This window comes from Apteryx mantelli, chromosome 19 (genome assembly GCF_036417845.1).
Source record: "Apteryx mantelli isolate bAptMan1 chromosome 19, bAptMan1.hap1, whole genome shotgun sequence".
NCBI classification, from domain to species: Eukaryota; Metazoa; Chordata; class Aves; order Apterygiformes; family Apterygidae; genus Apteryx; species Apteryx mantelli.
Genome location: NC_089996.1, coordinates 10,584,565 through 10,708,739, shown reverse-complemented (window position 1 = coordinate 10,708,739; position 124,175 = coordinate 10,584,565). Strand labels below are relative to the sequence as shown.

Genomic DNA, 124,175 nt, shown 5'->3' with positions numbered 1-124,175 from the left:
TGAGATTATGTGATTAAGTGAGACCTTAAACTTCCTTTTAAACCTTCTACAAATAAAAATGAAAACTAGAGTATACGTTTAATGCTGATGGTGGCAAAGGAAAGCTTAAAACTGTGGTCCCTGAAAGGCTTTGAGATCTGAAGGCAAATTAAAAGAACAAACAAAACACCCTAGAATTTTTTAAAAAGAAATAACGAGTTTTTAAAGCCCGGTTTGTGACACTAGGGGATGTGACTCATGATTCTTGAATGCTTTGGGTTGCCAACGTGCTTAGGTATTTATGTAACCGAAAGCCCAAACAAGTAAAATTGCTGAAAGATGGTTCAGTCCTCCCGCTCGGTAACTGCAGCCACCGGTGGAGCCGCCGGGCCGTGGCACCGCGGCGTCGCTCGCCTGCCCTGTCCCCACGTCGGTCTGTTTAGACCGTGAACCCTCTGCGGGCGGGGATCGGCCCTTCATCGCTGTTTGCAGAGAGCGGCCCTGTTCCAGGCAGCTCCGTAGCACAAACACAGCAAATGATCCTGGGTGCAGGCAGTGGTTGGACGGTCGAGGAGAAAAACACTCACCCCAGCCAGCGCCAGATGCCTTCAGGGGAAGAGAGTCATCAGAGACCCTACAGACTAGGACATCCTTGGCGTAGGTGCTGTTTCTCACACCTGTTAAATCGCTAGATCTGACAAAGCTGCCAACTCTTTTCCTTTTAATCTATGGATTTTTGCTAGCGACCCCATGCGATTCTGCTGTGTCTGTATGCAGCCATTCAAATACCGCAGCTCTGATCGCGTGCATTTGCGAACGGCTATTCTTTCACCTAAATGCCCAAACCAACTGATAAAAGTGGCAATTTAGTTATGTCAGAGATATTTTTGCCCCTCTCTTGATTAGATGACTTTTGGAACTAACTAGCACAGTACAAATTGTGAATTGCAAATTTTATAATCAAATATACAATTTGAATTTCATTCTGACTTAATTACCTGAGTCGTATACATCTGTTAGCTACAATAAATTACAGCAGAAATAGAGAATTTGATTGCAATATTCACTTTTCAGATGATCTGCAGGTCAAGTATTATTCACTGAAGAGATTCATGAATAATTTTGAATAACCGGACCAATATATTTAGAAACTGTGCAATCTGTGAACAGGGAGACAAAAAGCATCAAATAAATTATGCATTGTGTTGGGTTTTTTTCCTGCAGCTCTGGAAATGAATTTGTTTGCCTTATCACACTCCCTGCTATATCTTTTTTTCAATAAACCTCAGATCTCTTCTGCTATATTACTAACCAGACAAGGATGAAAGTCAGTCAAACGAGAATCTTGCCATCAATCTCAGTGGGGATGGTTTCCCTTAGAAAATGTAAATCCTGCAGCAGAGTGTTGGTAAAACAGTTAAATTAACTAGGGCAAGAGAAATCTAATCACAGTTTGAAAGAACGCTTCACTTTAGAAGCAAATAAGCCAGGCTGATGCAAAGTAAGTAAAAAGTCCCCAAAGCGTGATGCCACACGCCATCTTGTGTTAGTCTCCGAGAGTAGCTGGAGAACGCTGCCCCAATTTCCAGCAATCTGACGTCATTTCAGTGCTGTGGCAAGAGTTTTTTCCTTCACCCCAAATATTGCAAAAATAAGGATTCTGTGACCACGTGAGGCCTTGGTTTCCCAATGCGAGGGCGTGATGGTTGCAATAATTGCGCGTGGGAGTAGTCAGCTGCTGGTGCTTGGTTTTGGTTTGTGTAATTGAATTATGTGTGGTTAGATGTTGTTGGACGAAAAACCTGATCCTGCCAGCCTATTTATATGGCTAGTCCCGTTGAGGACTGTGAGACCACAGAGGTTTTTCAGACAGGTCTGCAACGGCTGGGTAGCCTGCAAGGGATGCCTTAGGGGAGGAGTCCGTCACCCTGGCTCGTTTCTGCTTCCCACGTCCCCAGCCCAAGTTTCACTGCTTATTGCAGACTCCGCAGACCACATGGATGTCTCCAAAATGTCATAGCTGTACCTTGTCTTCTGTCCAGGGTTTCATTGACTTGGCCAAGGCCAACCTTGAAGTCATTTCGCAACTGATCTTACTGTTTTCTAGTGTCTTCCCTCAGCACTGTAGACAAAGCAACTGTGTGATACTTTCTAAAGATGTTCAGGTGTTGTGTGTGAATGTGACGTCCCTCTTGCAGCAATGTGCGTGTTGTGGTTTTGGGGGAAGATAGGCAAAAGGTTCCATCTTTAGCAAGATTTAACTTTATGGGGCTGGGAAGCCCTGTGGCCGGAGATGCCTGCTTCTCCTTTCCTTGGGGTCCTCCCGATTTGTTTCAGTGCATCCGAGCTTGCTCAAGACCCAAGGGGGTGACGTGGGCTGTTGGGTCAGACTTGCAGAAGTTTTTCTAGCTGTGCCATATCTGAAGAGAAGAGGAAAGGAGTTGAGGAGAAACAGTGAGCTCAAAGGAGTATACTTCATGTCAAGAAATAACCTTCTCCATGCCAAAAAATAACCTCAATGTCCATGCTCTTTCACTGCCTCTGTGCTCATGTGCTGTTCCCAGCTTGCTGAGCCTTGCAGCTCACTCTTGTAGCACATGGTTCCCATGTGTTGAGACCCCACAGGGCACAGATTTCCCACTGAAGTCTCTGCCCATGGCCAACCATTTTGCTGCTCTTGCCCATGGAGGACATCAGCAAGGACAGCAGCTGGGGAAAATGGGGACTAACCTCTTTCGGATGGAAGGGGTTCCTCCTCCTTGGGTGCCCTGCAGGGCCTCTGCTGCAGCGGAGCATACAGGAAAATACTCACTCACTAGCACATCAGAGAGCGAATCTGAGGTTTGTGGGTGGGTTGTGGTTTTGTTTTTTTGTGGGGGATTTCAGCACCAGCTTTTCTTTTCCTGGAGTGCAGAAGTGTTGGTGATCCTGAAAAATCTGAGTTATTCTTGCTGAGTTGTTCTCAGCTTGTCCGCGTTCTCACGTTTTTTGGAGGCGTTGGCGGGGAGCTGAAGAGTGTAGGGCCGAATGTGCCGCTTTGCAAGCGTCGCTGCCGGGTGAGAGACTGGAGGGAAGAGCGTCTGCTGTCACGCTCCGCTCAAGTAAACAACATGGGTCAGATGCATCCATGTGCGAATCCATGGACTGCAGTGGAGTGTGGGTGGATTTTGCTGAGATCAAAAGTGCCTACACCTCTTCATAGAGAGGGGTGGGATACCGGTATCTGGCGGGAGGACTCAGGGACCAGATTTACATTTATTTTCCTAGATATGCCAGGTTAGCATTTATATTCCTGCAGGTGAGATAGTTGTCTACTGAGCTTTTTCAAACAATCCCAAGTGAGTGAAAAGCAATAGAAATTAGGCATCTAATCTGCTTAGAAGTTTCTGTAAATCCTACTGACATCTGTTTTCCTTATGCATCAAACTACCTTTGAAAATATGGCCCCAGTGACTTAGAAATAGCCCCCTCAGTCTGTGGTGATACAGGCTCGTGTCCTGCTCTGGGTTACTCTGATGGCATTTGGGGGAAACTCCCAGTCAGTGGCTGCACTCAAGCCTTGAGGGAATCTGCAGCTGAATGCGGATGCAAACTGGATAGCTTGAGCACAGCTCTGCAGGACAGGTTCAAACCAGACACCCTGAATAATCTCAAATCTGATGACAGTATATTGGTAACTGGTGATTCGAGGAGCAAGTCTTTAAAAGAAAGTAGCATTTTCTTAGCTGTCGGTAGCAAAACAGTCTGAGCGTGATGTATGTGCTGCTGGGTTTCTTTAAGACATCTGCAGGCTTTTGTGCATGCTAATGGGAGCTTTGCAGCAGTCATCAAACTGATGGCCTTGTTTTGAAAGCTGTGGTGTGCTCCTACAGAACTGGGTCTGCTCAGGGTGCTGATGTGGGACCAGCCACGCTGGTCAGATCCATGGATGAGATCGTTCAGGTCCCAAGTGGGAACAGCTTGTTCGAAGTCATTGCAGGCATGCACAGTTAGGACTGATCTTCCCCCACGTGTGTTAATCAATATAGCATTTCATTTGCCATTTTATCATCCTGTCAGTTGGTATTATGATGTCCTTCTACAGCTCCTCACAGTCAGCTTGCATTTTTCCAGCCCTAAATAACTTAATATCAAAAACAAACTGTAACTTGGCTCTCCAATCCCTTTTCCAGATCATTAACATTGAGCAGCACATGCCACAGTACAGGTCCCTGAGGGACTCCACTGATTACTTCCCTTCATTGTGAAAACTGGCCTTTAATTCTTACCCTTTCTTTCCTATCTTTTAAGCAGTCGTTGGCTGAAGAGACTGCCTTACCTCTTACTGCGGGACAGCTACGTTTCTTTGAAAGTCTTAGGTGAGAAACTTGCTCTAAAATCTTATAGAAATCCAGGTCAACTCTATCAACTGGATCATCTTTGTCCTTGTGATTGCTTTAAAGAATATTAAAAGAGTTATAGGGCATCACTTCCCTCTATCAAAGCCCCAGAGACTCCTTCCCTTTGCATCATATTTATCCATTCATCTACTGGTTGTATTCTACTAGACTTGCTGGGTTTTGTACACCAGCTCCTTGGAACCTTTTTTTTTTAAATTAGCAGCATGTTTGCCACCTTCTAGTCCTCTGGTCCTGAGGCAGTTTGAAACAAAGGTTACCCACTGTAGTTAATAGTTAAGCAATTTCTTACGTGAGTACTCTTACCCTTGGGTGAATACCATCAGATCCTTGAGATGTGTTACTATTGTTTTTCTATTTATTTCACGCAGTAGAGGAAGTAATGGCCATTACGTGTGTTACAATATCCTCCTGGGTTTGGGTGTGTTAGGAGTGGACTGAAGGAGGAAGAGAAGGCCCAAACTGCTCTGTGGGTAGATCCTTTTTATACCAGTCAATCCAGTCCAACTAACATGTGTTGCCATACCAGTTTAAGGTGAAAAAATGCAAGCCTACTCTCTCTAGATGAATCTTTCCCCCATTCTCTTACTTTCCAGCATTCTCCTTTCCTCCTGCATTTCTAGCCATCAGTGTGACAAATGAGAGGGTAGAAATTGCCAGCTTGGACAAGACCCATGGCCCTTTCAGTCCTGTAACCATTACTCAGTGTCTAATGCTCCAGAGGATCATTCAGGAAGCCCAAGAGCAGGGACTGGGGGAGGCTCTTCCTCACCCCAAGCTATCCATAATCCTGAAATAAGGAAATTCATGTTTCTTGCTCTTTGTGTTCAGTGCCATTGTCAGAGCTGCTGCAGCCATGGGCTTCTGCAGCGTACGTAGGTCTGCGTCCACCAGGAAGCTTCAGATGTGGAGGGCACCCTCCAAACTGTGCAGGCTGGGGTCAAGATTCAGGGGTTAGATGGCTAAACACCCCGCATATGTGGGCACCATGGGGGGGTTGTCTTAGAAGACTGACTGTAGCAGGGCTGTGCATGGAGTAAAACACTGAAATCAGAGAGAGCTTTGCTGACTCTGAAATTTGAACTACAGAGCAGCCTTTGAAAGACTTTCTATTTGGTCTCTAAACTCAGGTTTGAATGTCATGTCATTTGCCCAGCCACAAATAGCCGTGAATTAAACAGGCTGTGCTGCTTTTTTGGCTAACAGATATGTCCAGTAATGTTGCGGCGTTATCTTCATATCCCACTAGTGTTTGTATTGGTAGGTCAGGAGCTAGGGCTGCCATGTTTTTCTTTTTTTTCAAGATTTAAAGAGCTGGCAGAATATTTATTCAGTTGTGCAACCTCCATTCAGAGTATTTCTCAGATCCTGGACATGGGGCTCATTTTTTGTCCTTTGACAGCTGCTGTAAATCAATAAGGCAGTTGGAGGTCACTTGTAGTCAATCAGTAACCAGAGCCTGCTAAGGGGAAAACACTAAATATTTGATATGAAAACACAGGCTCTAACTTGAAGTTCTCGCTCAGGGTGACATTCTCACAGCTGTGCCTCACAAGAGCAACGCGGCTGGTGCACAACACCTCCAAAACCAGCTCTGGCTGGGTGCAGGCGGCTCAGCGGAGAGGCAATGCCCTCATGGGCCCTGGGCTCTTTTGGACAATGTTTGCAGCTCTGGTAAGATTTTCAAAAGCCACCCAAGAGAGAGGGAAACCAAAGTGGCATTGAAAATGGGTGCAAACCTTGCCACTTAAGGCAAGTTAAGCTGATGAGCAGAAAATGGCTTTCACTGACTCCAGCAGCAGGTCTGAACACTCAGAGCCTTTGGAAATCTTGCTCCAAAACCCCTCGGTTTAGATATCCAGTCTGGCCATAATCTTTTCCTTGTAATTTCATACTGTGTGTGCACACCACAACAATTACAGCAAGCAGTTGCACAAGGTGTTTCAGGTGGAGGAAGTGAGTTTCATGTTGCAATGTGCCAATTTGGTGTCAGCTCCTTTTTGCAGGAAGTCCCTTAGGTGCTGGCTGAAGCAATGCATGGCCTTCGTTTCAGTCACTTTCCTTAGGAACTGAGACCCATTGCTAGGCAGTAATTCTTATGGAGGCCCCTAACTCACTTTGAAACAACTGGGAGCTAAGCTCTTAAACACCTTTGCTGTCTAAATCATATTCCAATGGCGTCATCATTTCTGTTTGCTTCTAGTTCTGTAGCTGGTTTCCCATAAAAACTTTTGCCTGACCTCATCTCAAACTCTTGCAGCGAGAATACACTCAATTTCCTCTTTCCGTTGACCTTAGCTGTTCTGGGTTTCGTGGTGATGCAGTATCCTAACTCTGAGTAATTATCCAGCTATCTCTCTGAGCATGTTATCTCAGAGCCCTCGTGCCCTGTACCGAAAGCTGTATTGTGTGCTGGGCCTCGTAATCTGGACGTGGTCTACCAGTTCCCTATACAGTAGCTGCGCACCATCGCTTTTCTTTGGTATTTTGTCCCTCTGTTAATAGAGCTCCACTGCACAGATGGTTTGCACAATAACCTGTGACTCATTTTCAGATCCATATGCTGGATGGTTTCCATTTAGCTCTAGCTGCAGGGTGTGCAGCTTAATGTGTTGCACTTTTCATCTTCACTCTAGACCGGGAGGTGGGCAAGTATCTTTGGTGCCAGCAACCCTTTACTTTCCCAATTCTTCTCCCGACTCCCCAGCTGAAGTGTCCATCAGGTCTCCCTCCCCATCCTGAGCTCCTGGCGAGGTCTTGCAGATCTCTGTCTCCACTTCCCCCACTGTCCTCCTGCCACACTGCACCACTGGGTCATTTCAGCTGCAAAGGTAAGCTCAGTGGTTGTCCTTGAACTTACAGATCTTCCCCTCTGCTCCAGATCTGCCTCGCTCTGGCCAAACTCAAACCCTGGCCTGCCTCTCTGGGACCTCTGTACAGTGTCTAGTTACCAGAGCCAGCTCAGCACAGCTAAAACAGATCTTCCTCCTTGCTATGTCCTTTCTCGGCATCTGCAGAAAATGCTGCTCCTCTGGTTGCAGGCAGAAGTGAGCTTTGACTCAGACCTCAGCTGCAGGGGCCACTTGCCCTTGCCGCCTAACTTTGGCCATGTCGTTCTTCCTCTGGCTTTTCCCTGTCCATCACATCAAACAGAAGCTACTTGGCTTCTCTGTGGGTAGCTCCCAGCCTGCGCCTCTGAATGAAGTCACAAGAGAGGGAGAGAAATCAAGCAGGCTTTTTCCTTTCTCTCTACCCTCTCACATTTTTTATATAAATTTTCAAATACTAGCATTTCTTTCCAGCTTTCTGACAGCCTTACGGTTGCCCTGTTCAGAGATATGCAGTCCAGGGAGCAGGACACAAAAATCACTGTATGAGCAATACAAAGGGTTTTTTCTGATCAGGAGCTGTACACAAGTATGCATTAGCCTAGCAAAGGCTTTAACTGCATCCTTTAGTGCTTGGCCCTGTCTATATTCTTCCTGCAGGTTGGCTGACTGGTCAGACCTGAATTTTAGGCTTCTTAAGGATTTAGTAAGTTGTTGAACTAAAATATTAGCATTGAGTAAAATATTAACTCCTCAAAGTTAGAAGGTGGGGAGGCTCTGGTTTTGGTTCAGTCCCATGCCAAGGTGAAGGGGAAGTACAGCACTTCCAGAAGGACTGGGATGTTTTTCATCCTGGTGACTGGGGCTAGAGGAAGGAGGGCTGATGGGGCAGTAGATGGCACTTCTCCGTCTGGGCCGGGGCAGAAGTGGTGCTTCCACTTGGCCCTGCATGCCCTTGGGCTGGTAGCGGTGTAGCTTGTCAGTCACTGAACCACGCTCTAGAAGGGGCCAGTCATGTTCAATATTTGCCTTCTCTGGATGACCTAAACTGGTGGTTTGTGTCCCTGGTGGCCTTCTGGGAACTGAGCTCCCTCTTGGCATGGGGCTGCTTTGCTCGTCGTGAGCTGGTCGTGGGCGTCCCTTACATTGCCTGTGTCCTCGGGGAGCTGGGCTGGCCTGTTCAGTGCCAGCCCATGCTGTGCCATGTTGGTAGACTTACCCAGTCCCAGCAATTCCCTGGGGAAGCAAGCCCTTGCACACTGGGGATCGCAAGGTTTGGCTAAGGAGGATTTTTTTTGAAGTGCTCCGAGTCCCTCCAGTGAGCTTGCTCCTGCACCATGTGCTCTTGGTAGATGCAACCTTTTCACAGCACCCATTTGGTTGGGCTGAAGGACTCTGCCTGCCCAAAGGGGCTGGAAGACAACACAGCGGTGTTGAGTCTTATATACCCTGGGTATGGGTATGTTGAGTATTACATACCCTTCAGCAAATTGCTTGCGCATTTACTTAACATTAAGTACATGCTTCGGTCCTGTGGGCTTCACTGGTAGCAAAAGTTAAGTATGCTTTTTAGATCCCAAGCTTAAGTACTGTAATGCACTAACTGGAAAAGCAAGGAATAGTGTGATATTTGCTCTTAGCTACATTTGCATCCCAGCTCTTCTGGAACAACTGGGTACAAGTCTCTAGAGCCACTCTAACACTCCCACACTTGCAAAATCCTTTAGCTTTCGGAAAAAAGAACCAGTCTTTATTAAACCTTCATCCTCTGATGCCTCTGCATTAGAAAGTATGGCAAGAATATGCCACTTCCTACTGATTGCTTGAAAAACAACAGATGAACCATAGAAAAAGTGGCACTTACCACAACCAGGAATGGTCCAGCAGTGGTGCTAAATATTTCAGAGGGCAGCAGGGTTGGCAGCTCTCAGCTCCAGAGAACAGTCTTCACCAGAACATACACAAATGTTATGAACCTTCAATTGGAATTTTTCTCACGTACACTTAGGAAGGGTGCAATAAAAAAAGAAACAGGTATTTCGTTGGCCAGCAGTCTGGTAGAGGGTCCTCTGCCTCTCACCCAGCTTCCTTGAAAGTATACAGGTAAGCAGAGATTTAGTTCCATCCCTGTTGCCTGAGCATTTCTGACGTGTAAACCAAACCCAGAGCAACAAAAGAGCCTACTTTTCCGTTAGGCTGTGGTTTCTGCCGATCGCTCAGGCTGCGGGATGAAAGGCACAGAAAGCCTACCTGTAAATGGGATTTGGGCCCAATGTTTCTTCTGAACTCAGCGCTCTCACTGTCTCTTAGGTTTTCTCCCTGCAGCCTTTGCTGACATCCCCAAGGTCCACAGGCTTTTTGGGTTTCAGAGGCTTGCACGTAATGCTGAAGCCTAGCATCTGCCTTCCCCAAGCCCTTACAGTAACCAGCCCCCACGCGCTGCCCGGGAACCGCTCTCCTCCCGCCGCCTCCGGCAGGCCCGCCAGCAAGCCCGTTAGATGGCACCACGGAGTAGCGCTAGCAGCACCTTCCTTCCTCTCGCTGAAATGTGTCTTGACACAGATCCAGCCTTGAATTGGCCTTTTGTGCAACAGCAGAAAGCTCTGGGCACTGTTGTAGTAACTCGCTGAACCAAGCGAACAAAGAGCGTAGTAATGATAAGGATCGCTGTGTAACGCTCTCCCCTTTTCGGTACAATGACAGTCCTTAACAGAGGCAGGATTTTTCCAGGATCAGCCTTTTCTTTATTTAAGGATTGTGCATAGGCAAACATTACATTTTTGGACACACAAATGTTAAAATGATCAATCCCGTGTGTATGCACATGCTCTCACTCACAGCCTGTGCTGTTTTTCTTGGGGTATTTTTCCGTACAAGTACATACAGTGGCCCTGCACAAAATGCTTTCAGTGGTTTGAAAGACTGCTGTAAAAAGGGTCAAAATGATAAATGTCTTTAAACAGCGTATGCTGTGTGTGTTTCTGTATATGCATTTGTGTTTCCGCAGCTTTGTGTCGGTGCATGTGTAATATAGTCTGTAGAGTGTGTATTGCACTTTCCTATTTTGAATTTTGTTTTGACTGCTCTTATTTTACTCTCTTACCTATAGAATTAGGCATGCTGATGAAATTAAGCAATAAAGCACTGCATATGCTCAGGTATAAAGGGCTTCCAAAAAAAAGACAGCTTGCAGCAAACAGCCATCCCTCTGCCTAGGACTTTATTTAGTGTTAGACAAGGAATATATTGATTAAAGCAAAAATAGGAAAGTGCTATGGAATGAGGTCATTTGCTGACATTATTGTTATGGCAGAAAAGTTCATTCAGGGATGAGACTGTGCCTTGGGCTTTTACATGGACCTGTTGTCCTGAGTATAGAATCAAGGGAGTTTTTCAGTGGGAATTCTTTGAGTAAGGATTGCAAGGTAGGTAGCAGTTGCCATTCAAAAACAAAGTACAATCCAAAGAAAATGGCTAGGAAATTTTCAATTAAAATGAGCAAATTCATAATGCATAGATTGGTTAAATGTGTACAGTTGTAAATATAGACAATAATTTACAGGCTTTTCTCTTCAAATATATTAGTGCTGCTATTAGGAGACAAGAGTGTGACTTACTGTACTGTAAATGAGACAGATTAAGTTGACATTATATATTACTTAGCTGTGTACCAATTAGCTACACAAATGCTATGAATTCCGTCATTTATGATGGAAGCTACATAAAAATTGTATAATTGCTGCAGTGAGTCATCTAGTTAAATGGCACCCCTATATGGAAAAATTGATTTCAATGCAAGATTAATAGCCTTTTGCTGCTGTTTTACGTGCTTGCCAAAGACCATACTACATTGTTGCTAAGCATGATTAATGGATTAAAATAAGGATTCTGCATAATTCCTACAGTGTATCTTCAAATAACTCGTTTAGTTTGTGCACTAGCCTAGCGCTTGTTAGCCCTACCTAAGGCACAGGTCTGGAAGGCTGACACATGTGAAGAAGGTTAATGTAATCCTAAGAACTCTTTCAGAAGCTCACAGGTTTTCTTGTGGATGACTTCACGGAGTTTCCGTACGCGCCGGATGCTGGAGGTCCCCACAAAGCTGTCTGGCTGTAGGATAGCCATGCCGTTGTGGACATCTCCCATGATGATGAGCTGGCCATCCACTGTGGTCATGTTGGGACATGGGCAGCTCCAGTCCATGTTCAAAAGGGTGATTTCCAATGGTTCCTTCCCCAGGAATTTTAATCCCATTTTTTCATCTTTGAGAATCTCCTCCACTGTCACCAGAGCATGTCCCGAGTCTTGGTCTTCGGTCAGTTCTGTTATACGGCCCAGGATAACAAAGTCGCTTTTGCAGAAGCTTGTCACCAGCTTCTGGCGTGGTTTGCAGGCTTTGCAGTGTGTGTTCTTCGGGAAAGGGCACATCTCTTCACAGGCCTCCCTGCTTTCAAAGTTGTTCTCGTTGCCTCCACACCCACCATAAATGAAGGACTGGCATTGCTTTGTCAAGCTGTTATAGGCCCATCTGGGCTCATAGGCTTTGCAGTGACCTTGGAGAGCTGGCAGATTGCAAATGTTGATTGGGCCGTTCATGCAAGTTAACATACAGTTCTCATAGGTCTCAAAGTGGTTGAGGTTGCTGTTACAGTTCCCATAGATGAAAGTAAAGCAGTTGTTTTTCTTTGCATCGTAATACCACCTGGTCTGCTCTTCTCCGCAGTCTTCACTGTCTGGTTGCTTCAGGCACTCATCCGTTGGAAAATGTGTTTTGTTCTGGGAAGCTTCCTTGGATGTAGGTTCTCCTTTGATAACTGACAAGGGGAAATCAGCCCTGAGAAGGCCACCGCTATTTTTTGCAGTGCAGGTGTAGATGCCTGCATCTTGGAGCTGGGTGTTGTAGATGACCAGCTGGGCAATGTTGGTGACCACGACATTCCCTCTGACGTGATTTGGCTTCATAACGACTTTTTCCTTCCCATCAACCTGCTTCTCCCATGTGATTTCTGGCTTGGGTCTCCCTGTAACGTCACAGAGGAAGCTCACGGTCTCTCCCACGTAGACTGACTGATGGACTGGATTGTTCACTAGCGCTGGTGGCAAGATGTCAATGATGGTTGTCTCTGAATAGGCAGTGGTAGGGCGAGCTGTTGTTTCTGGTGGGATAGGGCTGGTGTTTGGCCAGGTAAGATGGTATCGACAGGTGACAACGTTCAGTGTAATGCCTTTGATGCAAGCTTCTGCATCCATGTAGCACTTGTTATAGTAGGTGAGCCCATCGGAGGCACAGGTGAAGCTTGGCTCCTTCTCACACCTGTCCTTGCACTTGCACACGGGTTGTCCATCCCAGATGTCACACTCTGAACCTTGCTGGATGCACATGAAACGGTCGCAGGTTGCCTCTTTGGGCATTCCCACCGGCCCTTTTTTCCCCTTGACGTCCATGTACCGAGCCGCCACGCAACTCTTTGTCCCACACACATTGGGGCAGCACTTCTCAAAGGTCTCGCACTCCTGAGGGGAAACAAAACAACCCGGTCGTTAATGGGGACAGAGCAAAGTCCTTTGTGGAGAACCAGCAAGCAGAGAGCCCAGAAACTTTCAGAGTCTTAGCTCAGGGGACCCACTTCTGCCACAGAAGTCTCACATAACCTGGGGTCCAAAGCTGAGTTTCCCCACCAGTGACGAGTATAAATGCCCCTGCCACGTGAGCTGGCATGTGGCTAAACATGCTGAGGTTTCTGAAGTGCTTTAAGAGAAGACCTTAGAGAAGGGAAATGCATTCCTTTTTCTTAAACATTAAATTCATCACAAGTCTTTCATAGAGTCACATGGACAGCTTGACTACAGAACTAACAACCCCCCTTCCAGCACTCTCCAAAATGCCTGAGGACAAGCCCTGAGAAACAAGAGCGGATGGAAAGTCTTATCATATGGCTGTAGGCAGTAATCCTTCTTATTTTCCGCAAAAGTATGTAAAGTATTATTTGAATTCCCTGAGACTAACAGCATACTCTTGGAGGTGAAACTGCCAAGGATTTGTAATTGTTCACATTGTAGAGGAAATAGAATATCTCAGAAGTAAGGAAACTCTTGCTCCAGAAATAATTTGTTTTCTATGGTATTTAGAAAAACAAACCCAAAACAGCTCATTATGGCTTCTGTCCTATTTTAGTCTTATTTTTGAATGCAGCATCTCTATTCTAGTGATTTATTACACCCCATTTTAGTTACAGTCAGCTGCAAGTTGTGGTTAATTTTAGCAGAATTTTTGGTTTTCTACACAGAAAAGGTATTTGATACATGTCCATTAGTATCACAGCTTCTGTGTTGTTCATGGATTACTTCAAGGGACCATGGACACTGCTACCATATACACAACAGGACACATTTCTACCCTGTGTTAAACCTCTACAGTCCCCCTAAAATCCACTGGCTTTCTCTGTAAGTGAGAAAAAAATGTTTTTTAAGCTACCAAACTAAATAGCTTCTCCTGAGTCCTGTATCCCTTCCTTATAGGGAAAAAGATGACCTAATAACATAACTCTTTCTCTATTTCTAGCTGCACACTACTAGATTTCAGAAGCAAAGTTGCAAAACACAATGAATAATATTTTCAGCTGAGGTTAATGAGCCTGGTTTTAGCAAAGCCGGTGGCACAGTGCTGGGTTGCTCACAGACCACAGGCTGCCACAAGGCAAAAGCGAGGATTTTTATCCAGTGGCTTCCGACTTTCAATTTTTGACCAGAAATTTATTCAAACAATGCCCTCTGCTGTTGTTAGGTTTTTGCAAGTGTTTTAGTATTCATTGCTGCAGCTGGTGGTTGAAATAAAGGAGGCTTAATCAGGAATGGCAAAAGTAAAAAGAGCACCTTCATTTGTAACATATATCAGATCTGTTTTAGCAAATCTCTGTTTACTTGATGGCCAGCCTCTTACTCCCTTTTTCACTAATTTTAGCGTTGCAGAAACTACTTGGCTATAGAGCATGAACCAAATGTTTTTCTCGGCATGGTATATACTGCTGTCTGCCTGGTTTTGGCTGCAGAATCTGTGCCGTTGGACATGATGTAAGAGACAGGAAGAGCAGGTATTTTCAGATGCCAGCTTGAGTTGGCAGTGCTGACAGGTTGAAAAATGATTTTCAGGGTTGTAAGCTAAGCACATTTTGAGCTGGAAATATCACAGAGAACATCTGCCTGGTCATTTTAACCATGTCCCTGTTTTTCACTCCAAGCATGCTTTATGTTTCAAGTGCAGCAAAGGCTGATGATTTACATGCTAAATCAAATGATTTCATACAGAATTCCTCCCAGGAGTATAAGGCATTGATGATGGCCACTGATAATAAAGAACTTGGTGACACTGCTAAAATACTATGGATTGGCCCCGACACACGCTGAGTTCCGGAGTATCAAATTCAGATGTTTCTTTTGGCAAGAAAGCAAGGAAAATGATCAAACAGAGTGACTGCTTCACCTGCATCAGCATAAGTGACAGCTGCCACACACCTCCACACTTAACAGATGATGCATCAAACCTTTTTTAATTTATATAGGTCACAGGTCAATTAAATACACGTGTTGTCTGGATCAAGTCCCGCACGGTGCCGATGCCTTTCTATCTGGAATAGAAACAGACTGTGGCGCAAACAAACACACCAACAAAACCCATAGTCCACAACGCAGATGTATAAAAATGTGCATCACTCACCAGATCGGCTTCGCACTCCCGCTTGCAAGTGCTCTGCGCATCTACCCACAGGTTGGGGTTCATGTCATTGGGGCATATCCCAGCGTGTGAATACCGTACGGGAGGTAAAGCTCTCCCCTTTAGAGAGACCTCCAGAAGCAACAGGACACTGCTCTTCCCCAGCAAGATCCACATCCACCGAGTGAACAGCACCAACAACATCTCAGAACTTCTCCAGGGCAGTGGCAGGGACTGAGCTGGAGGGTAGTTCTCGTTTGCTTGGGGTTCGCTTTTTTCTTGGCGAGCCTTAAATTTCTGAGGAACCCAAAAGGACCTGCCTTCTGTAAAAATTTCAGCAAGCTCCTTTCCTGTCTCTGTTGATAGTGCAGCTTGGTCTGGACCTCATTGGATTAAAGGTCCTAGGAAGTTACCCCCTTATTTTAAGAGAAATGCTAATAGTCTGAGCAGAGTTAGCTCTATTTATACCCTGCCTCTGTTAACAAGTCAGAAAAAGTAAACTTGATTTCTTTGACAGGCACACGCTTCCTATGTCCTGGTGGCAGTCAGACAGATTTGTTGCAAGAAAAAAAAGCTGGAAAGAGTTTAAAAGGCTGGAACTGGCACGGTGGGACCCCTGCATGTTTCTGAATGCAGGGAGGCCTTCTTAACCCCTTTAGACCTAAAGTACTTCCCTATGCTAAGAATGGCATTTACTTCTGAAAGAGTACTTGTCTAAATATCACGGACCCGCAATCAGGGGATTTCCCCACAGCAAGGGGCTACACAAGCACTGCTAAAAGGAACAAGTAATAGGATTGAAGCAATTAAACCTAGAATATCATATTTTAACAAAGGAAGTAGGGAAAAAAATAACTTATTTAAACTTAGGGTCTGCAAAGCAATATATCTTCACAAATTCCCCCGGGTTTCCTCCAAGCTTTTTACTCCTCTTTGGTGTTGAGATTTGCAGGATGCTGTTTTTAATGCTGCCCTCCAACCCACCAGCAAGACGTTAAAAGTGTCCCCGAACTCCTCCACATTTCCTGAAAGCGAGATCCCGTTGTACACGGCTTTGCTGACCCCTTTAACGGCAACAACAAAAAAATAGTAGAAGTTCAACTCTATGGAAACCTGCATAAAGGAATGTACAGCATTTTTGCATTGGGGGGGAAAAAAAATTCACTCAAGCTGAGTTCCTCGCTCCCTGATTATTACAGTAAGGGGCTGATCCTGTTAGTGCTGAACACTCGCCAAAATCCAGAGACAAGTGACAGAAGTCAACGTTGCTCAGCACCTTGCAGGATTGGAGCCTTCGGGCTGGACGCGGGGCTGTTGGGACGGATCCTGCACGATGCTGCGTGCGTCCTGGGAGGACCGGGTAAGTCTGCAGCCCGCGTGGGGCCGATGCCGCCGCGGTCTGGTGCGGGAGGGAGGGAAGGCGGCACATCTGCACGGGCGCTCGCGGGAGCTGCGTCCTGCACCGGGTGGTGTGGCCTGAAGCACCCAGGAGACAGCCAGGCACAACCGAGCCTCAAGCTAGAAAGTTTTTCTGTGGGGTTTATTAAACCGGTGCTGTTTTCCATGGTTGGGTTTGGGCCTGATTCTCCCCTGACTGATGGTGGCTGCAAAAGTCAGGATAACCTGGCAGCCGCAGTGGGACCATACCCAAAGACAGGCCAGGCCCCAGGAAATGTGGCCCTGCTCCTGCAGCGGTGCCAGTGAGCAGGATGCATTTACCTGGTTGTACTTCCCGAGGATTTCCTCAAAAAGGAAGGGAGAGCAACCTGGAGCAAACCTTCACTCAGCTCTGGCATTTCTGTTGCAAACCAGGCTTATAAAAGAGGCTCTAGCAGTTCTGATTTGTGCGAACGCACTAATGATATGCACAGTGTTTGAATTTCCTATGACATGGGGAAGGAAGAAGTTGTCCAAATTAGCTATTTATAAGGAGCGAAGTCAACCGCCAGGCAGCAGTTTGCAGTTGATTTATTCGCTCTGAAACTTTATAAACCTGCATGACACTTGTACAAAGTGGGGCTGTGCTCAAAATGTTTTATTCAATACTTGTTTACAAAGACAAACGCAGCACCCTGTGATGCCTAAAAAAGCCAACCAAAAATGACACATTCCCAAGAGGTACTTAAAATTCTTACAGCTCTATTAACAACAAAATCACATGTATTAGCGGTGCTGTTGACTAAACAAAGACACTTTATATTGTAAAACTGACTGAAGATAAGCTTCGAACCCCGCATTGCGTGCAGGTCTCGAGGAGCACAGTTGTCACGGGCTCTGGCGAGGAGGCGCCGCGGTGGACATGAGCACGGAGGTCTCACCTCGATAGTGGTAACTTCCTCGTCCTCAGCTTTGCCACTGCATAGCCTTGGATAAGCCATTTTCCCTGCCATTTTTGGTGCTTTTTGGCTGTTTCACATGGTACCCTGTGCTTGAGGGCTGGGCTGGATGCGGGAGCAGCTCCATGGTGCCCTGCGCAGGCTGGTCCTCTGCCCCAAAAACCACCATGGCCCTGCTGCGGGAGGGACCTGCTAGTGTGGGGCTTCCCCTCCCCAGAGCGGCCCCCTCTGCGGGGACATCCAACACTCTTCTTCCAAGCAATAATGCTGTTCTGGGGCTTGCTTTCCCTCCCAGGCTGAGGCTCGTGTCCCAAGGACCCAGTCCCTGCCATGGGGGAGCAGAACATGGCCCTCCATGAAGAACCAGATGCTGGTTTTTGGAGGCCAGATGAAGCGGTCGTCTGCTTTGCTATGTCCACCTCTGCCCGGCCCGGGTGCATATCCTCCAGGAACAGGTACGTCTTCACTGTGGCGCTCTCCTCTCGGCACCCAGGTACCGTGTTCGGTGCGCAGAGCTGGAGAGGCAACGGACTGATGAGTCCATTTGAAGGGGCGATTGCATGGGCTACGCGGCTCGGCTGACTTTGCTGTGTCCCTGGTGCAGGTCAGCAGGAACGTTCAAGGAAAGGCAACTTGAATGCCTGTACTTGACTTATTGTCACCCGTAACTTTTGCTGGGTTGCAGAGCTAACATTATAAATGAGGCACAGGAAATGCGTGTTAACTGGGAAATCAGCCTGTCAGCAAAAGTTTTGCATAGGAAGCCTCTTAGGAACTCAAATCCTGGTCTAATCCAACAGGGACCGGGCAGATGCGGTGCACAGAGCTTCTCACACGATGCTGTGCCCCTTCAACTCCCATCACTGCAGAAGGGATAGGAAGCCCTCAGCCCCGTGAAGGATCAGTCCCTTGGCCACTTAACACAGCCGAGAGCGAGAGGAAAACAGGGCCATAAATCTCTCCATGAATGCACACAGGCAGCTCCTGAGGTTAGAGGAGACAGGGAGAACTTGGAATAACCCTTGGCAGCAGTTTCGTTCATGCCAGGACACCCTGTCACAGAAACGCCGTTACCCAAATGGATGGGCACATCCTGGAGGTGAGGCGACCGTGCACACTGTCCCCGGCCGCGGTGGTGCAGGGGCAGCTGAGGATCCTGGTTGTCCTGCTCCAGTAGGCAAGCACCGCATGATTAATGCATTCAGTATCTCTTGGGTTTCATTAAAGGCTAGATTCCCGCCTGGTTTAAATTAGATTAGCTCCCCTGACCTCAATGGATCTGACTCGCTACTCCAGAGCAACACCAAATGATGCCAGCTGCAAATCAGATTCTTTAATTTTAAGGTCCCTAGGCACAGTTTTTCCATTCTTTCTCATTTATAAAGGTCATTAACTTTTTAAAGTATAAAAAATAAAATAAACATTATGCTCCATTTCTATAAACAGATCTATTACGATCTCCTAGTTTCAGGTTTACCTTGTTTCATCCATGGAATCAGTGCCAGATACTAATGTGATAAAGATCTTCCCAAATGACTTCAAATCCTACTTCTAACCCAAAATGACCCTTTCAGATCAAGGTGTTGATCTGAGTCTGTTGGATGGGGAGCTGGGAAGAGCTTTCCCTTGACCTCAGATGGACAAATCTGAGCCCTGCTGGCATGGAGTGACCTTTCGGCTCTGTTCCCGGCAGTGGGAAGTGCAAGATGCACACAGTCTCGGGAGCAGCTCTGCCAAGCCATCCTGCGCCCCAAAAACGTCAGCGTAAAAAGCCCTTCCCAGGATGCCCAGGGTCCTGCCTGGGGCTGTTCATCTAGAACTGGCTTAATTGTTGCTATTTTCAGGAATGATCATTTCTTTTCCTTTTTTTACTCTTCCCAAACTCCTATGAGAAGTTTTTGCTCTTCCTCATTGTGCCAAACACTGACTCAACATTTTGGTTTGACTCTCTGATGGATGGGGGAAATAATATATAAATATTTTTTTTAAACCACTGTTAAAGAAAAAGTAAATTGTTGATTGTATTTATTAGGCAAAATGAGCAACGCTCATCTGGAGTTATTCAGTGGATGGCAGATTGATTTGCTAGTTTCATTTGTGGAAGGGATCTTGGCAGGATCTGCCACCCTGCGATGTTAAACATCCCATCTCTGCATCTGCAAAGGGGCCCTGGCAAATTCGGCCTCTCGTGCTGTCTGGGCCGGCAGCCACTTGGAGCCACTTTTGCCAACACAAACACAAACCACCCCCTCTTACGGCGTGGCTGCGATTCGTGTGCCAGTTGGTGGCTCGCTGGCTGCAACCGTGGTACTGAGAGCCGTGACAGCAGGGCTCGTGGCTGGGGTGGCCTCCCCGCGTGAGGCTGGGGTGCAGAGGGCGCTGGCGGGATCGACAGCAGGAGATGGGGGGACGGCAGCGCTGCCGGCTCCCGACGATGCAGCAGTGATGGGCTTGGCTGTGCCAGGAGTGCCGTCCGCAGGAACCGCATCCTCTCCGCAGCAAGCACAGAGCTGGCAGGTGGGTTACAGCGCGTCTTCTGAGTGGTGTGTGGTTAAAAAAGAGGGAGTGAGCGTGTGACTGGGGTGCCATGAAAGGTCAGAGTGCTCCTCTGCGCTGTCTGGAAAAGCAGTCCCTCGCCTGCCCTTAAGGCTTTCCACATGGGGCTTCCCTTCAGCAAGGAACACTGCTTTCTCCTTCCTGGCACTGAGCAAGATTAATGAGGGCCAAGATGAGGTTGTTCACCCAGGCCACCATGTCAAAGATGAGTCCACCAAATACCGCTTCCTTCCAACACTCCCTCTGACACCTGCATCCACGGCATCGCCTATGGTGAGTTATTTTCCTCCTCATCTTTCCTGTTTCTTGTCTCATTAATAGACTGGTCAATATTTGCCTTCTCCTTGCGATGAGCCCATAAGGGAGGACAGAACGATGCTTGACGGCGGGTGGCACCTTCAGACTGTGCCGGGGAGCTGCGTTGACTCAGGTGTGAGCTCCTAGAGTCTGCCGCGATGGCGGCTGGGTTGGACCTGCGTGGGGTGCCCTGCCTTTGAGAGACCTGCTTAAAGCAAAGGCTCTGGGCTGTGAAGCCACCCCACCTCCCCCAAGCAGGGCATCGCCAGACATGGAAATAACTCCCTGCGACACCCGGGCCAAAGAACAGCCCCTTCCTTAGAAAGAGGCACTAATCCAGGGCTTGCCTTGCCTGCAAGGACCCTGAACATGCAGAACACCCCAAGGACATGCTGTTCTTCATCCCCACCACCATCCGTCCGTGGTCCTTTGGCGGCTCTGTGCCACTGAACAGATGAAAATGTAACATCTGAACAGAAAAGTACTTCTTAAAATCTCTGTCTCATTGAAAAAGTAACTGTTCCATTTTGTATACAAAGCTTATTGCATTTAAAGCTGATAGCCAGACATTTTAGAGGGAGCAGCAGTGCCAGATCCTTTCTGGAGCACAGCTGCCTACCGCTTGCCTCAAGCAGTAACGTTGCCTCCAAACCCATGTAGACCGCTAGCTCCAGGACCTCAGCTTTGGTGTCCTTTGGCCTTCAAAGGACCAAATCTTCCCCTTGGAGTGATGCACCGTTCTCACTAAGCTCACTGCGACCTGCTCGGAGTTTGAGCTCCAGGAGATGGCCAGAAAGCCCAGCCTGGCTGATCTCTGCACGTAACCGCTTCAGGTCTTGAGATCCTATCTACTTTTCCACATGCCCTGCAGATTGAGCCTGCAGTTCACCTCTGTGTAGTGGGGTGCAAAGGGTAGCAAGCACCCCATACATACAGCGTGCTGTGCTGCCCTCCTTTTCCTCAGCCTGGCTCTGCCATGCCTTAAAAGAGTGTGCACATCATGCTGGGCAGGAGATGAGCCAAGCAAGCAGGATTTTCGGCACCATGTGATACCCCTCAGAGCATCAAAGCAATGGCAAAGCCTGTGTTAGACGCACAGAGCTTTGCAATTGCATGCATATGAACGGGGGCAGGATTGGGCTGAACGCATGCAATGGTAACAGTGTTCCCAGGCCCTATTTTGGGGGCTATTTGTATGCATAATTAGTGGTGGAAGCATATTTCAGATTCCCCCTAGTTAAGATTTTTGTCAGCGTTCCCTGTAAGCTCCCATAACTAACAAGGGCTGTTTCTGAATTCTGCAATAACCCATCTGAGCAGATAACAACATGTAAAGACAGGCAAGGGGAACCGAGGGCATATTTAGAGCCGCGATTGCTCACTGAAATGAGCTGCTGTTTATGTGCATTCTGCCTCATGCGCAGATGCTCAGTAAGCAGAAGTTAATGTAGTTAGACAAAAGGGCTCAGTTTGGGGGGGAAAATCAGTAACGTTAGGGAGTTTATTACAGGGTTATGAGCCACCTGGTAGAGCTCAGCATTAGGCCTGCATTACGTTATGTTTTGGTGAGAGCTGATGGCATTGCACTCAGACAAGGCTAGCGCCAGAATTATTATTTTATGTCTCGGCAGATGGCTTCTGCTCGGGGGTTTTATCTTTGAGTGCAGACATACGACTAATCATCATTTGCTTTCTCTTTCTCTGCTAACGTAAGCCGGGCAGGAAGCAATTGCCAGTTTGATGATGGTTCATTATCGCTAGGTTTATTCTGTCTGAAACAGCACAGCAAGAGGCAAAGAGGGTACAAAGGAAGATAATCAACCGGTTATCAATGAGATATATGGAGAAGTCGGGCTCAGAAGCTTTCCTTTCCCTGGCCCAACTCGCTCACACTTTCTCAGGGGCAAAGCCTCAGGTAACCCATGGACAGTTTGGGGAGGCCAGGGAATCGGCCTCTTTGGACTGTAAAATTGCAAAGATCAAATGCTGGGAATGAATGAATCCTGCCTTAGCACACGAATGTCTAAGTGACTTCCCAAAGTCCCTTCCAGCCCTATTTCTGTGAACCCTCAACGCAGAGCAAGACCTGCTCCTTTAGTTAAGCTTTGAGTTAGGAAAAGCTAGCTCTGTAAAACAAACCTGGAAAGCCAAGAAGGAGACATCACAGCCGCAATGGCATTAGTGCAAGGTCAGGGCTTTTCAGGTTAGGCTCCCCACTTATTTACTTACACAGTGTACAGACTAGAGTACCGTCACCTGCAGTACACGGAGCGCATGTGGAAATCCATGGAGACAGATGAGCCGTGTCATGGGGCAGCTTGGCTGCAGCAGAAAACCTTGAAGATCTCGCTTTGTTGCAGGTTACTCAACCTGGCTAGTTTGAATAACAGCGCGTTGGGAAACCAAAGCACCAGCTCTGCGGTATGTAGCCAGAGCTGTTCCTGTGTCCTTCGGCGCTGTCATTGCTGTGTAAGCCGTAGCACGATAACCCCAGAGCTGAACCAGCACATTTGTTGTTGTTGTTCATCGTCAATTTTTCTGCTTGGTTCCAGCTTGATGCGATGAAAAGCTCAGAATAAAAGCGTAGGTGCGGGGCTGGGGCATGCCTGGGCTGAGTGCGTGGCACAGCTTTCACCAAAGAAGGTTGCTTTTCTCTAGGAGCGTGAGTTAATTGAGCTTCCCATGTCCTGCTGTAGTAGGCTAATGAATATTATTGAACGCATTTCACAGATTCACTTCAGTCTCCAAATGACCCTTCTTTAATCTCCCTTATCTATTTTTAGGCATTTAAAGCTGGGAGGAAGTCACTTGCGAAGTATCACCCAACAGCAGCCGCAAAAGGCTGGAATCCCAAAACCCGACTTCTAACCCCGCAGGTACCATCTGCTTTTCTAAAAGCTATTTCTAGATAGAAATGTCACGTTCCTTTTGTTTGTGATGCGATTCAGCTTATCTAAACACTGAGGTTTCTAACTTGCTATGCAAATGCCATTATACTTTAACTTAACCCCCCAGCTCTCTTCTTTCTTTCTTGAAAGCTCAGAGTTTGCCCTGGTTTGTACTGTAAGCCTGAATTCCCCCGACCTAAGTGTGAAGGTATCATCTCATAGTCACGCCGAGCTGATCCTTTTAGAAGGTTTATGAACGTTTCAGTGAACAAGGTCTGAGCTGCGAGTTTGTAAGGGGAGATAAAACTGCTGAGCATTTGCCTGTTTTTGTGCTTCATTATGAACTCGTCTCCAGCAGAGCAGTGACTTTACCAAACCACTGAGTCTGTAGAAGTTTGGAAGCCCTCCCCATGGCTGGGAGCCTCTCCAGGAGAGGCATGCGCAGATCCTAGGGACTGGGCTTTTCATCAGGCAACAAACGCTGGCTCCTCCAGACAACCTGGGATTCCCAGAGCTCCTCAGAGGGTTTGGTATCCAAAACTTAGCTATAAACAATAATTAATTTTCACAAAATGGAAATATTTCCATTTCTGCAAATATCATAAAATCCTTTTAGCGACAACCCTGTCTCCTTGGAATTTAAATCTAAATTAGGATAAAAATCTTTTTAACTGAAGAGTTACTGCCTTCATTTGGCTTTGCTGGTTTTTAGCAGCTCTGGCTGTCGCACAGCACACATGAAGCTCTTCTGATCATGCTCGCGGTACGACCTCTGCCAGTAGCAGGCCCCTACCTGGTAAGTTGGATATATTAACAGCCTGGCCAAGAGGTGAATGATTTTGTTTCAGCCTGCAGTGCCCTGTGTACTCTTTTAGAGCCAGATCTAAGACATCACATTCTCTGCATAACTTGAACCTAGATCAAGGCCATCAGAATCAGTTAGTAATTCTCCTTTGGGCCACTAACACCTTTAGTAGAAACACCCAAAGAAGACTAAATGTGGTATAAACAGGCTGCATCTTTCCTGACATTCATTTGACAACAGATCTGAACATGGGCTAGAGATAATTGAGCTTTACAGTAGCAAGATAATCCTGCATGCTTTGGCAATGGGATGTTTGTCTGCACTGTATAGCTTTTTTCATTGTTGCTCTTCTTGATTTTCAGCTAATTAAATGTGCATTTTTATTTTGATCTTTTATTGTTAGTAGCATGAAGAGTCCACCTGCAGACTACATGGCAGCAGTGTTCAACGAGTTGCAGCATTTTCTTCTCCATGGCAGTTTTGAAGATAACCAGCCCATGAAAGCCTGATGTAAGCATGGCCAGCAGAGCTATTGTAGGTAATGTTTGAGATTCATGCAGTTTAATCGTTATAATTTTCCTGTGCCTCTAAGGCCTGCACATTGGGCTCATTGTGTTATCATCTAACTGATTGCTAGGACTGTATTTTAATGCTAGAAGCAGCAGGCCTTCTTTGAGTAGTGAGGTAAAAGAAATCATAGTATCATTATAGGCAACTCGGTAATGGCCTGATATTTCTGCTATTGAAGTCAGTAGTAAATATTCTGCTGACTTCAAAGGGGAGCAGGGTGAGGTTACAGCCAAACACTCTTGGAAATCCCATCCAGAGCTTGATTTTTCTTGACCTAAGGTCCAGTTTAGCCAGCTCTGCTTCTATAAAGAGGCTTTCAGGAGTCCTGTAAAAGCCGCCAGAGAGATTTTAGCCCCGGGTTCACATGGTAGCAGCATGTGAATTGCTGCAAATCTAGAGGACAAGTCACCCCTCCCAGGATCTGCTTTTTCTTCCGCAGACATCCGGCTGGCATTGCTCTTGCTCTCTCTCTTCACTGACTGTGGAGAAGATGGGGCAATGGGTTTCCTAGTTAGGTGCTTGTCAGGTGGGGTGAACTCAGGCCAGGATGCCTGATGCTGTAGTGCAATAGGAGGATTGGGGCACCTTCATAACATCCTTGCCTTTGCTGGACCTCAGTCATAAGAACAAGGTGGCCTGTGTGCATGGAAAGTGTTACATCATCTCAGCAACCCATGGTCTGAGCTGTGACTTTGTCTCTTCCCATCACAGAGAAAGTGATCTTGAAGGCATTTCTCTTTTGTGTTTTTTCTTTTGTATTTTTACAAATTTTTCTGTTGTGTTTCTGTAATACTGTAGTTACAAAGTTCTGTGCAGGGTGGAAAAATAATTTTTTTCCATACATTTCCAAACACTGCCATAAACTAATTTATTTTTTAAACCAAGTAGATTTGTAAATATGGAATTATTATCTGCACAGGCCCTCTTCCCATCTCTTCCCCTGACTTATTCTGTAAACCTAGACCATTCTTCTTTGCCAAAGTTTCTGCCTCTCCAAAGGGAAAGCAAAGTTCATAAGTGGTTCATAAACATACATCACTTGGTATTTTAAATCCCTACTTCTTGTCATTGCTGTAGAAGTGATGTGCGATTGTGATGGTGTGATTTACTGCAACCTCAAAACTGTCTGAAAAAGATGAAACACACAAAAATGGTATCTACAGCCATTTGTTTGCATGTCTTAAACTACAGCTTTGCAGTGAGACCCTGATACCTTTTGGTTACATGAAGAGAAGCCGTGCAGCTGAGAGCTGCAGGTCAGCACTCCCCAAAACATTTCTGTTGCACATCTGGAGGGGGAACAATACAGCACAACCCTCTAGCTCGCATGTGCACTCAGACACGAACACCCTTTTTTTACTTTGCCACAGCTAGAAAACAAATAGCGTTAGTGTTTCAGAACATACATTTAGTTTCCACTTTCTCAGCGCCTTCCTGATTTCTTTGAGGAATCTCTGGTGTACCAATGGGGTGGCCATAGAAAACCAGGTTAGTGCACAGTAGAGGCTTTCATGGCCACTAATCTTGATGACAAAATTATTTGAACAAACACTTCTTGTGTCACCAATATATATTATGTAAAACCTTGTGACTTTGATTATGTGTCTATAATACAGATTAGTCTGTTTGGGTGTTTGGTGCTGACCTCCAATAAGCTCCTAAAGTATTAGCAAGAATTTGCAAGTGACAGGCAGGCAGAGGTGCTGTTCTGCCTAATCCCATTCTCGAAACTCTGACTATATATGTCTGAACAGTTTCTGCTGCTTTACTTAAGGTGCAGGGTTATTTCTTTCTCTGTCCCCTCCCAACTCCCTTTGTCCTTCTCTCCGCTGCTTTGATGTATCACAAATGTTGGAAGATTTAGCTAACCTTATGGATTAGAGCCAGGAAGACAGCGAGAACAAATTTAGAATAGGAGGCAGAGAATGTACCAGCTGGAAGGTGATGCTGTCAATCTCCATGGAGACCTCTTTAGTTACAGCTTTGCTAATCACTCTGTTGAATTGTATAGCGTCTGGTTGAAAGCCCATCCAAGTCAATGGAGAGTTTCTAATTGACTCGTAGCTTAAATTGGCCCTCACTCAGGACCATGAAGAGTTTACAGGGCATAGCCCCTAAGCGTAGCTGATTATGATTTGCATTTGTAGCATTTCCCCTGATGGCCAAAGGACAGCCTGAGGAGAAGCCAGCCCTTGATCCGGTCTTCTGCACTGGGGCTGGCTTCTCCTGAAGAAAAACACAGAAGCAAATTTAGACTTTGCCTCAGCAAAACACTTAGTTTTTAGCTTAGGAATGCCGGTGAACCATCTCTGTAGCCTTGTTAACGGCATGCGCGCTTCCCACAAGAGTCAGCTCATGCTGCAGATGTCCTGGGACCAGACCCATGGGAGCCTTTTGCCTCCTAACCCCCAGGTAATGGCAAGGGGCTAAGCAGGAGGCAACTGCATATATTTTTGAGTCTGCCCTGCATCACTAGGATGACCCTGTTTCATGGTTTGGGAGAGCCAAGGGAGGGACTACAGGCCTGGGCAGAGGGGAATGCAAACAGAGCCAGGAGAAAACGCTCAGAGGACCCTCATCCATTCAGTTGCTCTGTGTTTGGACATCCCTGAGCTCAGAGGGGTCTTCGGCTCACAGCGGGAGACCCTCCCCATGACTGCAATGCAAACAACAACAGCCTTCAGGGGAGAAGTTTGGATCCACACACTGCAGCTCAGGCTTGTCATTACTTGAAGCCAGACTGGCTTTAGACACTAATCCACTGAACAATTTCCAGTTGTTATCAAAATCTATTGGACTTCTTAACCACGAGTCCCTGAGCTGATGTACCACCCCCTTCAGGTTCCAATTCTCCAACTTGTTTGTTCAGAAATGATTTATTTGTCCTACAAGTAGGAACAATGTTAAGTTGATAAATGAAAAAAAATCAGCTGCACACAGTGCCTGATTTTTAAAGGGATTTAGGGGCCTGAACAGGTCCTTTTCCCGTGGAAAACCATCCCCCAAATATCAGCAACATTTTTCAAACCTCCATCGACGTTCACTCCATGCTGCGCGCAGGTACAGCCGTGTGTGTGTGTGTGTGTGTGTGTGTGTGTGTGTGCGCACTCAGCAGCATATTTCAAAGCAGCTCACACACCTCCACAGTCAATGAAGTTGTGCAAACCCTGCTTCAAGTCCAGTCCAGAGGTCCTATAGTGGATGTTCATTAACTGGGTAGGGGGACACTGAAGCACAGGGCACCTGCAATGAACATCTAAGATCCAACACCTCTTTGAGCCTCGCAGAAGTCGGCCTAGACGCAGACCTGTCAGAAGGGCAGACACAGTGCAACACGAGCAAAAATGAAGGGAAGGGGAAAGGACGACACAGCGGGAAAAAGTGAGAGCAAAGAGAAATTTCTGTTACTGTTTCTGTCACTAGGATTATTGCACTAGCTGATGGGGCTTAGCTGCCTAACTCCAAGACAGCATTCATGGTTTATGCTCGTAACCCAACCAGGTCAGTGGCTGAGGTCCCTAAATCCCTTTCTTCTCTCATTCCTTCTCTTCTGCATTTCCTGCCTGACTAGCTCGGTCAGCTCTCCGCTCTGCTTTCTGCTGAAAAAACCTCTTTTTTAGGCACTCAGCTTCCCCTCAAGCCCCTGCAAGGATGCTTGGCCAGGCCAAAAATCCACCAGACAGTCAGCTGCACCGAGAATCAGGGATGCACCAGCTGAGAGCTGCCCTAAAAGCCAGCTCAGAGCAGGATTTTTTTATTTTTCCCCCAAGAATAGAAGAGGCAAAGGAAGGGCCCCAGCCATGCTGCCTCAGGTGCTCATCTTGCCTGACGTTAGTCAGCTGGAAATTAGTGGTTCAAAGCCCGTCACCCCGGGCTCCCTTGACAGGAGGCAACAGGCATCTCCAGAGGAGGATTTGTCTGCGCTATTCTTAGGCGCCCACCCCAGATGAGATGAATCAGCCGCTGATGGTGCCTGTCTCTTCCCACCGGCACAGAGCGAGGGCCGGGTGACTCAGCCTTGGACTTGACAAAGTAGCGCTTAGAATTTAACCTAGTTCTCCCAAAAACTCTCACACAGGGATGGCTACGGGACCAGCACAAAAAATGAGTGTAACAGACACTGGTTCTGCCATATGTTCTTGACTTCTTTCTCTGCTACCTCCTCCTCATTCAAACACTCAAGTGAGAGGCCCAACGCAAGCACCATAAGTTAAGTTAAATGCTAGCTGGTTGCTGGGCTTGACTCTTAATTCATTCCACCTTCATTCTCCACCAGTCCTGTCATCTCCCTGAGTCTTAATGCCATTAAGAGCCTTAAATTTGTGTGTGTGTGTGTGTGTGTGTGTGTGTGTGTGTTTATGCTTTAAGTAAAAATTTTCAGGCTTCTGGCTACCCCCAAATCTTTTTTCTAATCCCCTTACTCAAGTGCAGGGTTGGTTCAAATTGTTAAAAACATTATTTTTGGTGGGTTGAGTGGGGATTAGGTGTTTCAAATACGATTATACAGCTATATCTACATTCACTGTGTAAGTGGGAATAAAACAATCATAAGCCTCTAAAAAGATGTTTAATAATAATTTTAAATTACTGAGAACTTGGTTAAAGGAGATGGAGAATTAAACCTGAAATGCAAAGGGAGGGAAAGACTTCACAAGCCTTAAAAAAAAAAAAGGAGGGGTGGAGAGAGAGAGAGAGGCCAGACCATGGTTTCTCCAAAAAAGGAGAGAAGAACCAATACAGAGGCTCAGTCACAGTCAGAAGCTTGTAGAAAGGCAGCTATTAAAACTCAACCAATTAAAGCCGTAAAACTTGTTCCCAGGACAAAGAATGGCCCAACTCTGCACAAGCCTCTCTCCTGTGATTACGCTAAGCAGCAGCAGGGTGTCGAGGCATGCAAGGTCTGCGGCCGTGGCTCCGCAGAGCCATGCGTGGGTCAGGGCTCCTGCTGCTACCCGGAGGCTCCAAGGACTTCTGAGGGATGCGGCCGCCTCTCCGGCGGCGAACACGCAGGGAGCGCTGGGTGCCTGTGAGACACGAACAAACCAAATACCACCTGTTTGGGCTCCCCAAACACAACTGCACGCGCACTGGCTCGGCGCGTTACTGCCGAAGCCCAAGGACATTGAAGAAGCCCATTTAGGAGGCAAACGGGCTGCCAGCTTTTGTGCAGCTGAGCCACGAGCACGCAGCCCAGGGTGCAGTTCCCGGCGGCTTCCAAAGCCGTGGCCAGCACTTTGCCGGCACCTGCATCTCTGCAAGCGCGGCCGGGCCTTTATTCTGGCGCGCGATGAGCTGGGGGCAGACCCTGCTGCTCTCGGCGGGGAAATGATTTGCATGTGCCCTGCACAGGTGTCAGCGGCCAGGCAGCGCGGGGGCTTGCCAGGCGCGGGCACAGAGCCGGGGCCATATGGAAAAGGGGAGTGATGGGGCAGAGGAAAGAACATGGTCTCGGCTTTGTTTATTTTTGGTGCGTGCAGCCGTAGTGCCAATGAAGGGGCAGGGGAGGGTATGCTGCGCTCAGGGTGCTCCAGAGAGCAAGGCACCCGGCGGAAGGCTAATGGTGGCAGCTGGGGAGGGGTTGAGTCAAGCCAACTGGCTGCTGATCCTCTTCTACCCAGTCCTTCTTGAGAGAGGAAATCTTATGACTCCAGGCAGAAGCACACTGTGTAACTAAGCAATGGTGAACCCGAGTCGCATTTAGCAGGGCTTGGCACGAACACCGGAGAGTGGGATACTCATCCCGAGAGAGCGCGAGCGCGACTGCCTCAGCACATCACCCACCAGCTTCGAGTCCTTAAAAGCCCCGATGGCCTCAGGAGAGCTCCAGGAGAGCAAAGGCCCAAAACCCCAAACAGATCAGCTTGTTGAATGGGGCTTCCCTTCCCTTGGTGTTAAGACACCGCATAATGCCCTCTGCACAGTGCACTGTTGACATCTGAGAGTCTAAGCTGTATAGAAACACTATGCATATGGTTAGAAAAAAAGTTAAAGGCATTTTACAATTATAGCAAGAAGTGCAAAACTGGGCTTTGGTTTCTTCTTGCTGTTCCAGTGTGACATCTAGTGGCACAGTGTATTTTTACTAATGAACTAGGAGATATGTGGGTTTTTTGGGTTTTTTTTTCAGATCTACTGTTGCAATTGTCTCCCAAATAGATTTTCCCCATTAGTCTTCAGAGGAAGGTCATGCGCTGTTTGGACGGAGGACTATGGGCTGTTTTGTCCCCTTATCCTGTTGGATTTTTCCAGATCTAAGTAAGTTGGGATTGGTTAAAGCTTTCACAGTGCTTAAAAGAGTATTCTATTTCCTAACCACATCGCCACTTCTCTAAATTTGTGTATATTGTATTTTAAAACTTTATGCCATGGATGCTAAAGACAGACAAAGGGAGTCATGGGTGCCGGTCTGGCAGTGACACAAGTTAAGAACTGTAATCATTTGAAAAGACAGATTTTACTGAAAAAGGGAAATAAAAAAAAGATTTAGATGACAACAGAGTCTAGTTGAAGGCTGGACCCTTAGATTTGAATTTGCAGTTGTTGCTAAAACATTATGAGAAGCGCCTAAGTCTTCTTTGCAAACCGTTCTCAAAATCAAACATATTGCTGTTCATACATCTGGTTCCTCCTTTGTGTGTTTCTGTAGGACCTAGGCAAAATTTTTGCTAAGCCTGTTGGGAGTCTGTTGAGTGAGATAAAGGGCTTGATCAAAGGCACATGATCTGTTTTTTTTAAAAAAACTGCCATTGAGTCACTGCGTAACCTTTGTCACGCTATTTTAGACATTTTTTAAATGTCACCCTTGCTTGTGCGCGCTCCTCTTGAGTTCACGGGGCTGACGGCAATGCTGAGATTTCACATGTCCACAGGCCAGGGCCCATGGGAGACGCCAGACACGCCGCTCACCTCGAGGAACAGAAAGGTCTCACCTCCCAGGGCATCGGTCTCTCTCCAGACTGATCAAAATGAAAGTGACCATTCTTCTTTCTCTGTCTTTCGAAGCCTAATTTATATGGATAAATACTGGGGAATTGTTTGGCTGGTGAAATGCTGCAGGCATCGTCTTCGCGTTAACAATTGTCGCAATTGTCATAGCAGGAACACGGCAGTTGAAAACAACAACACAAATCCTAAATTAAACAGCAGATTAAAGAAAACGTCCCCACTCAGAAAAGTAAATAAGGAAAAAAAAAAAGATACAATTAAAAAGCTCAGTGCAAATCTCTCATTGGTGGCAGACACCGATGCTAAAATAGGAACCCTTGCGTTAAAAAGACTTCCCAAGCACAGCGATTTAATTAAGAGAGCGAGCGACGTGGCAGGGACACGACGGCGGGGAAGTCGCAGCGCAGCGACGGGCACCTCCCGTGGTGCAGGCCGTGCTCGCCGGGCGCCGTTTCGGGCGCCGCAGCTGGCCCAGCGTGGCGGCCCACCGGGTGTCGAAGCGGTGGCCGGGCCCGCGACACCGGGGCCACCGCGGGGTGGCAGGGCCGGGCTGGCGAGGCCATCGGGGAGGCGCAGGCACGAAGCGGGCCCCACAGGGATGGGATCGCCTGCGCCACCGCCTTGCAGCGCTGCAGAGGAGCTGCTGAAAAATTCTCCCAAACAGGGCAAAAAGGAGGGCAGGGGGGGCACAGCTTGACGAGCCCTTGCCGGCCCGACAGTTTTGAGGTACAGCCTTTTCCGTCGGCCCCAAAAGAAGCATTCTCCACCCAGAAACCTTTACTATCTCCGTGGAGGCGAGCAGGGGCTGCAGGTGACTTGCTGGGCGTGGGGGCAAGCGACTATGGGAAGAGACGTTCAGAGGAAATGGCTCAGCTGTGATGTTTTCACCCTGTCCGGGTCACTGAGCTACTCCAGCGCTGCAGGGCCGGGCCCCGCACAAGGTGTTCGGCCACGGGGCTGCACGAAGCGGGGAAGGCGAACAGGCGAGGCGGTAACGCGAGCTACGCGCCCGTCGGAAGGGGGAAGCGCGGGCTGGGGGCGAGCGAAGGCGCCGCGCCGGCCGCGGCCTCCCGCGCCACCGCCCCAGCGCCGCGCCACAAAATGGCGGCGGCGGCGGCGCGGCGGGGCCGGGGCGGCGGGTGCCCGGGCGGGCAGGGCCCGGCGGCGGCGGCGGCGGCGCGGCGTTGAGCTGAGGGAGCCGCCCGGCTCGCCGTCCCCTCCCGGCCGTGGGACGGGCTCGCTCGGCCCCGCCGCGCCGGGAAGAGGCGGCGGCGAGGGGCGGCGCGGCGGCGGCGGGCGCAGCCGGGCCGAGGCGGCCCCTCGCGGGCGCGGCGATGAGCGGCCCCTCGGAGGCGCGGGAGCTGCCGGAGCGGCTGCGGGAGGCGGCGGCGCTGGGGGACGTGGAGGAGGTGCGGCGGCTGCTGCGCGCGGGGGCGGACATCAACTCCCGCAACGAGATCAACGGCTGGTGGGTGCGGGGCGCCGGCGGCGGCGGCGGCGGGGCCGAGGGAGGCGGCCGCTGGCTCTTGGCTCGCGCCCGGGCGGCGGGAAACCGTCGTTGCGCCGCGCGGGGAGAAGGGGGCGGGCAGCGGCCGTGTGCCGGGGCCCGGGGTGGCCGCGGGCGGCGCTGAGGGCAGCAGCCCTGGGGCCGGCAGCCCCGCTCCCGGGAGGCGCTTCCCTGGCCTCGCAGGGGGGTTGGGGCCGAGATGGGCGACGCCGGGTTCCCCCCGTGGGACGTAGCTGCACCCACGTAAGGTCTTCTCTCAGGACGCGGTCTTGGTTTTGCCTCTTTAAAGAAGAGGAAATGCTAATCTCGAAGGGCTTTGCGCTCTCCTGCTAGAGGATCATATAGAGAGGAGGCCGTCCCGTTGCTCCCTGCCCCATGAGCTACATCTGGGACCTCTTTTAATAAAGTTGCTCGTGTGCGGGGCCGGTGGCGGTGGTGGAGAAGCGCTGTTTGCCCCGCACGGTACCATATCACGTCCTCGCCCCAAAGAATTTATAACCGAATCATAACTTAAAAAAAAAAAAAAGACCACCCAGTGAAGGAACTTTACTCCTGGTTGCGATCCAGGCAGATAGTTACGGGCAGGTCGCAGAGGCGCAGCTCCAACCAGGCCTTGCTTCCCGCAGGACGTGCCTGCACTGGGCCTGCAAGCGGAACCATGCCCAAGTGGTGTCGTGCCTGCTGGACGCGGGGGCCGACAAGGCCATCCTCACGGCCACGGGAGAGCTGGCCGCCCAGCTAACCTCGAAGCCAGGCATCAGGAAGCTTTTGGGAGGTACCGTTCCTTTTTTTTAATATTTCTCTTTTGTGTTTTTAATGCTTTTATCTTGGCCACTAGGTTACACCAGTCAAAGTTTCGTCAGTATCTAGTTATACAGCCCTGATTTATAACTGTAATCCATACTCATGCAAATAGACCTGGGGACTTCAGTTAGAAAGTGTAAGTATTCAGAGCTTTGTCATCAAGAGATTGAAGACTTGTACGCTTGGGAAATGTTTCCCGTGCAATCATGTTTCCTCTGACTAAACAGAGCTAGCGTGTAGGCTGCACTTGGAGGCTTTCACATTTGTACAACTTGACCATTGCTTGACCATAAGAAATCTTACAATTAAAGCGACTGCCGAATTTCACAAGTGATGGTTTCTGAGAATTTTGTTACACTGGGACTTGCTGTAATATTAATTTTTCCTTCATGATTCTCTCTATAAACCCAATGAGTCCCACTAATGTATTTCATGTTAAACTTTGCATCTGCGCCACTCTTGAACATTGCAGGTGCCTGTTTCCATCAGCAGCTCTGTACTATGGACTCCAGATTGTTTAAAGTGTTTCACCTTTACAAATCTTGATGTTAATCTTCTGCTAATTGTACTTATATGTGAATAGCTCTCTATAATGATGTGATCTTACATTAATGATATACTATTATCTTAAAGGAAGTAGCAGCTAAATCATGACTAAGATTACAACAGGTGCAATTGAAGGAATGGCACATTCTTTGCACAAACAGTTTTGTTTTCTTTTGAGCAAGGTGCTCTTTCTTCAACTTCGTTCAGGGCAAATGACTTGAGTTCTGACTGTTTTTAACATCTAAACTGACAAGTCTGAGTGAATGAATACCCTGTTCATTGTTGCCTTATATATCTGTCTAGTTATTAAGCTTTCATGTGTTTGCTGTGGAATAAACACTTATTACTTACATTCTTCTAAATTTTTTTTGTTCTGGGAGTGCAGAGCTGTTGACCAGATCTTTCTGAACTGCCTTGACATTAGTATAAACGTCCTACAATTCTCAGCCAGGCAAGAATTTAATTTACTGCAGTACTTTAAGCAAGAGAAGAGGTGGCTTGGGTCTTACCAAATATTCACTAACCCAAATAAATAATTCTGTTTAATTTATTGGCATGGGTCATGATAAACTATACACAGCAGTGTACTAAAAGCATTACAAAATAAGATTTAGCCAAGAACTACTGGTCAGTTCCTCTGAAAATCCTGGAACAGCAGCGCTAGAAAAGACATCACTTTAAATGTTTCCTTCTGCTTTGCTTTTAAAACCCCACAACACATTGTAAAAATTCCCAATTTTTTCTTTCATTTTATACTTAAGTTGCCTCACAGGTGCCATATACTTATGATAAATTAATATCATCCTTATGATTACCTCAAAATGAGATACTGTAGTTTTAAGACACACTAAGAAAACTTTATTTTCAAAATGAGAAAGATCTATCTAATAACTTTTTTCTTCCCCTCTCTCCACTTCCTATCCCTCTATTTTTGAACTGCATTGATAGAGGAAGAAAATGAATGTCAAGAAGTAAAAGATTTCAATTTGCCAATTGTTGCAAACTATTTGGCCAATCCACCATTCCCTTATATTTACACTAAAGAAAGCATTCCAGACAACTTGGTGGAATCCCAGAATGAAAGCGTCTCCATGTCATCTGCTTCCCAGTGTGAAACTAGTCCTTGTTCATCAGCAACTCAGGTTGAAAGCATTTGCACGCCTACATCATTGAACGGTGAAGATGATTTTCCTGCATTAGACACCGCAGAACAGCTGCCCACCCCGTCGGCAACTATCACAGCACCAAAATGCATAAAGCCGAATGTACAGAATGGCCCTATTTGCCAACCATCCTTGTCTCATAGTAGAGGTCTGTTTTCTCCAGTAGCATCAAAGCAGGCTATACCTCAGCAAACGAAGGGTTCACCTACTGGTCCTGCACCGACGTTTCAGCCCTTTTTCTTTACTGGAACTTTCCCATATAACATGCAAGGTAATGAAGTGTAATTTCCCATCTTTCTATTATATACTGTTCTGTATTATTTTGGTTACTAGTTGAAAGCTGAAGTTAAAATGATTCATTTGGCTTTCAGATGAATTTGGAATGGAGGCAGAGATGTTGATTTTTGGCTAAAAAGAACAAAATGATACCTAGGACTTTTTTTCTGCTCTCCTAAGTAAGATAATTGGTTATACAGTATTTTAAACATAGTAACCCTTTGCAAGCTCTTTTTATTTTCCTCCCATGGAAGGATCAGTCTTTATGCCCAAGCAACCTAAAATCCTAATTTTGCAAAACATATATAGCAAAAAGTACATCTCTGATAGTTTGGTAGCAACTTGACTTTATAACTGGATGGATCAGATTTTTAACATTGTAAACATGCTTCCCCTGTGCATTTCTGTTCTGTCTCAACCACCGTTGTTGAAATAAAACCTTCAATTAATTGCACAGTATGTCTCAGTGAGATAATGGGTATTGTACTTAAAAAACCTGAATTCAGAAGATAACTGTAGATACTTTAGCATTAGGTTTGGGGGATATTTTTGAGGGGAAAAAAACCTTTTATTTCAATCTTTTTTTTCAATTAGAACTTGTGCTTAAGGTAAGAGTCCAGAACCTCAGAGACAATGACTTCATTGAAATTGAACTAGACAGACAAGAACTGACCTATCAAGATCTGCTCAGAGTGAGTTGCTGTGAATTGGGTGTTAATCCAGAACAAGTAGAGAAGATCAGGAAATTACCTAATACACTGGTAAGAAAGGTAAGAGCTTTCAAATCACAGATTAATTTGACATTGTGCTTTGTAGACATCGGAGAAGATATTTCTGTAGAAAGATCAGCAAAACATGGCATTGTGTTTAAAAAAACAAAACCTGATTTAAGTTCACAAAGTCAAAAGAATACTGGACTTTTCTTCTTCTAACTTCACCATAGTGTATTTCAAAATATTTTTTTGTCAAATTAGGCATAGAGTATTTCAGCTCCTAAAGCATATGAAATGATTACAGATAGATTTTTTTCTTTTGAAATGTATCAAAAACAATGCATTAGTGTGCTTTTAGCGTAATTGCCATGTATTGCTTAAGTGCTTGCTTGTCTTAAAAGAACAAATAGTAAGGGGAGAAAATCCACAAATTGGCATGTGAATAATTTAAAGATATGCCATTAACAAAAGAACATGCTTCTTAGGTTTAAAAATACCTGGAGTCCTGTAAATGAAATCTGTTGGTCACAACTCTCAGTAAAGTGACATACACATAGTCAAAGCTTTGAAAGAAAGAGTATACACTGACACGATTTTTGGCATTATTTATTCATATTATTGGGTGTGAACACTGTACAGTTTTAGTTTTTACTTTCTTTAGCTATTCTAATTATTTACAAAGTAAAAGTAGATGTGTTTAGAAGTGATTTTGTTCTCCTCTCCATCTTTAAAAGGACAAGGATGTTGCCAGACTTCAGGACTTTCAAGAACTGGAATTAGTTCTTGCAAAAAGCGACAACTCTCCTTTCAGAAATGCTGCATCAACTTTGACTGAAAGACCATGCTACAATAGTAGAGCATCAAAGCTGACTTACTGACTCTTCTAGATGAATCTAGAATATGAAAACCTGCTAATTACATGCTACTGCCTTTTGAAGGCAGTGAATTAAGTGTGTGTGAAACCTTAAGTTATTGTTAGGGTTAATATTTTAACTAATAGTTTATCTTTGATATTTAATATCCCCTTTGCTTTTATTTTTTTACTTGATGCTGTATTGAGATAAAGGATACCTCATTTGTCTACTAAAATCATATGCTTCCAATGCAGTTCAATAAAGTTTATTAGTTGTATTTGGCAAGAGGGCAGGAAGAACTTAATTGTTGGTATGAAAAGTATCTTGAGTACTTGCACTCTTTGACTAAGTTACAGCGTTGTGGAAAAGAGATTCAGGAAATAAATAGTATATATTCTTTTTAAACTTTCTAATTAAGTTAAACTTTAGAGGGTTTTTTGGCATATAATGAACTGTTGCTCTCCAAAAATGTAAAATTTGCAATTCGTTCATCTCTTCCTAAAGTCTTAACAAGATACAGTGTCTTTTTTTCACTTCACAAAATGTTATGTGAACTGAGGACTGACAAGTTGAAGGCTTGCACTAGTGGGAGTCAAGAGAGGAGCATCTTCAAGAATTTGACTTTTTTCCATGTGAAACATGGCTTTTAAATTTCATGTGTAGGCCCAGGACTGAAGTGCAATAGTGGTAAGTGCAACAGACATTCCCTATTATTTGAGCCATATCTATATCATGGGCACAGAGGCCTGAACTGCCTCTGTGCAAGCTAACCCCAGAACCGCACCTGAAGCAGGTCCATACCTCAAGTGCACAAAAGTCTTATTTTCCTGCAGCATCATGTCATCCTGGCTGTGTTGCTGCTAGGCAGAAGCTGGTATATATGCAAAATACTGCACTATGGCTTGTGCTGGTGTTTGTTAGCTTGCAGCTCTGCACCACACTGCACTGCATGGTGCAGATAGATGGCCTTACTCTCCACCTAAACACGGCCCATTAGCAGAACACCATTCTGTCTGTCTGCTGGGGGTAGAAGTATTTAATACCCACAAGTGCCAGGAGAAACAATTTTTCACTGGGCTGAAAATAAGAATAGTGGAGTAAAATTGTCCACATGTAAATGGCTGTTGCTTTCCCCTGTAAGAATAATTGCAACTTAAAGGATGGGATCCTTCCAACTCCACAAAAAAAAATCTGGAAGCATCTCTTAACTGCAGCAAAGTAAGCTAACATGCCAATTCAAAAGAAAGCTTGTTATGTTTCAGGAGGTAAGGAAGTGAGCACAGAGCTGAGACTGTCATTTTTTTTTCCAACCTCTTGAGAAGACTCTGCATTACTCGCATCAAAACTCAGTACTGGCAGTCAGGTAACTTTATGGACAAGCCTCATGGACCAGTTCAGGGATGCATGGTTAGTTTCTGCTGTGAGAGGAGCAGGAGAAGCACAATAGTATATTTTTGAGGTATCACAAGCTTAAGGAACATACTATGCTCTTGATTAGCCATACTAAACAGGGAACATAAAATAGGAGAAATGGCAATTAGCACTGCACCCCTGGAAGAATAAATAAGCTGTAACTTCACAGTGCACAGTCTACTTAAGTCTAGTCTCACTTTTACATAGTGTCAAATGTTTTAGCCAGGTAAGTACTGCAGTGGCCTGAAGGCCTCCAGGCGCTTTCACTAAATATTAAAAAACAACACCACCCCCCCCCCCCCAAAAAAAAAGGCTTTGGTTAAGATGCAGACTGCTTAACTTTCATATAAGCAAATCAAAAATGAAAACATTCATCTGTGGTTTTATGAATGGTGAAAGTCACCATCAAAACAAAACCTGAAATCATTCCTCTTCATCCCAAGCAAGTTCTCTTAAGGTACTTAAGTAGCAGCAGTGTTGCAGCATTAACATCCTGAAATTTTTCCAACTAACATGGTAGTTTGCAAAGCTATACCTTAAGAGGTTTTTTTTTTTTTTTTTTTTTGCTACAAAAAACCCTACAGTGATAACCTTTGCACCAAAAACTTTATTTGGGTACTTGTTTTCTTTCTGGACAGGAGTGATTTTTTTTTTTTTAAAAGAAAACACAACAACAAAAAATCTAGTACTGGTTTTCCTTCCACCTCTGGTTTATTAAGCTGCATAAGAGCAGAGTCTTTATGCATAGCTGAAACTGTTTCTTTGCTGATCTGGACTGCAGTATCGATGTTCAGACTGCACTGTACAATTGACAGGTTTCGGTAGGAGCAGCATAGCTGCCACAATTTCTTAGCTTCCTGTGGAGAAGCTGCTTTATCCTTGAATCTGCTCCTCCAGGGGCTAGTTGTGAGGTTAGTATAGGCACGCAGGTCAGAAGAATATGAACATCCCTTTTGCCAACAGAACAGATGCTTGTTTTGGTGTTCAGGATTTTACTAAATTATTTGCGCTTTCTTCAGCTCAAAATTTTTGCATAGTGGATTGAAAATAATCAGTCATCATCCTTTCCCAACTGCTCCATATTACAATGAATGTGACTTACTTAACATCTCATCACTTAAACTCTGCCAACCATTGCAATGCTGCTGTTTAAGGAGTCTAAGTGCACAAAATTGAACTTTTATTAGTTGAAGTCTTGCCTCATTCCCTGTGTAACTGTTTAAGTACCCACTCTCTCCCTTTTTCTGCATCCAGGAGGTGTGCTAGTGTTAAAGTGTGATTCAGCTCCTGCTAAGCTCAAGACTGTGACACAGTATGAAGCAAAAACTCATAGCTACACAACGCTAATTTTTCTTGTAGGACAAGGAAGGGGCTTTTATCTTAACACTTGCATATTTATCCTTTCAGCATAGTTTGAAGACTACTTCAGATGATGTGCAATAATTGTTCAGAAAAATCTATTAGTTAATGACTCAATTATAAGTATTTAATTTTGCAGTTCCTGTGTTTAGGAAATCAGTGTAAAGACTGCCTCCACTAATTACTGAAAACTCAGCTATAGCAGCAGCTGGTTTAAAAAAAGCTTTATTTGCTGTAGTTTCCACAAGGAATAACTGTTAACTTCAGTCATGATCTGAATAATAGTGCTAATAACAGTAAGTCTATGCATTCAGAGAAATATTTTTGTATGTTTTATGCAGTTTGATAAACTCTAAGGCACACTAGCTAACTTTTTTTTTCTTTGAACAATAAACCGTTAGTATGACAACTGAGAATAAGTTTACAGAACTTAGTGTTTTTCCAAGGACAACTTTTGTTTGCACTACAAACTTCTACTGAACTGACATTGCTACTTTTCACCTGTATTAAAGTATCAGTTGTTTCAAGTATGTAGATTTCTTCCCTTTTTTGGGGAGGTGGGGGTGGGTTGGGGTGAAACAGCTCACAACTTTGAAAAAAATCATTCAGTAATACATTTTTAATACCAAATAAAATAGTGTCAGGGTGCAAAACAGGTATGGAGAAGGCAGGTGGGAGATGCTTGCTTAAATAAGGTACCTTGCTTTTTGCATAGTATACCCAGAAAATCCAAGACTTCGTCTTGGTCCTGAGCTCTGAAGAGGACACTTTTCAGATAGATGAATCTGTTGGGGAGATGCTAGTTGTGGTCAAATCTGAAAGTAGTTACTAAAAAGGCACTGTTTCCTATGTTCTAAAATACAGTATTTTGCATCAGGTTTTCCTTCATCTCCCACACACTATACTCCACTACTAGATGTGTCAGACAATCTGAATCTTGGCCCAGCTCTACTACAGGGTACCCTGTTTGATCATTCATACCTGTGCACAATAAACAAAAAGAGAAAATGCTCCTACTATATGTACAACAGAAGACGCAAGATAAACATTTTGTCCGCTGAAAGAAGTGATATGTTCAGACCATATCCAATTATGCCTTCTACTGAAGTTTCATAAAGAATGACTTTGTGTACTATTGCTGTAAGAACTTAGTTGTAATTTTACCTGCTCCCATCTGCATGAATTTCTCATCTTAGTTTCTCCCTCCGCTCCCCCTCCCCCCAAAAAACAGCCTCCTTCCACTATGCCCACAAACAGGCATCTGCTTTAGGAAAACAAAAGGCAAGAAGGAAGCATGGCTGGCTGCGTGCAATTTCTCTGCTAATCAAGAAAGCAGCACTCCACTTTAGAGGGAGCAAGCTGCACCTCTTCTATGAATGCACTTCCACAAACAGATGACACAAGGCACACCAAAATTAGCACAAGCACATTACAATAGTGCTTTGTCTATGTATGACCTCAGCTATGTAGGCAGCCAAGTCCTAAATACTAATATGAAGGATGTTTTTCTAATGTGAATTCAATGCCTTATGGCCACAGCACTGAAGTATACTTCCCTGTTTCTTCATGTTGACTACTATACATTGCAGAGTTCTCTAACAGGAACTGTCATACGCAGCAAAACTACATTTGCTTGCAGTATAGCTTCACACAAAAGCATAACGTGTCTTTTCCCTTTTATATGTTGTAACATGCAAATTGTGCATACTTAGCTATTACACACAATTTTAATAAATATTAGAAACTGATATTAGGGTGCAAATAAGTGCAGTCTGACAGCAAACCTCAGCAGCACCATCTTTTCAATATTACTGTAGAAGTTTAACTGTTTTTAAAAAGCCTAAGGCTTACATTTTTACTGTGAGATTTCTGTAATTTCTTGTTTGATTGCAGCATAAACTGTATTTCTTAGGGGACACAGAATCTGATAGTTAACTGCTGAAAAGTGAGCTTCCAACAAAATACTAACTGATGGCACCAAAAAACAAACACCACAGAAAAACTAAACATCCAAATTAATGGACTAAGCTTGAAGACATGAGTAGATTTATTAGGAAAGAAACTTATTTAATATTGAACGTTCAATGACAGAGACAATCAAATTTGTAACAGAAATTCAAAGATACTTTATTTCCATTTCTCATATATCAAGAAGCTAGGAATAAGCCTAGTTGTAAAAATGGGATTCATTTTTAGTTTGATTCACACAAATACTAAACATTTATTCTTGTGTTTTAAAGTCCAAGAATGAAAACTTGCAATTAAACACTGAGCAAGCCATGTGTTCAGGTTATGTTGGTTTCTTATCTTAAAAAGTCTTAAAGGAAAAAAAAAGGATACAGGACTTATATTCAGTAGCATGTGTGCTATCAACACATCTTTCTGAACTCTGGGAGGAAACACCAGTCCTGAATTACTTTTTATAAAAAAAATTTCTATCAACTTTATATGTTTCTACGCCACTACAGCTTTCTTTCACCTCATTTTAAAGCAGATCTTCATTTTAAGCTGTCTTCCGCTGTCTTCGCAGACTCTTCACGTAGTAGTCCTATAATGCAAAATTTTGGGAAAACAGACAATTAGACAACGTAAAGAGCATTTCATTTACCATTCCTATATATTGGCCCAGTTGTTAGCTGTCATCTTAACTCTACAAAAATGTCAACATCGAACATTACTGGCTTTAGAAGCAATAATGTAGTATTAATGGTTTAATGATCAACATTAAGTGTTTAAGAATTCCTAGTATAAATAACGAAACTATAAAAATAGTTCACACATTGCAAACTCATTTATCAGCTGTACTCTCCATTGTTAGTTCCTTATTTCAGGATTACAACTAAGTAATCTGTGTAAGAGTAAGAAAGCTAGGTCGAGTGAGGGGAAAAAAAAAACTTTAAAATTTTCTTTTTAATATGATATTTGTATTTCCTGATGTTTAGCTTTTATTTCCAATAAATCATTTTTCAGCATACATTCTTGCCATGAATATTTGGTAGCATCTGCCTTTGTATTTACATTTGCCTTAGAAGTCTGTTTTCAGCCATTCCACTTCTCTGTGCTATGGCTGACTGTAAATTCTCCTACACAGTAGGAAATATTAAACACATACCTCTTAAAGACTTGAATTGCATTGAATGTAACAAGGCGATTATTATGTAGTGTTTATTGCATTTTAAACTCTTTAAAGATATCTAATTCTGGGCAGCACTGCATCCCTACATACAGTTGAAAGAAAATTCCATTCTGTTAACATCAGATTTACAGTATTCACACAATACACAAAAAGTCCTTTTCACTATCTTGTAAATCAAAAACACAACAGTAAGCTTAAAGATTACAGGCAACAGCATTCAAACATGGATGTGGGTAGAGAAAGGAGTACCTGGCATGAGTACCTGCTTAGTTTGACTGAATCCTTGATTTTTAATTTGGCTTTTCATGGGCCGCTCACAACACCAACGCTGTGTGAGGTATGGTAGTCAGCTGCAATAATTCATAAACCCTACACTTCCATCAATCCAATGCTACTGGCTCTCGAGTTACAGAACAAACTGCATTAGAATGCAAGGCAATAAAGCAAAAAAACTAGAAACATCCTTGACAAAGAAATACTAGCAGTTTATATAAAAACAAAGTAGTCCAACATGTGCCTCAAATATTAAGTATTAAAGCAAAAGTTTCTGCTGATGTACCAACACAATATGGACTTAAATACAAAAACAGTTCAACTTTTTAAAAAACGATAACAAAATCCCTAAAAATAAAAAAAAGGATAATTAATTTTTCTATGGTGACCATATTACAAATATGTCCCAAAGAGGCACACTAATGGGGGCACGAGTCTGCTACAAAATAGCTGAGACAAAACAATGTACCTCAAAATGTTTTGCAGGACTACACTGTCTTTTCCTTCAGAAGGTGCTTTAGTATGTCTTCTTACTTGGCTTAGTTCCATCTTCATCTGTGCATACTTACGCTGCACTGTTAAACAGTAACAAAAAGCCCTAATCAAAGTTTGAAATAATGCACTTACCTCTGTCTGATCTGAGGTCATATCAGATCAGTTTTAATTGGACTGAGTGTCACCTTCAGATTTAATGTCTTCACTGGTCCCATTGACCTCATTCTTAGTATCACTCTCCTTCGAGTCTGTATTTGTGTCTTCACTCTGTTTTTCTCGACTACTGGACTTCATACTACTTTTTTTATCATCAGAGCCCCTCTTTTCTGCCATGAAAGAAGACATTGACCATGGATTTCAAAGTAAAAACAAACATTGCACATGTGAGATATACAGCATACAAAATGGGACAATTATTTTCTATAATAATTAGAAATAGTAAGCGTCAAAAGGTTATAGAAATAGGCTTCAGACCACCATGCTGGAATAGGCGGAGTGCAAAAATATTCAAAAAGAACAGTACAGGGTGGGGAAAAGAGGAGAAAGGACAGACCTAACAGTGTCAGCTGCTCAGCTGTTCGTTGAAATACGCAAATGGGGAGTGGAGGGAAGGCAGTCAAAAACAAGTTAAGCAAATATATAAATGATGTATGGCTACTGGCTTCCTTACTCATCTTAGAACTCTTTTTGTCCCCAAGTTTATTTTGTGATATGTATGGCCATCCTTGGTATACAATTCTCATTAAATATGGTTCTTGAAAAGAGATTCAGAAAGGAGTGACGGGACAATGCATCAGTGCATTTTCAGATTAATTAATCTTTGCCAAGTAAAAACAAACAAAAACCCACAAAACAACTCATCCCCAAACAATGAACAGGAAATGAACAATATTAACCATAGTTAGCTTTAAAGGTAGGTATCAAGATAACTCAAAATGAACGTTACTGGGACAGAGCATAGCAGAAGCTGTGAGGTGTGTGTCAACATAACAACTCTCAATTTTATAACTGAGAGTTATAACAATCATAGTCATCTATAATTCACTCATAAAAAAAGCTTGGGGAAGAAAGTTTGGAAGATGCATAAAAGCACTGTTTTCCAAAGGCAAAGGAACAGTAAGATGGGAAGGACCCCACAATTTCATCATGAATTAGAAAGTTGTCTGGTGACTGAAGAGTTGGTTACTTTGCTGAAAAAATGATCTTTTCCTCAACAGTCTTCAAAGAAGGAAGCAAGCCAGAAGTAAAAATATTTCCATGGAAAGGAAAACATTCAGTATTATAGCTGTGTGCCTCACCTGCAAATTCAGTAATTGCAAATATAATAAAAATATCAATTCTTCCTATGTTATTTCACACCCCAATATTCAACCTATGATCAGCAGAGAGATTTGGGAGAGAAAAAAAAAAAACCAAAAAACCAACCTCTTGGATGTCAGCATACAGAACAACATTCACGCTCTTTCTCTGATTATTCCCTGCTATCTGGGCAATTAAAAAAAAGAAAAAAAAATCCCCAAAACAGAAGCACACAAATCAAACACTCTGAAAAAGCTATTTTAAATAACACATCACCTAGACTGGCATAACACACTTCTATACTTCAGAAGACAGAAAGTAGAAATTAAGCTTCAAAAACAGAAGCAACATCCCAACTTTATTGTTTTAATACAGACCAGCAAAGGGAGAGGTGAAGCCCCCAAACAGGAATCAGGGCAACTGCCTAAAGAACACTAATACTGAGGTTTCATCAGAAGCAGCACATCCAGTGTGCAGTGCTTGGACACAGCACGCAGCGATGTCAAAAAGCTAACTGCAGAACTAATAGTTTTGTATCTGTCTGCCCTCAGTTGTTTTTTTTTTTTTTAAACTCCGCAGGTAGATTGCACTCTAACTAACCTTGTTAAAAAGTCTTCTTTTTGTGCCTTATAGGTATCTCCGATGCACACGTAGATCCACTGAGGAATAGTAGTCTTGTTTCCCCGCAGAGGACTAGTAGTCAGTCCAATAAGATTATCTTCTGTCCTATGTAGATATGGTAGATCTTAATAGCCCTACGGATGTGCAGTGTGCAGGATTTTGTTTTGTCTTGTTTGTTTCTTGAATTTGGGCAGGAAGGATAATTTTGTTGAAGATTAAAAAAAAAACCTACTATTAACCTGTGGTACAAAAGATGCCACTCTTCTAAAAAGCTCAATAAAAAAAACAGTTTTACCACAACAAACCTTGAGTTTGCCATGTAGAACTGAGCAAGTGTAGTTAACAGCCTAATAAACTGAACTTCTTTCAACTCCTGGAGTATTTGCAAGCAGTTAAGTTCCTTCACTATACATTCACTCAATAATTATTTCTTTAGAAGCACGTACAATTAGCTTGCTGTTGACACTCTGCTTACATTATTTTAGCTGTGATCTATTAGGTATAATCACATAATATTGACTGTGCTTCCTGAGTAATAAACACATGCGCATTTTTCTGATCGAGTATGTGTGGGCAATTGAGACATATTCTATAAAAATTCCAATCAAGATAACACAAATGGTTTTACTGTTCAGAGAACGCAAAATCAGTAAATTAAACATAGTATCAAATATTACTTTGGGTTTGGGTGTTTTGGCAGTATTTGCTGAGGTTTAATCACTAACATGAAAACACATCCACAAATATAATTATTTTTAAGTATATGAATCCAGATTAAGAAAAGAGCCAAGTAAAAGTGGCCTGGTGGTAGGCTTCAGTAATAATCCTTCATGAAATGAAGGTATGTGCAAAACAGACATTTTCAATCAATCTCTTTTTACAGCTATTTATTCCACCTATTCTAAATTTTGTTTACTTGAACTGTAGTTGCATACTGCTGATTTGTATTAAGCTAATATTCAGCTGCTATATTCGTTAGCAGTATTTCTCTGCTCCTGAAATCTGAATCAGAAATTAAGTATCTCTATTTTTACATACTTTTTTTTCTTACAATCTTAAAAGTCACTGTATTCCACAGGATTTAGAAAACAAGAAGCCAGGACTTCTGAATTGTATTTCAAAGCATGGCATTCATTTAATGTGTAACAGTGAGCAAGTCTTGGGCAACTATGGGCGACCGGGCCTTGTTTATTCCTGTTAGATCCATGTTTATAAAGCAGTTTGAGATTTCAAGATGAAAGGCACTACCACAAGCAGTTACAGCCAGGCCTTTACTGCTTATTTTTATAACTGCAGACCAATCATGGATATAAAGACAATTAGATTCTGAAGTAAATATTCCCAGTGGAGCAGTAAACTTAATTCAAGTTAAATCTTAACCTCCACATTACTTCTTTCTGTGTAAGCAGCAGACTGGGTAGCCAGCCACATCACTTCTCAAATGTATGAACCTCTAAAGCTATCTACATAACTAACTGTCTACCATGTCATGTGGCAAACATGAGGATGGAATGGCGTTTACAGCTTCACTATAAAAATTCAATGCTTGCTTGGTAAATACTGATTTTTTTTTTCTTCCAGTTTTTAAAATTTTCCCACTGAAGGAAGAAACACATACATCTTTAGCATTACCATCCTGCTCCAAGGCCTATTCATATTTTTAGATATAATTACTTAGTCAAAAGAGTAACTTATTTTCCCATGTTGAAGCTTTGTCATAGATCATAGCATCACCTCACTGTTCTCATTTCTGGAGGAGGAAGGCAGCAAGCAGCAAATAAAGTGACCAGCAGGGAAATTAGTCAAGTCAAAACTAAAAATATTTAGATCCTGAAGAAAGTTCACTAGATCCTACATTTATGGAAGGATTCAAGAAAGAACCGAGAACCCATAAGCTCAATAAATAGACCAAATTTGAAGATATCAATTATTTATATGCGTAGATACACACAGAATATAGAAGAGGACATTCTTCACTAGAGTACCAGAAATCTATTCATAAAGTAGGCAAAAAAGGCACAATATCAGATAGCAAGAAAGTAACAACAGGACAGATACAGGCTACAGTACTGGGTCTGAGTTTAATACTACACATCAGTGCTGCAGCCAACAAGCAAGCAGCAAAAAAAAAAATGCTTGCCTCAAAAGGACAAAGCAAAACGAGAGAAGAATCAACACTGAAGATGCACCATAGTGTAAACCAGAAAAATTGAAGTGGTCCAAGGAAGTCAGGCAAGAAAAACACATGAAGTATTACCTACATTTCGGGAACTAATCTGCTGGAGAAACATGGAAAAAGTAAAGGTAGGCTCATGTAATCAAGAAACATGCACATAGAACCCTTCATCCCAGAGAACCTCAGAAGTACCTTAGCAACATAAAGGAATCACTTCCCCCATTACTGACAGTCAGCTCTAATTATGAAGTGGAGCAGCTGTTTCAGACTGGACATTGCTCAGCACCCCCAACAAAACCAGCAGTTTTTAGGTCAGAAGTCAGCATTATATTCATCCAGAAGCTTCATAAGACTTTTAAAGTAGGAATTTAGCAATGACAGTAATATTAACGTCTTTTACAAAATGTGAATCTGTAGTGTTCTCTCTGCAGCTCTCTTTAATCCTACTTAAACATAAAGCATCTGAACACCAGTCTTTGATGAAACAGAGTCACTATCAATGCTGTTGTTCATGGCATGTACTGCTATAAAAGTCTCAAGGACTAATACAGCATTCCCACGAGATCTCACCTGAACACTGACAAAGCAAATCTCACTTCATTTAAAACAAGGGTGGGAAAAAAGGGGGGATGGGGAATTGTAGCCTAAAACATTACAGAAATTCTGCAATATTTATCTTCTTGGTCTGTATTTGTGAATTAAGAAAAATTAAGGCACTGTTAAAGGAAAATAAAGGAAACATGATAGCGCAGAGAAGTAACAGGTGCTATAGAACAGCCAGCAATCAATCTCTCACAGAACACACACGAGCAAAGGGTAGTAACAGAAACAATGCTAATGATAGAAGATATTCATTCGTTAAAAAATAAGAAAAAAATGATTACAGTGCATATGTTTTTCTAAAGGTAACAATCAACAGGTATTAAAATACATCAAAATCCTTGTACACTTACTTTGAAGACCAAGTAGTAAGCTTTTAATAACTACTGCAACAAATAAAAAGGTAGACATGGGGATGTGTGCATTAGCAATGACAGGAAAGAGTGAACTGCTTCAAATCAGTTAAGCTGTATATGTTGCTGTTATGTGATCAGTTCTGAATTGATGCTAAGAACTTTCAGTCCCTGACTGAAAGACTAGGAGCACTTGAGACTTTAGGGAAAGATTAGTTACAGAACTTGATATGAACAGTCTTCACACGAACATACCTTTTTCTTTTGACTTCCTGTCTTGTTCTCTCTCTCTGCTTTTGCTTCTGTGCTTGTAGGATTTTCGATCCCGACTTTTTGACCGTCTTCTGTCCCTACTGCGAGACCTATGTTTTCTTTCTGATCTATCATGGCTTCTGCTTCTTCTTCGGTCACGACTCCTAACATATAGAGAAAATTGAAATATGCAAATGTCAGCTAATATTGTCTAACTCCGTAGGCAGAAACTACTACTGATTTAAAGTTTTAATACTATGATTATATGGAGAAAGAGTAAATATTTAAAACAAGGCTTAGCATACTGTATGTAAGTATCTCTCTGGAAATAAGATCTGGCTTCACTTTGCCTTCTTCATTTATTCAAGCATTCAACCATGCAGTTTAAGAGTAGCCACTGCTGTGAACTGAAGTCCAACATGCGGGGGGGGGCACAACCCTGTTCTTTGGGAGCATTTGTCTACTCAAAGCTACTTCATAAGGCCACTTCCACCACAGTGTTCTCATCCGCTTCCAGAAATAGAGAGAAGAGAATGAGTACGTAGCAAAATCTGCTTATCCTTAGAACCAGTAAAGTACGTTCACACTTAGAAAAACAACAGTGGAGCCAACAAATCAGTGATGTGACTGACAGATCAAGTCCCCTCAGCATTTTTGCATTTTGAAAAAATTACATGAAAATACTTTCTCACATACCTGCTTCGCCTTCTTTCTCTGCTTCTTGATCTTTTGTGGTCACGTGAACGGCTGCATCTTCTGTCAGATGTTCTGCTCGAATGTCTACTGCGAGAACGACTCCTTTTACGTCTCTCTCTATCACGAGCCCTTTCTTTTTCCTTTTCTTCTTCTTCACGTCGTCTCTTCCTTTCCCGCTCTTCTCTTTCCCGTTCCCTCTCTTTCTCTCTCTCTTCTCGTTCTTGTTTTTCTTTTTTTAACCTGTCATCACGGTCAGGTTCTTCTGTTCTTTTTCGCAACTTTTCCTTAAAAATAAGGAAGTTCACGGGAAGAAGTTAGTATTATTCAAGGCAAACCATTCAACATAACTTAGTTTTTAAAAATCTTAAACTTCCACATCCGCAGATTATATAAACTTAATTGCTTTTTCCTAATGCTCAAAGGACAGCTTACATAAAAGCATTTTCAGAAATCCTTTGGAGCAGTCCTGGTTCAACAGGATGAAACTGGAGTCCTTTGTCTTGGAGAACACTTTTTTCCAGTAATTTTCATAAGAACGCAGGCCATATTACAGTTCTTTACAAAGGCCACAAAAAGTTCCCACCCGATCTTAAACTTACTGTAACACATGCAATAAAAAAACGTCAGTGCAAGCATAATGCTAAATTCACAATATGTCTGAGTCTATCTAATTTTTTGTACTATCTTTGGAATACTTCACATATTTGAGAAGAGTCTGCTGGTCAGCCTTCTATTTACCAAAGAAAAACGCCAAACAATTTTTATGTTCAATAACCAAACATACGCTTACTTTTAAATCTTCTACAGTAGCTTTTATTTTGGCATAACCCATGTGCTGCTTTCCCATCAAGTGGTCATCTACCCTGGACTGTGCATCTCCTACAATTAAAAAGGCTCCACAAACTTCACAAACTTCCATTTGCTTTTCTTGGGCTGCAAAGCTCTCAATCGTCTGCAAAAGAAAGTATTAGATAAAATAAAACCAAAAAAAAAAAAGTTTTAGCCAGATGCCAGCAAAGAGATTTGGAATTTTACTGTTGTCAAATCCTAGGCCACTACTGAAAGCTGAAATTTGTAACTGCATGCTTTGACTTTGGAGCATCACATCTACTAACAAGAACATGTAAATAAAGGCCACGCAAGCCTATTCTATGTAAACCACACATAGTTACTGAAAAGTCATTTAGAAAATGCAGGAAACAATCTTTTACAGTGAGGAACATGGTTTAAGGCATATCTAGCCATATCTGCAGCTTCCTTGCGGCCTTAGAATTAAGGGAAATAAAAATCAGTTTTTTTCTGCAGATGATTCTCCGACATCAACTAAAACATCTGCAGAATAACAATGGAATATGTCTCAAGGATGAAAATCCTACAATATTCCATGATGAAATATGAAAAGGAACATCAGGCTTCTACTTAAACGGACAGTGGTGAAAGTACTTGACTGCTGAAACATACTGAGAGACACACTGAAATCACAACCTAAACCCAAGTGATTATTGCTATGCAATGTTCGTTAATCATCTAGCATGAAAAAAAATTCTTGCTTTTGGAAAAAAAAAGAAAAAAAAACCCACCACACACACAGTTTGAACATACTATTAAACACTGAGATTCCAAATTTAAACATGAGCTTTTTGTTGCCAGAAACTTGCTACTTAAAATGCTTGCTTCAGCTTTTGAAGCTATCAAAGTCAGAGAGATGCCTGCCTCCAATCTCTTGGAACATTAAGTAGTAATTAGCCTATGCAAGCCATTTTGGAAATTAAAAACTGAAATTCAATCTGATGGAGGAAAAGCTTGTGGTACAAGTAATATCTGCAGAAAACAAACAAAAGGTGTCAGCTACCTTTAATTTTAGGATGTCAAAGTTTAAACCAGAAGGCACCAAAGAAAGGAGGATATATATGGGGTTTAAAAAAAAAAAAAAAAAGAGAGAGAGAGAGGGATAGAAAGCCCTGCAAAATGTATTTAAGTTTCAAGATATATGTCTCCAAGTCACCAGTAATTATTAGCATGGAAAAATACCAGTTAAACACCTGATATATTCCAGGATAACTCTGATATGCAGAGTACTAGTTCTAACACAAGGGCTTTCTGTATCACAGCCAGATTTGTAATTCAGTGAAATAATACATTGTGGAGGCTACATTACAACATGAAACTGAGACCTGAAATAGAACAAACTGCAAACCCACCTCCAAGCCTGCTGTATAAATAATTCCATAATTTGTGTGTGAACCACTCTCAAGGCAGCATGCTCAACTGGCACACTAGATTAACACTTACGTTTAAGCGTCACTATTTTCTAATAAATTCTGCATACACATGCATGCTTTCAATGCAAGGACAAGGTGATTAAGAGCACTGCTGCACTAAGTTCTGAGATAAGACTAATAGAACTGCAAACACGTTACTTACTGAAGTTGTAGACCTCAGCAATTCTCTCTCTTCTTTTAACTGTTCAACAAGTTTCATCATTCCTTGTGCCTCTTCCACCTTCCCTTCTGAACCTAGCTCCTCAATCTAGAGAGCAATGAAAAAAACTATTATAACTTTTAATCAAGTAATGAAAGGAAGAAATCTCTATGTTACAGCAGGTAAAACTTACTTGTTGTAGAAGTACATCGATTTTGTCAGTTAACACTTGAATCTTCTCTTCATTTTTACCTGTTGGTCCAGCTGCCTGCTAAACATTATCAGAACGTCACGGGTTTTTTAGTTACAATAACTTTCACACACACACACTTATATATTTTCACCTTCCAGAGACACTTTGGGAATAACCTCCTCCTGCCTCTTCTCCCATAAATACCTACTAGTAGTCTAGTTACTGTAAAACACCCCTCAACAGTCTGCTCCACTCTTGATAAATGGAGCAAATTCCATTCACACCAATTCAGTCTAAACCAACAAAAATGTTCAAGTCCCTGAGCCACAAAAGATGAGATGTCTAAATTTCAAGTCCCAGACTTGGACTCTGAAACTGCCATTCATTATCACACATCTTTACAGACACTCAAACATGATTTGAAAGTTCTTTAAGTACAGAAATCTAGCTTCTGAGAATAAATGCCTGAAGACTCATTCCTTCTGAACATATTTGTTAGTGGTATCCTCTCCTTACACTGCTTGAATAGACAGTTTACGTGCCCTACTCCACAGCTTTCGACTGAGGATACTTTCCACAGCTCCTTCTGAAGAAACTACACTTTGCACAGAATAATAATTGGGGCAAAGACGACTACACTGGCAGTCAGGAAACTTGCACAGCATAGGCCACAGTCACTACTCCAGAGATTAATCAATCCTAGGATGAGAAATAGTGGGTGGAGTGAAGAGGTAAAAAAGTTTCTCCCGGTCAGGTGAAACTTTTCATTAACAGCTGTCTGGAGAGCAGCACTGAACTGAGAAAAGCTGCACAGAGGTATTCCTTCCTTTCTTAAACCTTTGTGATTCTACTGTTGTCTGCCTCACAGCACGCCTGTCAGCGATGCTGCTGCAGCAGAAGAGGGCTGCTGTGTCAGTGTGGCAGCTGCCTGTGAGATTTAGCTGTATCAACTGCTGAAAGACCCAGTACTTACCTACTTCAGTAACATCACTGTGCTATTCCTTAATACTGGAGAGGAAGAAGAATTGCAACGAAAGGAGCGAAGTTTAACTGAAGTAATGGGGGATGGACAGCACTGGACAGAATTAACTGTTCCAGAGAGATGAGCACATACTTATTCTGAGGAGACTGGGATGGGGAGAGCAGAGAGGGACTCTTGCTAACTGTGTTGCCACTTGGCTTGTCCGTTAGGGCCAGATACAATCTGCTGGCTACCAAATGAAGAGTCTTATCTAATGGGAATCTTCTGGAAAACAATACATTTTACCCAATGAGACTAGGTAAAGAGAACATGGAGACGCTATCTAGAGAAAAAATTATTTGCCTTAGTGATTCTTCTAGACTTACCCCGGAAGACTGTTGATTCTGTGACAGCGCCAAACGAGCATGGCCTCTTCGAATTCTGCGTTCTACTTCTGCAAGTAAGCTTTGTAAATAGCGTAAGAAGTCTCTTTCATAGCCCACTTTCATAAAACGAGAGCTCTTCTCATACCTGGTAAAACAATTAAAAAAAATTTTTTTTTTAAGTGAAAGCTCATATGACTACATAATATAAAAAATAAATAACATGAAAATTGCAGTGTTATAAGTTATTGCTTAAGGTAACAGAACTTTAAGTTAAATAAACTTTTATGTAAATCAATAAAACAATTAATTTCTCATGGTTTCCATGTTTTTTTGTGGCTTTTAGGAAATTTCAAGAGTACTAGAAACACTATTTGCATTAACATAGCAACCAGAATACTTACTGTTTACGTAGATTTTCATCGTGAATTTTTTCACAAGGACCTAAAAAGACCACACAAAAAGCTTAAGTTTGCATTCTTGACTGCCATATTCATGCTCCATCAGCATTTGTTTGTGCATCATGACTGAGCAGAGTTTTAAATACTTCCCAGAAAACAACTTCAAGGGTGAAACTAATGCACATTAAGTCTGGCCTTCTATGCCTGCATCTCTGCTTGCTTTGCTTGGAGTTTGAAGGATAGGTAGAAGAAAAAGAATAGAGAGATCTCAGAGAGGGTAGTTTCAACAAGCACTTTGTAAGCTCCAGACATTATTTTTTGGAACTGGCTAAATAAAATGTTTATCTTGAAAGTAAAATTAGGAGGTATGTGGTCTGTGTTCATGAAGGGCAGTCATGCTAAAATTCCCCCACCTTCGCTATCTATACAACTCTTCTATGGACTAGGAATTCAATACTAAAACAATAAGTCTGTTTTTCCTAGCTACCTTTTCGAACTACTAAAGTTGTCCACATACCAAAGCTTGAAAACTACTAGAAATTTAGGAAAGGCCTTAAGTAATAACAATTACAGTAAAAGAGTGCCTAAAGTAATTTATTTTAGTGTGAGTATACATTTTTGTGCTTAAAACCCAGCCAGGCAGCATAAAACAAACCAGAAGACAACACTTTTGGAGGAAGAAACCACCCATGCCCAATAATTTAGATTATTCTCTAAGAAAAAAATTTTTTTTCCACTTAGAAGTAGGAGGATTTGGAATAAATATTGCTCATATTAAATTTATTTAATCACTGGCAATCCTAAAAAAAGTCTATTTTTGAAGTGTTATGAAAGAACATAAAACAGTAAGAATGCAGTTTACAAAGTAAAAGCTCAACTGTGATCACATGTAAGTGGGTAAGAACCGCAAAGCTTACATACTTACCTAAATCAGAACGGGTATTTGTAAATAATTCAGCTGGGCAAAACCCACAAAGGTAGTATTTACAAACCTGACAGAGGAAAAGAAAAAAAAAAAGAAGAAAAAACAGGCATCATTTTTCTCCTCGTGAATTGGCAAGTCTATGTAATCACTTCTATCTTCTGAAATACAGCATAAAACACACATTCTGCAAATTTTCTGGAAATTTTATGTACATACACCCGTATTTGTGTGTTGTAACACAGTGACAACAAATGCTCTAAGGCACATCCTAATGACAAAACACCAAAAATCTTGCTTTCCATTGCAATACATGGTATTTCTTTGTTTTCCTGTTTAAATATTTAAGAATGCAGTAACATGTCATCTGTTTATAACTGCAATACCCTATTTGATATTTCCCAAAGAAACATAACCCGATTGGATCGTTTAAGAAAATTTTCACAGTTAAAGAATTTCTCAGTAAACCTATGAGGGGCGAGAATCTCTGCCATGGAACCATGAAAACAAATTCTTCTTAGCTTGTCTATAATGACTTTGTGTTCAGCTTCCACTCCTTCAATGCTACTGATTTGGAGAAAAGGAGACATCAGGATTCACACCTAAAGGTACTGCCTGAAGGGGAGCAGATTCTGATGTCAATTAAAAGACTTCAGAATACGCAGGGCACTATGCAAAAGCTTTTCCATATCTCACTATAATATTTTTTAAATTTCTACTTTAAGAATGATGTGCAAAGAGATGTTGTTTACCTCTTAAAGCAGACAGAAAATATTCATTTTATCCTGATTTCCTGCCAACTGGAAAGAGTTTGTTTCATTTCTACATACCCTATTTTTAGAATAGCAACTCAGATTTAACAGGAAAACACCACCAGAATATGGGGGGGGAACACCACAACAACAACAAAAACCCTAAAACCCCAGTAATCTAGCTAAGAGCTAGTTAATATATGGGATAAAGATAGTTTTTATTAACAAGGTTATTCACTCTCACCTATGAATACCATTTTAGCTGATCAAGTTGGTCTGTTCTTGAAGTTCATAAGCACAGAAATACCTCCAGTCTCTTTATCCACCAGAACAGCCAAAAGGATAAAATCGAAAATAAATCCTCCCCTAATTTCACAAGCAATCTTAAATAATTAATTCTTCCCTAGACCCTTCCCCTGAAGCTGACTATTAACTTAAAATAGCTTAAGTGTTAATCAAAAGACTAGCCTGTACATTCTTCTGACATCTGTTTTATGTTACACAGATTTTTAATATATTTGACAAATCAGTTAGAATAATTGTAGGGACTAGATTGTAACATACAGTAGCAATTATTGTAATACAAGCAAACAATTACTGGAAAAGAACTAACTAACAAATTCTAAGAAGGAACATAACGTCCACAATCATTATAATTCTAACACATACATATTGTGGACAAAGATTCGCCACATGTTACTTCCTAAAATACACTTCAGAAGTATTTTAACAAATGAGGGTGGGGAAGAGACACCTAAAACTTACCCCACATGAACCACCTCACTAAAATGCCAGTGACACCAGTTGTTTAAATTAGCTCAGTCCGATTTATTTTTTTCCATTCTAACTGCCAGACTGCAAATCAGACTATGGAAGTTAAAACTGGACTGACTACTTTATGGATTACATAGAAACACAAGTAAGGTTTCTATGACTGAAAAATTGATTAATCCATGGATACAAAAAAAAAAGTATCTGATTTATTATTAAAGAACACTGGTCCTGTGATCCAAGTTAGGACATTGTGGCACTAAATTAAGCAGACAGTAAGAATTACTTGAGTGAAGTACCATTTTTATAAACATAACCCTACTCAGAAAGTAAAGTAAGAAGTATTTATTATTTTTTGGAGAAAAGCAACAATATTGATCAAACACAAAAACATAGGACAATTAACCAAGAGTAAACTGTCTCAGATCTAAGTGGTAAAGAATTTTCTCATGCGATTAAGCACAGAACCTTATCTCAAAACACTATAGTTAGGGCTTGCAATTAACATGCACTTTTCCCCAAGTTTGCAAAGACTGAAAATCAGTGGAGAACTACAGCAAGATGGGCCAGGGAGGGGAGGGGGGACTATCTCTTCAGCACAGAAGGAAGAAGGGTAGTTTAAGTATATTAAACTTCCTCCCACTTCTGAAATCCTGATCATGCTGATAAGGAAGTGATGTCTTCAATGAACAGCTGGTTCAAACTACTTGCACTCCAGCTAAGTCCTCTACAGCTAGTCAAGTCTGAGTGATGGCAGCTACAATGAAGAATAAAAACCCTGACCAGTGCAACCAAATTAGCAAAGTAATTCTATTACTACTACATTACTAGCTTGAGTGTCAGAATCAGTCCATCTTCAACTCGTATCCTTTGAGAGGCAGCCATTTTAAATGGAGATTAAACTGGGATTAAGCACCACTTTGCTCTAGAGAGATTTTCATGAATGAAAAGAATCTCAGGAAAGGAACAACATCAAGGCTCTATGTGAAAGAAACAATGCAGAGAAAACAAGCTTTAAGCATACATTAGTATCATATCCAACACAATTGCTGTCTCAAAAGTGGAATGATTTGGTTACTTCCTCAAGTCCTTCAGCATTTCCAGGGTAAAAAAAGCAAACGCTTTTGTCTGGGATGATGCTAGTTTTCCCATATTCACTGTCTTTATTTTCTAGTAGTTCTGCCCCTTTCCTATTGTAATAAGAAAGATAAAGATGGATTCAGCACACATGATCCATGCCCATCTATCTCAGTTTACAACTGATTTTTCTGAAGCAACCCCAGTTTCATCTTAAGTTTCTCAAAATAACATGAAATGAGTATGTAATATGGCAGGCCTTTCCTCAAAAAGTTTGATTTTCAAAATTATGCATACACTTTCTTTCAAAATTATCTTAAAAAAAAAATCCCTCCTCCTTTCTCTCCTTATTTTTCCTCTTACATCTGCCTAATTTTATCCAGAAATCCTACTGGAGAACCAAAAAAGGGCAAACGCAATAAAAGATTGGAACATGAGCTACAGATTTTTGAGAAAAGAGCTGTTAAAAACAAATCCATACTAATTTCTTTTAAAGTCAGTTAAATTACAACCCTGACAAACATTTTATATTTAATGTAGTATGATCATATTGTCTCAACTCATTTTGAAAACAAGGAGAGAAAAAACAAAAGGCTATAGTTGTGTTCCTGTGATGTCACTGTACCATTCCTACAGAATAATGCCATAGCAAAAAAAGTGAGAAACCTAGAACTCAAGTTTTGCATATGTCAACAACCAATAATTAAAATTTTAGTATCTTTGTAGCATATAAAAGCCATATAGGGCATAAACAATAATACTTATCAAACAAGAGGAAAAGGCATTTATCTGAAAAATATGAACATACATTGGGAATATTTGTAGTACAAATAAAACCGATGGATTGTAGAATTAAAAAGGCAGATATATTCTGAAGACAACCTTGCAGCTGCCTGACTTTTCACCTGCTTCAAGTTCTGCCTGCAGAAAACACTGAATTGCTGGAGAGAACCAAAAAAAACAAATGACTGCACAAACTTACTCAAATGAGTTACAGTGACAATAGACGCTATGTTAGATTGAATGATCCAGAACAGGAAGTATCTTGAGAAGTTACACAAGCAAAGTTGACTGGGTCTCCCTACAATTAGGCATTACTGCAAATGTAAAGGTACAACATCTAACCATGCAGGTTTCATCTGTGATGAGAAAATTAAGCCCTACAGTTTCAAGACCAAATCTCAAGTGCCAGAGCTCTCCAGAACAAATGACAGAAATTCAGCACCTTACAATGAGTTAGACCTCTTAGTGAAAGGTGCTTACGGACAGACTTACTTACCCTTCTTTACAGACATTCAGAATTATCTGCAAGGTGTTTGGCACCAGGCCTTAAGAACACCCAAGCTCACTCTCCTAAGCAATTTACCAAGAATATTCACAAAGCAAAGACAACCAAAGTAAGCGTGCATCTGAAAGCAGCTCAATAAACCAAGCTGGGTGTAGACAGAGCAAGAGGAAAAATGACTTAAGGAAAACTTTGCTTCAAGCAAGTAGTTCATAATAAACAAGTAATATCTTGACTGTATGTGTCTGAAGCTGACATGTTTCAGAAGCTTTATCTGTTTACTAACAGGGTCTTCAGCTCCTCAGAAAGTCAGTCTTGAATTCATCTATATTCAAGAAAATGCATTTCTGATTACGATGCTATCATACATTTAAGAGTTTTACAGAAAAAAGGAATTCATTTCTTTGACTCCTCTCATTTGAGGGAGCAAGACAACCTTTCCCCTTTGAGACACTTCAAGTTAGGAGTTGCTTCCTATGGAAAGCCTTGTCTTGATTCTAGCACTGTACTTCAGACTTTCGCACTTCAGGAGTTGCAAGACATTGACAAGAGAGGGGAAAAAAAAACAAAACCCCCCCCCACACACACCTTCCTTTACTACATAAATATTTTACAATCAAAGATTCTTCAGCAGGTTAAGAAGTGTTACCTATCTAAATGAAGAAATCTAGCAGCACCTTGATTCAAGAAATGGCTTGTTTAATCATATAGCTTTTTTTTTTTTTTTTAAACATACAGAAATTCACCTACTCTCCCCCACACCTAACAGCTGCTTTTTTCGTGAATTAATGCATCAGATGCAAAGCCTTGCTCTTCTTTATCAGAGTCAAGAGAAGCGAGGAACACATGTGCATTTTCAGTGAGATAACTAAAAAGAACTGTTTTTTTAAAAAGCAGTCAGTCATAACTAGGAGTCCTGAAGTAGTTAACTATTTGGAGAGGAAGAGTATTAGTGGCTTGGCTAAACTTATCACTTACCTTGAAGCAAAAATAATTAATTTACATACATTTGTGAAAAGCAAGATCAGAGAATTTTTTCTTTTTGGGAAGCAAGGAGAGAATGATTGGCAAAGTCCAGTTTCAGATTCTCCTTTTGTCTCAGAAAGCTGCAACATCTCTTGTTTTAACATTAAATTATTTCAAGAGACCAGTTTCTGGGACAAACTCCTATGCCAGTCAATGGGAACAGTATTTTTTATTTCTTTCTACATTCTTTGTCTCCTCCCTTTCTCATCCTTACACCCAAGTATTAGGGTCAGTGAAAAGGCACTTCTCAAGAGAAATTTCAGGGATGGATTAAAGAATTTTCTAAGACATTGCACTTTGACAGGAAGCACAATAATAATAGTTTGACCATATTATGCTGAAAGAAAGTTGTAGAAAGCTTTCATGTGTAGCTATTAGCTCGAAAGGTGTACATAATGGACAGCAACAGCTCTGAAATAAGTAACAACAAAAGGAGCAAAGGGAAAGTTATTACAGGCAAAAGAATGACAATGAAAAATATAAAAATAATTAAAACGACTGCTAGGAAAAGCTACTTTATCAGCTGACTGTTGCAGCTAAAATCTATAGTGATCAGTACATACACAATAACACACATAATACAATATGCAGCTTGTACTTGTGTACATCACATTCCCTATAAAATCACTAAGAAGTTGCAATAATTCTCTCCTAGCCAGCTCTGGATACAATGGTATCTAGTGAATTCCTTAACATTCTCTCCTAAAAGGCAGTCTGCAGAGAAATGTTTAAATGAGAGTGGTTTGGAATATTGTTTCTGGAGCAATTTTCTCCCTCTCTCACACCTATTTCATTATGCTCTAAAATTGATTTTGCTGCAACGGAAAAGCATTACTTGAGAGATTCTTGCAGCTATTCCAAAAGTTATCGTTCTCAATTAGTTTCACCTTGTGGTACATCTGCCCTGACAGGTTGTAGTCAGCTAGTCAGCTGCACTTACAGTTGGTCTTAGGTTGTCAGTGATGAGTAAGACTAGGACAGGGCGAAGAAATGGCTGAAGAATCGCATAGTCATTAAAGCATTGAAATAGAGGCGATGCGCTTCAAACAGTATCTGTCATAGCTTATCAGACTCTGCACTTAGCACAAGTCAGAAGCAATGGAAATACATTCTATACTCACAGAAACAGAGCAACAGGCAATTTAGGATGGACATTTACACATGTAGATAAGCAACCTCATTCTTTTCTGCCAAATTATTCTGATGAGTCTGCTATCAAGAAGATGGGACAGAGAGGGATGTTACTGTCAAACTGTTACAGCAGGATTAGCCATAGCTTGTGTGTCAAAGCCCTTAGAGCTCGCATTTCAATAAGACACTAGACAGGAATACAGCCAGACACTTGGAACTTTCCATTTCATCATCTCGAATTTACTAATCCTCAAAAATCTGTCTGAGGTGCTCAAGTAGTATTTCCCACTTTAAAGTTGACAAATAGCAGGCTGGCCAGCTCCTCTAGTTATGAACTAATTAAACTGTTTCCTATGTAAAGAAACAGTTAACAGTTCTATACTATTAATATTTCTTAGTTAATATGCTCCTATTCTGCAATAAAAGATTTTTTACTGACAGAGAAGTATAACTTTAATATACAACTCTATAAGTAAATTCTTTATGCAGACAAGCCCTACACAAAAAAGGGGCCGAGAATAGCGTCCAGCAGCTTGTAGCCTATATTCCAAAAACTAGAAAACTCCTACAGATATAAAAGTGCTTTGAAATCTTTAAAGTTCATATGCACCAGATGCATTTTATGAACAGTGCCCCCCCAACCAAAAAACCCGAGCTCCCCATCACACTCTTCAAGATAACCTTCCCATTAGTAATATTCTGCCTCGCCCCCCGAAAACCTAGTATTAAAGCCCTTCCCCCCCCCCAAAAAAAGAGGAAAATTAAGTGCTAAGATTCTAAACGCAAAACAGTCAACATACCAGTTCCTGCAAAGTGACTGTCTTGCTTTATTTTAGCCTTATGAAAGAAAAAAAAAACAAACCAACACACACACACACACACACACATTGTTTTGCAACAAGGTCAGAACAGACGTCTGTTAAGGGACAGGGGATCAAAAGTTAAGGATTACATCTGATGAGCTTTCAAAGGAAATAGGTGCCAATAGATGGACATTATTGGAGGGACAATACAGACCAGGGAGTAGATAATGTATGAAAATGATAATGGAATAATGAATAAATAAATACAAAGACCAAATTAGGTCTTCTGGCATTAAAGTTGTACACAACTCTTATAGTAATTAAATCCTATTTTGAGAAACTGCATCCCTACTAGGGATAATTGCTCACAGCCATGTGTCCATAACTCTTCTCTATCTCCCCCCACTTTCTGAAAACACTGTATTTTTCTTGAAAGAACCATCACAATCTCAAAACACTCTACTAAGAACAGGACAGTCTGGAAACTCTTAATACCACTGGTTGCATATGAACTTGTTTTGAGGTGAAAAGGTGGCAAAATAAGCAGGAATACACGAACCAATAAAGTTCTGAAGCTACTGTTCCAGAAACATACTTTACCTACTCACATCACAGTAAGCAGAAAGTAGATTAAAATATGCAAGATCTAACTAATATTTCCTTCTGTATACAAAACAAAAAGTCTTTATGTCCAATCTAAAACTGATCATCTGGGGATATATTGCAAGACTGAAATATACAGCAACAGGGATTTCAATTTGTTATGATTATAGGCTTTACTCATGTCAAAGGTTAAAGTGAATACTTAAGCTCAACAACAGGCTTTACAATACAGGATGATCATTGCTTTTCATTAAAACTGTGAATAAATGCTCAGCTAACACGCACTCTGCTTCCACAGCTTCACAAAAATCTATTTCTATTGTGTATTTCACACTATCTTCCACAGAAGTTTTGACATCTAACTAAATGTAATTTACAAATGATAAACAGAAATGAGCTTGTTCTGATAACTTTCCACATCTAAAATTTATGAAACCCTGAAGAATCTTAAATTTTGGCATGAGAATACAACAGGCTCACATTGAAAAAGGCTTTGTGTTAATAACAGGTATAATTTCACAAGTACAACACTTACCTATATGTTTAACCAGAAAAACAAAACAATAAACAAACAAATTAACGTTCTTTGAACCTTATCTGCATTTCCCGACTTCTAAAATATATTAGCATTACAAATTTAACCCTTAGTTGATGCACAAATTTAATCTAAAAGTAAAATACATTTCTGTGTTTTAACAGGGGAAAGTTTTTGTTTTGAACTAGTCAACTGACTACAGGAATTTATGAAAACATTCCTTTCAGAAAGGTTGCATTTAATGATGCTCATATAAATTTCATAAATGAAAGCAAGTGTGGAACGAACACGGCAACATTTCCTCCTAGGCTGAAGGATAAACTCTAAGCCCCTACTGGCCTCAATACGGACAGAGGCAGCTCTCCCCCTTCTAAATCATCGAGGGAGGGCTGGGAAGAAGAGACAAGGCACTGTTTCCAAAACAACAAAATTCAACAGCATCTTAGAGACAGATTTCTATGGTTTTAGTCACACACTTTGAAAGAGCTTATTTTTCAATTTTAGGTTAAGGATTAAGTCTTCTTAACTCGATTAAAGCGAATGAGGCAAAAATTATTTCTCACCTTAAGAAATAAAACAAATCTCTTACCTCACCTACCTACACAGACATAGCTGAAGCCATTTACTTCCTATTTCCAGGGTTAAACAACTCCTTTCTATTTAGAGCTCGGAATCAAAAGGAAAATGCGTAACTGAACACCTAACTAAATAATCTTATTTGATTAAGAACAGTCTGAAAAGACACTAAGAATTTCATAAAAAATTCCTGAGCTCATGAATTTCTCCTGACATATATAACCTATATAACATAATTTTTTAAGGAGAATTAAATATTGCTTGGATTTACAAAGTTTAGGGCAAGACAGTTAATTGTCCTTACGTGTTGTATTCTGAGACAAATTAAAACTTGCTTTAGCCAGCTCTAAAATAAAGCAACTCTTGCTTGAAAATGGGAAATTCCCAACTTGGTGATTCAGACACAACTTAAAAAAAGCCAAAAGCAAGCGTTTCTCCTGCCTCCCAACTTAACATCATGAAGAAAATGCTAAAGGAGGAGCACCACGCATTTAAACTAAATGCTTTCTGCAGCTTTAGCCACAATTCCTATCACACAAAAGATAAATGAACTGTCTTAACTGAACTGTGACACTCTCTTTTATTTAACATACAGCATAGCACAAAAATACATCAGGGTGGATGGGTGGGAGAAATAGTGTTTCAGAGTTTTCAACTCTCCCAAGGGGGCCAGCTATGGGAACTTTGTTATTACTACTGATTTTTTTGCGAAATAAGTTCCAATATCACTACAATGGATGTCACTAGAAGTTAATATTCACTAAAATTTAACTATTCTTGGGGAGAAATGCCCCTCCAAAATACTCCAAGTACTCCAAAATAACAGTAATACTGTTTAGGTTTAGCCTCCTACCCCCCCCCCCAAAGTGTGGTAGATAAGCTTTGGGAAAGGAATCAAGTTTTTACTTCACAAAATTCTCAGTTTCAAAATCTTCTGGTTCTTCATCGTGATACAACTGTCAGGCAGTTAAGGCAGTATGAATGTATTCTCTCATTTCCTCCACCAATACCATAGATAGGAAGGGATCCAGAGATAACTTGTCTTCCAAACCACTAACACCTGTCTCATCTCCCTTCCTAAAAGCCAGCAAGCCTCAAGAAATTTTGCTTTTACTCAGAAGAAAATCTGACTTCCACTAAAACTCCCCACAATTTTTTTTCCCCGCGGGAGATCTCGGTCACCAGCAGGGCTCTCAGAAACCCTTACTACCATTTGTCGACGCTACAGCGAGCGCACGCCAAGGCGAACACAGCCTCTCCCCCTTACGCGGAAACCCAAACACAAGGCCTCTCCCCTCCCATCAGCCCAGATAACAGCGCAGGCCCGCTCGCACAGCTAAGCCATGGCGGGATCCTCCTCCCTCCCGGCCACCCAGTTCCTCCTCCTCGTCTGGAGGCTCAGCGAGGTTCCCGCGCAACGGCGCGGGCCTAGCCCGCCCCGCCGCCGCCATGCAGAAGCCCCGCAGCTTCGGGCCCCGCACCAAGGGCCCCACCGCGGCCCCCGCCCGCTCCTCTCGCTGAAGCTCCGCGGAACCCCCACCCCGCCGAGACGCCGGCGCCTCTTCGCTCCCCCTCCGCGGGCCGGGGGAGGCCGCGGGCCCCCACCCGCGGCGCGTGTCGCGCCGACAAAGCCCAGGCCCTCAGCGGGGGATGGGAGAGGGAGAGAGGCGGCGCCGCTTCACTCACGCTCTCATGGTCCCACCGCACGTTGCTGCGCTTCTCATCTGGGGCCAGGTTTCTATCCCGGCCCATAAGCTCATCTAGGAGCTGGGCGGCCGATATCATGGTGTCCTCCTGGCCGAATACCGCTCCGCCGCCGCCGCCGCCTCTCCTCCCCGACTCGACCGCGCCGCGGCTGGAGTGACAGAGACAAAATGGCGGCGCCGCTCCTCGCCCTGCCCACAATGCACCGCGCGCCTGCTAACCGCTGCTGGGGCCCGGCGGAACGCGGGCTGGGCGGGACGTGGCGGGCAGCGCGGGTGGGAGCCGAGGGCGCCCGGCCGGGCCGGGGCTGAGGGAGCATCCTGCGCCCTGGGCGCCAGGCCCATCCCTGGCACCTACCGAGCCCTTCCTGAGCGTCCCGGTAACTTGAGGGGAAAAACAGTCCCTCATATCTAACCTAAATCTTCCTCGCTGTTGTATCAGTCTGTTACTTCTTGTCCGGTCAATGACAGAGAATAACTGAGTACCATTCACATTGTAAAGATCCATGTCTCCTTAAATGGTGCTTTTTCCTACATTAAACAAGCCCAATTATTTAAAACTTTTTCTCACAGATTGTGTGGGTTGTTTTTTTTGGTTTGGTTTGGTTTTTTTTACAACTCTCCTAATTTTTATTACCTACTTTTGGATTCCCTCCAGTTTGTCTACAACGGTCTGAAAGCGTGGATTTGTTCCAGCTTCCAGGCTTGGTTACTGCACAAACACAAAAACGGTCGCCTCGGTTTCTGCAGTAATGTTGTGCTGGTACACAGTTTGTAGCCCCGTATAATTTCTCCGGTTTCAATGCCCAGCCAGCTTCTGCTCATTTTTGTATGTATTTTCTTTTCTTTCCTAGATGTGGCTTTGGACCTTGTCTTTACTGAACTTTACCTTACTGATTATAGACTATTTTCCAGTTTCTCAAAATCATTTTGACTGTCCAAAGTGTATGAAATTATTTAGTACCACCAGGCTAGGACAGCCCCTTTTCTACCTCAGTTAATGTAATCCCTGCAAACTACTGAATATGCTTTTTCAAATGTCTGCTACTCTATTTTATAGAAATTTCTTGTGTACTGTCAACCCTTAACATGCTAATGAGAATATTATTGCTGTGGGCTACGTCAGCACATCTATCATTCTTAGCATACAGCACTCCTGCAACTTTGCTCTTAGCCTCTACACCAATTTTCCTGCCAAAGAAAGAAATTATAGTGGCTCAGTCTACTTACTCATGACAAATCCATTAGTTTTCTACGTGTAAAAATATGAACCATGACCTTATTGATACTACTGAAGTGTCACAAAACAGATCCAAGAAGGATCATTTTTAAATCAGGTCAAATAGAGATACTCCTCTCTGTTCTTAATACAAGAGGAATAGTTGTGTGTCTCTCCCTTGCTTTATCAGTTCCTGTTGGCCCCATTTTAGAACCAAAATAATGCTGCTTTATCCTGTAATAAAAAGAGGGTTCTAGTGGCCTTGGAAGGACTTGCGTATGAATAAGTGCACTCATGCTACGTATCTTGGTGCTTTCAGAAGTCTGGTATAGTTTCACAGATAATGGACATTTTTAGGTACCAGAAAAATCAAGTACGTTAACATTTTGTGTTTGTTTGGATTTAAATTTCCCCTGTGCTACTAGTCTGTTTTCATCACTGATACTGAAAGAAGTAAAAAAGACAAATAATAATTAAGAATAAGTAGTATGAATGTTAGTTTAAAAATGATTAACTTGATTTTGTTTATATTTTTTAAAGAGCTTGAAGTCTGTATTAGCACTGATCCTGTAAAAAAAAACCAACACCAAATACATGGCTGGTCTTGGTCAGGCCTCTGCTGCAATCACTGAGGACTTTGTGCAAACTCAAGGGTTGTCCATAGGGTTTCCTTTCAGAACTATGTCCATAAAACCCCCATATGCAGCGCTGTAAGGCACTACAATTTTTTTTCAATCTTTGCAATTTTATAATGATGTAATTACCCATTTGAATTGTTGTAAGTAAGAGTGTAGCTGAAATCAATGCAACCCCACTTACATGAATCTTAACTCTTAATATTCCACAGTCTGGGGTTTTGGGGGGAGGATGGAAGGTGGATGCTCATTTGCTTTAGAAAAAGGGGCCAGAACTGTTCTGTGTTTCAGCTTTTTATTGCTCCAGTAGCACCAAGAAACCAACCAGGTACTCTAGCTACTGAACTAGGATCAGCCTAACTGTTGCAAATTTCCCCAGAGTGCTCTCATAGATTAGATTAGATTAGATTAGATTAGAATAGAAACAGTGTAGTTTGGCTAGATGTCTGGCTGGAGACAGAAATGATTATTTTGACTTTTTACAATTGTGAAGTTTTTACTAGCTCTTCTCTCTTCCGTAATGTGGTTTAGGACAAATCAATAATGATCAAACCCAGCTTTTTAAAGCAAATAATGTGAATTACAGGAACTACCTGTAATCTTTCAAATTGCTTTGCAGGTAGACTTTGAGTTATTAAGGGATTAATTAATTTCAGTGAGAATTCCCAGAGATTATGAGAATTTCCTAGACAGAACAATCGTATGATCCTGGAGCCTGTAAGCACAAATAACAGAGCAGGAGATACTGTGCATTATGCAATTACCTGTATATTAAAAAACATTTTGGTACCTTAAAATCGCCACGGACCCGTATGTGGCTAATAAATCATCCTGACAGTGAAATCGCAGCAGCCATGATTCGCATGCAAGACTGTTCGTAGGAACTAAACATCTAGGTCAGAGTTGTCACAGATAATAGAGTCCCCCTGGAAGAGTTTAGGAAACAGGGCTACTCCAGACACCCTGCAAGCGCGTTCGTACGATGCCGTTTGGCAGTGTATCCCTGGGCGTGATTTAGGTGTAACGTACAGAAAGTCACACTGCATGCAGATATAAAATTGAAGAGAGCACGGGACACTGTTTGCAGGATTGCCCTAAGCTGCCCGGTCTGTGGCTGGCGCCTTGGTCCGCGCGATTTGTAAAATGAGAGGTTGCCCTGGCTAGAGAGCCCATCTCCAGGCGCAAGTTTGGTGCGAGGCTCCAGCGAGATGACCAGTCTGGTGGAGGAGAGGGAGCTGCAGGAGAGACTGCGGGAAGCGGCGGCGCTGGGGGACGCGGAGGAGGTGCAGCGGCTGGTGGAGTTTGGGGTGAACCTGAACTCCCAGAATGACATCAACGGCTGGTAAGATTGTTACTTTATATTGTTTATTTTTTGTAAAGGGAATGCTGGCAGCCTAAGCACCGTAAAATAGCTATCAAAAAATAAACCTCAGCTTGCCGAGATATGTTAATTTATAACCAGACTTATTTTGTGTTAACTTCTAAATCAGATTCTAAAATGACTTTTCATTTTCGGCAGGGAACTTGCAGGCTGTTTCGGTGATATACTAAAATACTTTTGGTTTTGACATCTCATTCAAATACCACCTGGCAACACTAAACCAAGTCCTTTCTGTAATAGGCATTTGTACAAGTGGCACTATATACATGAATGCACGCGCACACATTGCTATTTGAAGCAGATCTGCAGGGAATGTCAGGCATTTTTGAAGACTGTTTGCCTTAAGTTGAATTCCGTGTGTATTTAATGTGCTGTACTGTGCTTGAGGTTTTAATTAGAAATAGGAAGAATAAAATTAGGAAAGATTCTGGTATTCTAAAGATTAGAGCTCTACTAGCAGTTTTCAGAAGCATGGAGCACTTGCAACTTTAGGTTCAAATTGTGATTAAAATCACAGCTTGTATTAACTTAAGTGATTCATAAGATAGTAAATTATATTCATGTGCAAGAGAAGCAGCTGCTTGCCATCAAAATGAGTTTGTATCTAAAACTGGCATTGATGGAAGAAACAAAAAATAAAATATAATTATTTTCAGAAATAGTGATCTAGTCATTTTTAACTATGGCAGTAAGTGGACCTTCACTGTTATTTAGGTTTGCTTGTGGAATTTAAATTCCTGGAATGACCTTTCCCATTCGTCTGATGCTAAGAGGTGCTGGATACTTGCGTTTTGATGTGTGTTGGATCTGGGGGTAACTGGTACCTCTCTGCATCAGACCTTACTAAAACCATGTGAAATGGTCAGAATGAATTCCAAAATGAGGCAATGCTGCAGAGGCTCACATACCTTCTGTACAAACTAAACCCTCAAATTTTACACACATGCAGAGTCCCACTGAAGTCTCTGGCGTTCAATATAGAGAGACAGCGTATAATTCGCAACAGAGGCTCCTCACTTAAGCGGTAGGAGCAAACATCGCCCTCCTGCCTGCATGTTCTCTCGCTGCTTGGGTCGAAACTGGTTATGGCTTGGCCACGCGCTGCTGCTGAAGCCATGCAAACTATTCACACGCGAAACAAGGAGAGAGCTGTGAAAAGTCCCAAAAGCATGACGCAGCAAAACTAAACAAGCCCAGTCAGAGTTTCATGAAGCTTATCCCAGATCTTTGGTGTTAAAAATTCAGGAACACTTTCTGCTGACAAAATTATTTTATCCCATCTAAAAATGGCACTTTTTAGCTGAAATGCACAGCCCAACCATGGAGAGAGAATACAGATTTTACAGTATTATTAGCTGTATCACCCTTTCAAAGCACAAAATTAGTAGCACACTTCCTATGATAGTCTATGAAGAAAAAAAATATGTATACATACACTTATCATCACGTTTCTTCACTTAGATCTAATTCTAAACAACGTTGCTTGCTGCAATTACTAGTCCCATTACCTTTAATTCAGAGAGACTTTCTGCCATCAAGATGCATTAATTCTAGTAATAAGAAATTGTAGAATGATGCCCTTTGCTTCTGATGAGATGGGTTTAATTAAGTTGGAATATATAACAGTGAACAAGGTTTTGCAAGTTCCTTTGTCTTCTCTTGGTTTAACTTGATTTGTTCCCCTACAGATCAGGTTCTTTCTTTTCTTTCTTACATCCTTGTATTAATAGTAAAAGTAAACAAAAAAAACGTTAAAGAGCAGAATTTTCTATACAAAGTTGGGAGTTATTGATCAAGAGACAACTTAGTTGTATAATGACTGCATCTCTTCCTTTAAAAAAAAGCTTTTTGAAGCTGGACTTGCAATTGAAACTTTTATCCTTATAAGTTTGTTATTTATCTCTGTTTTATTATATTTAGTCCTTAAAAAAAAATGGAGAAAGGTAAAAGAGTTTTCATTTATCCAAAGACTTTTCCTTGGCTGGTGCTAGAGTACTAAAGTAAAAGCCAGAGAAAGATCAAACATCGCTATAACCGGGGATAGGAAGAAATGGTAAGGCTGTACAACAAGTTATAATGTATAAGTCTGTTATCCCTAATACTAATACTAAGCACTAAAGAAACTAAGTAGCTTTTAGGATGTTTCTTTATTATGTCTCTCTAGGTCAGTGACTGCCAATAATAATTAAAAAAATAGAAAAGTGCTCAGTTCAGTGCCTCAGTTACAGATTGCCATCCACAGCCTCACTGCAGAAAACTAGTTGTCTGCAGCGTAAAGTTTGGAAACTGCTGGTGCAGTGAATAGCAACTAGGCAAAGAGCTAGATTATTTTACAAGTAATTTACTTTCAAAAGGTGCGCATTGATGTACTGACTGCATTGATTAAAGTGGAAAAAAAAGCACCCTCAAGAAGCAGCATATTAGCTCACATACACACAAAAGTATTTGAAGTATAACTTGTTCTTTCAAAGATTTAAAAAACATAAATAAGCCTTATTTATGTATTTATTTTCAATAAAAGTTAATACCCTAATACATGAAAAATTAAAGAGATCTTGAACTTGAAAAATACTGCTATAGTAACTTGGTATTGAGAGCATTGTTGCAAGGGAAAACTAGATCAGCAGGTGTCACTGCAGACTCCAGAAACGGTGTAAATTTGCAAGGACCATAGCTATTAAAACTTTTTTATGCTAGACATGCATTAAGTCTTGTGCTTCCTAGATGCAGTGGGAATGAATGAAATTAATGTGCCGTAATTGAGTATTTCAAAGTGTTAACATTTTCCATGTGCAGGACTTGCTTGCACTGGGCATGTAAAAGGAACCACGCTCAAGTGGTGTCCTACCTGCTGCGTTCGGGGGCCGACAAGGAGATTCTCACGAGGAGAGGAGAGCGGCCCGTCCAGTTAACGTCGAAGAGGGAGATTCGGAAGATGTTGGGAGGTAAAGCTATTGCTCATATGATATACAGTCTTTAAAGACTACAGTAAAAGACTGTTAAGAGCAGTTATGCTCTTGCATTATGTGTGTGATGATACTGTGAATTTTTTTGTGAGATTTGATCTCTAAAGTGTTTACTTAGTGAGAAATCACAATTTGGAAAAAGAGGATTACCAAAAAATTTCACACCCAGGTAATCAAACTTTTTTCTAAACCTGGAAAAAAAAAATGAAAAAGCTTTATTTTGAAAAACCACATTACTAAACCAATCACAGATAGATGCAGCTTGATATTTTCAGAAGGAGCAAATAGAGGAAAATCTCTCAAATTTATATGAAGCTCTTGCAGTATATGACCAATACCTAATTTTCCCGGTGTTTTATGAAGTTTAGACACTGTGTTGAGTAAACAGAAAATTAGCATCCTAGAGCAGCAGCTCAATAAAGTACGCTGGTAGAGCATTTTTATCATGTGTTGTAACTGTTGGAGTGGAGCAGGCTTTGCGGCTAGAGGTGAGTAGTAGTTTGAAATATGGTCAATAGCCTCTTTCCTTCCTTCTGTATTCCCTTGCCTGGTTTTGCTTCCACTGATTGGTAATGTTTCAGTTCTCCCAGTACTGCATGTTCTTTTCCCTTTATCCCTTGCCTTAATATCGAACAACGTATTACCATTTGTTTCTCATTGCCTTATACATTATGAAGATGATAGCATTACACCGCCAGAGACCGTGGCACAAAATGCTGGCTACAGATTTAAGAAAACCGGGATTACAGTGTTTAGCAGGAAATAGCACCCCCAGAATTATTTGAATCAGACTCTGCTTTTGTTTACCATATTGCAACACCTGAGCACAGTTGTTCACTATAGAAAAAAGGTGTAGAGCTTCTTGATTCATCTTTTACCCTGTGATGCTTTTAACCACCCCCCTAAAAAAAACCCATAAAATAAACTGCACAATGCAATAGCTGTATTTTTTTTCCTAAAACCAGTCTTGGAGAACATTGTTGTGGGTTTTTTTGTTTTACAGTGGAAGATGATGAACTCCCAGACTTAAAGAAAGATTCAGATTTGCCAATCATCCCTAATTACCTGGCCAACCCACCTTTTCCGTATGTTTATAACACCATGAGTAACAGTATTCCAGACGCCTCAGTGAATGGAAGTGTCTCGCCCTTAGAGCCGCAAGATAGCGACTCTTCTTCCTTACCTCGCGTGGAAATGTGCACACGTGCATCGTTACCGCGGGAAAACGCTGCCTCGGAGGTGGTTGGTCATGGAGACAGGCCGTCGCTGCCCGGCGGCTGTACCGCACCGCGATGCCCCAAACCCGTCGGTCAGAACGGCCCGGTTTACCAGACGTCCGTGTCCTGGAGCAGAAGTTCCCCTTCTCCCGTTGGATCAAAACCGGCTGTGCCTCAGCAGCAGAACGGCTCCTGTACCGGGCCCGTGCCAACATTTCAGCCAGTCTTCTTCACGGGAGCTTTTCCACTTAATATGCAAGGTAACAGTAAAACTCACCTATTCTTAGAGCTCCTGTCATCTTGGACAGCGAAAATAGACTAATCAGTGTTACACCTATTTATCGTACTTCTAGAGATTTTCAGGTTCTCATGTATTAGGCATTCCGAAAACATTTGAAGGCAGTTAAAAAGAGACAGATAGCCTGTTTCTGCTGGAACTGTTATTAAAATATTGATGAAAACATTTTCTATTTGTCTCAAATGCTGTAAAACCATACAGACACCAGGGTGATCGAATTCTCTAAATAGCATACTCCAGACTTCAAATACAGAATGTAAGTCATCAGTGAACTCAAGGGATAATCTCAGAGAGCTCAATCTGCAGAAAGACCTGAATACTGAAGTGAACTATTATTATTATTATGATCTGCCATTTCTTCTGGTAAATATTCTGCCTGCTCAAATAGGGAAAAAATGGAATTTCAGTTTTAGTTCAGGATTTTATTCTTGAATAAAAGCAGTTCTGATGCCATGATTTAGCAAAGAGAGGTTAAGAGAATCCATTTGAATCATAGTGGGTAATCACCAAAACAATGAAAAAAACAGTAAAAGTAATACTGGATTGCTCTGGACATTGATAACAAATGTGATCTGCTTCAAGGTTAATTTAAATCCAGGAAGATGAGTACTCTTCCAAAGATTCATACATACATACACACTTATTGAATTAGACTGGTGATGACTTTTTCATGTAGGTTGAAAGAAGTCAGTCTAATGAAAAGCTCAGTCATATGAGTCCAGGTTGGATCGCTTTCTGAGGATTCTTGTATTGTTACAAATGATACAAACAGTGTTAATAGGAAGAAGAAATACTCTGAAATTAGTATAAAGATCTCTTTTCCGATTCTTTTATACATCTGCTTATTGATGTGCAATTTTTTATTTCTAACAGAACTGGTGCTTAAAGTTAGAATACAAAACCCTAGCCTTAGAGAAAATGACTTCATTGAAATTGAACTGGACAGACAAGAACTGACCTATAAGCAACTGCTCCGAGTGAGTTGCTGTGAGCTGGGTGTTAACCCTGAACACGTAGAGAAGATCAGAAAATTGCCAAATACAGTGCTAAGAAAGGTAAGAACTCATAATTTTTAAATCCAACAATTTGTAAAAAAAGAATTGTAGCTTACTATTAAAAAGGAATAATTTGGTGGTCACCTGCAATAGTCTTGTGTCACAAAAAAAGTGACAATATTAGTTTTTTAATAATGCTCACTGTCTTAGAGAAATGCTGAAGACGAGGAGTCATGCAGTTAGCTGGGCCCACTAGAGTATTTTTCATTTTGAGGTTGAGCCATGCATGGCCCCATGCACTCAGTACTGTATTGTTTTTATAGTGTTTCAGATTCCTTCAGCATAGGCGATGTTCTGGCCACACTTCTGTAACACTCGACTGCAATATTTACAGAAATTGTGTGTTAACTACTCACTGATTTATTTTTTTTTTAATCATAATTCATATTCTAACTGTTCCATGATTAGTCACTGGGAACTGGCCAGCTGAGCAGTCCCTAAGAAACTCCTTCAACTTCTAACCCTTAGTAGGGTTTTTCTTCCGTATAAAAAAAGTTCTGAAGTTTCTTGATCATTTCCTTTCATAAGCATTTGGCCTTGAGGCCAATTTATATGTGGTTCTATATTACATTGTGAAATTCAATGCAGTACCATACCGTTGTGACCCGTCATCAATGTTTAATAGGCTGACAGTATTCAAGTGAGCCTTGCTAGTTTAATAAGGACTATATGCAGTTCTTTCAAAAGTGGCTTGACTCTAGGAAACAGTTTCAAAAACATTCTCAGTAAAGGTCTGTGAAGGTAACTGTCTTTTCATGTCAGTGGCATTTACCTGGCAGCATACAGAAAACTGGGACCTGCTGACCTGTTTTACTGATTCACCATTGACCTCTCTTTCACTCTCAAATCCCTCTAGAGCATCGTTGGCGTCAAATGGTGGAGCTAATCTGATTAGTGCTAGATTAATAGACTTCTGTGTACTGCATCATCACTGAATATATGAAGACTTATTCTTTGTTAGTCAAGAAGTGGAAAAAAATAAGCAGTTCTGTAACTTGCCAACTTACCGTGCAGTTGTTCAAAGCACTCTTTATCTGCAGCTCTAATTACTTCAGATTCTCTTGGTAGGACTGCATGACACTTACTGTTCCCCGAGATGATATGAATTTTATTCTACTTAATGCTGCCTAGCAGCAAAGTGCTGCTACAGAGGGGCTTGAGCTTGAGCCCCTACTGTGGGAGGGTTTCTTCCATTGCTCTCTAAAGACCCTGCCTAAGCCAGCTCGAGGTTGGAGTTGATGAGCTGCTCTAGAGGAAGCTGTATGCAGGACTTTCTTGAGTAGATGTCAAGAATCGGTTCATGAGCTTTTAAAAATTACCAACAAAGGAAAAAAAAAGAAAAGGGGGGGGAGGCTCAGGAGAGTATACTCATGGGTTTTCTAAATAGTATGCAGTAGATCTTTACAAGTCTAACTCCACTAATCATTTGCACTCACTGTCAAGTATTGCATTCTTTCTAAAAATAGACTTAAGTGAGTAGCTGAATAGGATCCCAGAATAAATAATATAATATGCAACAGGATGTCTGCTTCCCAGTTAACTGTAAAGAATTGCCATATATATGCAATACATAACTTGTGTTAGTGTCAGCCTATTACTTCAATTTGCCTCTGCAAAATTGAATGGATGTTTTATCACCTAACAACTTACTGTATTTATTTAAAGGACAAAGATGTTGCAAGGCTACAGGATTTCCAAGAACTGGAGCTTGTTCTAACAGTAAGCGACAAAAACTTACTTTTCCGAGTACCAACACTTTCTGAACGGAGTGGTTATAACAAGAAAGCATCAGAACTGACATACTAATTGTTTAAAGAAGAATAAAACAAAATATTTGTATCTCTCATTTTAAAATTACATTATTTGAAATATGTTATCTATAAGGGCTAATGATGTGGAAAAGATCTATTTTGTTAACCTTGAAATAAACTAAAGATGTTATGCACAGTTACAGCCTGTATTTAATCTAAGAGTAACTAGTCTGATATGAAAGTAGCTTATGCAAAGAAAGTACTGGTAGAATTATCTGTTAATGCAGCACTCTTCCTTACAAAAAGGTAATCTTGAAATATTGTAGAGTTATAGAAGCTCTCAGGGAAAGGCTTATCTTCAACTGTTCTAATAATTTGTTTGCTATAAAATAGCAGAGGTACTCATGTGAAAGAACCTGCCATGAAACCCATTTAATATTTGTATCGAGTCCATTACTATTGACATGTTCATCTTTCAGATCATGTATTTTACATCATCTCTTATTTAGAAGGAAAAAAACTTATTTAGAAGGAAAAAAGGGTTTAAATCTGTGGAAGAAGCACAAAACTGTCTAGTTTAAGTATTCCTAAGTGACTTATTACCTGTGATTTCTTAATCCCTATTTACACATTTCCCTATTTCTCAGGTTGAAAACAAAAAATTACAATAATTATCTAAATCATAAGTATGCTCTCAACCAAAATCATATGTCCCTTTTATTGTTGTCTGTCAATATATAGTATTGACATGTGCAATTTAAAATACTATTTTTGTTACTGCATTGAAAACACATTTCTCCAATGCTGCTTTAATTTCCCCTTTTAAAGCACCAATATTGTAAAGTTGTTGTCCTTTTACCCCCCTACATTCCAGAGAAAGATCCAGTCTGGAAACTTTTAAGTTTCCTACGTAAAAGGAAACTAGGGTTTTCTGGCTCATATTAAAATCCTGATGTTACTATGCAGTGTATTTCCTATTCTCCCCCCGCCCCAGTGACTTTGCATCTACCTGTGTTGCTTACTGAAAAGTCACTTTTCCAGTTCCTGTTACTTAAAATTCAGGATTAGACTACTTTGCTATGAAATCCTGGAATAAATAAATTGAAAAGTATTTAAGACAATAGTGAGCTGGACTTTATCTAACATTTTAGGATCTTAATATTTACACAGTCACCTGCATTTGAGGAAGCGCTCTAGACTGGTAACATAACTGTAAGTACATGCTACGAATCAGATGACTGAAGTACTAGATATAACAGACAGCCAGAACATATCTACCTGGACTGAGTTTCCCTCTATTTCTTTATCTTCCCTCCTTCCTCTCCTTTAGTTTCTTCGGAAACTACATCAACCAAAGGACTTTTATCTTCTTGTTGTCTAATGGTATTTACAGCCCAGGTTAGCTGTATGTTGTACGTGGACTTGTCAATGGGATTTGCAGAAGTAGCACGCTGAGCAGGGAGCCACCAAAACTAGCTGAGGAGAGAACTGCATCTTAAACTCTTAGCCCTCTTCTCGCAGAAAATTATGACCTTCTTGGACTGGCGTTGGGTATCCACCACAGCCTCTTCTCCTTTCCCAGAGACCATGACAGGAGAAAGAAGTCCCTCTCCCCCTGCAGTCAGGGCAGTCACCTGTATTATAGCTAACATAAGAGAAACGGGTACCCAGGTTTACCCATCCTCTCTCTTTCTCATCCAGTGAATAATACTTTATGCAAAGGGAAGCAGCTTCAGCAGGAGTGACCGAGCGCACAAGAGGGAGCCCTCTCCCTCGCCTTAGAGTCTGATGCTCTGGTGTTCACCTGGAAGCACAGATCCATGCAAACACCCAGATTTCTTAGGCATCAATTAACTAGACTGAATTTCTGTCTCCTAATGATAATATTAGTAAAAACCTTTCGTCACAACCAAATATCCTTTGCTGAAGTGTAAGAGGGCAAATGCAGTCCGAGTCAGTGGCAATATCTATTTCTTATACCAAATTGGTGGTGGTATATTAACTTCTGTATAATGGAATAATAGGATTTCCTATTGCATTGTTCCTGGTACACAGAATAGATATGGTTTAGGCTTCATTTGGCTAAATGCCAGCTTAATCCATGCTGGTACCAAACTGTTACAGATTAACCAGTCAGATCTACCAGAGAAAAGCTCAGCTTGTTGGGTTGATTGACTTCATTGTTAACTGACTGTTGTGCACAGATGCTGATAGCTATCTATGCATTCAGACAAATATTTTTATATATTATGCAGTTTATAAACAGAAGATACTATTAACCTTGCTAACTTGAATTAATCTGATAAGTGTGTAATCACTACATTACTGTGTATGATCAATAATTCATTACTTGGTGCATTGCTATGTGAAACGTTAGTGTCAAATGAATGCTTGGCTGCAGATTCTTGTTTCTATTTAAGAAGTGTCATTTGTAAAAATTAATAAATGATTATATTTTGTCTTCTCAAAATTTTTCAGAACTTTACTTATAGAAAAACATAGGAACGTCTTCTTGCCAGGTAGGTTTCCATAGTGGTTGGCGTAGGAAGTGAATGACTAAAGCAAAGGACATCCTATCAGATTCTAGCAATAAACACTGCTAAACACAGTACTCTATCTGAGGAGGCTTGGTTATCAATACTGGTAAGGTAGATATTTATTTCTATAAAACAAATCACATATGATTTCAGGTGGTTAAGTGCTCAATGAGATGATAGTGTCATCTGCTCAGCATGCGTGTTCAGCTCAAGTAGAGACTTGTTCATGGTGACTTCATACAGAAGAGAGGTATAGCAAAAGGGTAACATTTTTGTGTTGGTCATGTCTCTGCAGGCTTATGTGTAGTCTACTAAGTTAGCAGCAATTGCCTAGTTAATGATTTAGATTAAAACTAAACCTATAGATATAGCCTAAATAAAAGTTATTCACAAATCCTATATTGAAGAGGAATGTAATAAACCTGAAGTTGCTCTAGACTGGGATACCGAAAGTCCTGGGATAGCTCACAGCCTAGAACAGTAGCCTTCAACTCTCTTGTCCTGGAGGAAATACTGCAAGGAACAGGTTAGAACCACCTAGAGATGACACCTTACTTCAGTACTTCTCAGTTGAGTTACTGCTTAACCGTGCCTGTCTTCCCACTTCAAAACTAAGGAATCCTTATACAGAAGACACACAAAACAGGTATATTTTGTATCATTGCTATAATTTACTAATTGTAAACCAGAATATAGTACATAGTGCTTTATGATACATACATTTTCTCGGCAGAATGGCATTCTTTGGGGAAAAAAAGCACTTAATAAAATATTTTATGGATATAGAAAATATTTAAAAAATATAAAATCCACTTTCTGGTCCTTATGGTTGTAAATACTTTGTTCACATATCAAAAGTTTAGTCTACTACAAAGACTGTTTTGTAAATTACAGTACATTCACAAGTCACTTCTGTGGCGAGTCAGTAATATAAAAAAACAAGGGGTCTTCTTATCATGCTAGTCCAGCATCTTTAGCCATACTGTAGAAAATACCCTTTGATGCTATAAGGCTGGTAGGCGTATCAAATTCAGCTATGGCTCCTTTGTCTAGAACAAGAACCCTGTGCAAAACAAAAGGTCGTGACAGGGAGAAAGATATGTCAGAGAACTCCTTGCAGGAAATGTGATGTCCTTTTTCAATCACAAAGAAGTACTGTTCTAAACTGTCCCTTGCCTTTGTTTTGCTCAATTGTTTTCACCTGATGAAGCACAAGAGAAGAGAGACACTATCCCTGAAGTGCTGTTTGATTTACAAAAGTCCAGAACACTCACAATCTCCCAGAAAAGAAAAGTTAAATTGGTGACTACTAGCTCTGGAATTGAAAACATAACACTACAGAGCCAAGGAGAAAAGAGCTTGTGAGGTATACTAATGTGTTTTAAAATAATTAACATGACACAATGTTAGTGAAAAGGTTACAGCAGCTACTGGTTAAAAATAACTCCATAAGCTTGGTGACAGTGATACTAATGCAACTGGGTAGCATCTCTTGTGCAGCCCTGGTTAATGAACACAGAACCTGTTTCTTAAGCCAACAAAAGCAAAACCAGGTCTGGATATTCTAGGATTATACGGCCTCAACACTGTTGCTTACTACATTATGACTGACGTGCGGCTTCATGTGCTCGGCACACCAGTGAGCCCATACACACGCACCGCTGAGCGGTTTTTACCTTGTGTAATCCATAATTGTGTTCAGCCTGTGCGCTATTGTCAGCACCGTGCAGTCTTCAAACTGAGTCCTAATTGTCATCTGGATAAGATCATCCGTCTCGAGATCAATAGCCGCTGTCGCTTCATCTAGAACCAAGACTCTTGTCTTGCGAAGTAGTGCTCTTGCTAGGCAGACGAGTTGCCTTTGGCCAACACTGCAAGCAGAGACAGGGCTTTCACAAGCAGAGGCCCCCTGGCCCTTTAGCTCTCCACTGTTCATAACCACTTGTGCTAGAGCAGATTACTGATCAGATAAAGTTACCGAACAAAAAATGGTATTCAGCAAACAGCCCAGTCTGTCAGCCCTAGATCTAATAAAATAAGCATTGCAGCACAACTCAGCGAGCTTTAATGTACGTGTTCATTTACTGCCTGATCCAGAACTGATAGGGCCACCAAATGCACCCTGCCTGTCATGGTGACGAGAGCCAGGGAAGCTTATGATTACAGAGCTTCTGCCCAAGTTTTCAAAACACACTCAGCAGCAACAGCACTGAGCATTTGCTCCCAGGTTTGCTTTTGCTTAACAAGTCAGTTGGTCGGCTAAGGGAAAACAAAAAGGTTTTATACATGCTTAAAAAAACAAACAAACAAACAAAAAAACCAAAGAAGTTGAAGCTCTAAGTCCTTCCAACTGTCAAAAAAATAACTGGGCAGCCCATGCTCTCCTACTCCCAGCACCTCGGACACAACTTTTATCCAAGTGTCTCTGGAGGAGGAGGAAGGAGCTAAATATTCATCACATGTGTGGTCTGGTTACACTGCGATGTCAGAATCTGATAGAGCATACCAAAGCACAACGCTTTATCCTCCCGGTCATGGCTTCCTGGGTCTTCTATACAGAGTGCAGGAAAACAACTGTGGCTGAAGCCCCAGCTTAGGTAGAGGATGTTTATGCAGCACTGCATTTACATACGTTACCGTGGCATTTCCCTTCCTACCAAATCATGTTTAAGGGACTGCCTATTCCTAACACCCTGTCATCCTGAAACTTGTTTCTTTACTGTGGGAGAAATCCTTCCCAGCAGCAAAGAAGAATCTGACCATCCTTGGCAGAGGCAGGAGTGTAGGTAAACATTCAAGCATTAGTGGTTTCCTTGAAACAGGAATAGGTGGCTAAATCCTTTTAGACCCAACAGACTGCAGTGTAAGCCTATACTCAAGTGTTACTTGTTGTTAGGGCTGAATGAAAGCTCAGTGTATATTTCTAATCCAAAAACTCCTTACCTAAGATTTTCTCCTCCTTCTGAACATTCATAGTCCAACGTGGAGGGCTGGCTGCTGACAAACCTCTTCAAGTGAGACAGTTCAAGGGCTTTCCATATTTCTTCATCTGAATACTTATTAAATGGATCCAGGTTCATCCTCAGCGTTCCAGAAAAGAGAACAGGATCCTGGACAGGAAACTTGCTTTCGTTAGACAAGTGCTTTAGTTGTTTTAAGTACAGATACTAAAATAAGAGTTATTGCTTTGACATGTCCACTGTATTGAAAGTAGGCTGCCTCCCAGTCTTATCCACTGTGAAAATATGTTACATATATATATTATATATGGTAAAACCTCAAGTTTCTACTTTAAAGATGTTTTATCTTAAACCCTGTTTTTTTTTCACCCAGTGTCAGCTTATAAGGTGACAGGACAGGGCCACTTAAAGAAAAAACATAATTTGTTTTAGTGATTAAGTTTTGTGATTACAAAGAATTTTCTTCTGTGCAAAAACCCATGTTTATTTAGTGTTTGCTAAGCTATTAAAGATCCTTTGTTTATTGTGATACACAGAAGAGGTACCTGAGGAATAATTGTCAGCTTCGATCGAAGATCATGGAGGCCAATGTCTGAAATTTTCACACCATCAATTTTAATTTCCCCTTTTACAGCTTCCAGGATCCTAAAGAGACAGAGTGTCATGGAGGACTTCCCTGCTCCAGTTCTGCCAACAATTCCAATCTACAAACAAATTACAGAATTAAGAACAAAGCATATAGTTAAAAAACAACCAACCAAACAAACAAAAAAAAACCAACAAAAACCCCAAACCAAAACCCAGGATTTCTCTGAGAGGTTTCATGCAAGATCTGAATCTAAGAAGGAATGTAACCATCCTTCCCTAGAAACCCGTGTCATGCATTACAATACATAGGTGTTGCCATTCCCATAATTTGAATGATATATAAATATGTATCTAGGCCCAGAGCCATCCTACATAACTTTGAGTGATTAGCTGACGTACCCATGTTAGGAGACCAATCACTCAACAACAAAAGATAAGGCTCTTTAGAGGGCAATTCAGACTTAGGGTAAGCATGCCTATCTCCATTCCAGAAGGCAGTTCCCATCCTGTATGCTTAGCACAAGGATAATTATCTTCCCTTTTAATAACAGCCTCTTAACTGGAGAATTTTCACAGGCTGATTGTTCTGCTAACAGCACATACAACCCAGTACTTGCAACTGAGGCATGAAGAAGGGAATCTCCCACAAAGACAATTCCCTGATTAAGGAAACAAAGAATAACATTTCCTTCTATGCCAAAAATTTCACAGGGAAAGCCAAAGAAAGGAAAAAGCTGGAATTCCTTCTCCCCTCTGCATAACTTCAGAAAAGCGCCATTGCAATTGCTGGTGCCTCCTACACTGTGTAGGGGAGCCCGACGCCAACCTGCAAAGTCCAGATGGCACCAAGCAACTGGTTCTACCGCTTCCAGCCCGGAGTACTTCAGCACACCGACAGCGTGGTTCTATTTGTGCCGCTCTCCTCAGCATTGCTGGTTCTAGCGGCACCAGCTCGAGCAGGTCTCCACCACTGAGGCAGGTATGCCTGTGGTCCCTGTCCCCTGCTCCACGGTTGTCACTGGAGACCGAGAACGAAGTCACGACCGACATTTGGCTGGTAACCCACCTTTTCTCCACCATGCACTTGGAGGTTGAGATCTTGCAGCACTAGGTCCAGGCCCTTCCTGTATCTCACCGAGTAATTCACAAACTCGAGCTCGCCCTTGGATGGCCAGTCTTCTGGGGGACGCTTGTCCTCTATTATCCAGGGAGCCTAAGGAAAATAGTAGTCACAAATGCCACGCAGAGGTTTAAAAAAATTAATTCAAACTTAGATACAAACATTAACATTTGCAATTACTAGAAACATATCTGATAAATCTCAGTTATTGAACAAATTCATAATAATAGGAGGAAAATGCAGATTCCTAAACATAACACATTTGGTTTTCTTTTGTGAAGTTTACAAAAAAAAAGTCTCAGCACATAGGGCCAAATCCTCAACTGATATAAATCAGCATTTCTTCATTAACTTTAACAGAACAGTGCCTGTTCCATGCCAGCTCAAGCTCTGGCTTGTAACACGTATTGTGCATCTTGTCTGATTTCCTTTTTGCTTCCAGATCAAACACTTGATCTCCAGAACTGTACATTGCAGGTCTCCTTGGATTTCCCCCATTCCTCTCCCATTTCCTAGTTCTTAGTCTCCTGTGTAACAGGACTAGCAAAAGCCAATGTGTCCACAGAGTAGCAGATTTTCCAGCGCAGCTCTATCTGCCACATTGAAATGTATTTGGCAGCAAAGGAAGACAACTGGATGATTTTTCTGGATGAGACAGTGCAGTGTTCCTGGAGATGTTCTTCTCTCATGGGAGCCAAGGACTAAGCTGATTAAACAGAAATACTATTGAAGATGTGTGCACAGCCTGAAAACCGAACTGCAGCTGTGCTCACTAGCAGGATCACAGCACCATCCACGCAGCTAGGACTATGTATCAAACATACTTCATACGCATTGCGGGCAATATCGCAGTGATGAGAATCACCTCTGTCATGCTACAGGCACTTACACTAGCAGAAAATGAGATGCTAAGCTGAGACTGCATAACAGCAGTAATATTTTGGAGCTGTGATAGCACAAATTGCAGTTTAGTGTGTGACATTTGTTTAGGTTAGATGGTAACATTCTCAGAGCAGGAACTGCCTCTCAAGTGTCTAAAGAAAGACCATGTAAATGTGCATGTTAAAATTATGCCATGTTGGTGACCAAGCTTGATGCTTGGTAGCTGACCTCTGTTTCAGTTTCTGAATACTCTTTTATTCTTTCAACAGCCACAATGTTGGTTTCAAGATCAGAAGTCATACGGACCATCCAGTTCAGAGACAAGGTCACCTGGAGAAGATACAGAACAAAATATTGCCCACAGAGAAACAACAGATTTAAAAAATAAATAAATAAATAAAAATAAAATAAAAGCAATTGAAGGGACTGCTGCAGTATGTTAAGAGAGAGAATTCATACTGAAATTACAATTGGAATAATTATCTTTGTACTGACATTGATACGGATCCTGGGACAAGAAGCCTATGGATCGTGAGGTGCTCATGTAAGGGAGCATATGCCTCCCATGGTGATTTAATGACCCTCTCTGTAAAGTTGGTTTGGAGTCACTCCCTTAGTCATGGGTCTCACTGGAACACTGCTAACACCAGTCCTGCACCTTCATGGTCTCTAAAAGGCCTCTGACAAGAGGCCATTAAATCTGCTAAATTGTCCAGTTTGGGTAAAGTACAGTTTATTTTGCATATTTATGAATCCTATTGATCTGCCCGTGCGTGGACAGACGTACATGCACATGTGCTATGTATCATGCATCATATGGGACATGTTGAGGCTATGCTGTTCAAGTGACCCATTTTTGGTTTGGCTACCCAACACCCCCCAAGCTTCTTGCAGGCTACAAGCACCCTGGCGACCTACTGGGGTGCAGCACATCCCCGGTGCTGCCCAAGCGTCCTGAAGTCCTACCATATGTGAGCAATGCTGACGATTTGTCAGTATTCAGTGGACATCTCTATGGTTTCCAGATGTCCCACAATTCACTTTTACTATTTGCTTATTGATTCTGGCTTTGACAAGCATCTAATATACCCATGCCATCTGTAAAACTGCAAAAACAGCAATGAGCAGACAGCTATAATACATACCTGTAATGCATATGATACCGAAAGTCCTACTAGGCCAGCATTCAGGCTGTTTTTACCAATCACAGCAAAGAGGGCAGCAAAAAGGACAATACAGTTCCCCACAAATTCAACCCGAATGCCCAGCCACCTGGTTAAAAAAAGCAGACATAAGCATAGTGGTAAATGGCTGCTTGCACTAGTTATGCAAACAAAAGCTTATCTAAGTGGAAACAATGTGCCTTTTTACCTGTTTGACACAATGCCAGGATAGTAACTCTTCTGATTTTCGTCCACTTTTAGATCACTGATGTCTACAAAGGACTTCTCTCTTCCGTAGGCTCTGATGACACTGGCCCCTGTGATCGTCTCCGAGAAGTGCGAGTAGATGGGAGATCTGCTCACAGACTCCAGACGCTTCAGCTGGCGGGAGGTAGCTACATAGAACCGCTGCCATTTTGGGGGAGAACATGGATGAGGCACATGAAGTATTTTCTTCTTTCAATTAACAGTGAAGTAATTTTTAGATTAAGGATTCAAAGAAGATCTTCACTTCACTTCAACCCTTCAAAATATTCTCTATAGTTAAGAATTATTTCAAGTGAGGTTACCTTTGTTTCTTTTCAAAATAGAGTATTGGGCAACTGCAATTTCTATAGACTGCAAACTGAATTCACCTACGGCCCTTTAATTTAGTCAACACAGTCTAACACAATGAATGCATTTGTAGGAACCTCAAGCTCATTTTCCAAGAAAATTAAATATGAGTCTGCATCTCCATTAACAGGCCTCAATTTACATAAGCTTTTTTTGCTTAAAGTCAATAAATTGATGCTATTTATTTTCAACATTTTAAGTCCTCTCCCCTTAAAAACTTGTCAGTATGTCAAATATATACACACTTAATATATTGAAGTGCACTACAGTTCTATGTCTAGTAGTAGGCTTATTTATTATTACTTGAAAGAAAAAAAAGTTACGCTTATTTATTTCGTGACCACATCTCACAGAACATTTCTCTGAGGAAAGTAAATGCTTTGTTTAAATAAACAGGTAATTACTTCAGATATTTCAAATTTCCCTCAAATTTCTTTTTTTTTTCTCCTGAAAAGCAATATGAACAATGGCATAACAATCACTGCAATGATAGTAGTCATGATTTTTTTCAGTTACCTGAACAAAGAAGTACAGAATTGCAAGGGGAACTATGACCACGGCGAAGAGCGGAGTACTTGCTATAATTACAATCATCGTCGATAAAGAGGTGAAGAATGTTCCAAGGAACATCAAGATGGTCGGTGGGATTACTTCATCGATCACATAGATGTCCTTTGAAAAGCGGTTGATGATGCGGCCAGTTGGAGTGGTGTCATAGAAGGACTGGGGTGTGTGAAATTTGTTCTCCAGGAGGCCAGCGTGGAGCGTCCGGGCTGCATTAATGCCTCCCATCGCCAGGGTGAAAGAGGAGATGAGTACTAAGGTGCCTATCAAAAGAAGAGGAGATGTGTTAACCAGCAAACCTGATCTTCCTGACTTGCAGCTGTTTGACTTTCAGCAGTTTCTATTGTGCTCAAGGTTTTTTTTCTTTGCCATACCCCTGTCAACCCCTCCGCTATCATGCCCATTAGTACCATGGCATGGTGGTCACTGCTGCCTAACATACAGGAATTATTCCTGCAGGATTTCACCATGCTGTCCACAAGAGACTGATGCACAACATCTTCCCTCTGCTTTCTGCAAGCCTCCATGAAGACCTACTGCTGCAACTTTACTCCAACCCCACTGTCTTTTCTGCACTCAAGTTTTCATGTTTTCACTCCAAAATGCATCTCCCAAGCTTCCTTCCCACCTATTGCTATCCAACCCCATCCAAGTCTTCGTGGCAAAAGTAAAAGAGGGCTGGCCCAGCCCAGATGCTCCAGCTGTGTGTTACTCTGCTTCCTTGCCTAGAAATAGGACTTCTGAGGTCATCTGGAGCCACCAGCAACTACTGCCACAGCTTTCCCACCCAGTTCCTCCTGCTAAACATTAAGACATTATTATTTTATCTGGTCTTACCTTGCAAGAGGCCCAAGGCAGCGTAGACTCCAATTCGCATGGTTGTGTTGAGTTGAGTGCCGTTTACCACTGGCTCGTTGGTCCAGTCACTGAGCCACACGTTGGCCCCAATAGCAGCAGCATTTTGACAGCAATATAGGAAACATATAACTAAAGAAATGACAGGACTCACAGCCTTCACGTATTGCCAGAACACTGATAACTTTACCTGCAAAATCATACACCAGAGCTGGTTTGTACAACTTAATCCTGAGTTCAGAGAGAAGAAGAGGAAAAAAAAAATTTTCCAGCAGAGGAACTGCTAAGCTCAAAACTACCCAAACTCTAATATACCACAGAGAACAGCTAATCTGCCCAAGCTCCATGTCTGGGAGATGACTTCCAAACAGGTCAGAAACTGTTCTGAAATATTCTCTTTTCATCCATTTTGATGAATTGTATTCTATTAGTTCTGTGGGTTTTTTTTGTTTTAGTTTAAGACTGTACCAGAGAAAGAAAGAAAAGAGACTGATCAAATAGCTTCAAAGGGTGAGTAACAGGTACAGGACGCCAAGATTTTCAGAAGGGAGAAGTAACTTGGGGTGTCCAGCTCAGGATTACTTTAAATGGCCTAATTAAGGGGAAGTGCTGAACATGCCTCCATTCAGGAGTCTTTACAGCAGCTTACATAAGGCACCAAATGCTGGCGAACCCCAATGGGAACTTGAACAGATGATGCTTGTGGCAAAAAGTAACGAAGCCATCTAAGAGGTAGTGCAAAAAGGCAGAACTCTGAGACAGAGGACCAGGACAAAACTCAGTCTCCAAAAAAAGCATAAGGAGGAACAATTAGGAGAACAAGTGTTGCTGATTAGAGACTTCGAAAGCTAAAATAATCCACAGCAACAGTTAATGACCTGTCTCTGCCATGCAGCACGTACACCATTCAGAGAGCAAACAGGATGCCCTGAGCCTTCTGGAGTGGTGGGAAGGGGCTCTCTTTCACAACCCCCTCTGGTCTTGTTCCACCCTCTGTTTTTTCTCCCTCTATTTCCTTTTCGTATTCCCATCATCTCCCCCCTTTTTTTTTTCCTCTCCCTTCTTCTCTCTTTTTCTCTATTCCCATTTCCCTGCCTTGCCCATAAAGCACACACACTGTGTACGTTGTACCTATGGGCATATAACGCTCTCCAAGATGGGGCGGAAGGCAGCATTTAGACAGAACAGACCCACCAGCCCACAGCGGGCAGTGCTGGCTTCTCGAATCCACTGCCGCTGGTCATCGAGCATCCAGCGCTGCAGCTGAACTCACAAAGCAGCCACACAGTTTAAAGACCAATAGTGCTGAAAGCTCTGCACAGCAAAGACAGGATTGATGGAGCAGCGCTTCAGGGTATCAGGTGACTGGCAGGAGCAGGAAGGGATTTTTTCCCCCCCTCTAAGTATACAGTCCTTGCCAGGTGCGGAAACCCCTGCCAAAAGTCCAGATTTGAAGGATCAACGGCCACCAGATTAATGCCTAAAACCCACAGTCATACTTTAAACAACACATTTAACAGAACTGTATTGAATGTAAAAATAAAAACGATTTTTTCAAACCGGAAAAAAATGTAGAAGAGGGAGGGGGGGAAAAATCAAACCATACCGTTCCTGTTTCAGAGCTTTCTGCCTGAATAAGTTTCTCATTATGATTTTTTCTTGGCAGAGGAGGCTCTGCTGGCTTCTTTTCACAGACTCTTCGTCTCGTTGACATTTTGTTGGGACATTCTCCTCCCTCAGAAGATATTACACTAAGTTGCCTAGTCAAAACAACGGAGTCATTAGGAGAAGGAGGGCATAGCGTGGCAGCGCCAAGGCAAGACTGAAGTGCAGCAGACTGCATTTATTCCCAGCTCTTCTGCTCACTTCCCACACCAATCGCACTTGGATACGGGCGCCGGCACCACCCCCAGGGATGTACAGTGATGCCAGAAACATCATTTTTAACAACGGCCAGGGCAGGGTCTGGGCACTTCGATCCAGGCATTGGAGGCCCCATGGCAAGACAGATATTTCAAAGCTGATCCCTGAGCTTCTCTGTTCTCACACCAGCAGTAGCTGGGGAGGGTCTGAAGGTATCGTTATGAAAATTTTTAACCATTTCCAAGATTCTGAGTGGAAATGTGCAGTGCAAAGGGTTATTCATCACCTAACTGGTAGCAGTTCAGTGTTGTGTGCATAAATGCATACAGTAGTGTTACCTGAGAACCGCAAAGTTGCTTTAAGAATTGGTTCACTTTGGATTAAAAAGAGGATTGTAGCAACAGGTGCTTTATCTTCTTTGCCTGTTGTTTTACGTTTACTTTCCAAACAGCACTAAACCAATTTATTTGCAAGGAGAAACTAAAGCCCAGAATGAGAGGCAGTATGAGATAACGGACAGCAACGCTATTTGCTAATATCTTCCAGATGTGTTTCACCCCAGGCAGACTATAAACGCAAGAGGGCTTCCTGTTTACCTGAGGAACTGTTTGCGGACCTCGTTTGTCACTGGTTCGTTATCTGCCAGATCAGTGTGGATGCTGACGGTGTCCTCAGCTAGAAGGACCTCCTCTTCCTCCACTACTGCAAGACAAGATCACAGCTCAGATTTTCTCCTGAATAAAGCACAAAGCACAGAAATAGACTGCCAGACGAAGCGAGAGAGTCATGGAGATGGATGCCGCTGCAGGAAAATCACAGTACTATTTAACTACATGGAGGTAAGGCTTTCACGGCCAAAGTCACCGTCAATCACAGGAGCTTATGGCCTACTGATAACTATGGTGTTTAATGCCCCCACCCCACCATGGCTTTGATTATATCTCTATGCATCACTTTTCCTAACTAAATTGTAGGGATCTAATTGCAGGGAACTAAATTGTGGGGCAGTTGGCCACTAAATGCATTTACATTGTGTTTCTCTAGTGCATCAGAAATGCTAAATAATAGCATTACAGTTCTAGGTAAATTCACACACAGAGCACACCCTAGGCATGATACTGGGATGGGGGAATCCATGTAAGGAACCACTGCAAGCCTCTGCTGTTGCTTGAAGATGTCATGTACACTGCTCCCTGCCTGTCTGGTGGGGGCAAACAGTGCTGCAACCAAGAGTGTGGGAACACTATCTCAAAAGCAAACATTTACCAAAATGATTTAATCTTCTAGCATTTTATCACAGTCGGACTGAGCTTAAAAATAACCCAGATTAAAATGTCATTTGAGCTTTGCTATACGAAAAAAATACATATACAAAGAAAAATACCAGACTGCGGGTAACCCATTATGATAGCAGAACCCAGTTTGTTCTTTGCTGCTCCATTTTCCCGCTGAGCTAGACCCTTGTCAATTGTAAAAGAAATTCTCAAATTAAAAATATTTTCTAGCAATGGAATTGTTTTTTGCAGTATAAATCAATGACTTATGATGTAAAGCTTTGAAAGACATTTGTTTGGGAAAATGTCTATCAATAACATAGAACTGGCAAAACACAATATTTTCGATGGCAGCTCAGAAAGGGAAGCAAAGGCCAGGCTGTCACGAAAAAGCAGGTGACAATTTCTACAGAGGGAAAGTCCATGATCTGGTTGAGAGAGAAAGCCACGATTTAAGAAAAAGCAGTACTGTACTTGTTGGCTCATCCTCTTCAATGTCCTCGTCAAGTGCGTAATTCCGCAGGAATTCTGAAAAGGCCTTGTTTTGTTTCAGAAGTTCCTGGTAAGATCCCATTTCAGAGACTTTGCCATCTACCAGGACAACTATATGATCCACTTGAGGGAGGAAGCTGATGCCATGGGTCACCAGAATTCGGGTCTAGATAGGGAAAAAGAAAGGCCCACATCTCTCTCTCAGTTGTCACTGTGGGGACTAAAAGTTGCAGTGCACTAACATTACTTAACAGGCCAAATAATAACACATTTTGGGGATAAAGAGTGAATTATCATGTCAATGTGAAACACCAGGAGAAATACACTGCTTCTGGTAGCCAAGCCAGAATGGAAGTATCAACATGAACTTAGCTATGCTTCCTACTGCATGCAGATACAACCACAGAGGGAAGTAAAACAACTGCTGAATCATCATCCCCTCTTCCTACGTGATGATTTTCTTTGTGGTCTCTCTTTTTTGAGCTCTGAGATGGTCAGAGAAGATCATAACAGGAGTAGAAGGGGAAGAAAAGAGGTTGTAATTTGGTCTCAGACCGCCAAAGACCTCTGCAAAACTAGTAAGTTGTTTCAACTTCCTCACTGTGCTGCCTCCAAGTAACAGCAAGCAATGCTACGCTGACAACCTTTGCAAGTTCCTGCAAATGGCATATTTTTGGAGATGACAGATAGCAGAGTTTTTAAAAAGGCAGAACAGGTTTCCGTCTCTGCATGTTCTGACTAGATCACATCACTTCGGATGCAAAGCTCTCAGATATAGCAGCTCACCCCAGAGTCTGTGCTTCAAGGGACAGGTGTCCCCATTGCCAGTTAAATGCAAATTCAGCAATGAACAGCACTCGAGCCTCAGTGGTGAAATAGCTTCCCTGTTCCCATTAGTGCTTTTGCATGTGTGTGCGTTTGTAGAAACAGCATCTAAATGCCAGCTTACTTTTCCTTTAAGTACCCCATCTGGCCCAATAACTTGGTCAAAGATGTGCTTTGCAACATGGGAGTCCACAGCAGAAAGAGGATCGTCTAATAGGTAAATGTCCGAGTTACTGAACACTGCACGAGCGAGGCTCACTCGCTGCCTCTGGCCACCGGAGAGGTTGATGCCCTGAAGGGAAGGAGAAGAGAACAAAACACAATTCAGTCCAAACAAAAACAATGGCTGGGCCCCTTTACAGCTCCTGCCTGGTCAAACACAGGGATGCTAAATGCAATATGAGCCACTGGCTAGGATAACCCCCTTGGAGCCGGAGACAGGAACACAACGCCTCTAAACGTGTTTGTTCCCTGCCAAGCTTCTGCTCACCCAGCAATCTGGAGACGGAATAAGTCTCTTGCTCAATAAGCTCCTGAGGGGAGCCGCTAAAACACGAAACACTAAAAAAGGAAGGCTCTCAACGAGGATGTAAAATGCAAACGTTCAAAGCAGGGCTGCTGCACCTGCAACATCTTCCCCATCTCTCACCTTGCACACAAATCCACCTATCCACCCAACTTCACGCAATGCTTCTCAGATTCACTGGCCTCCAAAAAACGTCTTTGTTGGTAATCACTGACGTAAAAATTTCTCATTAAAATGAGATGTTAAGGGATGATCACATTACTTTTTCACTTGAAGCACACCATATGTTCCCTCCCTTTGTACCCCTACAGGAAAAGGAGGGCCTCTAAGTACTCTGGACAGATTAAGGTTTACAACTGGGATGGAGGATGCTTTCACCTTCCAGAGCTAGATCTGCAATTATGCGTCACAGTACAAACACATGCTTAAAATTAGGATCAAGTTGAAGTCCAACAGTCTTCCACAAAACTACCCCACGTGTTTCAGTGTTGTGATGGGGATGCCATTTTAAAGACCAAACCAAATCAAGGCCTGACGCTAGAGCATTTTTGCTTTAGCCAGACAGAACAGAAATCATCAAGCATGCCTGACTTGAAAAAAAAATATTACCTTCTCTCCTATCTCAGTCTGATCTCCTCCTGGCAGCACTTCCAGGTCAGTTTTTAAAGCACAGGCCTCCAGGACATTTTGGTATTTTTGTTCATTAGGGGCTTGGCCAAACAAAATGTTGTCTTTCAGTGCGGCATTCTGGATCCAGGCTTGCTGAGGCACATAAGCGACAGAACCCTGGAAGAGGGACGGAAAAAGGAAACCTCCAGCTTGTAATAAGCAGCAATTCATACTCACGACTAAGATTAAAAACTGCAACACCTATATAGCTCCTGTTCCATATACGTTCACATTACATGTACATATGTGCTAATTGCTGAGGTATAGTTGATAGAATCTGGAAAGCCATTTCATGTAAAACACGATTAAACAAGTATGGGCAAAACCCAAATAAACATGCAGACAAGCTGGCATAGGAAGAAACAGCATTGCCTTTCCAGCCTGCTGTGCCTTACAAGCAGTGCCGGCAGGAGAGGCATATTCCCACACTGTTGTTAAGTGGCACCATAAACAAAACCAACCTTCACCGCCACTTCTCCTTCCAGCTTTTCCATTTCACCCAGGAGAGCAGACACCAGGGAAGACTTCCCACAGCCAACATGGCCAACAACGGCAACCAAAGAACCACTGGGGACCAACAGATTTATACTGTGGAGGAAACAGGCTGGAAATTAATTAAACATTAGTTTACTAAAGACATGATGGGTCTTTAAACCAGAGCTGAACTACACAGTAACAAATCAGCCTGACCTCAACCAGAAAAGCCCCTGCAGAGGGATACAGTAAGCACAGCTTGGTCACTGGTTTCCTCCTCCCTACATTTTTCTGTACAGTCAGCCGTAACCACAACTGTAGGAGTATGCGGAAACCCAGAGCAATGTTCCCCAGCATTAATCTATTCTGTCAGTTGTTAAATCAGTAAGATCACTAGCTTGTAAGACCCTTTTCTGTGTCATGTCAGCCCAGTCAGTGAGTCAAACAGGGTTAACAAGCATTTTGGAGGCAGACAAGGTTCTTGATTTTTGGTTTTTGATTTTAAAACTAAGAGCAACCATACTGAAGACGTGAGTGAATACATCCCATCTAAAAACTTTCAAACCATTTTGCTAATATGAGCAAAACATACACCTCCGTACGCTGGAAATGGTCCATTCACAGCCACAGGGATGAGCCTGCCATGAAAATCTTAAAAGAACAGACTAGTGGTTACATGTCTACGTGCTAAAATTATCAAGTCCAAATCCAGGCATCTCTATTAACTTCACCACCCAATAGATCAATTTGATTTATCCGCAGCTTCAGTTCACCTATTTAAGAATTTTATTTCTATTTTATGCCAGTCGCTGTGCAGTTGAGGCTTAACAGCACTGTTCCATAATGCCTACATACTACGAGGCACGCGGATTAGCCAGATGCTTTACATACAGAAGAGATGCACACATAGGATGTGGAACAACAAGCTTTTCTAAAGCAGGCCTGCAGATATTACTAGATATCTTTTGAACAGCCCACCCAGGAGCCAGCAAACAGGTAGATGTTCTACTGCAATTGCACACGGAAATCTTACTCTTTCAAAGATGGCTTGAGCTCCTTTCCCCAGCTGAACGTCCCATTTGTTACAGTGATGGCATAGCCTGTACGACAAAAATGCAACAGGAGGGAAGGTAGGAGAAGTATTACACAGAGCAGCAAGACTCGGAGGCAGGCAGCTAGAGGAGTGTTTGTTCAGATGAGCCCGTGGGTGTTCCACGTACGCTGCAGTTCCCTTTTCTCCTGGCATGGGAAACATGGTCTCGTGATCGCATGGGGTCACAAGACAGGGCTCTCCAGCCTGAAAATAACCAGTTGTGACTTAAACTATAGACAGTGAGCTTGCAGGAGGTCAGGGAAGCTGTCCTGCTTCACCCTGCCCTGGCGGGACCCTGACAGCTCAGAGCAGCTCTCAGAAACCCCAGGCAACAGTTCACAGTTTCACTTGAGAAACCACATTTGGGTCAGTAAGAGACCACCAGCATGCTGCTGACTCTGCTGTCTCTGATTAGATCTGCCTCTGCACAGCTTTTTGCTTGCCACGCTAACAAGTTACAGATCCTCATGCTTTCTTCACCTCCTGGTGAAGCAGTGTGCAACAGTGATCGCACAACAGCCCCACAGCCATCCCTCCTTCTCCTCCGTCTATGGCATCACACACAAGACAGCTTTTGAACCACGGTATCTCTAAAATGCATTATATGAGAAAACACAATGAGTGTTTTAAGATCACCTGGTTTGCCCACCCATTTTGGGATACTGTGTTTCCAAAGCAAAAATAATAATAATAATAATAATAATAATAAAAAAACTCAAAATTTTCTTTATAATATGTCCCTAAGCATTTGTGCAGTGTAAAAGGCATGAGCAGATCTTCCTGACCCCAGTGAGAGTCAGCAGATGCACTGCAGCATTCAGTGCTCTTAACATCCAGTACATTGCAAATGCAAACACAGACCAAATAACTCAGTGCAAAGCTCAAAAATATAACCAGAAACTTCTGCCATTTCCACGTGGTCTAAATGACAGACACATACTTTTTAGGGAAGAAACTATGCTTTGCAATTTTGTTTTTTTTGAAGATTATTGTTGTCATTTTATTTATTTATTTATTTTTAGTAACCTAACCAGTTCAAAACAAATATAAGATATTAATCATAGTAGCATAGTTTAGAAAAATACTGATCTCTTTACCTGGTGCAATCGCTTTTGTTTCCACACAATTTGGATCAAGCTCATCATGACTCAGGAACTGCTGAATTCTCTTTAGGGAAACACTTGTCTAGGAGAAGAATGCAGCATTATTCTATCATTCTTTTAATAGGGACTTAATGCTCTTACTACTGAAAAGGAAAGCAGGCAGGATGGCTTAAGCTTTCACCCCATGGGCTTCCTGAACAGTGACTCATTCTTTCCCTGCAGTCAGCCTTAGGCTGAAATTCAAGCTGTTAGCTGGGAAATTTAGTAGATCAAGGTAAGTTCATCTAAGTGAAGCAAAATTCACATGTGTGAAATGCCACACAAACACACTTTTTCAGAAGATGTCTGGCTTTCTAATACAGCACAGCATTAGTGAAAGTATATGAGAAAGAAAACCAGCTAACAGGCAGATGCACAGGATCTCTGCATTTTAGAAACTGAAGAGACATCTGAGGTTCTTTTGTGTTCGAAGCAACGTATGCGCTTCCTTACCTGTGCAATGTTGCTAATGACTTGTGGAAGCATGTTGAGGGGAAACCTTAAGATATTAAACAAGGAGACGGAGACAAAAGCCTTTTCTGCATCCAGGATATTCTTCTCATCCACGGAGACATATACAGCAAAGGTCGTCAATGCTACCTGAAAGCCAGAAAGTGAGTTTACCACGAGATGTATGTAATATTTTGACATTTTAAAAGCAGTCTAGTATGGGTGATGGGTATATTTAAAATAAGACTATCAACAGTATCCAGAACTGGGCAAATTGACTGCTGTTTCTGACCTTTTCAACATGCTTTAAGAATGACGAGCTGTATGAACAAGTTGATACAAAAAGAAGTATGCAGAATAGCATAATTTTCTGATTACTAATGGCTACATTTATTTGAACTCGGAGATTAAAATGGTGAACTACAGAACTTTGGTAAATAGAAGTGAGAAGCAGTTATCTAGCTGGGGTTTAGCATTTCCAACTCCACCCAACCAAATTTCCCCATTGTAAAAGGGCAGGCTAAGCAAACAAAACTCATTGACCAGTAAGAAAGGGAATAAAACCCAAGTTATTTGCTGATTCATTGTCTGCCAGGGACACCATGGAGATACCATCCTAGTTAGTGCATTACTGGGGAGCAGGCATGGAATGTGCATTTAAGCTAAACTTGAAGGAAATGGGAAAGAAGCCGAATCTTGAGAGGGTTTAGAACATTCCTGCAGGGTTAGGCCTTAGATTTCAAGCAGAGTTGGCGGGGAATACTTTTGATCCACACCAAAACTCTTAACGCAAAAGGCATCACAGTTCAATAAAGTGGAAAACAGGGAAAGAGAAAATTGAGGAAAAACCTTTTCAGAATTGTCAATGTGTCATTTGGGCTTTATTTTTGACATTAAAAAAAATTTTTTTTTTAGGTTGTAGAGCAATTTAACAACTCCCCTCTACCTGCTAAAGCAAACAAAGTGCTGTAATAAGAACAGTAGAAGTGAGGACTTAAGACAGACACTGTTTTGACTGACTCAGTTCAAATTTTCTGGAGAGGACTGCTATTCACAAATATCTCTGAGGTTTCAAATTCTAGTCTCAATTTGTTATGGGAAATACTTTGAAGTAGTTGGAAATTCTCCTGGGATAGCTATACCCAGCTTCAACTGGAAGGCTTTATCAAGAAATACTTTGATACTGGTTAACAAAAGGGCTCTAGAGAACAGGGAACATTGCTTCCAAGTGTATGAATATATATATTTTTAAGTATTTACATTTTATTCCTATGTACATTTAGCAAGTAGAAAGTCTGTTTAAGAACTTCACGTTTATCCTTCAAGAATGCACTTGTAAAGTTTAGAAAGCAATACAAATTCAATTTACCAGGAACGGTGCGCTGACCCATGCAAAGGTGGACAACGAGTTGAGATAGGCGGATTTTTTCAGAACCCAGAGCTCATTCTTTCGTATCTCCAACACTTTCTCTGAAAACGATGGTTCCCAGGCATACAGCTTCAGTACCTTTATGCCACTCAGAATCTCATTCATTAACTTAATGCGAGAGTCTTTGTGCCGCATTTGTTCCACCTAGATTATTGGTAAACACAGGAGACAGTGTGTCACACGGATGATGAGAACAGAGGTTTAGACAGGTTGTCTCACAGCTGTGATGGTCCTTGGGCTATTTCTAAAGAGGATGCAAAAGGTAATTAAGGAAAGCTAGCCTATTATCAGTAAGTTACTGTGCAAGTCTGTACCTGCAAAGAAACCAGATGGCTGAAAAGCAGTATAGAAAAGCTTTCTTACTCAGCTTCAATATTAGGGGTTACATTTTCAAAACCAGCTTTAAGAAAGATGCAGGCACTTCAGAAAAATACAACCCTACTTCTTCCTTTGATTTCTTCAGATTTTTTTCCCCCAATTTGTATAGCTGTATTTCTTATGGCATCCCTTGAAAATTGTGGTAACTTTTAGTTTATTTTTCTTCTATACACTAGAATACAGTGTCTCATTCAGTTACTTCAAAAATCAAATCCCTGTTCAGTAGTATAGAGAAAATGAAAAATTGCATTCACGCACACAGGCACACCAAGTTATGCAGCTCTGTCCATCTTATAATGGGCAAGGGAGAAAAGGAATGTTAATACTAACATGCCAGCATCCAATTGATTTAATGGGAAGTCTTTATGTCTCAACTTTTTAAGGCATGTAATAATACCATCCTGTTACTAAGGCTGTGCTTAAGTGTCATCATCCAACTCTTTTCCTTTTTATATCAGTGGCTTGATTTTTTTAAACCTTCCAAACAGTCACTGATGGGTTGCATCAATATCTTGTTACACTGCACAAGCCACTTAGATTTTTCTAGCACAAAGCCAGAGGGCACTATTATATTGGTTTTTCAGCCTTCCTTGACTAGAGATGACTAAGACTGAAAGGAAAAAAAAAAAAAAAAAAAGGAATAAAGGACTCTCTTCCTTAAGATAATAATTCAGATTTAGGCCAAGTTGGTAGCAATGAAAGTCAACATATTCCATCGGTCATTAACATAAGAAACAAGCTGCCAGGTATCAGTTCCCATCTCTGAAAACAGTCATTTGTAGCTCAAGAAACAGCGCATCTGCCCTTTTTCTAGACACTCCTGGAAGAAGCGACCAGGTAAAGGGATATGGAGGCAAAGAAACTTCTTGCTAATCTCAGAAGCTGCTCCAGCAGCATGAGCACCGACTCTAAACCACACCTTTCCCTTTAAAGGGTGTTCAGTTCACCAGAGAACAAATATTTGAGAGGATACATATATTAAAGATTTTAGTACAATCTTACTCATAAATCCATCAGTGCATATTGCACCTTATCAAAGGCCAAGAGAACCATGGTGTCTTCATTTTTCATTGCACAACCACCAATTCAGATAATACCACCTTGTCAGCTGGTATCTTACCTGGAATGCCCTGGTTTTCATTGCTATTGCAGCATTAAATGGGATAAGTAAAACCATCACAGCAACTCCTGCCAACACAGAAGGCCCTAAAGTCTTGAGTGGAAAAAGGAAAAGAGAAGGGGGAAACAAAAAAAAGGAAAAAAAAAGAAAAAGGTAAGTTGTTATCTGAATGCTGCAATTCTCCTGTGATGAGCACTAAAACCACAGCAGGCTACAGCAACAGAAACTCACTGGCTCACTAATGAGTATTTTACAAAGACAAGCTGAACATCTCCCAGTGAAGTAGTCTGATCCTACAGAACTGCTATATAATAAGCAGACAGAAAAACATGACGGCATCCAGCTTGAATTATTACACTGGTATCGGTGATGGCAAAGCGCTTTGTGATTCAGCTGTTAAGTGGTTCCCGGGGGAGGGGAAAGTAAGCTTAAACTAATGCAGATATAGAACTATTGAGTAAATGCAGAAAGGGAACAGATTAGTTGCAGAGAGGGATTTTCCATTGACTTCTCTCTGACCTAAGGAACTGCAATTACTCAACAACTAACCCAGCATCCTCAGTGTGGGTAGAAGCAAAAAAACCCAACAACAACAACAACAAAACAGGTAGCTACTAGAGTTCGGCTTATCAGCAGGGCAGTAACTCACAAAGCGGCTGTAACTTAATGGCTCGAGTGTTATGTTTGGTGCTACTGTACAACACAGTAAAACAGATTAGTTGCATAGAAACATTTTAAAGATGAACGTCAGTGCTCAAACTGAACTCGCAATAAACCAGAAACAACTTCATTGAAGTAAAGGAAAGGATATGTTTATTCCAGGTGAGACTTGCTCCATGCTGACTTGCGCAAAATTTCTTTATATGGCATAATGTAATCTTTAAAAAATGCTTACATTTCCTTTGCCTAGATTATTATTTTTTACAATTTCTTTCAAGCTCTCATTTGTATCAACAACTGGGAAAACTGTAATGAATCCAAGACTGTGCCTATCAAAGTATGGTAGGGACAAAGGAGGCATAAATGCTATTTTCTCCTTCAAATGTCATCTCTTGACTGCTAGCTGGACAAAATAATTACGAAATTAATTGATTTTGTACAATGGTACAAGCTATTTTATCACAAGACAGAACAGTAAATTTCTAAAAAAGTAGTGGTGGGTCAAATAAACAAAAAAGTAACAAGCTCGCACATCACTTAGACAAACTCTGAAAAATGTGACAATGTCTGTACCTGCCAGAGGAAGTATAAAGCTAGAAATATCTGGAGTGGTGCAGACCACAACATGTTCAGGAAGGTCATCAGATCCATGAAACGCTGGGCATCCACTGACATCAAGTTGACAATTTCTCCAACAGTAGACGAGCGCTTTGCTGAGTTTGTGATGACTAAGGACTAAGAAATAAGAGAGAGTTTGGAGATTCACAAACTTGGCACATATAAAGAAAAATAGAGAAGAAATTCACAAGTTCTAGGAAAACAAGATACTCCAGGAACGTGCTTCACCCATGAGAGCAGAATAACACACACCTACAGTAATCCTTAAACCCCAAAGAACAAGACCTTTTGAAATGGTTTGCTTCTGAGCACCTCTGCCTTGAGCAGGATGCAGCATTTGTTTCTGAAGAAAACCCATTTTTCTCTCATCAGCTCTTAGCACAAACACTCTGTATTCACCTGGATCCCTTTATTTTGAATATTTAAATTAAACCAATATTTGCCTGTGATATGTCTGGTGACCAACCAGTACATCCACACTGAGTTCCTGATTTCTAGAAAATTCTGCGAAGTGTAATAGAGGTACTTTAAAAAACTCATTAAAAATTCATCTTTTGTTTTCCAGGAGGCTATTCTTCTCCAATATGCCTGCTGTTCCCTGAATATGTAAGGACTAAGGCCACTTGCTTGGCTATAGACTGGTGTTCTGGCCCATGAAGTGCTTCCCCTCTTACCTTTCTGTATATCATTCCAGTGATCCCAGTTCTCAGCCTCATCCCAGTAACAAAGCAGTACTGGAAATGCTGGTGAAGTATGAGAGTCTGCAGCACAGCACAGGTAAACATCAAAGCCGCAATCAAAAATCCCCACCATGCTGGGGCATCTTTGTTCTTAATGAAGTTGATTAATACGCTGTTTTTCAGAAGATTAGGGGAGAAAAGGGAAAAAGAAACAAAAATAAAAAACCATGCAGCAAGTTTGATGGGACATAACGCAGCTTTCCTCAGCCATGGCATTGTGCCACATCCTCTAACCATAAATAGCAAACAGCTCTCCAGGATGCAAGCCGAGTTATGACTTTAGGCAAACGACATTGCAAAGATACAACATCTTAGGCTTTCCCAGCAAAAAAGTCCATTTGCAAATGAGCTCATAGAAAACGAAATATGACAAGAAACTCTGCGTTTCCCCTGAGGTCAGCCTTCAAATGCATGGCTCACTGTCTGGGCTCTGTCAGGCAGCCCTCCCAGGGCAAGAGGTGAATGATGGGACACACTAGGTGCAGTAAAGCAGGTGAAACCAGCTCCCTATCCAAGATCTCCTCAAGCAGCCTTAGTGCTTCTTCTGCCTGGGGTGCCTTCCCACAAAGAAGCAGGACTAAAAGTCCTAGAAGAGACAAAAGTGTGGGGATCATGCAGACTCCTTTATGGATCAGGCTGAACAACTGGTCCTCCTGGAGATAGAAGGTACCAAAGGCTTTTCTTATACAGGGATAATTTGAGGACATACCACTTTTGTCAAGATCTTGCTTTTATTTATAACCATTATTTTCTTTCAGATGGAGGTTTATTACAACCATGCCACACACATTCTCATCTCTATGCATGACTGAGAATGCATCAGCTAAGCTAAAGACTCCAAAATCTATCCCAGATGACAGCTGCACAGCCAAAGTACCACGTACTTGAGCATCACGCTTCATTTGTATATCGAGTCACGCTACAGCTGCCATCACCCACACAGGTGGGCATCAGATGTACAGAGACAACTGAATCTAGCAAGCAGTGCTCTGCTCTGATTTCATAAATGATCCTTTACAACTGGGGAAAGATTGCTTTGGACTACTACGAGGAGCAATAGGTAATTTGTAATCCAAAGCTGTCTGTTGGTGATGGGTGATTTATGAGTCTTTCATTTAAATGAAGCCTGCTCAATTTACAGCTTACTCCACAATAAAGAATGCCTGTCTTATAGCATTTCAGTGGAAGGCAGAGGGACTTACACATGCAGCACTGTGAGGGAAACTAGTTATACATTTAAAAAATAAATAAATTCTCCTTGCCAAAGCCAAGCCTCCATAGGGATCACACATAGAGACTACTCACACTGTAAACCAACCTTAACAGCTGAGGGTTGACGAAAGAAAGTAGGTCTTGTATCAGCTTGAAGAAGGAGCCAATTAAGAAGTATGGCCCGAAGGTCCTCAACAATGCTTTGAGAAAGGAGGGCTTTCTACTGTGCTTCTTGTCTCTAATCAGAACTTCTGCTTCCTCTGGGCCATCACCAACATGGTTCAGCACATGGTTAGATTTCTTCATATATGTCACATCTTCTTTCCTAGGAGAATGAACCAAGCAATTAGATACAACTGACAAGGAGAATGTCACTGCCTTATGTGTAGGGCACCGCAGTAACACCCAAAAACCCAGCTCTTCTCTTTGCTCTGCTACTGACCAACAGCAAGACTTTGGACAAGATCTAGATGGACTCAGGGATAGGCCACTCTTGTGTGATAAGTCTTGTTTCCTTTTCTTTTTTTTTACTTCACCCAAAATGATGAGGTGCATCCCCATAGCCCAGAAAACCAATAGCCTGGGGATGAGTGCATGGCCTAAAGGAGTAGGGGATGAAGGCTTGACTCCTTTTGGCAGAGCACAGACTTGAACTTGAATCTCCAATTTCCCCAGAAGGAATCCTCTACCATTTGCTATTTACATACCACAGAAGGCACCGTCACCTAGTCCTTCTGAGACTGTATTTGTTGTTCAGTTAGCAGCTGTACTAGACTTTAGCCTTATCTGATAGCATAGCTGCTTTCAGAGCAGAAGTCTGAGTCCCTCAGGGGAGACAGGCATTGAAACACCTACCTTCTGGCTCCCGACTGGGCTAAGATAGGAGGTAGGCACAGCCCTCAAAAGCTAGAGCTTTGCATTCCTGGGGACTTGAAAGAGTACACCCATAACACCACCAAAGCTGAACCATCTCTGAGATCTGGGCAGCAGATGACTGAGGTTCTGCCAGGGTAGCAACTTTGGGTTTAGGTGCCTAAATTGTACTCAAATCAGAATTTAAGAAGCTAAATCCTGTCTGGCTGCAGCCCTCCTTACTTTATGCTTCTGCTTCTCCACCTGCAAAATAAGTCAATGAAAATGACATTTTCTGTAAAGCTCTTTGAGACTGACTGATAAAAAATGCCCCCAGCAAGTACACGCTACTCTCCAGGGCTCTCGATGGGTTTTCTAGAAGGACCTCTTGGGTTTACGTGTCTGACTTCTGTTGCTTTTAAATAAAGAGCGGATGCTCTGAGAAATTATTTCCTCCATGAATCCCTCTAGAAGAGCAGCCTGGCAGCTTTTCTATCAGCAAGCACTGATTCACTAGTGATTCTTTGGGGCTATGGGACCTATAGAATAATCCCCTGAACATCAGCCAGGAAGGCAAAGTACAGAGGGGGCAGGGAGAAGGAAATTGGAGTCTGGGACACATAAGCCTTATAAGAAAGGACAGATGGAAAAGAGACCCTAGGAACAGTGAAGACTTACAAGTTATTTTTCCAGTGCCGTCTTATAAGTAATACCAAGTAGGGTTGGATTTATGATTCTTCATAAAGACTGTGCAGACTCTTTGGAGCTGGCTGGCTGCGGAGGCCAATAACTCCAACAGCCTACGGGTATTCAAAACGATCACTGTGGTAAACCATCCACAGGTAGAAACTTGTTCACATCCTCTCCCAGGAAGGCATGTGAAAAACCCCAGTTTCTTTGCAGTAAAGATTGGGGGCTGGGGGAAAAGAACCTAAACCAGACAAAAATTGTTTCAGACGAGAACAAACAACATTGCCTTTGTCCTTCCAGATCACACCTGGCCAGTTTATGAGCAAAGCTTCATTTTCTGGCTACCACACTGTTAAACTCAGTGAAGGATTTGAAGCAACAAGATGACTTGCCCCTGGCTTTGTGCTATTAAAAATGTTTATTACTGAGCTAACAGCAGTGCAATAGCGCTCTCGCAGCAAAATCCCAAAGGGAGAAAATACATTTCTAGTGTTTACTATGGGTCGCTGGGTGAGGTCAGGATTTCATCAGTGTGCAAGATTCGTGACACCCAGTTTTCTCTCAAAGCAAAAAGCGTGTACCTGTTTCCATTATTTATAGCAAGGCAGATAATAAACACTGATTAACTCAGGGGAAAACACACAGCTTCCTCACTGGTGACGACAAGGCTGCGTCTTTAATTCGTTTTCATTAGCAAAGGTCTAAAAATCCGAAGCTAGCTAAAGACAGGGTGAAATAGATGCCAGCTCTCTCTCTCTCTCTCTCTCTCTCTCTCTCTCTCGCATCAGCCGGCACCATTCTAGCTTTCACAGAAGCAGCAACACACTTTTATCAGTAAAGTGAGCGAGCAGGGACTTCACCCATACGGTCAAAGAGACCAGAAGCACAGGAGAAAATATGATTTGCATGCTCTTTATTATTATTATTTTCAACGCTCTGTCTTAAATCCACATTGCTCCTTCTGTAATTCCTTCATAGCTAATGAATTCTTAGCAATTATTGAACAGTAATTCACAAGAATGCTTTGAGGGAGAGCAGTGAAGCAAAATGCAAAAATTCTGTAGGTTTAGGAACAAGAATGTGTTATGCATTACAAAGAAATATGTCTGAAGCTTTAGCAATGCCAGAATTGCAAATTAGTAATTTTTAAATCAGTCACCACTGTGTACACTGGGGGTGTTTTCTGTGTCACTTTCCACACATGTACAGCTTGACACAGCAATTTTAAGATAGTGTCATTAAAGCTTGCTCAGAGCATATCAGATCAACAGAAGTGGGGGGGGGGGGGGGGAAGGAAAAAAAAAAGGCATTTACAATGGCTCCCAAGCAACTATCACTAGTGTTATTTGACACAAAGTAATTGAAAGCACCTACTGATGATGGTAGAATAAGCAGAACCACCCAGTATTAAATGCTTTTAAAGCTACATGAAACCCTACATGCAGCTTGAACATGAAGCTACATGCAATTTGCAGCACAGCAATTTGCTTTGTTTTTGCTCCCCCCCCACCCCCCGCCACCAATCATTAATACAGTCACCACAGAGTTTTACCTGAGTCTAATACAAGCCAGAATTCATGCTTAATTCATTGCCAGTGGGCCCCAGCCTGTATGAATGATTTCCAAAATGCAATGAAGCCCATGACAAAACCCCAGGCGTGGTTTCTGGTTTCCTAGCAAAGGTTTTGCTGGACCCCAGACACTTCTGCACAATGGCTGTGCCATTATTATATAAATGCCACAGGGAGTAAGATTAATGTCTATGCACCAAAAGACAAGAACCCAGACAATGCATGTTATTCCACCCCACAAAAATGGAGACATTATGAAAACATAAAGAAAAACCCAAAGCAAAACCACAACACACACACACACACACAAAGCTAGTGGACAAGCTGCTGGTGTTAGTATTGGAAAACTTTCAAATTTTAGCTGCAAAGTGGAACTCACTCCACATTTAGCCTTGCCAAAACATTACAACTCTCTCCTAGTAGTATCAAATAATAGGGTCTTTCCAATTTGGCAAGGATACGTGCAGAAGAGAACAGAGGAAAGCCTCCACATGGAGAAGAAATTTCTCCACAATGAAAGGAAATGGAAGTGCAAGCCTCCTCCTTATTGACATTTCTCACTTGAAACACACCATTAGTGCATCTATTTGTTTGGAAACCGTTTGGACACTCCCCAGTGGGAGGAGGAAATGCAGTTGCACAATAGATACTTTTTAAGATTAGATTAGGACAGAACGTGCAATCAAAAGGATATCCTCTCCGGCACGCTAACTATATGCAAATTCTGACCCTGATCCCAGATCCCATTGGAGACTATGGGAATTTTGCTGCTAAGTTCCCAGGCAACAGGAGTAAGATCTCAGCTCTTAAACTTGGATGATCTTAAGAAATTCCCCCCCCACACACATGTTGGTGGTAGTTTCATATCCTTATTGCGAGGAAGTGAAGAGTTGCTCAATGCTAAGAACCTTACGGCTAAAATTAGCGTTAGGCCAAAACCTCATGATGGGGATGATCAGGAATTCCTTCTGATTTCTTATGGTGCCTAAAAGCTGTGTTTGAACATGCCCAGCAGGGATGCAATTACGGTGTTCGACATTTACCCGCCCAGTGATGAAAGCTGTTCGTTTTCCCCAATCCAACTCATTCCCTTCTGCTTCCACATCTTTAGCCCTTCTCCATAATGGCAAAAGGCACTAGCTGCCCACACAGACAAGCCTTCGGCACCTAGCTAAAAGCATGTAGGTGGTACACAAGACCCAGGGGGCTCCCGCTTGCCTCTGCCTAGACATATTAAAGTAAGCAAATCTGACTGTTAATATTAACGAAAAACAGATGGGTTAAAGAGGTTGGTGCCATTTTTAGCTGGCTCATTTTCAGGGAAGAACAGCTCATTAGTGTTGAAACGACTCGGAGATCAAGCACCATTTGCTGCATGTTCACACACTTACTGTTTCCACTCTGCTTTTTCTCTGTCCCACTCCTTACTCAGTTGCTGTACAATAATTTTTGAAGTGTCATCTTCATTCAGAGACCATAAATCTTTATCTTCAAGGGGCCTCTTGTAACCAAGAATTGCCATGCTGCATATGGAAAAAAACCAGCACAACTCAGTTTGGCTAATAGCACTTAAGGCACTACTAGTAACTCTGGGACTATTTAGCTAACAAAAGCAAGAAGATACATCTCTACAGAAAGAACAATAATTACATCTCCATTTCTCTTTGTTCCTTATCTTCAATTTCGGAATTAAGGAAAGGATGCCATGTAGTTTAGATTGCATACATTTTACTGAAAACATCACTTAAGAAAAAAGGACAATAAGTGTTTGAATAAAACTGTGCTGTTACATGAAAACAGTGAGGTGTTTAGAAGTGAAAACAACTAAGCCTATCTGAACTAACTGTCAGAGCTGAATGAAATACAAAAGTGAAGCTCACAGAAGTTAAAGGAAAATCAGATTTCTCTCCCCAAATAAATGAAAAGTATCATTGAAATGAAAACTATTCCTCAACCGGAAATGAAATTTTGTCAAGGGACACAAATACCTAGTTGCCATTAATCTCTACATGGAAACTGAACATTCAAAATCACTGGAGTTTAGGAAGATCTCACTCTCTCACTGCAAAGAGCTTTATGGGGTTATTATCATGGTAATAAAGTTACATGGATGGAAGAATGAAGATCTCAAAACCCTCAACAATTATGGAAAAAAATGGGTCTTAACATGACCTTTCACAGCCATCCCACTTCTTTAGCACGGAGTGAAAGAAACCCCAATCTCAAGTTTGCACCTTTAATACACATACTGTACAACAGCAGTGTCAGTTGGTAGTAACCACTTGCCCAAATGATCCAATTCACTTTCCCTCTTGCACAGAAAAGCTCTTTATAAAAAGCATTCACCCAAAAACCTCAACAGGAAACAAAATGCATCCTCGGGTGGGTGAAAGGTTGCCAATATTAATCTCGTTGTGCAACACGCTCTTACATCATGTTTCAGGTTACATTCCAGCCCACGGTAAGCACCACCAGACTGCATATCCTGTTGGTCCTGCCACGGTTGTTGCCACTACTTTTCTGAGAGGTAGTTTGGATGGTATGAGTGCTCTGAAAGCTGCTTGTAAAAATGCAACTGCTAAAAGTGCTGACACCCCTGTGGGTGAAAGATCCAGCATCGACTACCTGCAGGGAAAAGACTCCGTGTCCTGGGTAATCCTGCACAACACATACCCCAAGTAGAGTTTGGGGCTGTCAGCTGCCCAACAGCTTGAAAAGGGAAGCTCACCTGGTAAACCACCAAAACGTCAATCTGGAGAGAAAGCCTGAAGTTAACTCTGGACATGGATTCTATGGTAAAAATAGAAAAAAATATGTATTATTTGGAGCAAGACATTTACTATTACTTTAATAAGAACACAGTCTACTTTGATCAGTATTGGTATACTGAGAGTAATGTATGCGTCTATGTCCTAACAGCACATAAAATTTCTTTCCTTCATTTCCTATCTCATACAGAACTCTCTTTATTCTTTAACAATTGCTGCACATATTGCCTTTAAATCATACTTACATAAAGTGAAATGTCATTCTAAAGTTTCTGAAATGTTCATTTAAGAAATGAACTCGACTTCTCTCTCAGCTCAGTTCAAACATAAATTCAATTATAAAGATCATTTTATGAACTGGAGAAATTTAAATTGTGGCACCACTGATATCTTCTGTTATTAATGTTTTTCCATATCTATTCTCAATATATATAGAATGGTTTATTGAGTCAACCCTGACAGACTTTAGCCAATTCTAAGTGAATGTTAAGCAAGTAGAAGGCCACCTCCTCCAAAAACCCCTGTTGGAATAATTAATACTACACTTTAATTTTCATAAATGCAATTTAAATTGCTGTGAAGCAGCAAGTAGGAGAGTTGCTTTTAATACACAGCTTTCAGTCATTACTGATGGCACGTATAATGCAAAAAGGCTCCAGATCCAAATATTAATCCCCATACCCCAGTGTTTCTTAATGGGGTCACTGTCACAGCTGCAGTCTCAGTGACAGTCCAAAGCTAGTTTCACTGCTGAGTATTCTCAGTGGAGCTCTCAAAACATGACAAGTCTGTAAAATGCAAATAAAGTAAAGTAAAAATACTTACAGGATCTGTATTAACAGGAGAAAAAAATGGAGGCTTTTCTTTAAAACATGAAAGGATCAACTCAATGATTATCAAGGCAAAGTAGATGTAAAACGTGGTAAACCTGAACCTGTCATTTACCTGGCCCTGGGGGTGGGGAGAGAAAAAACAAAACAAAACAAACACACAGAGTAAATGGCTGTTTTCATCACTCCTTTTTTTTTTTTTTCTTCCTCTACACCCTGATGTTTCCAGCTTCCTTTTGGCAATTCCTTTCTCCCTCTACAGTTCAATACTGCAGAGTAGCTCCTAGCAGGAATTACCTTACAAATGTAGGCACATACTCAATAAAGTGCCTAAGAACACGCTCATCTCCAAGCTTTTGATTAACTCCTGTCGACATCAAAGTGCTTATGCATCTTTGCTGCACACAGACACCCTCTGGAATCAGGGCTACATGACATCCTTTCAAATCACCTCCAGGGGTTCTTGCAAGATCATGTCTTTAGCATAGGAATTGTCAGCCCGGATCAGAGAACATCCATTTGGTTTAGTATCTTTTGTCACTGACAGCAGTCAGCGTGAAATGCTTCCAGAAGAAGCTGCAAGAAAACATTGCAGTGAATAACTACAGTACAACCTGCTCTAGGGAGATTTCCTTTCCTGCTCATCTAAGTCTGTGGTTGACTTAAAGCTTCTTGCTGTGAAGAGTATGTCCCTTATACAGTTCTTTTATACCCTAATGTATTTGTGAGTGCTCTCATCGGTGACATAAAATGTTTAATCCTTAAGAGCAGGAGAAAGAGAGTATTTGGTCCTTGGAAGCTGCAAGAGCAAAAGCAGCATTGCCCACACCCATTCTAAGGCTCTGTGCCCGTAATTTTAAGTTGCTTTAGGATTCAATCACTGATAGCTTAATATTGGTACTTATTCTTTGGTAGTGTACTTTAAATTGACATCAAATTGTGTACAAGACAATCTTATCATGATTGCAGCTATTTTCTGAAGGAGCACAGCACAGACTGTCATTTAGGGTTTAATTCAGGCTCTGCTGGAACCTTTATAACAGCCTGGCATAGCAAGATCCATGGTAAAAGGATAATGCTGCTAATAGTTATAAAAAAAATAGAAAAGAAATCACCAGACAGAATCAACACTGATTTCACTGATGCGAAGCTATCACATTAATGTTTTTCAAATACTGTTTTTCACTCCCAGCCTTTGATGAACTAATCAGTGAAGCAACCTGCTTTGCCCTACTTCGTAATAGCAAAATTTCTTCCAGTGAAAAACACAGCAACTTTCTTACCGTGGGAGAACCTGCTATGTTCTCAAACAGGAATCATAACATCCAGGTTTCTCTCCTCTCCCTCTAACCTTTCTTTCCTCTATTTACAGCCACAGTAGGAGTCAAAATACTGTCCTCACAAAATCAGGCACTGACTAAGGAGAGTCTATGGAGTTGTATAATGTGGCCAAGCTGCCTGAGCTAGAAAGGGACATTAGGTATTAAACCACGTTGTCTCTGATCACTACCCATCTTTATTCAAGCATGGTAGGGAAAGGGGGCAGCCAAAGCGAGGGGAGCTGAAGAGTCCATTCTAACATACAGTCTTGCTACAAGCCTTCAGATATCTATCAGGTTTTCAGTATAGCCTTGGGCTAAGCAAAATCTGTTTTTATACATTGCATGAGAAATCCCAGCTCCTTTCAAGTTAAACAAGTCTGAGTCAAGGCAAGGTAGCCACACTTTGCCTTCTCTCTGGCAAAAGCCAGGTTCAGACTTGACTCCAAACTAGGTGATTCATTCCCTTCAAAGACATGTTAATGCTACATTTCCTGTTCTCCAAGCGCTAACAAGGATGGGAGGTTACCTGTGCTGTGGTAGTCATGATCTTGGACCGGAAAGGCCCCACGGCGCAGAGCACAGACAAAAACCAGAAGATAATGAGTACTCCAGAGGACTGCACTCCTCTCAGCCTTTCGTACTGAATAAGTAACGTAGCTAAGAGCTGTGGAGAGTAAATACAGGAACACGTGAACACAATCCCACCTCGCTGTCCCCCCCCTTAGTCGCGCTTTCCGTTGGCAGCTGCTGCAGTCATCATTGATAACAGGAGCACTTTGAAATGAGGCCCCTTCACACAAAAGCCAACAGCAGAACTTCCTCTATCTAAGGGAAGCAGGGAACAGCTTTACCAAGCAATTTGTTTTTACTGTTTTCAGAGTCTCTGCTCTGGAAACTCATTTTTAAACCAAATTTAGTACCCAGGACATATTAGCTACAAGCATTTTAAACAGCTTTAGGAGATGATGTTTCTCTTGTCCAGATGGACGATCACAACTTGTCTAGAAAACAGCATTAAAAAGAAAAAAATCTCTTACATAGAGCATTAAAAGCTCAATGGGCAAGTTTTAACGTTTCATTTTTCACACAACAGCCCTGAGCCTGTTTGGCATCTTGGGCAAAGCAATTTTGTTTCTGCTTTGCAGAGGAATAACCACTAGATAAGAGATGCTGTTTGACAAAGTCCAATGCAACACCGAACAATGCACAAGCTGTGCGCTATCATATCTCCCAGCTTAAGCAAAGTCATACCCAAATTCTCTCCACACCTGGGTCACAAGCCTGGAGAAATGGCTGGTAGTAAGCTGGGAGGCAGAACAACCTCTCTATTATAAAGATATAAGACATACATAGCTGAAGCTACATGAGAGATTTGAGGCCTCTTCAGTAAGCAAAATTTGTTTCAGTTCTCCAAGTACTAACCATTCAGTTGAAAGAGTACAGGATAAGGCAATGAATGCAAAAGAACTGGCTTCCCCCTTTATCCACGTAAGTAAGAGCTATTCCTCTTAGTCATAATAAACAGAAACGGCTACTAACCACTGTGATGCCAACGATCAGGGGAGTTACAAAGTAGACCGGTGGCACAGTTCTGCTTTGCAGGACCTCATGGAAAGAGTAGAAGAGATCTGCCCAGCTCACACCCCACAGCAGGACACCCAACACCTGAAAATAGAGTCAAACAGAAAGAGCATTTGGTGAACTCATCTCCAGGGCAACCAGAGCTAGCAAAACAGTTATAATTCACAGATTTCCAGCAAGACAAAGCTGTGTACATAGAACAACACTACTACGTTGATCAGCTGAACTTAGGCTAGTGGAACTATCCCACTGCACTCAAACCAACGATCCAGTCTTGACTATTTTGCAAGGGAGTTGCAAACACAGTCAGGAGAAAGACCAATCTATTTACCATTTTTGCCCACACTATTTGGTTTTAATTTGAAACACAGACGGCATCTAGATTAAAGACAGACATGCTCTGAAGCAGAAGCCTGGAATTTTGCTCCAGGATAACCCCAGTTCTCTCATGGCCTGTAGCAAGTGACTTGTTTGCTTTCTTCAGATGTATCCTTTTATAAACCAGAGCCAACCATCTCTTAGGGACAGGATGGGGATGAAACCTCATAGCTATTAGGTGGGTAGAATGGTCTGGAAAAAATACCTTCCTGTGCTTACTTTTGCAAAGAGACGAAAATTTCACTAGAGCTAGCTTAAGGTCTATGTTTTGCAGATTTAAATGGTCCAAAGCTTAAGTAAGGGTGAAGCAGCATGGCGTTGGCTCGACAAAGGGCTAAATTTCCTTCTGCAAAACAATAAACTCCTCTCTTGACCCAGAAAGGTGTGCTCACAGATCAAAAAAAAATTTACTGCGAGTTTCCTGACATCATTTGACTTTCTCTGCATCACAAGTCATTTCAAATACATGAGAATTCCAGCAGTTTTTAAATTCCTTTTAATGTTCCCAGTCTTTGTGGTTGTGGAAGAAAAATTTGAGAAGTATGACGCTTCGATAACTTGGGAACAAGGAGATGGGTAAAAAGAATCATAAAACTGTTAGGATTAAAACCAAAGTCTGACCATTTTCAAGCCAGTCCTACAGTAAACTGCCCTTCGAGGGGCAGAGGAGTGGTTGTACGGTCTTTTGCACGTTGCCAATCTCAAGTATTGCAAAACAGTGTCAATCTCACTCATAAAAATAGCAACATCATTGACATTGCACTGGCTTTCCACAAGTCTTAATCTCTCTCCACCAGCTGTTTCTTACTTTCCTTTCCTCCTTTTGTGTATCAAATCATAATGCAAACTCCACGTGTGTGCATTGGGGACAGGGAAGAAGAGGGAAAGTAACAGCTGGCAATACCTATATTTAACACAAGAAGGAGAGGAAAAATGATAGATGGGGCTTATTGGGTTTAATGGATCTCAGAAGGCAGTTCCTGATCTGTATGCAAAGTGTTTAATTAAAAGCTACTTAACTAGCCCATTATTGTATTTCATCTTAAATGAGAGTTTTCTAATATCGCTTGATTCAGCCATTAGCCTTCAAATTCCTAACGGCAGCTTTTGCTTCCAAAATTACAGACTAAGAGGGAGAGGATTGTTTTGAAAATTTGTAGGGAAATCATACTGCCCTACCCTTTAAGCTACACTTTCCACATATACCTGTTGCCATAGGAAAACAGCATGTTCAAGAAGCCCATCAGCAAGAGTTCTGGTGGAAGTGATTACGGATTTCCTGAGACATGAGCTATCCTTCAGTACCTCAGAAATCTGTATATGTTTGTTCTTCCCTATAAGTAAGTTCTTCAGTTCTCCCAGAAATCAGAGGGAATTTTATTTAAACCCCAGTGTAGCACTTGCTTTGCTACTGAACTAACATCCATGAACTCAAAACTACACATTATTTGTGGAGAATTGCAGAAAGATCTTACCGTCTTGAACCTGCTCAGCATGGAAAGTATGATGTATCCTCTTTTATAGTGCTTTAGATAGAGAAGATAAAAGGGTAAGGCAGTCCATAAATAAATGCTGGGGATCCATGCTAGGACGGTATTCTGGAAACACAGTGTCAGGTCTGGATTATCAGTGTGTATCGAAATATTAGAATCCTGGAAAAGAGATGAGACACGTATTTATTAATAGAGAGGCAGCAGCTCTGCCAATTGGAACATGTGCTTGAAGAAGTTATATCCAGATTCTGCTGGAGTTAGCAAATATCACTTGGCCTTAGCAAGGGCTTCCCAAAAATACCAATGTTGACCACTTGTGGTTAACCTGCTAAAGTAAAAGGTCTAAGAGTAGTTAAAAAAATACTGGGCAAAACCTAAAACAGGCTTCTGCCCTCCTGTATCTCAGAGCTGGACCTATATATTGTAGCAGATGAACCCATTCTGCTTCTTAGTCTTTGCTAGGGCTGAGTTGCAGCTGATGATACTCCAGCATTTCTCAGGCATTCCCAGCCCGGAGTACAACTGCTAAACAAAGCTCTTGAGGCAAAATCCTAGACTTGAGAACTCCTCCAGCAACCATGTCAAACATTGGAGAAAACAATCAGATTTAGATCAACCATCTGTTGACCTGGAAAACCCCCCCTGCATTTGTGACCAAGATTTTGACCTTCTTACTCACATGCCTCCAACTGCAATTACTCCCCTACTCTAAACAAAGGTAAAAGGAATGCATTTTGCACACACTGAGGAATACGGGTTTTCTTGCAAACATTCCAAGCAATGCTTTCCATCTGCAGCCCTGGACACCAAGACTCTCACATGCAACTTCTACCTAAGGATTTGACTGCACCATGTGCAAACATATGGTTACACAAGTTCAGACTAAAATAGAAATTTCATTATAGTTAAAGGGACCTTCTTTTATCAAACCTACTGGAAATTCACAACTTGCATGTCACCATCTGATGTGTCATCTCAAATGTGGCAGATAAGTACTTACTTGCAGGAAATGTAAAATTATCTTGTTGTACAATTATTAACAAACATGATAAAACTAAGGCATAGCTGAACCACAGATACCTTATCTCTGTACTAGAATCATTTACTTGTATCTAATTATTTTTGGATGCGAGCTCTCAATAGAAGTATATTTCAGTTACACCAAACCACTTCTCCCCACCCCTTATAAATGAATGACTACTCCTCTAAACATGAAATTCTTCAGAAGTATTTCTAGCCACATTTTTACCAATGCAAAAAAGACTGGATGCTGAAAGTAACATGATTTTAAGAGAACCGAAGAGCCACAATTCACTTACAGTCTTTGGATCTCAGCCATGACCTGTCAGAAAGGACAAACATCACAGGACTAGCCCATGTAAGACACAAGAATGCTCTGAAGTATAATGAAACTACGAGACTTGGCAGGTTGCAATCTGGTTTGGCTGAACTATGACAATTCTGTTGCCCAGCTCTGGCACAAATGACGTGTGGATGGCAGAGACCTTTGGAAGTGGCGAAGGGTGGCACAAACCCGTTAGCTGCATCTGAGCTGCACCCTTTAATGCCAAGGAGTTCACACATGGCCAGCTGAGAAATGGCTCCCTCCATTTGAGGTATGACATTAGCAACCAGTGTGGGACAAGGGGATAAAAACATTTCCATTTATTCAAACTGGTTTCTCCATATCTAGCGGCAACTTCAGTCATGAATCAACGGTATAGAGGCAATTACACTGCAATTTGAATACAAGATCAAGACTAAACCAACCTCATTTTCAAACTATTTCTGTGTTTTCTTCCAACGAGGATGTCTCTGGCAGCTGAAAGGAAGATAACATTTAAAGAGCACCCACTTTTGGCTGGTCATGAAAACATTTCAGCATCTCCAACCTGATCAGCTTCCTCAGCAACCACCCTGCCGCGGGCAGGAGATGCCCTCTAGACATTTGGAGCTGTGGAGTCCCTTAGCTCCAAAGCAGGAACTTATCTACTATCATTTATTCAACAAAATGTTCATTTTCTCTTTACGTTACATGTGGTTTAGCAATATCTTGAGCCTGTTTACACCCCTGCTCCTTTTGCTTGCTGGAGAAAACACTGGAAAAAGGAAAGGTGAGGAAGAATAGCACAAAATAAAAAGAGCATTTTGTTTAACTTAGGGGAAAACTTATGGGAAAAAAAGCACTCTAATTTAAACCTTTCCTATGACTGTAAGACCAAATTGTCCAGAAATGGCTTTCTGTCTGACAGCCACCTAGAAACTGCCCCAGATGTCCATTCACTTCAGACCGAGCACAAGCTGACTATTGTATCCAAGACACAGACTGTACGGCTGCCAAGCCATTTAAAGGTTTTCATTAACTCTTATTTAAACAAGGCAAAGGACTTGCATTTCTGAACTTATAAATACAGCTGGCCAGAAAACAAAAATTCTGTCCCAAGAAGCACAAAAAGATTTTGAAACATGGTTGAATTATCCCTGAGAATGAAAGTGGAATGTTTCCAAAATTACGTAAAAGTACAAGAAGCAGCATCCACTCGACAACCAACAACAGCCCCGCTACTTCAACACTCGCACACCACATGGGAAATGGGGTCCGGACTGAAGCAGACACTTGCACTCGGATCTCACATCCAAGGCAACAGACCTGACTATTGGCTATTTTGGTAATGCCTTCACAGGTCCAATTCCATCCTGGACCAGATAAACAAATTTTCCTGGAACAGATCCGTTTCTCCAAAAAGGTCCCTTTACAATGAAACAGTGTTTTCTGAGAGCAGACTCTTTCCGTTCTTGAACATGACGAGAGGGGTTCCTGTTGGAAGACACAGCGCCCAGAGCATTTAGCATTGTAATTCCACACAAAGTACTGCTCTCCCCAAAACTTCTCTATGACACCGCAGTGAACAATGCTGCCGTGCCATTCAGTGTGTATCAGGGACCACGCTACAAAATTTGCATCTGGGAACACGAAAGCTGTTTCTTATCACATTTTTTACTGAACTTGATCTATTTTCAGAGTGTTGGCAGTTCCAGTTCATGGCTGTACTATAGCTCACCACATTAACAAGATAGATTCCAACATCTGCTCCAACTCTAAATAACTCGTTTTGAATCAGGATATGTCGCAAAGTCTCAATGCTATCTATTCGGACCAAGCCAACATTGTTAAGTGTTACTAAATTGCCTTCAGCTCAGCAGTAAAGCAATGAAACTCCAACCCTGAGAACACACACAAGAAGCGACGGTCGGGGGCAACGCAGCTCTTTGATTCATATCTTTAAAGCTCCTGCTTGATCTGTCTTTGCCTTCCCATACTCGGAATTTGGTCCTGGTAGGCAGAACAAGTTTAAATGCTTCCTGCATCCCATTCTGACTGACGATGAACACATGCACCTTGGGCGGTCTGGCTTCGAGAGTTTTCTTTGGGCTTACTACATCGCTGTCAGCTTGCTTCCCCACAAGCAACAAAGTCTAGAGTGATAATTAACAGCCACCTTTTGCAGAGGTGCTCTAAGAGCCCATTAGAAAGCCCCGTGCCCTCTGCCCAGCCCAGACGCCCGCTGCGCTCCGTGGCACCCCCCAACTGCTAGCAGAGTTCATGGCAACCATCCGTGAGCAGCGGCATCTCTCTGGGTGCAGCATTGCAGGCAATGTGAGAGGCTGCTGCTGAGATGCAGCACTGCTAGAAAACCAATCCAACGTACTGAATGCCCTGGCCACAGGATTTGCTCAACCTTGGAATAATACCCAAATGCAATGAAAACATCCATGGGAAAAGAGACTAGAAGTGTTTGTTACAGCTTCACAGCAGAGCAGGGATCCCCTGGAGACTGCAGCCTATGGATTAGCGGGGTTTTCTGCTGACCATTCCAGAGCATCGTTGACACTGCCCCTTGCAGCAGCTTTGAATCATACCCATCTTTCTAGTCACAGTCCTTGGATAAACACAGCCCTCCTAGCAAGAACCCATGGGGTGCAGTAGGACTTAAGTTTAGATGACCAGATTTAAATGCATGATCTTAATTTAAGGGGAGGCATTCAATAGACGTGACTTTCTGTCACACTTTCCCCTCTGGCAAAGAAAACTCCTTTGAAAAGGCCATGCTTAAAAATGATGATGCCCATAAAGGAAACGAGAGGACAACACAAGGTAACTCGAGTTTCTTGCACATCATCCCTTACAGTTTTCAAAGAAATAGGAACAAACAAAGCCCAAAGCTAGGCTGCAAAACAGCAGCAGGGAAATTCCTATCTATCCCTTTCCCAAACCCCATGGATGATGTTAAGAGAACCCCCCGGGAAAGATCAGTTGTGGTCCTGGTTTTGGTTTTAACTCTTAACCAAACCCCTGTCTACTCCAGAAGTTTAGAATAAAAGTGCCTCGCACTGTTTTCACTTGGCATACAGCCAATACTGCAGAACTGCTCCCTCGTGCCGCCTACAAAGGGGGGCTTCCAAATCCTAGGGAGGGCTAATAATATCTGCTGTAGCCTTGGGCAATATCGTCATTGAATGGATGCATTAATACACATTTCCCTTTAAGAATACTGTAGTGTAAAAAGAATTGTGAAAGTCAAAGGAAATACAAATTCATTCTTTATCTGCTAGGAACGTGAAGGTCACTGTGCAAGTGCCGTTGACACAATATCCAAGGTTAATATACACCATACCATTGATTCTTTGCCCATTATCACTAGTGGACAGGTTATTTAAGATTAAAAGAAACTGGAAAGCAGACACAGGAGGTGTACAGGAAGAGTAAAAGCCAGGGAAGTGAATAAATGAAAGTAACAACTCCTCCCTGCCAGTCAGCATCTCTTGTGAAAGAACTTGACAGTGAGAATTTAAGTGCTGAGGAGAAGTCTTCCCACCCTTCTTCTGTTGAAAGAGGTGGTAGATATCCTGCCAATAAATTTCACTGCACAGCCTGGCAAAAAAATGCTGATGGTTTTCTCTCGGTTTTCTCTCAGTTCTTTTGCAGGTCCTCCTCCCTGCCTATAAACTCTTCAGCACAAACTCTAGTAATCATTTTTAAAACTAACAAAAAAAATAAGCTCTGCTCAAGTTCTCTGGAAGGCTGCTAATTTCTAGTAGCCCGTTCAGAGCAAGAGCATTCATTTGTGTTTCCAGAGGAACAATTTCACCCTTACGCACAGAAAGAGCAGGATGCTTCATTAATCCACAGCAACTGTTGCACAATTCCTTCGCCCAATTTCACAATTTTTTTTTTAAGGAGGGCAAGAGATAATGACATTCTCTACTGCAATGCCATAGCAATATTCCTTGGGAAAAGGTGGGGCTGAAAGGACACAAGTGTTTATACTACTGTATGACCCACACAAATGAAAACAAGAAAAAGTATTTTTCTGTTTACAAAATCCACCGCAATAATTATCTACATCAGTGAAGGACACCATGCAGGGCACTGAACTTTCTTCTCCAACACTAAAAGCATCTTTAGTAGTTTATTTTAATGGATCAAAAAGACCTTGCACGACTTCATGGCCTATAGGAAATAGCTTATGGTTTTGGAGTAATCAGTCACAGGTTTTTGCTTGAGCTGAATTTCCATGGTACAAATAGTGCTGACGACACAATGCACTTGACAACTGTGGACCAGACATCCAAAAATCAAGGTACGAGCTTAGCAACTGGTATTATATAAAACAGTAAGTTTCTCTTTCCTTTCCTTTTAGTTCTTGGGTTGTAAGATTATAAGCTCAGAGCTTCCCTGCCATCATGAGCAAGAAGGATGGAAAAAGGCAAGCTCTCATTCTGCCAGAATCACACGATCCTGGGAACTTGGGCTATCAGAAAAGCAGCAATAGTTTAAAAACACATAGAGAAGTAGGAATTGACAAAACAGAACATCTGCATCTAAGACAACACATACCTAAAGGAAAAATAAAGTCCAACTACTTCAACTGTTTTAATAGCAGGCAGTCTTCTTGTTGGGACAGAAGGACATTTATTGACTTGCAGAGAGAAGGGCACAGCGAAACTAAAGAGATAAGAATGCTCGCAAATCAAAAGCAGGATTAAGAGAAAAATGAAACAGGACCAGTGACAGTGATTCGAGGAGTGCCGAGTCTTGTGAGCTGTCACATCCAGCAGCAGGCTAGGGAGAAAGGACAGGCTCTGGGTGGCAATAACCATTAATGCTAAGACTAAGCCTGGTTTAGCACTCACAGAATTGCCCTAAGCTCACCTAACGCCGACGAGCATTACGCTCTAGCTATGCTCTTGGGGCCCATTTGTTCAAACCTCACTCATCTCCCAATCTGCAGACCTACTTATTTCAGTCATTTTTTGTTCACAAAGACGACTAAACTCCACAGGCTGGCCCTAACCCATGACAGTAGTTTCAGAGAGAATAAGAGCTTGCAAAGCACCACTACAGGTATCATAATCGAGAAACCTTGGTTCCTATGCCCTCCCGTACCCTTTCAACTATTCCCTCCTCCCTTCCCCTCTTCTAAAGCCAAAGGTTTGCCTGCAATGATGGGAAGCCAAAAAACTTCAGAGATTAAAAAAAAGCAGATGGGATCGAGTGACTGTGAAAGCAATATGCTTATCACAGAAAACAGAGCAAAAGTAGAACGTTTCTGGAAGCATGGGCACATTGTTTCACCCCAAGCAAACTGCATGCACAGCTCGTAAAACACCAACTAAGCGATGTGAATGTAAAGCCGAAAACTTCATTTTCAACACCCACAAACTCCACATTTCACTATGAGCTGTAAACACATCCTGCAACTGGATCTGCTCAGCTCGTGCTGGTATGCAGAGCAGAGGACCATCACTACTGAATTTCTATGAGAAAGCAAAGGCCCAGTTGCAAAATGCTTAAAATAATGATGCTTGAAATATCCAAATGAGGCAGCACTTTCACACTTCACCACAAAGAGGCTTAGATGAGGAAAGTGAATTTTTGCAGCTCACCAACATATAAGCAAGAGGGACCAATTCTATACCATGGCAGGAGAAAAAAGGGAGAAAAAACAGACCCAGAACAGTAATGCTACATATGAAGATTATTGCTTGCCACAATTTTCCATTTTATATTTCTTCCAGTAGTAGACGAACATAATAACAAAGGGAAATAAATGAGGAAAAAAAATTGCACGTGCAAGAGGTGGGGGAGATTCTAGGATACAACTCATTCAGTTGGGGGGGGGAATGGAGAGACAGTAGAGCAAAAAATGAGAATTATGCGTTTTTTAAATTGTACAAATGTCAAATGTATTTTGGCATTCTCAGAAAATTTGGAAGAGAAAAGGAAAACTTTACCACTGAAACAAAATGACTTTTACATTTGAACCACCTCTTATGAAATAATTTTCTTCTTCCACCCCTCCTGCTTTTTATTCTGTTCTAAAGCTTTATGACAGCAGCATGTGGCATTACCGTAAAGGAGACAAGTTTTATTATGTTGACTTTGGCCCTCATGCTGCCGTGAGATCAGCACGGGGACAGGTGGCAGCCAGCACAGACCCAACACCGAATCAGGGCTTTATCGACTGTACAACAGCACAAACATGTTCCTTGGAAGATCTCTGGCTGCTTGCCTGCTGGGTTGTCCTTTAGCTCAACCAGAGAACATGTGACTGCATAAAGGCCCATCACAGTCACAGCAGTTTATCAGGAGAAAAATGGAACTTCAGTTGACTGGAAAAAAAAGAGAGATCCCATTTAACATGTTTCTCGAAGGAATTTTTTCTTAAATCATATTTTAACCAGCAAGAATCTCTTCTTTTAATACATTACAAATTAAAGCAGGTGAAAAGGAAATGGCTATTCCCCCAGTGGTATAGCACTTGCCTACCACGTAGTTTAGGCTCACCTTGAAATGCTTTGTATTCTTACCTGCAGTGATTAAATAAGCTCCATCTTAAGGAGCTCCACAAATGACTCCGATTTGCTTTCAAATTTTGTTTTGTTCCGGGAGGCACCATTGAAAGAATTTCTAAGCCCCAGATACTTCAGCTTTTACACCTGCTAGCTGTGTCACTTAAGTTGAAAAGTCAGTGCTGTGACCAGGGAGAAATAGTCGCGTTGAAAGCTGAAGACCATGTTTGACCTTGAGTTTTGCTATGGAAAAAGTCTCCCTGGGGGGGTTTAAACCTCAGTTAAGGAAAGGCAGGTGTGGGACCTTGCCACCCTACAAGAGGCTCCCATACCATCTGCTCCACCTCAAGGCAACCTCAGAGTTACTATCTCTTTCCCCAGGAAGCACATGGAAAGGAGGGACAAGCAGGCTTTTGTGTCCGTGTTCACCAAAACAGTCTCTGAGGCAAAAGCCTCTGTGAAGCATCTCCCACAAAGCAGCAGTGGGCTTGCAAATAAAAACAATTCTCCTCCTCTTGGACTGCTTTTTCTACAAATCCTTTTTTCTGCTACCTGGAATTTCATGAGGGACACAACCATGCTGTAGTCAGCTGCTGGTGGTGACGATCCACATATTCTCCCAAAATGAATGTAATTTCCATGAGGTTCATTAATGCACACTCTCATGGAAGGACTCCATAAATCCTTAATATTAGCAGCTTTCACTGAGATAACTTTTGCTCACAAGTCTCAAATCCAGACTTTGTTCTTCCCCAGACAGATTTAAAAATACAGAGTTCGTGTTGCTTATACACAGACGAGCGACAATAGGCCCTGGTTACTCCAGATCTAACGATAAATATTTACGCTGCTCTCGACATCACAGGATCTGAGGCCCGGCTCCTTTAGTAATAGCTTCCATTCAATTCAATTCAAGAGTCTTAATATCCTTTGAGGATTTGCACTTGAGTATTTATTGCTTTTAAGAGCAGGATGTTACCAACATAGCTACCCTTTAAGAGAGCATAGCTTTATAGACCTGACGTCTGAGGAGACCATTATAGTCACCTGTTTTGACCTCCCATCTAATGCAAGACAGGACACTGATGCCCAAGCTGTGATTGTGAAGAGATTTATAGAAGTGGGACTTGGTTATCTGAAAGCGGATGCAGTTAACAGAGATTATGTGGAAATCTGTATTATTTTTAAGTATCTATAAACACGGAGCATTCTGCGTTTATCAGTGTGGTGGAAGGGGAAGCTAACGTACAAAGAACGGCCAGTCTGGACAACACCGCCCTGCTGCTGAATCTCTACTTTAAAATGACCTGCTCCCACCTTGCTCTTCATTCTTCCTTTGCTTGAACTAGTTTAGTTCAAAATGTAACAAAATAATTGAAATTCTATGCTTCATTATTAATTTAAAGCCAAATCACTTTTTTTTTTTTTTTTAAGATAAGCTTGTAGATGCATTACAAGAAGTACACTGTCATCTTTCTTGACATAAGCTTTTCTTCCTTCCCACAGCTACCTGAAGGCATCTTGAACTGAAAGTAAGATTCAAGCATGATACATGAGAAACCAAGATGGGAAACTACACAGAGGGGAGAAGGGTGGCACTTTGGGCCAATAAAGCAGGAAGCTGCACTTCTGGAGAGCGGCATGACCTTTAGTCCAGCTCGACCAAAACTTCACAGAATAACTCAAAGTGAGGGTCTATCAGCAGACCTAAAGGTTAAAAGGTTGCTTGCATGTGTTCTTATATATGAGGCTCTGCCGAAGACAAGACGGAGGTATTATTTACTTCTGCAAGTTGCTGCAACTTCCTGTTGAATTACTCAAGAGCCCCTGGATGAAAAATGAATCAGCACTCCACATGCAAGGAAAAAAGGATACATTTGTCAGCATCCCTAGACACAGGGCAGCCGAGGAAACCAAGTGCTGTGGGCTAAAGAAGATCAAAAGGAACAAGCCTGGATCTCATCTATAAAAGACCAGAAGTCACGGTCTCTCATTCAAAGCACCGCATCACTTGTTCTCCCACTTCCTATTCAGGCTGATAAAAAACCCAAGCTGCTGCTTAAGCCTCTTGAGACTCTTACAGTCCTTCTGTGGGCTAAGGTGTTTATACGACCCATCATCACAACACTCAAGTACTCACAGAATCACAGAATGGTTGAGGTTGGAAGGGACCTCAGGAGATCATCTAGTCCTAGTCTAGTCCAACCCCCCCGGACTGCCGACTGCTTCATGTTTTATCCTCCCTACAGCCTCTTCTCACCCAGAGAAACTGAGCCACAGAAAGACAAACACAACTGAGGCTTTTCGGCTCACGCTGTTTAGCTGCTGGGCCAGGACGTGGCTGCAGCAAAACTCTTCCTAGCAGAGGGTCTTATTCACCTTTGGGGGAGCCGCTGGTGTTTTACTACAGTGGAAGACACAAACAACGACATAATGACACAACAGTGTCCACTTCTTAAGTATACTGCCTGTGGATCATGTCACCTGGCACGGTCTTCCAGTAGCAGATAGGTGACGTGATAAAACAGTAGGCAATTGTGGGCAATTGTGGGCAATAGCGAATAACATAGCCAAGGACTGCATTGTACAGATATGCGCTATCACATTTATCTTTCCCCAGAAGACACTTCGCACTGGTATGCTGCTAGGAGATATTAATAATTAGCTCCTAATT

General features: G+C 42.0%; 5 protein-coding genes across 15 annotated transcripts; 2 read left to right on the top strand and 3 right to left on the bottom strand.

The window, feature by feature from the left end:
- Positions 1 to 11,206: 11,206 nt before the first annotated feature.
- On the bottom strand, positions 11,207 to 15,119 carry WFIKKN2 (WAP, follistatin/kazal, immunoglobulin, kunitz and netrin domain containing 2). Its single transcript, XM_013943451.2, has 2 exons — positions 14,919 to 15,119; positions 11,207 to 12,718 (listed from the first exon to the last, which is right to left on the bottom strand). The coding sequence occupies exons 1-2, from the start codon at positions 15,117 to 15,119 to the stop codon at positions 11,207 to 11,209; spliced, it is 1,713 nt and encodes a 570-aa protein (XP_013798905.1).
- Positions 15,120 to 32,637: 17,518 nt separating this feature from the next.
- On the top strand, positions 32,638 to 37,452 carry LOC106485141 (ankyrin repeat domain-containing protein 40-like). Of its 2 annotated transcripts, none has more exons than XM_067308459.1 (5): positions 32,638 to 32,780; positions 33,446 to 33,594; positions 35,118 to 35,603; positions 36,203 to 36,369; positions 37,056 to 37,452. In XM_067308459.1, exons 1-5 carry the CDS (start codon positions 32,647 to 32,649, stop codon positions 37,197 to 37,199), a joined length of 1,080 nt encoding a protein of 359 aa, XP_067164560.1. In that variant the 5' UTR covers positions 32,638 to 32,646; the 3' UTR covers positions 37,200 to 37,452. The 2 variants fall into 2 exon arrangements, with proteins under 2 accessions (XP_067164560.1, XP_067164559.1); XM_067308458.1 differs by having other exon boundaries at positions 36,203 to 36,378.
- Positions 37,453 to 42,049: 4,597 nt separating this feature from the next.
- LUC7L3 (LUC7 like 3 pre-mRNA splicing factor) lies at positions 42,050 to 65,580 on the bottom strand. 10 transcript variants are annotated; one of them, XM_013943454.2, is made up of 13 exons: positions 65,375 to 65,580; positions 55,133 to 55,199; positions 54,211 to 54,250; positions 53,810 to 53,954; positions 52,463 to 52,540; positions 52,273 to 52,377; positions 50,639 to 50,800; positions 49,849 to 50,132; positions 49,156 to 49,316; positions 44,037 to 44,177; positions 43,826 to 43,931; positions 43,346 to 43,411; positions 42,050 to 42,495 (listed from the first exon to the last, which is right to left on the bottom strand). In XM_013943454.2, exons 1-12 carry the CDS (start codon positions 65,471 to 65,473, stop codon positions 43,387 to 43,389), a joined length of 1,413 nt encoding a protein of 470 aa, XP_013798908.1. In that variant the 5' UTR covers positions 65,474 to 65,580; the 3' UTR covers positions 42,050 to 42,495; positions 43,346 to 43,386. The 10 variants fall into 10 exon arrangements, 8 of the variants coding, with proteins under 8 accessions (XP_013798908.1, XP_067164155.1, XP_067164156.1 ...); XR_010886048.1 differs by having other exon boundaries at positions 42,966 to 43,931; XR_010886049.1 differs by having other exon boundaries at positions 43,346 to 43,931.
- A 2,606-nt stretch (positions 65,581 to 68,186) lies between these two features.
- On the top strand, positions 68,187 to 78,383 carry ANKRD40 (ankyrin repeat domain 40). The gene is made up of 5 exons (XM_067308184.1): positions 68,187 to 68,587; positions 71,423 to 71,571; positions 72,596 to 73,069; positions 73,981 to 74,162; positions 75,828 to 78,383. The coding sequence occupies exons 1-5, from the start codon at positions 68,454 to 68,456 to the stop codon at positions 75,966 to 75,968; spliced, it is 1,080 nt and encodes a 359-aa protein (XP_067164285.1). The 5' UTR covers positions 68,187 to 68,453; the 3' UTR covers positions 75,969 to 78,383.
- Positions 78,384 to 79,270: 887 nt separating this feature from the next.
- Positions 79,271 to 118,341, bottom strand: ABCC3 (ATP binding cassette subfamily C member 3). The gene is made up of 32 exons (XM_067308632.1): positions 118,324 to 118,341; positions 116,969 to 117,103; positions 113,630 to 113,806; positions 111,735 to 111,860; positions 110,722 to 110,859; positions 108,869 to 108,994; positions 108,004 to 108,065; positions 106,667 to 106,798; positions 102,269 to 102,487; positions 100,885 to 101,062; positions 100,166 to 100,327; positions 98,933 to 99,025; positions 97,375 to 97,578; positions 96,009 to 96,155; positions 95,511 to 95,598; positions 94,354 to 94,420; positions 93,308 to 93,434; positions 92,787 to 92,963; positions 91,776 to 91,943; positions 90,809 to 90,992; positions 89,657 to 89,762; positions 88,804 to 88,957; positions 87,180 to 87,387; positions 86,295 to 86,605; positions 85,372 to 85,571; positions 85,146 to 85,272; positions 84,229 to 84,330; positions 83,065 to 83,211; positions 81,956 to 82,114; positions 81,394 to 81,560; positions 80,127 to 80,321; positions 79,271 to 79,513 (listed from the first exon to the last, which is right to left on the bottom strand). Exons 1-32 carry the CDS (start codon positions 118,339 to 118,341, stop codon positions 79,405 to 79,407), a joined length of 4,713 nt encoding a protein of 1,570 aa, XP_067164733.1. The 3' UTR covers positions 79,271 to 79,404.
- Positions 118,342 to 124,175: the final 5,834 nt, after the last annotated feature.

Bases quoted from the DNA above. Each gene is read 5' to 3' on its own strand.
- WFIKKN2 (XM_013943451.2), bottom strand. From the start codon at position 15,119: ATGTTGTTGGTGCTGTTCACTCGGTGGATGTGGATCTTGCTGGGGAAG. The intron at 12,719-14,918 runs GTGAGTGATGCA...GTTTCCCCTCAG, and splicing joins GGGAGTGCGAAGCCGATCTG to GAGTGCGAGACCTTTGAGAA.
- LOC106485141 (XM_067308458.1), top strand. From the start codon at position 32,647: ATGAGCGGCCCCTCGGAGGCGCGGGAGCTGCCGGAGCGGCTGCGGGAG. The intron at 32,781-33,445 runs GTGGGTGCGGGG...TGCTTCCCGCAG, and splicing joins CGCAACGAGATCAACGGCTG to GACGTGCCTGCACTGGGCCT. The intron at 36,379-37,055 runs GTAAGAGCTTTC...CATCTTTAAAAG, and splicing joins CTAATACACTGGTAAGAAAG to GACAAGGATGTTGCCAGACT.
- LUC7L3 (XM_067308052.1), bottom strand. From the start codon at position 65,473: ATGATATCGGCCGCCCAGCTCCTAGATGAGCTTATGGGCCGGGATAGA. The intron at 54,251-55,132 runs GTAAGTATGTAA...TGGTCTTTTTAG, and splicing joins AAATACCCGTTCTGATTTAG to GTCCTTGTGAAAAAATTCAC. The intron at 49,317-49,848 runs GTATGTGAGAAA...TCTATATGTTAG, and splicing joins AGAGAAAGAAGGCGAAGCAG to GAGTCGTGACCGAAGAAGAA.
- ANKRD40 (XM_067308184.1), top strand. From the start codon at position 68,454: ATGACCAGTCTGGTGGAGGAGAGGGAGCTGCAGGAGAGACTGCGGGAA. The intron at 68,588-71,422 runs GTAAGATTGTTA...TTCCATGTGCAG, and splicing joins CAGAATGACATCAACGGCTG to GACTTGCTTGCACTGGGCAT. The intron at 74,163-75,827 runs GTAAGAACTCAT...ATTTATTTAAAG, and splicing joins CAAATACAGTGCTAAGAAAG to GACAAAGATGTTGCAAGGCT.
- ABCC3 (XM_067308632.1), bottom strand. The intron at 85,572-86,294 runs GTAACTGAAAAA...CCAAAATGGCAG, and splicing joins TTCTGTACTTCTTTGTTCAG to CGGTTCTATGTAGCTACCTC. The intron at 79,514-80,126 runs GTAAAAACCGCT...TGTTTTGCACAG, and splicing joins ACAATTATGGATTACACAAG to GGTTCTTGTTCTAGACAAAG.